The sequence below is a fragment of the Culex pipiens genome, chromosome 3 (genome assembly GCF_016801865.2).
Source record: "Culex pipiens pallens isolate TS chromosome 3, TS_CPP_V2, whole genome shotgun sequence".
Classification (NCBI taxonomy): Eukaryota; Metazoa; Arthropoda; class Insecta; order Diptera; family Culicidae; genus Culex; species Culex pipiens.
The window spans coordinates 172,554,427-172,698,605 of NC_068939.1; the positions used below are offsets into that span (position 1 = coordinate 172,554,427).

Sequence of the window (144,179 nt, forward strand, 5' to 3'; positions counted from 1 at the left end):
AAAAAATCATGAATTTTGTAATTAAAACTTATAATAAATGGAATGAAAAGTAAGATGTAATAAAATGAAATAGATACAAAAAAAAAGTAAAAATCAATCAAAATGGAATGAACGTACTGGAAAGGGGAAAAAATTATAGCAAATCGACGTTAATATAATAATTCTAAAAGTATATAAAATCATGTTCTTAAACATTCAAACAGATGTTTTTATTTTGTGAACTTTGTAAAATTTGATAATGCTATTTTGAATTGGGATATTGGTTTAATATTATCAAAAAATCACTACGATAAGCAAACCAATATAAGAACATTCATGCTATACGCTTATATGTTACAAAAAATCATAGTTGTAACTTAAAACTATTGTCAGAATCAGCTGTGGCAGCTGGTACAAGTCCGTTATACCTCCTCCCATGACACTTACCGTAAACGAATCGGTTGTTTTGCAACCCAGCCGATGTGCTACTGCCACTTCATTTTACGATCAAGCCGTTACTCATCGACCATATCGGGGAGCAGCAGTTTTCAAAAATGGGAAAAGTTTTCCCACTTCAAGTAACACTTTTCCTAGTTTGTAGTGTACACACACACACTTCCGAGGATGATTGGCAGGAGGGAAAGCAAAAGTCAAGAAGTCGTTTATTTGGAGAAACAATGCGGTGTTATTTGTAACTTTGAACGCAATTGGATTGCATTTGGTCGTACATGTAACTTTTAATTCAACGGAGCACACACGGAAAAAACACCTCAAAACTATTTTTTGCACTTGCTCAACAAAAATGTTGTAAAAGTTCATTGAATTAAAGCTACTGCGATGCAAATGTGCCTGGAAAAGCATGTTCTCTCTACCATGGCGACTGTACACGCAGTAAGTAAGTTTAGATCTTAAATTTTCACGCTATCCGTGTTTATGTGTGGCTTCTGGTATAAACACACAGACACACACACACGCGCGTGCAAATACTTGCGGAACATATGCTAGTGGCGGGAAAAACAACCGGAAAAACTGCACTCCGCAAAACACAATAAACTATGGCCGCGAGACGGGTTGTAGCGAGAGTTTGTGTAGGGATGTCAGTTATTTTTTGTTAATAATTATTTTTTAAATGTGTATATTGAAATTTTTAGTAAAAAGTTTCACGAAGTCTGAAAAATACAAGCAAGACCCCCAATTTCCCCATGAAACAAAAAAAAAGAAAAACTTCCGCCCAGACCAGCGCACGGTGATGCTCTTTGGTCTGAGTGATGTTGACAGTCGAAACCTTCGCCGGAGCCGGAAAGTCTCATCCGCGTGGTGAGACTAAACTCTGCACCGTTGAGTGAGTTTGGAAAATAAATAAGGATGAGCGCGTTATTGGTGGGGTTTGCATGTGGTGCGGAAGTTATGAGCGAACTGCACGCGCAAGGTGTGTAGCCTTTCTTAAATAAGATTTGCTGGAAAGAAGTAAAAAGCGATTTTGTGAGTTAGTTTATGGTTAAGCCGTCCAGCATTTTTGATTAGGGCAACCAAATTTTACGGATTTTGAATTTCTGGGAGATCCTAATCGAAGGAGACTTTTATAAATATATTTGATTTATTATTGACATGACTATGAAAGCATAAAAAATATACTTAGTTTAGAAAAACGGCAACAAATAAAATGGCATCCAGTCAATGTTGAATTTAATACCAGTTTAGAATTTGATGTTTTATATAAAAAAAAATCATAAAAATTATCTTTAAGCCACTACCACTAACAGGGGAAAATCGGGACTACAATCTGAATAGGAGCAGAAGATTTAAGTGAAATAAATTTATTTATTTTTTTTTAAATAAATATACCCATTTTAATCACTCTAAGCCGTTCAACCAATTCTCATCACTTTTGCCGTTTTCCGCTATTAAATCAACATTTCCAGATGTATCAACAATGGATAGTTGCTTGCTCACTTTTGTTTGAGCTATTTATTTCTTTGGAACAGTCAAAAACACTTTATGAAAGCTGTAATTCATGATCAAAGTGCTGATAAGCCGATAATAGAAATAGGCTGAAAAAGGGATGGTTCCCCTACTAATTGTTTTGTTCTGTTCCTGTTTTAACAGAAACCAATCAGAAATTTAAAACAACAAGCCAAAAAATGGCTTCTTCACATTTGTCCAGATGCCGATGCTTGATGAAAAGTTATGAAATATGATATTTTTTCAAATTTAAAATTGCAATTATAATTACATAAAAGTTTTCACATAAATACGTATTTTTCCTGTATTTTGAAAATGCAATGTTTCTCAAAAAAATACTAAAAATTATTGATTCTGCTATACGAGTATCAAACGATCGGGATTCTTCATACATTTCGAAAGTGATAACACATACTTGTGAAAATACTCATAATTTTCACAAAACTACGTAAACTTTTTCTGAAAAATACTCAAAATTTCAGTTTATTACAATTTGGGTATCGGATCGGAATTGGTTTATACATTTCGATAGCAAAAATATGTTTTATGAAACACTGAAATTTTTCACAAAATTACGTATTTTTTTAAAAATACTCAAAATTTCAGTTTTTACAATATGGGTAACAAATGCTCGGAAGTGTTTTATACATTTCGATAGCAATAATATTTTTTATGAAACACAGAAATTTTTCACAAAATTATGTAGTTTTTAAAAAATACTTAAATTCCAGTTTTTACAATATGGGTATCAAATGTTCGTGATTTTTTTCATACTTTTCGATAGTAATAATAATTTTTGTGAAACACTCAAAATTTACTCAAAACTACGTATTTGCTGAAAAATACTCAAAATTTCAGTTTTTTACAATATGGGCATCAAATGATCGGGATTTTTTCATACATTTCAAAAGAAATAACACAAATTTTTGAAAACACTCGAAATTTACACAAAACTATGTATTAAAAATACAAAAATTTCAGTGTTTCACAAACAAAAATCCGATTTCAAAAACTGTGATTTTGAGTATTTTTTTCAAAAGTACGTAGTTCTGTGAAAATTTTGAGAATTATCAAAAAAAAATCTATCAAAATGTATGAAAAAAATTATGTAAAACCATTATGAAGATGAAACATAATTCGAGTATTTTTTTCAAAATCCCGATCATTTGATACCCATATAGCAAAATCAATAATTTTGATTATTTTTTTTCGAGAAATTGCATTTTCAAAATACAATACAATTACGTATTTCTGTGAAAATTTTCATGTAATTATAATTGCAATGGAAAGCTGACAAAATCCCAATTTCAAAATACTATAATTTTTTGAAGTTTGGATGATTTTTCATAGGATTATAGCCAAAATCCCAGAAGCTCTGTGCTTCAGTTATGCACGCCTCGGTTTTGCATCCCTCATATGCGGTGCTAAACCGAGGCATGACTGTACTAAGTATGCAACAGTTCATCTTTTTTCACAACCAAATCTCAATTTTCAGACCATGTATTTTTTTTCAATTTCTGGAAAACTGAGACGAAATATTAAAATCCCGGGATTCGGAAATTCCCTGTTTTGGAAAATTCCCGGGAATTTTGTCCCGGGAATTCCCGGGATGGACGCTATATCTTTAGGTGTTCTTATGCTTTTTATATGAAATGCCATGCATGTTTTTTAAGGTTTATGAGTGTTCCGAATATGTGAAAAAAATAGTTTTTTTTTTTTAATATAAAGGAAGTGCCTCGCTTCTTTCGCATTTTTTTTAATATCATTACAGTCCAGAATCGATTGTTTGAAGTTCCGATTAAGGGGTTACATACATGTAAAAAATCTCAATATTTCATAATTTCGAATATTTATTAAATCCTTTACAAAGATGAATTCCAATCGATCCTGAAAGTTTCATGGAGATATGTCAATTGTCATGATTTAAGAGAGTAGAAGACGATTTAAGTTTAAACTTTTGCCATGTGCAAAGTGGACTGTCAAACTTTGTGAGCGTTTTTCTCGGAACACTGAGTTGATTTCCGGGTGCCACGATATCTCGAGATGTGATAGACCAAATTGGCTGAAATTTGGGGTGAAGACTCTCAAGACATATTCCGTGTGCATGACGAAGCCTGATTTTGAAATTTTCTTAATAAAAAAATCAAAAACGGACGAATTTTTATATGAAAAACACAAAAATATTTTTATCTTTTTTTTAAATAAACTTTTTGAAAATCGGCCTTCATCATGCACACGGGGCCGGTTTCATGAATCTTTACCAAAATTTTGAGCCGGTTTGGTCAAAGCAGTGTTGAGATATCGTGGCACCCGTTTAAGCGTGTGCTCAAACCAACCTCTGAAATTTTTGCCGATTTACATGTTTGTAACCCCTTAAACGAAGTTATTTTTTTCATCAAATTCAAGTTCCTCGATCCCATTTTAGTCAAATTTAAAAATTATGCATTTTCTCAATATTTCTTCACCACCATTTTAGCAGCCATCTTCGATTTAAGAATTTTGAATCACTTAAGTTTAGTTTAGGGGACAACGAAAGAATGTTTTTTCTTGATTCGATTATCTGAAGCGACATTTTTTCAAGGCCTTCGGATAATCGAATCACTGTACAACGGAGAAGGTCGGGTACAAACGATTCCCTACACGGATAGAAATCCTGTAAGCTCTGTGTTGTCGAATTTTACAACATGAAACGTTTCCAAAATCATCAAAAAAAATCCGATTTTGAACAACAATGTTGTCGATTTTTAAAACATTTACAGCGAAATCGAGAAAAATGTTGACGATTTTGAAAACATGTCCATGTTGTCGAATTCAACAACACAAAGTTACCGGATTTGCTTACAGGATTTCTATCCGGATGTATTTGTCATAAAATTGCTTTCATTGTAAAAATCCCTTACCAATTTCGAGAAAAAATGGCAAATGAAATCAAGAAAATTAAAAGAGTTCAGGTTCAGGTTGAAATTTGGAATCAGGAATTGGAACAAAAACGAAACTGAATCAGGTGGGATTCGAACTCACACCTCTGGATTGATGGTGTGGGACTCTAACCAGTCGGCCATCTGAAGGTTATAAAACATGTTGTATTCTTCTCATATTAAATACGCTCTGATCCCTGATTTGCCTGAAGGGATTGGGAGTCTTAAGATAGATCAAGGATCCGTCTGGTGCTTGCTTCAATGTTAAGGCGGGGCCGGACAATGCCCAACGACCTCGGAATTGGGCCGCTAGGATCTCTGCCATTCTGAAATGGGTCGTTGGAAGCAGCGCGAGGGCTATCACCACCTAATACCCGGGACTGAGATAAGTTGTATCAGCATTCGGCATATACAAAGTCTGATACAAATTATACTTTCCCATAATTTCGCTACCGGTTAGCGGGTATTGGATTGGACCACACACACACACCACACACACACATGAAATCAAGAAAATTAAAAGAGTAAAAGTTTAATCCCGTCCTAATTGGCAAATTCTCGCTCAGGAAACTGACCAACATAAATCCAGACTTAATTGTTACGAATCGCTCTCTGGTAAAACGAAGCTGTTAAGCTGATTTCGAAAGGTAAATCGAGTCGAAGGATGATGCATTGCTATGGCAACTGAAATTTAATTTTCGTTTTCGTTCTCGAGCACAAACTTTCCCAATTTCACGGCAAATCAAAGTGAAAAACTTTATTAAGAGTCATGCGAGATGTGAACCACAATCGATAGAATAACTTTTGCTCATTAATCTCTCATCGCGTTCATTTGATACTGCTGGCAAATCGTCTAATCGTCCGCAGCATACTCTCCGCCTGGCTGTTGGTTGAGTCCCGCAGCAGGGCAATCACCTCGGCAACGCCCCCGGGTGGAGCACCACTTGAGCGCTTGGCCAGGATTGCCTGCACGGCTCCCGCACAGGCGCCCCGCTTTCCCTCCCAGTACTCGGGGTTGGGGTCCAGCTTTTCAAGGGTGTCGAACGCCTTGGCCGCCACCCAGAACTCCCCGACGCGGTAGCTATCGTTGGCGATCAGCTGGAGCAGGTTAAACGCCTCCGGGGTTGAATCTTTCGTGAGGAATATGTTCCAAGCTTGGTCGGCGTGTCCGGAGTGGATGTGGCACTTGGCCAGGACCATGGCGTACGTGTGGTCGGTTTTGATTCCGATGTCGTGGATTTGAAGAAGTAGCTCTTCGGCTTCTTTGTAATATCCGGTGGCGGCCTTTGCTTGGGCGTAATTGTAGTTGAAGGTGTCGTCGTTGACGAAATAGCTGCGGATTGAGTTCAGATATACGAGCACTTCTTCGAACTGTCCGTATAGGAAAAATGCGGAGGCCATGCTTTGACGACCGGGAATTGTGTCGCACTCGGAGGCGGATCCACCCACTAGGTGAAGACACTGCTGTGCATTCTTCATGTGCTCCTTGGAACCGGTTTCCTGTCCTAAGGCGGCATGAACTACCCCCTTCAGAATGTATTCCTGTGGAACGGATGGTTGAACTTCCTTCATCAGTTGGTGTGCCTCTTGAATCTCACCTCGACGCAGATGATGGATAGCCAGGTTCAAACGAGCTTCCGGCACAATATCGATCAGATGCGGCAGTATTTGTAGTGCTCCTTCGCCATTCCGGAACACCACCAGGTTGTGCTTGATCAAATCCGCTCCAAACGTTCCGTTATCAACAATGTTCTTTATCTCCTGCTCGGCAGCTCGTCCATTAAACAGCCGGAACCGATTACAAGCCTTCAAATTGATCGCTATTGTACTGTCCGGATGGTGGTTCAAGTACAAATCCAACACTTCCTGCGAGATGTCGTAATAATCCAACTTGTAGTAGCAAATCGCAATGTAAACATTCAACGCCAGCAAATCCTTATTATCCAGCAAGACACGCTTATAAATATCGATCGCTTCCTGGTAGTGCGATCGCAGATAGTGCATCCCAGCCAGACTCAGCTGATCCTCGACCACATCCCGCAGCGATCCATGCAGCTCCATCAACCGATCCTCCTCGCTAAGTTTGTGCGCCAGATGAAACAACAGCCGAATCTTCAGCGGACTCTCCGGCAACTCTTCGACCAACTTTTGCGCCTCCTCGTACATCCCAAGGTAAAACTGGCAAACGCAGATATTCAACGCCACCTCCTTCTCGGTGCGATCCTTCGCGTGCATGGCCTCGTACTGCTGCAGGGCCTCCTTGTAGTCCCCGATGTGGAAGTTGCAGAACGCAACCCACAGCTCCTTGAGCGGATCCGGTACTTCATCGTAGTCCTTGGAGCACTGCAGGACCGTTTTCGCTCCCACGTAATCGCGCTTGACCAGAAAATCCTCGAAGCTCGGTATGGCGGAAGGCTTGGCGCTGCTCGAACCCGCAGAATTGCGGTTGCCCTTTGCCGACTCGGATTTGGTGCGGGAGAGAATCTGCGGAAAATGTTATTGCAAATTACTATAGGTTTATGAAGATAAATTGAAAATTTTCGTACCATTTTGATGAAAGGAACAAACCGAATTGCGGTGTTCTAGCCAAATGTTTGGTTCGGCGATGCCGCTTAGCAACGGGACATAGTCGAAGCGCTTGCGCACTCGTTCAACCGGAACCGGTGATAAAAGTTGTTGCGTTGCTTGGTTGGAAAGGTATTACATACTGGAGATAATTGAGACAGTTATTTCAGTCAAGGTTTTCCTCTACATTTTGATATTATATTTAAATTGTTTATTTTTCAAGGTAATGAAGAATTGAAAAATAAAATATTTTTTGAAATTTTGCCACCATTGTGTCATCCAAAAACAAAAACAAAAACAAAAACAAAAACAAAAACAAAAACAAAAACAAAAACAAAAACAAAAACAAAAACAAAAACAAAAACAAAAACAAAAACAAAAACAAAAACAAAAACAAAAACAAAAACAAAAACAAAAACAAAAACAAAAACAAAAACAAAAACAAAAACAAAAACAAAAACAAAAACAAAAACAAAAACAAAAACAAAAACAAAAACAAAAACAAAAACAAAAACAAAAACAAAAACAAAAACAAAAACAAAAACAAAAACAAAAACAAAAACAAAAACAAAAACAAAAACAAAAACAAAAACAAAAACAAAAACAAAAACAAAAACAAAAACAAAAACAAAAACAAAAACAAAAACAAAAACAAAAACAAAAACAAAAACAAAAACAAAAACAAAAACAAAAACAAAAACAAAAACAAAAACAAAAACAAAAACAAAAACAAAAACAAAAACAAAAACAAAAACAAAAACAAAAACAAAAACAAAAACAAAAACAAAAACAAAAACAAAAACAAAAAAAACAAACAATTTTATGTTTTTATTTAAAGATCAAAGTACATAAAATATGGTCGTACGACAACAAATATGAAGAATTTTTTAATGAGAATTGTTCATTTCTTTATATTTTTATGAAGGAAAGGCACTCAAAAAGCAAAAAATGCTAGATGTGTGAGTTTCCAGAATAAAAATATTTACAAAATTAAAAATCAGGCCAAACATTTTGAAAGGGTTAAACCACTAATATTAAAACAGCCAGATTTGTAAGAAGACTTGTATTGAATAAAACCTGAATAAACTAGTTATGTTTTGAGGGAATGAAAAAACAATGTTTTATACAAAGAAAACAAACCTTATCTAAAAATAAATGGCTAAATTCTAGTAAATTGCTCATAAAGCTTTTTCTTCAACACAGCCATCTTCATCCAACTCAAATGTACCTCCGTAACGAAAATAAATTGCTACCGAAAAAGTTAAAACCCCATCTTCCCAATGGTCACCATGGATTCGGTCGTATAAAGTCTTCCTCGAAGAGGTTTTTCCTTTTTAAACTCCTTTTTTTCCGCCACCGGCACACACAATTTCGATCGCTCCGAGCGGAAAATTGTCATCCTTCTCGAAAAAAGGGGGAGAGTGGGTGCAAATGCGCTACCGCGTCTAGCTACTTAAATGTCAATTTATCACTCTGGCAACACTGCCAGAGCTGCTGCTACCAAAACGGATGGAGGAACAAAAACGAAACACTAAACGGTTTGTGGTCGCGGCGGTTTTTTCCGCTGGAGAGCACTTTTCACCGAAAACCACAATACTTTACAGGAGTGCAGGACGGTAATACTTTTTTTTGTGCTACCACAAACGCTTGCTGGAAGAGGCACTTTCCTTGAGTGGAGAACAATTTGGTGGAAATGAGGGCTGGAGCAACTTGATTTTGAGAGCGATTTTTATTAATTTGATCAAGAGAGTGGTGCTATTGAGAGTGTTAAATTTTTGTTTGGTAGAAAAATACATTTTGATTCGTGAGCAGTCTTTTCAAAACTGTATGTAAAACTTTTTGGCATTGTGCTGGTATTTTGATGTTTAGAAAGAGAGTGGGAAATTGTTCAAGTCGAAGAGAACCAAGATAGTCAAAAGCCCGGCAGTTGAAGAGAAAGAAGTTGGCCTTTCTCTCCAAGAAAAATGAACAAGAAAAAAAAGTTTCATGATTTTAATGTGTGAATCGGAAAATTATTAATCATTTTGTGTTTCTCATTATGCTGGTTTAATGTTATACTTCCAACAACAGAAAAATACTGACAATTTTAACAGTGTCGAACAACATTTTCCTAAATGGACCAGAAAAAGTAGAGCAGACTGCATTTAGCGATAAGCCCATAAAATGGCAGCATATTTGGAGGCTTGACAAAAAACGAGCTTTTCCGAGAATTTCCATAGCGGAAATCTGGACTTCCACTGTCACGGCTCTGCTCCGTGGGTGCCATCGGAGGCCATCCTTTCCAGATATGTTCCGCTTCTGTGGCTATTTCAAGAATTTGAATCGTCTCCCATTCATGCCATCCCAGATAGAATTCTGTGGGAAGAAAAGTTTTTGTACAATGAAAGGCAGAGCTTGCAATGTTGGGCAAGGGCAGGGGGGCGACATCTCTATCTCACTACAGGCAGCTCACCCGCAGCCAACACCAGCTGTCAACTTCGGCACCAGAACAAAAGGGGACTGTCAATTTCGGCGCCAGCACAAAAGAACAGCTGTTCGTTAAGGAACCAAAACAAAGCAACTGCGAACTGTAAAAAAAAAATACAAAAACTGCAGGCATAAAATGGAAATAAAGTAATTATTGTTTAATGTAAAATTTTACCGCAATGTGCATTTAAAAGTTAGTGTATGTTTTTGATGTGATTTTTATCAATTTATTTGAAAAATAAACTACTAAAGTTGGGATTATTAAGCACACATCGGGCCGATGACCTCATTTAAAGTTGTACTTTTATCACATGAAACGTTTAACTTATCTAATGTGTATTTTGACTTTTATTACAGTAATTCTTATAACAAAAATGAAATTATTAATAAAAAAATATTTTTGTTTTCACTGTGTGTAGTTTGCGCGCGTTATTGATCTCAACCATCCAAGATGGAGGCCTTTAGCATCCCCCTGGGCAAGGGTATTTCACGGCTACGTCACGACTGTCATCCACATACAAGGCGAGTGAAGTCAAAATCGAACCAAGATCGAACCAAATTTTTGAAACGTAATCAAACGTAATTAATGTTGTTTCAAGGAAATTGAATCTTTTTCAATTTAAGTGCAAAAACTAATTTGACGTAATTTTTCAATGTAAAATTGAATTTGCAATCCAAAAGTACTTTACAGATTTTTTAATAAAGGGCTCTGTTTTCAAGATATAGCCATCGAAAGTTTGATTTTCAGGAAATATTTGCAGTTTTTCGATTTTTAAAAAAAGTGAACATGAGTGACCATTTCTAAAAATATTTTTTTTTAAAGTTCAGAAAATTTGCTATAAAATTGTCTAAGAGACATTGAAGATTGGTTTCATCCAATTCGTGAAATTTTCCGATCTTTTCGAAAAAAATATTCTGAAAAAATTAGATCAAGACTATCATTTTAAAAAGGCTAAACATTGAATATTACGCCAATTTAAAATGCTAGTCTTGATTTAATTTTTTTTCAAAATATTTTTAAATTCACGAATGTTTCATGTTTTAACATTGAAAATCGGACCATTAGTTGCTGAGATATCGACATTAGAAAATGGTGGGTTGTTTTAGAGAGACTTAGAAAACTCCAATTTTCGTGTTTCTTTTTCTTAAAGCCGCTCAGCAACCAGAGGTCCAATCTTCAATGTCTCTGAGACAATTTTATAGCAAATTTTCTGGACCTTTCAAAAAAATATATTTTTGAAATGGTCACTCATGGTCACTATTTTTAAAAATTGAAAAACTGCAAACATTTCACTAAAATCCAACTTTCGGTGGCTATATCTTGAAAACAGAGCCCTTTATCAAAAAATCTGTAAAGAACTTTTCGATTGCAAATTCAATTTTACATTAAAAAATTACGTCAAATTAGTTTTTGCATGGAATTTCGATTTTTTCCAAAAATCACTATTTTTCAAAAAAATCATTACTCGGCGGCAGATTTTTTGATTATATTTCTCCATGGCTCAAAAGTTGCGGGTTTTTGTCCCCTAAAACATATCAAAAAATCTCGAAAATCAAAAAATACGTATTTTGGGAAATTGAGTTTTTGTAAAATAAAGTTGATTAAAAAACCTGCAAATTTTTTCCGTGTACCTATGTTTTTCTCAATAGTCCTCAACAATACCTACAACTTTGCCGAAGACAGCAAATTGATCAGAAAAATCACTCAAAAGTTACAGCTGTTTGAATAATTACGTACCATTTTTGTATGGACAGCAGCCAAAATTGTATGAAGACTTGTATGGGTGAACCAATGACACAAAATAGCTTTTTTGGTCATAGGGAAGGCCCCCACAAAGTTTGAGCCAAATAAAAAAAAATGGTCGAAATCGGCTGATTTCGTAGAGAGTTGCTCTAGTGTATTGTGATATATTGCTTGGATGGTCAAGTAAATCTTTTATATATTTTGATATTATGCGTTAAATTTGGAGAAATTTACGTAATACTTGTAATTATCTCAAATATATATGCAAAAGATAGTGAAAACCTACAAAAAAATAATTTGGAAAAAAAATTATGTATGTATTTCATACGACCTTTTCAAAAACTACACGTAAACAATATTGGAAGCGCCTCTGGCGGTGACTTCAGAAAACTGCATGCGTGCAAGCATGCGTGTCAGATCCTTGGGGTATTTACATATTGCAACTATTTTATAGTATGTATGTCATCTCGGATTAGTTTTCAAAATGCCGTAAGAGCCATTGGTAAACAAAGTCCTTTTTGCATCGGTATTCGACCTACTTACGAAAAACCAATATCAAAAATGCTTAAGATTGTTCATCTACACGTCCTTAAAGTGCCTCAAACTAAAAATAAATGAAATTTTGTCTAATTTTGGAGAAAAACGAAAATCAATGTCATAGGTCACGGTGGCTCTTACGGCTTTTAGAAAACTCACCCGAGACATTTAACTTTGCTGAGTGAAGTTTTATTTAACAAAGGAATTTGTCTTAACTTTATAGTTTTTTAATTATTTGACCAAGTTTTTTTTTAATTACTCTAACGTACACATATGTCTGCAATTCATTTCCATAAAAAAGCATTTCTGACTAGGGACCATCCATAAACCACGTGGACACTTTAGAGGGGGGGGGGGGGTGGGTTTACGATTGTCCACGCTCCATACAATAAAGATTTTTTTGTATGGACAATTGTCCACGAAGAGGGGGGGGTTGAGATTTCCAAAAAAGTGTCCACGTGGTTTATGGATGGTCCCCTAGCTCAATAGTCTAAAAATATTCCAACAGCTTTAAGAAATACTTCCTGAACCCAGAATATCCCTTAAATCGGCCCTTGAAAAAGCAATTCAAAAGTCTCAAGACAAAAAAAAACCTGGAAAAGAAACTATACCGAAAGTAAGAGCACTTGTGGCACCAATTGGCTGCTATAATAAAACTTTTCCCCCTTTCTTCACCTTAAGCTCCGTAACGATTGGCCGGCGTTTCAGCACCAGGTGCCAAATGCAGTTTGAAGTGGATTTCCGTGCAGGTTGGGTGGTTGTTTTGGTTTCCCTCGATTCTCCGGAAATCCTTCGCCAAGAGTTGCTCCAAGTTCTTTGAAAAGAAACAAAAAGTTCTGTATAGTTATGGGGGGAAGTTGAACAATTGAATTCCGAAGCCACTTAAAATTCAAATCGAGTCATAACGATAAACTAGGTGCTGACGGAAGGTGCAATAAGATGCGAGGAAGCGATGGGCTGAAGGTGATTATTTTTGGAGTTGGCTTTAAGATTTATGGAACAAAATGAATAAATTATTAAATACATGTGAAAATTGAGCGTGATATTGTCATATCTTAGTTTGTCACTGTCGTGCTAACTTGTTGCACGTGCATTTTGGACAAATTGAATTAAGAGCGCCATTTTGTGCAGCTTACAATGCCCTACCTTTTGACCTTCGTAGATCCCCAAAATTAGATTTCAATCCTGTGATGTTCAATAAAAACCGAAAAAACTCCGTGCATTGTTGTCACTTTTCATATAAAAGATACTACGATCATGACGTGCTATCTTGAAACACCCTGAAAATTGATGTAGTGCGACAACTGGCCAAAGGGATTTCAGGTCAGAACGCGTTTGACACACGTACAAGTCCGACTACCATAAACATTTGTAATTATAACTTGGGACTTCGGCAACCAAGTTCAACCAAACTTCATTACAGAAAAATATTTTGTTATGTCATTGTCCTTCAAAAAAAAATTCTGCAGGTTAACATTTTGCTACAAATTGTGTGGTCGCCGCGTGGTTTCCCATTTTAATCGCTCATTTCCACCTCATCACTCAGCTGGACACAGATAATTTCTGTCAGTCCTGGACCAACCCCGTGACCTCGCCATAACCCAAGTGGAATACCGCTGGCCCTTACCACAATCCGGGAAGAGGCGAGCCAGCACGGTGGTCACCAATTGAGTTCGGGGCTCGGGATATAATAAACGGTTGGTCGTGTCCGTATCGATTGAACGACCTACGAAACGTGATTCCACACCGGTCATAAATTATGTGCGCCGTCCACAAATAGCCGTTAATCATCCTAAAAGTCTATTCCGGTAAAGCTGGGTTGGCCAGAGATTAGCGAAGCGGTGGCTGGAATTAAGCCTAATGAACTTAAAGGGATGCTTGGAAGGATGGTAATTGGAAATGTTGATCCTGAAACCATTCTGGGAAAGGTGACTCAATCAGTCCCGTTCACAAGAATTTTCAATTAGCAATCAGTTTCCGACAATCGCTGCAGGTTCATCGAATATGACTCAACGCATCAAATTGGCGATTTTAAAGACTAACCTCAATTCCAAAAAATCAAACACGCAACAGTAGGAGGGAATGTTTCACAGATTCACCGTACAAACAACAACAAAAAGCGCCACATAATTTATCTTGCTTCAATTACGGCGCCATCACCCGCACCCGATCAGGGAAAACAGCGCAAAACTGAAAATCTACGTCACGTGGCACACCCACCACCACAAAGCCGGCGGGAAACGGTATCGCATTTCCCGGGGGACCTATGACGCCACACGTGCCTTGAGTCAGATTTTTCGTGCAATCGTGGAACTGAGCTGTCAGAGGAAGATTTTTTTTGTTGAAATAGTATCGAGAGGTCCCGCAGTGAACGCAAATTTTGGTTGAAATTGGTTTGTTTTGAAATTGGGAAATATACCAGGAAGAGGAACCGAGTAATATTTGCCACTGACTCTAAACACGTTGTTAGCCTTTATTGACCTGTTTTTTGAGTAGAGCAAAATAAAAAGGTAATAGATTTCAGTAGCTTATCAAATTCTTAAGTGGTTACATACATGTAAATCGGCAAAAATTTCAAAGGTTGGTATTAGCACACTCTTAAACTTTGTGTTTAACTATTTTCAGGGCATTAGAATATATTTTTTGAAATTTGAAGACATTTGGTTGAATCGTTATCGAGTTATTGCTATTTGAAGTTAGAAGTTTCAAAAAACGGCAACCACCATATCGATAAAATTTTGCACCAATTCCGTGTAGGGGAAATGTGCCCATTTTAAGCCTAATAAGCGGTCGTGTTTGAATGATGCTGGATAATCTGGATTGTTCCTTGAAATTCACTAAAACCAAGTACACCAACGAGTAGAGCAACTTTTTGTGAACATTTCTGTTTATTTTCACTTTTATTAAAAGTTATGCTATTCCTTTTACAAGCATTTAAAAAAAATATTTCAAAAGTGCATTCTAATCAGTCGAGTGCAGTAGGCCTCGCCCATTTATCTATTTTCAGCTTAGTTCTGCGCTCTTTTTGGTCTGCTTAGTGCTGCCAAAATCGTTGAAATTTTAAGCGAACACTCACGAAAAATAGCATTTATAGCGAAAGTTTCCTGGCAGCACTTGCTCACTCCAACATGCGCTGCACCAGTATGTTGGTGGTGTTGGTGGCCACCCTTTGTTCTTTATTTGCCTTCGCTCCTCGCTCGGTTTTCTTCAGCCTTCGATTGGAATGGGTATTCAAAATTCAAACGTCAGAAGACTTAGCGCGTTTGTTTTTTTGATGGTGCTTGCTAATTATTTACATTTTTCGGGATTATTTTTCAAGTGAGTGACTAACTAATGTGCAAAAGAACATGTTGCCGGTAGTTGGAAGCAATTTTATATCTTAAGCGCTTTGAAATCGTTAGCGCAAGTAAAAAGATATTGATGGCGACTTTCGTTAAGCAGTTAACCTCTGATCTTGCGTGTGGATGTGTGTGCCACCAAAATGATGAGAAATGGTCTCGCAAAATAGAAATTATGATCAAAAGTGCATTAAATTTGATCTTTTTGGCCAGTAAGTGGCATACATTTGCGTGCTTACTCGAGGCAATGCTGTTGCTGGTAAGTTTACAGCCTAAATAGTATTTTGGAGCTTTAATCGAGCATCAAACTCTCCATATGACGAAGATAGGTGTTTGATTAGAAAGGGTATATTTCCCCTACATGACAAAGGCCGATTTTCGAAAAGTGATTTTTTTAAAAAGGATAAAAAATATTTTATTGTTTTCCATATAAAAAAATCGTAAGTTTTTTATTTTCGTATTTTTTTCAAAAAGCACTACTCTGCCCCTGATCGCATAAATGTCCCATATGCATTTTCATCGATTTCGAGTTATTGATGCAGTTTGGTTCAAAATCTTGTGCTCTTTCAAAAGAGCCTATAACATCCAGTACTTTGTTCTAGAAATCAGGAGAAAATCCAGTTTTTTCGCGAAAACTTAACACGTAACCTTATGTATGGGACAAACTTCAAATGCGTTTTTCTCAGCTTGCTGTTTTTGCATATGGGACATTTATGCGAACATGGGCAGTACTATAATTAAGAAAATGTTGATCAATATCATTATTTCAATATTCTCAAGTGCCATGATTTTCTCAATGAATATCATTTCAAATCGTAAAACGGAAAGCATTTTCCGATTCTTTGGACAATTTTCCACTAGGGAAAGGTAAAATAAGTTTGCAAATAATAAATATTATGTGTTTTTGAAATAAAATTTTAAAAATCTTCACACTTATTTTCAATAGATTACAGTAGAAATTTTTTTACATGAAATGTGAAAACTTTTCATTCGTGCTTCGAATTCAATATCGATAATTTTATAAACAAAACTAGTTTTAACGAATTTATGGCGAAATTCTGACTTTTTCACAATTTTACCAAAACTTTATTGGACTCTATTGGAAAACTTTTTTTCAAAAATGGTCCATAGACCTCGTGTGGCCTATCCCATTACATGTTTTAAAAATAATAGTCTTGAGAAAAACCTTACCAGTTGAAAAATATTCTAAAAATACATTAAAATCCTACCAATGTCAACCCGGTTTAGGGCACTTGTTCCAAAACATTTTTTTATGTATTTTGATTAGTCACCAATAAAATCAAATTGAAAATTTATCACTCAAAAATTAAATTAAAACTGTAATTGAAATAGTAAGAAAATGGAATCAATAGTTTAAAAGATATCATCAGTTGATAATTTCAGGCTTATTAAGTACAGTTAGAAAAAAATCATTTACATTGAACTCTTTGTGAGGCTGTATCTCAGAAACTAATATTCCGAAAGTTCCATGGAAAAAGCTTTTCAAAAATTCAGATTGCCTTTCTTTCAAGAAGTATTTTTAAAAAGCAAAAAACAATAAATCCAAAATTGAAACCTAAAAAAGGTTTAATTTGGAAACGGTACAATTTATTTAAAAAAAAATGTATTTTTCGATTGCAAATTCTATTTTGCTTCACAAAATGGTTTTATTTTTTTTTTTCCTTCTTTAGGATATTTTCTAATAAACAAGATTTTGCACCATCACGCACTACGGCTTAGAGGATGTCTTTTTTATTCCCCTAAAACATACAAAAAAATTAAAAATTTAAAAATAAATATTTTGGGAATTAAACTATTACGATAAAAAGTTAAATAAAAAAACTTCATGGAACATTTTTTTTATTTTAAAAATTTAATTTCAAGTTTAAATAAAAAATAATTCAAAATATCTTTTCAGTTTTTTTAAATTTTAACAGGTTTGCAGCTACCTCCACACACAAAATAATCTTGTGAAGTATGATTGATCCATTGCACAGCTCTAGCATTCCTACTGCAAGGAATTCAGTCGTACCCCCACGAAAGATCATTTCCAGCGTCAGACATAAATAAACACTCCACCGGGACGGAAAATAGTTTACGACTTATTAATTCGTCCCCGTAGAACGGTTCAAGTTTATCTTTTTAACGGCAGCCGCAGTCCAAATCGATTGGCCCAACCAAACATTCCTCCCGCACTTTCCACTTCCAAAGAGAAATGCGGCAGTCGTTCAGAAAATCCCGGAAAACTTCGGTCGGTGTCTTCTCAAGTCTCGCCGCCAGATAAATATTTTTTATTTGCTTCACGAGTGCGTTGGCCATCCACAAACTGAATGTGTGTGGGTTCCACCACCCCCGAGCAAACATTTAAGTCCAAAAGAGTTATTGATACTGAAGACCAACAATTGACCATTTTTTCGGAAGCTTAGCATTGACAAGTTTTGATAGTGTTGGGATGGCTAGATTTAATTTTTTTTTTGCTGAAATTTTAAACTAACAATATTAGTTCTGAAAATTTTCAGTTTTCTTCTCAAATTTCAATTTTAATTGCTTATTTAACTTAATTTTAAATACATGAGCAATCCTAAAAACAAAAAAGACGATTTTCTTTTTTTTTCGGTCAAAGTTTATGAGCGTTATAAGAGTTATGATTGCGGTGCACATTGTAGCTGTTGGAGGGTTTATCAAATGGCCCGGGATGGGCCACTGTGTCTACCGGATACACTTCGCTATCATCTCTTCCGATTTTGTTTCCAGAAGGCAAGAGAAACTGTTATAAAGATGTATTGTGTCAGTATGTCAACTGATCCAGCGCTGTTTATTGCTATATTTGTCGAGGGAGTCTATCATCATCTTGGGTTATTACACTTTTGTTGAGTGTTTTGAGATTTTTGCTTTGTTGCTAGTTCTTTTTCCAGACATTTTTCATTTTGACTAAAGGTATCATAAAACATTTCATTTACAGTAACTAAAACTAAAACTAAATTGAAATATTCTCATTTTCAACGTGAAAATCAATTATAAAGAATTCGTAGATTTGATAAAAAGCATTTTAAGCATTATGAATATTTGGCCCTTTGTAAGTCTTGATTCAAAAAATTTCCAAATATTTTTTCGAAAAGTACATAAATCTCATAACTGTTTCATTTTATTGATTAAAATTTCTATTTTTGTTTCAAAAATATATAACTCGACGCAAATATTTTTATTGTTACTTCTCTATGGCTCAAAAGTTGCAGTTTTTTTGTCCCCTAAAACATATTAAAAAAAACAAAAATTAAAAAATACGGATTTTGGGGGAATTCATGTTTTGAAAAAAAAAAAGTTAATTTTAAAATCTGCAAAAAAAAACGTGTTTCTTTTTTTCTGAGTAGTCCTCATCGGATCGAAGTAGATGTGAAAATTTTACGGTGCTAAAAATTGTGACAGCTCTTGCATTTCCCGATGAATTCCCTTAATACGATTTACTTCCATTCGTGTTAAACTACGACAATTTGGTCCACATTTTTGGTGATGGCAAGTACCAGTGATTGCCAAATATGCTCGAGACCAAATTGAAAAAGCAAGAGGGGCAGGAACGCCAGTTCATCAGTTGGTTGTAATCATGAAGATGCCATCGCTCCTGTCCCAGATGCTCTTACAGCAGCTAGAATTTACCGTCCGTCATTAGCTGATCAAGTCCAGAAGTCTCGAATTGCGAATCAAGTGATATTTTTTTATACGTTTGAATACAGCTTGAGCAGTAGAATCCTAACTTGGTGAGATCATTCGTTTTCATTAATCATTATTTACCAGATGATTTTTCCCTTACAAATATGATATTATATTCTATTAATCAAATGATATATCCCTATAACGAGCAATTCCAGCCCAAAACCGGAATTTTTTAGGTACTTTTTTCTTGACCCTCTCCGATTTCAATGAAACTTTTTAGACATGTTATCCTACGCTTATATAAGCCATTTTTGTGTATATGGAGCCAGTTACACTCGATACTGACATTTGAGAAGGGCGTAAGTGTTTTAAATATTTTTGTATTTCGTAACTTAAATATTGCTGTATCTTGAAGCCGTTGCATCGTACCAAAAAGTGGTCAAAGACAAACTTGTAGGAAATTTGACGGGCTTTCCGAAAAAAATACACTGAAAGAAAAAAACACTGCACTTTCATGAGATATTTTGATTTTTAAGTTTTAAAGTCAAATTTGAAGGTGAGCCCACGATTTTTTTTCGTTCAAAATTTTTGTGAAAATGGCCTAAAATGTTACAAAAAGACTCACGAAAAATGCAGGATGGAGCAACTCACCTAAAAAAATACAAAAATCATTCACTTAAACTGTTGTTTTCAAAAGTGCTCTAAACATCAAAATTTTCAAAAACCGAACATGAGAGTCGATTCTCCAGACAATTTTACATAAAAGTCTCCATATTGACCATTGTCCTAAGTCCAATCCTTGTGAAGTTACAGCGGTTTTAAAAATAAAAATGTTGAAAAAATAGGTTTTTTGATGGTTTTTGGCAATTTCTATATGACAAACTTGATTTTTCAGTCTTGAAAATATTTGTACCGGAAAGCTCGTCCAATTTCCCATAAGTTTGTCTTTGACCACATTTCAATTGGATGTATGGGCTTACAGATATAAGCTCATTACATTGCTCATAACCGGAAACATAATATTTTTTCAGTGTAGTATAGTAACCTGGATAGTAAATACGGGTACAACCGATTCCCTATTTGACATGGAATTGCTCTAACCCAGGCCTGCCCAACGTCCGGCCCGCGGGCCGGATCCGGCCCGTGAAGCCATTTCATCCGGCCCGCGACGGCTTTTCAAAATAGTTCTATGACCGGCCCTTCAAAAAATATTCAATGAATAAATTGAGTGTCTAAATGAAAAAAAAAAATTCTTGAGATCAATTTATCAGAAATAATAACAAAACATTTATTTGTTTATTTTGCTTTTGACATACAATGTTGCTAATTCAACGTTTGTTAGGATTATGCCTTTGTATTTTTTGAAATGATTTTATTTCACATCTAAACATTCTTTATGTTTGAATTTAATTCTTATCATTTCAATATTGATGTTATCAGAATTAATTATTAAACATGAAAAATATGCAAAAAGATTGCACAAGACACTGAATTTAAATTTCTTAATGTTTTGACTGTTTTTATTTCTAATTCAATTGTATCTCTTTTGAGGATTTTGATTAATTTTTTTCAGAGCAACTTTTCAATGATAAAGTATTGCTGGGAAAAAGCTTAAAAAGGCAAATTAATCATATTGAAAATAAAGATCGCTGCAAATATTAAAAAAATTAAAAAACAATCTAAAGAAGTCAAGAAATCAGATAGCATTTTTTTCATAATCTTCAATAATTCTAAGAAATTTGAAGAATGACGAATCAGATATATATTTGTATACACTTTGTTTAAATTTCACTTCTTTAAAATAATTTTGAAATGTTTTGTAAAATATTTGAATAAAGGTGCACAACAAAGCAAAAATTGTTTTTTTCGTAGAGAAGATTTGAATCCAAATTTCGTTTTAATGAATTTTATCTTGTCTCGTTGATTTTTTAAACTTGAATAAAAACTTGCAACGTCGATATTTGGAATTTTTTTTAAGTTAATGATGTCAGGGAATTCAATTTCAATCGACAAAAACAATTACAATACAATTTTGTCCAAATCAAAATAAAAGTAAATCAAATAAACACATCTTTGAAAGTAATCTTTGTATTTCTTTCTTAAAATCAAGTTATTTGAATCTTATTTGCAACACTTGTTTATGTATTTGTTTACTTGAATTAACCTATTAAAATAAATTTTATGAAAAAAAAATGTTTACTGTTTTTTACTTTCACCAAAATTAGTTCCGGCCCGCCTCTGCTTCAGAAAAATCAGATCTGGCCCGCAGGGCCAAAAAGTTGGGCACCCCTGCTCTAACCCTTCCATTCCCCCAAACCCAATTTCCCCCCCCTCCCCCCCCCCCTCTCACCCTCACCCCATAAAAATATTATTATGCCAAATTTACACTAACACACCCAACCACAACTGATCCGGAGCGTTTGGTACGGTATGTCCACGCATCCTTCCTCCCTTGTTGATTCTGTGAAATGTGCTCCGTTCACAGAATCTGTCTCTGCGGTTAATGCAACGCAGTAGGCCTAGGCGGTTTAATTTTTGCTATACATCTTCGGGGTTACTCAAGTGTACTGCAATAATTAATATTGACAAGAAAGAACTTGGGGCGTAATCTAACCACAAGTTCTTCCAGGATGCTTTCTTCGGACTGGCTGCGCTTGTGTTCGATTAGATTAGATAAGATTAGTTTAGATTAGTCCTCATCAATACAACTTTGCCGAAGACACCAAATCGATCAGGAAGTTCCTTCAAAAGATTTTCGAATATTTTTTTCATATAGATTTTTTCATTCACGTACCATGTAAGGTTGCCAAAATTGTATGGAGCTTTGTATGGGTGAACCAATGACGCAAAATGGCTTTTTTGGTCATAGGGAAGGAGCCTAATTGGAGCCCAACAAGTTTGAACCAAATCAAAAAGTATAAGTAAAATCCATTTCCGGTTTTGGTGGGGAATTACTCTCATGAGAATTTTTTTCAAGGTTGAATAATATTTGAGAAATAAATTGAAATTTTATCAATATAACAGACAGATACAATTACCCTAATAATTATAAAGATCAAGGCACTTTGTCTCAGAACAGATTTCCCTTAGTGGAATTTATAAAGTTCCAAAAATCCAGTTTTTAGCCAAATTCTGGGAATCACATCTATCGAATGTTTAAAGGATCGTAAAAAAATAAGAGTTTAAAATTCTCTGAAAATCTGGGAAGAAATTATTAATTTGCGATTGAAGTCCTATAATTCCAACAGGTTCCCTCTAAAGTAAACATATGTAAATGAAGATCTTCAACTTAGATATCATAATACAAGACTTGCAAAGACAGCTGTCACCATCCAAACATTGATGTCATTGCCTTAACGCCTTCTGTTTAGCCTGTTTAGCTGCTCATGATTCCCACTTCTTGTCAACAAAGTATAAAAAGTCAACACGGCGATGGCGGATTCATTCCGAACGTGACCCTTGCCGTCCACGTGCCGACCTTATAGGCCATCGACGCGACAGTAAGTTTGAACCCTAAAAGTGCACATAAAAAAAATAAAATTTAAATTTAACTATATTCTTTTGCTGGCAATTTTGGTTTTTTATCATTTTTTAAACATTTGACAGTTTTACAAAATCTGCCACTAAAATTTTCCTCTGTGAATTGTAAACTGCTGCAACAGCAGTACACAGTAATCGAAGGATGGACAACACTTTCCCAGCTGCCTTCCGTCGCCTTCGGGTGTCCAAAGCGACGCAAAGCTAACTCATACCCGGCAATGGTCTTCCAATGTTCCTAAATAGCCCCAACAACATCGAGCAGATAGTGTCTACCCAGTCTGACAACGGAACGGCCGGCTCATAAGCTATTCCGTGACAGTACTAAATAGCAAACAATAAGCCACTTACTAACCAACTGATAATATGAATGGTGCCTTCTGGGCATGTTTTCAGTGCAATCCTGAATAGGGTGGTCAATATTTAAAGAAAAATCTTTTTTTGAGTTATTAATTCTAGTATCATCAGCATTTAAAAATTATATTTTTGATTTTGAAAGAAATTAATACTTAAATTGGTAACCCTATTCTCAACCTTCCCCACAGCAAAATCATCTCCACCATACAGATTAAACGATATGTGTTGTTTGCCCCCACCTTAAAATCTCAACCAACATCACCCAAAATCCTCCCTTGACGGGCGACAACTTGAGGCGAATTAGTGCCAACTTCCGAGCGAGAGCAACGGGAACCGATCAGGCCGATCCGGAGCAGTGACTCAACCGCCCCCTCCGAAAAACGCTGTTTCCCGTCCGACGGCGTCGAGCAGAACATTTTTCAAACCAAGCTCCGGAAAATCCCCACCCTGGCGGGCTCGAATTTTGGCACCGGGATCAGTGTACGCGTACAGTTCAAATTTATAAGTTCGTGCAAGCCTTTTAGCTTTACGGGGAGGCGATTATGGTACATCATCACTGTTTTGCGGGTAGGTTTGGGTTGGAATTAGTGGGAATTGTTCTTGGCTTGCAGATTTGAGGTTATCTCGGGTCAAATTGAATTCTTTCAAAATTTAATTTAAATATTATCACAAATATGAATTTCTATTCTGATTTCGAATTCAAATTTTTACTCAATAGTCCAAGATAGCCCAACCACTCCTCATATTGCAATGTCTATCACCAAAGCTGGCACCTCTGGAGAGTCTCAAGAGCATAAAACGTTTACGGGTATCACATTTTGGCATGTTTGCTGTCAGAGCACTAGCAGACATTTTTGAAGCACTTTTAACATGGACCGTAGAGTTCATAATGCTTAGAGTTATATCAACTGGTGCCATGTTTCTAGCTGCGTAATTTCTCCAAAACTTAACATGAAAGAGAGAATATCTAATGAATGTTACTTTAATTCATGAATAAATCATTGTTTGCTTAACAAAAAACTAGAACAAAAGCTCAATTAAATAAAAAAGCGTAACGCCACTATTAGTCTATGATGCCACTGCGTAAATAGAGGTTTCTCTGTTTAAAACATGATAAAAAATAACATTTTAAAAATCATATACGTTATACGTTGTGTACGTTACTTCTGTATCAACTGCGCCTTACGTTATACTAATGTCGGCGAAGCGACAATGCGACGGCAATGCAACAAAGCGTGTTGCTAGGTTTCGTATAAACGCGATGAAACTCGTTCCATTCCAACATGTTGCCACCAGTGAAAACGATTTGCTGAGAAAAAAACCAGTTGAGACGTTTTGAAACAGGGGCTGAATTGTAATTAGAGCCGGGTCGTTAACAAAGCGTGCATCGTACCAAAACATCACATACAAAAAAAAAATCAAGGAAGAACTGTTAAAAATACAAGCAGGGGAAGGAAACACAATGAAATGAGGTATGCAGCATTAGGGTGTAATAGCAAAATCGCCTTTTCAACACAGCAATTTTCCAGTTCTTTTCGAGGTTTTTAACAACTCCCCACAGTATGGGAACGATTGCTCAAGTTCCCACCTTGCACAAAGCGATTAAATTTTGTATGGGAAAACCCATTTTTTGGATCTTGATTTTAAAAAAATCCAGTAGTGATTTTCAAACATAAAAAACGTTGTTTTGAGGACGCTGCATCTTTTTTAGGAGTAAGTTAGCACCAAACTCTTGGGGAGGTTGTAGAGCACCTTCTAGAGCAGGGGTGCCCAACCTTTTGGCCCTGCGGGCCAGATCTGATTTTTCTAAAGCAGAGGCGGGCCGGGACTAATGTTGGTGAAAGTAAAAAACAGTAAACATTTTTTTCATAAAATTTATTTTAATAGGTTAATTCAAGTAAACAAATACATAAACAAGTGTTGCAAATAAGATTCAAATAACTTGATTTTAAGAAAGAAATACAAAGATTACTTTCAAAGATGTGTTTAGTTGATATACTTTTATTTTGTTTTGGACAAAATTGTATTGTAATTGTTCTTGTCGATTGAAATTGAATTCCGACACCATAAACTAAAAAAAATATCAAAATTTCGTCTTTGCAAGTTTTTATTCAAGTTTGAAAAATCAACGAGACAAGATAAAATTTACTAAAACGAAATTTGGATTCAAATCTTCTCTACGAAAAAACAATTTTTGCTTTGTTGTGCACCTTTATTCAAATAAAATAAAACATTTCAAAATTATTTTAAAGACATGAAATTAAAAAAAAGTGTTTCAAATATATATCTGATTCGTCATTCTTCAAATTTCTTAAAATTATTGAAGATAATGAAAAAATGCTGTCTGATTTCTTGATTTCTTTAGATTGTTTTTTAATTTTTTTCAATATTTGAAGTGATCTTTAATTTCAATATTATTAATTTGCCTTTTTCAAGCTTTTTTCCAGCAAAACTTTATCATTGAAAAGTTGCTCTGAAAAAAATAATAATTAATCGAAATCCACAAAAAAGAAACAATTGAATTAGAAATAAAAGCAGCCAAACTTTAAGAAATTAGAATTCAGTGTCTGATACAATCTTTTTGCATATTTTTCAAGTTTAATAATTAATTCTGATAACATCAATATTGAAATGATAAGAATGAAATTCAAACATAAAGAATGTTTACATGTGAAATAAAATGATTTCAAAAAATACAAAGGCATAATCCTAACAAACGTTGAATAAGCAACTTTGTATGTCAAAAGCATAATAAACAAATAAATGTTTTGTTATAATATCTGAAAAATTGATCTCAAGATATTTTTTTTAAGACACTCAATTTATTTATTGAATATCAATAAATTCGTCGCGGGCCGGATGAAATGGCTTCACGGGCTGGACGTTGGGCAGGCCTGTTCTAGAGCAACCGAATATTAATCCGATTCTAATAGTTATAGCAAGAAACGTGGATTTTTTAAATATCAAAATCCAATAAGGCCGATGCAAATATTTTTCAAGGCAAGGCAAACACAAAAAATAAAAAAATAAATAACGTAAAGCTTACTGTTAACTTCATATATTTATACTTGTAACAACAAGCAAACAACAACGTCATTTAGCTATTGTCCGTTTCTCTCGAAGGTACACGCCGCGCGGCATTTCAGAATGTGCCGCAGACATTGTTGCCATCGATTTTCTGCACTTTTGGTGCAATAAAAAACATACCCGGCAACAATGCCATGCGATTCGAAGAAGAAGATCAACAAAAACAAAACGCGGAGTATGGGATTTGACAGCGCGCATTTGCCGAAAGCGCGGCGCGTCGTTTCGAGGCTGGTATGCCGCGTGTCTTTTTCGGGAATACGCGCAATATGCTACCTCGTTATAACACACAAAGAAAAATTACTCTAAATTTAAAAAGATCGTTCGTTGGATTAAAAGTTCGCGTTGGTGAATATTCGTAGAAAGTTCAAACTTTTCAATTTAAAAGTTGGGAAGTTTTTGATACTACTATGCATTTATGGAACAAAATCGTTGTATTGGTAAAAGTATTTTACTTTTAATTGGAAAAGAAACCTTTTATGGCAAGAATACACAACATTTAGCACTACAGGGATAATTTCAGAAAAATGTGCTTGGTTTTTTTACATTTATTTAAAAAAAATTAAACTGTGTGTTTAAAAACACATTTTTTATTGTATTTAACGCTTCTCCACTAGCTTCAGCTCAAGGTAGGCCAATATTCGAGTCCAAGCTGTACCGATTCATACGGTACGCCACCGGTCACTTCCGAATACCCCAGGACGGTTCCGGATGAAGGTTTCGACGCGCGACAGCAGTGTAACACGATGGTCACGTTTCCGGCCTCAATCAGGATAGTCTTGGAGGAGCTGGCCGTTGATTCGGGAAGGGTGGTCGACGTTTTCCGACTGGAAAGTAAAGTGCCTCAACGGGGAGTTCCCGATCCTTGAAGCGCATCCGGAACATGGAGTTGATGAGGCCCTCGGAACGGAATTCAATTTTGAGCACGTAATCCTACTTCGGGAATGACACAGATTTTTTTTTGGCTCACTGTCCAGGTTCATTCGGCTGAAGCTGCGCCGTCGCGAGGTGAGTGTTTGTGGGCGGGAAGATGCTAAAAGAGATGGAAAGTAAGTGAAGTTGGCTAGCCACTGCACACATTCTCAATACTCACCGGTGTTGTAAACCGCCGGCACCGAGTGCAACATCTGCGCTGACCACCTCCGATTATGTAGCTTTTCGTCGTCCTCCTCTTCGTCGGATCCTTCTCCTCACCGTGAAAGTAAACTTTCTCGTACTTGTCCAAAAAACCGGAAGTTAATCTTCTTCAACGCAATCTCGTTGTTCACGCAACACTTCGGCAACGCCATCTCCTCGATGATCTCGCCCCAGTCCTCGCGGGAATTGACCTTCAATCACCAATCCCGGGCCACCACCACCGAATACAACCGGTGCGAATCCACATTCCTACCTCTCATCCTACAAAAACAAACAAAATCAATCACAAACCCCCCAAAACACCCAAGCTTCCTTCTTACGCATTCCGGCCGTGGAACAGCTGCAGTTCCTGCAGGATGCTGGCCTTGTCCCGCTCCTGCACCACCCTCCTTCGAAGGCGTTCCGCTGCTGCTGTTTGGCTCACGAAGGTTTCCGCGTCCGAGTCCTGGCTGCTGCCGCGGTCGGCTTTGCTTTGCGTCCTAGACACACCAGCACCACCGGACCCACCAAAGTGTTTGTTTACATTTGCGACTTAGGCGTACACGGTTACACGAGAACGTCGAAATGAAAGAAATTTTACAGTCGAATTAAAAGGAAAAACTTTTAAATCAGTGAGCAATGAGATTTTCAATAACTGTAGCAGTAAAAGTTTTCATTTTCAAAACAAGAAAAAAACTTTTAATCTAGCAAATTTTAACAACTTTTTAATTCGAAAGTAAGTTACTTTTGTCATTACACTCAACCCCCGGTGGTTGGTCACTTTTTCATTTGACACTTTTTTAGTTTGTACCCCGTTGGTTGGTCAAAGTCAAACTAAAAAGTGACGAACTGTCACTTTTTACACGGCATTACGCACACTATTAAAACAAACGTTTGATAGTGTGAGTGAACTCCGTGTAAAAGGTGTGTCAAACTAAAAAGTGACCCCGTTCGTTTGACAACAGTTGTTGTCAAACCATCGGGGTTTAAGTGTACCGTAATATTTTTTTGTGTGAACTTGCACCATCAGGTTGCCACCCAATTTGGAAGCATGATATTCTCGTTTAATCGTATTTTCATCGCTATAAAACAAGGTTTGTTTTGTAATAACGTGTGACTAGAGGATCGCATGGAATGGATTCTTTTTTGAAATTCACGCTGACCGAATCGAACCACGTGTGGCAAATTGGAACAGCCATGTTTTTGCACAATATTTGGATATGTTCAATTGGTTTCGGATAGAACAGTCACAGAACAATAAAAAGTAAATTGGTGTTCAAATTTGAAGCTAATAAGTACAGTCCAAACTCGATTATCCGGAGACCTCGGAAAAATTTCACTTTGGATAATCGAACCACGAAAAAAATTCTGTTTTGTTGTCTAATTTTTGATTGTCGAGCTTAGGTAAAACCCTAAACTACGCTAAAATGATTTTAAATTTTTAAATCCAAGATGGCGACCAAAATGGCGGTGATGCAGTATTGGAAAAATGCATTTTATTTTTAAATAGGCAATCAACAACACAAATTTGACTGAAATGGGATCGTAGAACTCAAATGTTATGTTATAAACAAGAAAATTAAAAGATGCGAATTTTTTGACGTAGACTTACGTCTTTGTCGAAGGTACTGGGGTGTCATTCCAAAAAACCCGGGCCGAAGGCCCTGGATTACTGCGTCATCCGTCAAACGCTTATATCTTCCTTCCCTCTAATCGAATCGACACGATTTATGTGCCATTCGATTCGAAAATTATTCAGCAATTTGCTATAAAACTTTCATTGTTGGCAAAATAGTTTAACTATTGAAACAATTGAATGTTTTAAAATGTTTTCAAAATGCACAGATTTTGCAAGCAAAATGAGCGTTTCCCACTCACGGACGGGAATGTCAAGTACCTATTTTGAGGGGAAAATCATCCGAGCAACGCGACCGAGTGTCGGTCGCGAAAAAGGAGGGGAAGTAGCGGACCGAAAGGCTATATAAGAACGCGCGCCAGAGCCCATTCTATCATTCACGTCTCAGACGTCGGACCGGCAGCAGCAGCAGCAGCAGGAAAGCTCAGCCCAGAGCAGCAGCAGCAGGAGAGACCAGAGCAGCAGCAGCAGGAGAGAGGGACCAGAACTGGAAAAGAAGCGCGCATCGCCTTCTCGACGTCACCTTCAGCCAGTTGCCTCTCGATGGCCGGACCGTTTGGATCTTTCGTGGTTGCCGTGGTTCGGAGTTGCCTCACTCCCCGTCCCTCGTCCCACCCGGGACGAGGCATCAACGAGATGAGGCGCGCGCCTGCTGCCTTCCGCTGAAGAGCCTCTCGTGGGTCAAGCCGTGGTTGTGAAACAACAACTAGCTCGTCGCATTCGCGGCGAGCGTTTCTGAAAGAATTGCGTCGTGTCCAATTCCAAACTGTTGAAAGAGTTGCCCTCATCCCTCGTTCCACCCGGGACGAGGCAGCGAGCTAATTTGAATTTAAATTTCAGGAACAAATTTTGGTCTGGGGGGGCGACGGAATGCACAGCTTTCTGAGGCTGCTCTCGCCCCCAACCCCTCCCCCCATTCGGCTCGCTAAAATTCCTTCGTCTCTTTCTTTTCTCTCTTTGCCGTTCGAATGGGTGTTCCGTCCAATTAGGGGTCGGCACGGGTCTTGGCACTAAGGGTGTGTAAGTTCTGTTGGGTTGGGGAGTTTGGCTCTAAGAGCAAGAGATCAACCCAGATTTAAAACCAGCAAGTTTGCAAGAGTAACAAATCTGGGAAGATCTCTTGCTCTTAGGCTTGGCTCCCTCAGCGTTCGCCAGTCTGTCGTGTTCGGGGGTTCAGCGTTTGAAATTCGGTTGTGCGTCTTGAAGGGTCGTCCAAAAGCGCAAATTTAAAAGTAAGTTGGTAGAATAGTCGTCCATAAACGTTTGGGTGGGTTGAATGTGGCCTAAGGATGTTGTCAACTTGGGATTGTAAGTTGTCTATAAATGATTTCCTCCCGGGTTGCAAGTTGTCTAAGGATTTTGTCGCCTTGGGTTTGTAAGTTGTCTATAAATGGTTTCCTCCAGTGTTGTAAGTCGTCCAAGGCGTTTGTTTTCTTGGGATGCCAGGGCGTAGAACTTTATAACCATTCATAACTTAATCTTCTTTTCCGAAATTCAATAATCTTCAACTTTTCTTTCAGAAATTTGATCCTTTTTAGGACCACCCAAAACAATCACGAAAGAGTTAGCCTTGATCAATTCTGAACACTTAATCCTAATCAGGGGAACATAAATTCTATCATGCCAAGCAGCGCAACACACCTCGAATGGTGGATCTGAGGACGGAACAGCAAAGGCTGAATAATCACCAACTTATCACCAGCGATATTGACGTAGACTTACGTCTTTGTCGAAGGTACTGGGGTGTCATTCCAAAAAACCCGGGCCGAAGGCCCTGGAATATTGCGTCATCCGTCAATCGCTTATATCTTCCTTCCCTCAAATCGAATCGGCACGATTTTGGTTCCATTCGATTCGAAAATTATTCAGCAATTTGCTATAAAACTTTCATTGTTGGCGAAATAGTTTAACTATTGAAACGATGGAATGTTTTAAAATGTTTTCAAAATGCAGAGATTCTGCAAGCAAAATGAGCGCTTCCCACTCACGGACGGGAATGTCAAGTACCTATTTTGAGGGGAAAATCATCCGAGCAACGCGACCGAGTGTCGGTCGCGAAAAAGGAGGGGAAGTAGCGGGCCGAAATCATTTATAAGAACGCGCGCTCAGCCCATTCTATCATTCACGTCTCAGAAGTCGGACCGGCAGCAGCAGGAAAGCTCAGCCCAGAGCAGCAGCAGCAGGAGAGAGACCAGAGCAGCAGCAGCAGCAGGAGAGAGAGGGACCAGAACTGCAAACAGGGTTACCAGGTCTGAAGAGTAAAAAATCTGGCAAAAAATCTGGGAAAAATCTGGCAAGCCACTTTTCTCAAAGTAATAAGTAATTTTTTGTTCAAAAACTGTGTATTTTAACTTTTTATACATTATAGCCTCACAAAATAAAAAAAATACGTCAATAAAACAATGTGAGGATGAAATAGAAAATTATTTTTTTCTAATTGGCGCTCAAAAAATCTGGCAATGCCAGATTTATCTGGCAACCTGGCACCCCTGACTGCAAAAGAAGTGCGCATCGCCTTCTCGTCGTCACAGTCAGCCAGTTGCCTCTCGATGGCCGGACCGTTGGGATCGTCCCACCCGGGACGAGGCAGCAACAAGATGAGGCGCGCGCCTGCTGCCTTCTCGCCGAAAAGTTGCCTCTCGTGGGTCAAGCCGTGGTTGTGAAACTTCCAAATTCTAATTGTTAAACTTCCCAACTCTTCGGAGTTGCCTCACTTCCCGTCCCTCGTCCCACCCGGGGCGAGGCAGCGCAATGAATAATTACAGTTTCAATTTCAGGAACTAATTATGGTTTTCGAGGGCGACGGACTGCACAGCTTTCTGAGGCTGTTCTCGGCCCCAACTCCTGAAAACCCGGGCCGAAGGCCCTGGAATACTGCGTCATCCGTCAAACGCTTACATCTTCCTTCCCTCTAATTGAATTGACACGATTGACTTCGGGAGTGACGGATTGCACAGCTTTCTGAGGCTGCTCTCGCCCCAACCCTTCTCCCTCCCTCTCATTCTGCTACCAAACATTCATTCGGTTCGCGAAAAAATCGTTTTTCGTTCTTCTCTTTCCTTCCTCCATTCGATGTTGTCTAGTCAAAGATTTATCAACACATTCAAAGTATGTTTACATGGTAGCTGCGGTTTTGTTCGCATTAGATTTGCCATCTCTTTCTAGTAAAAGTCAATTTGAATCGTATATAAATTCCGTTTCAACAACCGGTACGAACACGGTCCGATTGAATTCACCGATCGCATTCACAATCTTATTCCGTTAATGTATTTCAAGCGTCTAGCTAATTCATCAAAATTAAGAAATGGAAAATTCTGTGTTCACATATCAAAATTTTACGTAGTCTACGCCATTCCGGTTATGTCTGTGACATAACTACTTTGACTTTTTTTTGTTCGTGATTCGATTATCCGAAGTTCCATACAAACCTTCGGATAATCGAAACTTCGGATAATCGAGTGTGGACTGTACTCTAAAAACTGCTGTAATTATTCAGAATGCAGTCCCGATTCATACTAGTTTATGGTATTTTTATTACAGTTATATAACAATATTTAAATACGAAAGTTAAATACCTTAGAGGGGGTGACATTGGGTCAAATGAAACTAAAATGATGCTCAAATACAAAGATATGGTAAAAACAAGTCATCCAACAATGTTCCTTGTTCGAGGGAATCGTATTGACACGCTAAAATGTTTGAAGTAGAGAATTTCAAAAATTTGGGTACTTTTTGATCAATTCCAACACAAAATTTAAAAAGTTGATTTTTCGAGAGGTCATTTTCGGCCAAAAACGTACCTCAACTTAAGACAGCTGCTAAAATGACAGGATTGTTCTAGGAACGAGATTTGTTCAGCAAAGTCATCTTAAAGTGTCTGTTCGGGGCTGGCCGATTGTGGGTAGTGGACTGTATTCTAGGTGGAGGTGGCGGATTTGCAGCGGAACGCAGGAGGGAGGAAAACACCAGAAGTTGTAGATTTTCTAGTATATTTTCTCCTTCTTCTTCACTCTCCTGCTTCTTCTCACTTCACTAAACTTCTTCACTTGCGGCGACGATTGCGTGTTGTCGCTTCGATGGTCGGACGTGTTCTGACGCGAGCGCCTCTTTGCGCGCGTTTCGCGGATGACGTATCTGACGTTCAACTGTCCGAACTGACAGTTGACACGGTGGGCGCACGAGCATGCGCGCGGTGGGGTTTCCTCTTCGGTGATACCGAACATACTCCCCCCGGTTGAGGAACCTCAACAACTTCCTTCTCGTTCGGTGGAGAATCCTTGTCAGGTGGGACGTATGCAAGCCAGCCTTGACGCCGGCACTCGATCGGCGGGTGAGAGCGGTCGGGTAGACCACTCCGAACAGTTCGTGTGGACTCACCTGGAACGTCCTTGTCCGGCGGAACGGTTGGAAACCAGCCTTGGCGCTGGCGTTCATGAGCTGGCCAACAGCGGCCCGGTTGGCGATCCTGGAGTGCGTCTTCATCCGGATGGATGCGGCAGGATCGAGGTTGACCACGCTTGTCAGGGGCTTTAACCGTCGGCGGCAGCATCGAAGTATGCTCCGCGATTATCTTCACTTCTTGGCCGTTGTCCGGATGGACACGACCTGGACGGGTTCGAATCTTGGCTTCGGGTTCATGTGCTGGATCTGGATCAGATTTCCACTCGGATCTAGCGTCCGGGTTGCCAAAGCACAGGACCACTGCTGGCAGCAGCTGGTCGATGACGTCTTTCGGGCTTCCGGATCAACCGCCTCGGCTGATTCTTGTGGCCCGTGGTTGGCCACTTCGAGAGCGTAGGACGTGGTGTCCGCACGCGCGTTCTTGGCGGGCTTCTCCCTCGGCCGGGAGTCGCTCGTGCTCGGTTGGTTCGAGCCAGTCAGTGGAGCACAGTCTCGGGGGACTGCTTCCTCGTAATCCAGGGTTTGGGACCTGGCCTTCTGGGTTTCGACAGTTTGCTCCGGGATGTCCGCTAGGAGGAACTCCCAAGCTTCGAGCTGCTGCATCAACCATGCTTCGGCGGCGATCAGGTCAGCCTCGCCAGGTGGTTGAGCTGAACTCTTTTTGGCAGCAGCGTACTTCCTCGCCATGTCAACTTGTACTTAGTGGAAGAGCTCCTCGAACTCCTCAAAGTTTGTCATCTGTTCTTCGAGGGCATCAGGTGGAAACAGTCTTACGGTTTCGAGGTGCTCGCTGTCCGCTGTCCTCAGGAAGTTGCGCAACACGGTCACTTGCGCCAGCGTCGGTTGCTGCAGAGACAAGATCGCATCTTGAACGAAAACGACCTTCTTCTCCGCCCGCTGGCACTGTCGGATCGCAATCGCCAGGTTTCGGGTTGGTGACATGGCCACTTTCCGCTGGTCCGGGAAAGTCCACGTTTGACACCTGGCACCGGTTGGGCAGGTTCTGCTGCTTGGCCGCAGCACTGGTGGGTGGATTGCTCGTCGACCGGTTGGACGACGACGCTTCGTTTCTGTCACTTCTGGCGTCTGTGACAAACGCACATACACACACGCACACAAGTACGCGGTGTTTCTCCGGGAAAACACGTCCGGACACGCAAATGGCGGGGCAGAGAGGAACAATTGAACGGGTATTCAACTCACCTGCTCTCCACAGCCCAAAAGTAGTTCGGTTGAACCACTTGGTGGAAGCTCCTGGAGCGGAAAACTTCCGGAATCCGACTTCCGACGGCGTAAGCCCGCGGCTGGACAAACGCTCGGAATCGGTTGGCTGAAGAGGTAGCGGAGGGTGACGTTGAACTGCAGCGCTTGATCTGGAAAGTTCCGGCGGTTTCCGGCAACTTCAGATCCTGGCCTTGAGCGGGAACGGCGTTCACGCATCCGGTTCGGTACGGACCATGTTCGGGGCTGGCCGATTGTGGGTAGTGGACTGTATTCTAGGTGGAGGTGGCGGATTTGCAGCGGAACGCAGGAGGGAGGAAAACACCAGAAGTTGTAGATTTTCTAGTATATTTTCTCCTTCTTCTTCACTCTCCTGCTTAAAACTAAAAAACTTCATCATCCCGGTACGAGAATCGAACTCACGACCTCTGGATTGGAAACCCAGCACGCCGCTAGTCGAGACCCATCCCCTACCGGTCAGTATTCCCAGTGAGCATATTTACTCTTTTAAGGGATCTGACTTTGCCGAGCCAGACAGGAATCGAACCCATCACCTTCCGCTTACAAGGCGAAACCCGTAACCTCACGGCCACGGAAGCTCGCTAAACTAAACTTCTTCACTTATGGCGACGATTGCGTGTTGTCGCTTCGATGGTCGGACGTGTTCTGACGCGAGCGCCTCTTTGCGCGCGTTTCGCGGATGACGTATCTAACGTTCAACTGTCCGAACTGACAGTTGACACGGTGGGCGCACGAGCATGCGCGCGGTGGGGTTTCCTCTTCGGTGATACCGAACAGTGTCCCTTGCACAACCCTTTTAACAGAATTAACAGAAATAGTTTCATTGAAAAGTACCGTAATCTGGGGCGAATCGGGACTACAGTCTGAATAGGGACAGCAGTTTTTAGAGCACTTAAAACTTTTAAATTTGGAAATGGATGTACACATTTTGTTGGTCTGAGTCTGTTCTAACCGAAACCAACCAGACAAATCTAAATATTGTGCTCCAACATAGTTAATTTGTTGTTTATAGTTAAATAGTTAAAACTGCTGTCCCAATTCGCCCCATGTGTCCCGATTGACCCCAGTTTACGGTACCTGAGAAATGGCAAAATCCGTAAAAAAATACTTTGACCCAATCACCCTTCAGACCCAATGTCACCCCCTCTGACGGTACACAAAAATCTCTCAGCTAAAGCTTCAGTTTTAATGGTTTGCTTAAATTCATTGTTAGGTATAAAATATAAATATGAGTGCTATGTTTATTGAGTTTTTATTAAGGCCGTTGCAAATATTTTTAGTTTTTTTTAGAAGTTTATGTCCGTCGACTCTGATCAAAGTCGAGGGGGGGGGGGCAAAAAAAAAGTTAAAAAATATAAATTACAGGCCACGGTATCAACATTTCAAAGAAAAAAGTGTTTTAAAATGCATTATACACCTGTCCAGTTGTTTAGCAATCATTGATTTCCAAGTTATCTAAATATTGACGAAGATTGTATTTTTGCGAGAAAAACAGTTTTTAAAAGTTCAAAATACGAGCCCAAACATTCTAAATATGATTATCAATGCAAAAAAAAATGCATTTAAAATTGTTCTCAGTTGATTAGACTTCTATTTCCAAAAAAAAAATTGATGTTTTTTGAAAAAATAGTTTTTTGCTGCCAGATTTTTCGGACCAATTTTGAAGGGGGGGGAGGGGGTGACTAATAAATTTCTCTAAATCTTTAAAATAACATGGCATGAGTTTGTGTATGCGGCATACAGCGTTGCGTCATGCACACACTTAGTAGCGCAACATTTATTTTGTTGCTTAAAATATTCCAAAAGTGTAGCAACGTGAAAAACGCGTGGCAACATGTTTCAACATCGGAGTATAAGCAAGGCGTGCTTACAAGGGTACACGTGGAAACAGGTTGGGACATTTTTTTGTTTATAAAAGCAGACGGAATAGGATTGTGTCTCATACGTAACCTAAACTTGTGTTTCGAAGCACGCCTAAAACTGTTTTGTGAGAGGTGAAAACTTCAAATTAGGTAAAACTTTGTTCCCCCCATTTAACAATCATTCAAACACACAACATGTAAACATTTATAATTGTATTACTTACAGCTAACATTTACCAAAAAAAAAAAATGGGAAACAACTTATCTGCCGTACCATCGATACGTAAACCTGAAATCGCTCCAAATTGTACACCTGATACATCTTCCGAGCGCCTTGAAATTCAGTTGCGGATTCCCTGTCCAGAAATGGCGCGGGAAATAATGTGGAAAACCATTGCTTTACTGGAAGCAACGGCCGCGGACGATACTATAAGCACTGCTGAACGCGAACAAGCCAAGCAGTGTATTGAACTAATCCGGCGAGATAATGGTATGATTTGAACTTTTTTTTTCAATTTTGAAAGACATGACTTTTAATTGATTGTAATCGTTTGTTTTCAGCTGCATTATGTGAAAGCCAATGATTTTCTCAACCAACCAGGGATGGAATAATCGCGAAAAAATCAATTTCGCTTGCGAACTTTCTTCACCCGCGAAAGAGAGAGGAGGCAAATCACGCAATAAAAATCGCTCCCGAAATTCTCCGAGAAAATCAATCTGCTGATGATTTTTTGTGAATTTCCTTGTCAGCACCACTCAAAAATATTTATTTCACTTTGTTTACACACAACATGTCACATTGTCACAATTGTCACAATTATACCAAATTCCAAATTATTTATAAGTTATTTATTTCTTTAAAATATGGTAGCATTAGTAATGTAAAAAATATCTAAAATTGTTCTGTACTGTACCTACTACCCATCAATAAAGCAGAATCAAATTGAATTTAAAAATGGTTCCAACTAATTCAGACTCAATCATTGTCACCAAAACCTCTATTCAACATAGTACTTATCCAGAAAACCAGACAATGCTCTAATTACACAATTCTGAGCGGTAGCGTGGCGACGTCTGATGGAAATTACGCACGCTAGAACCAATCCTTGGCAGAGGCCTTGGTAATGAGGCGACTTGCATAATTGTTTCTCATTAGGCCTGGCCAATATCCTTAGTAGAAGCGTCGAGTTGCAGCTTCTGCCGACATGAGACTGACCAACAACCGAAGATGATGACGACGGGCAACGGACATTAACTTGCTTGTGAACATCGAAATCGTGCTCAATCCGTTTAATCTTCTAAGGACCATTATCTGACGGTCAAGGATTGTGTCTAACCTCAGTTACAAGCAATTGGTCGTTATTCGTTAGTATTGTATGAATAAATAAATACTTCAAAATATCAAATTTAAAATGGCCCTCCCTGTAATAACAAGTTTCACTTGTAGAACGCTGACTCGTTACATAAATTATGTTGCAATGAAGGCATAAATCAGGTTTAATCGCTTGGCCGATCTTCACTCCTCATCAATCATTGCAAAATTCAGTTTTTTTCCCCGATGGAAGCCGACAAATTTCCCACCAAAACCCTCGAACCTCCCACCCACGCGGCGGTCCGGCACTTAATTACTTGCCAAATCTTTTCAACCGTGAACTTCGCTGGCTCCGAACATGGTGTATTACATCGTGCTTGAACTCGGTGTACTGTCCTGCTCCCTGTAACAACAACATAAATTAATGATTTTATCGCGGACCGCATGACACACATTCGCGCGGGAATCCTTTCGCCCCCTCTGGAGCCACCACCCAATTTGGACCACAGAAGCCTCACCATTTTAGAGGCGAAGATGACTATGACGACAATAATAACGATGCTGTGGTGAGTTGCAAACTCGCAAGATGAAGTAATTTCATGGTTCGCGATGGGCAGGTCGTTACTAATTAGACATCATTTTCGAGGGGCTGTGGAAGGAGCGCTTCTGACAGATTCGCTGGACCAAGGATGAAACGGAAATGTTATGTCCAGGTTATCATCAGTTAATAAAATCATATTTTGGCATGAGTTACAATTTTTTTGTCCATTCTTGCCTTATCTGTATTTAAACAAGTCTCAATACGATTCTTCGGGCTGGTCTTACAAAATGGGCATCGAATATTTGAAAATCTTGAGAAGACATTTACTGTTGTAAGGTATTATTAGGGCCGAGATAAGGACTTTTAAGAAAAAAAAACAATTTATGAATAAAAGTGGAATTCCCAATACAATACAAAATTTCACTTCGGATAATCGAATCACACAAAAAAATCGTTCGAATATTTTAGATTTTCGAGCTAAAGTATGATCGTTAAACTAAGCTAAAGTGATTTAGATTTTATTAATCCAAGTTGGCGGCCAAAATGGCGACGATGAAATATTGAAAAAATGCATTTAAAACTATTCAAATTTGACTAAAGTTGGGTCGCAGACTCACTGTATGCTAAAATTAACATAAGACTTAATTGAAAATTTGGCTATTTTGCCAAATCAAGTATTCCGAGAAAAACGCGAAATTCAAGTTTTAGAAGATGCGTTGGAACATCCTCTACCACCTGGTGCTAATATCTCGTTTTTGCCAAAAGTGGATATTGGCCGTTTTTTCAATGGTGGGTAGTTTAGAACCCAATTGAAAGAAATTGAAAGAAATTGAAAGAAATTGAAAGAAATTGAAAGAAATTGAAAGAAATTGAAAGAAATTGAAAGAAATTGAAAGAAATTGAAAGAAATTGAAAGAAATTGAAAGAAATCGAAAGAAATTGAAAGAAATTGAAAGAAAATGAAAAAAAATTAAGAAATTGAAAGAAATTGAAAGAAATTGAAAGAAATTGAAAGAAATTGAAAGAAATTGAAAGAAATTGAAAGAAATTGAAAGAAATTGAAAGAAATTTAAAGAAATTGAAAGAAATTGAAAGAAATTGAAAGAAAATTAAAGAAATTGAAAGAAATTGAAAGAAATTGAAAGAAATTGAAAGAAATTTAAAGAAATTGAAAGAAATTGAAAGAAATTGAAAGAAATTGAAAGAAATTGAAAGAAATTGAATGAAATTGAAAGAAATTGAAAGAAATTGAAAGAAATTGAAAGAAATTTAAAGAAATAGAAAGAAATTTAAAGAAATTGAAAGAAATTGAAAGAAAATGAAGGAAATTGAAAAAAATTGACGGAAATTCAAAAAAATTGAAAGAAATTCAAAGAATTTGAAAAAAAATTGAAAGAAATTGAATGACATTAAAAGAAATTGAAAGAATTTGAAAGAATTCGAGAAAGAAATTGAAAGAAATTGAAAAAAAATTAAAGAAAGAAAGCAATTGAAAAAAATTTAAAAAAAATCAAGATATTTCACTTCGGATAATCGAATCACGGAAAAAAACATATTTTTTTCATCGTCTTATTTTTGATTGTCGAGCTTAAGTATGACCCATAAACTACTCTAACATAATTTAGAATTTTTTAATCCAAGATGGCGGACAAAATGGCGGTAATGACATATTGGAAATATTTCATTTTTAATGTAAAAGGAAACTAAATATTCATATTTGACAAAAATGGGGTCACGTGCTCGAATTTGATGTTAAAAGTAAGAAAAAAAAAAAGATTTTTTTTTGGTCATGATTCGATTATCCGAAGTCCCATAAAACCTTCGGATAATCAAACTTCGGATAATCGAGGCTTCGGATAATTGAGTCGGGACTGTAATTTCCTACATTGTTTAAACATTTAGTACATCTTAAATAATTCTAAAACATTTTGTAAAATATTGAAATTTGCACCGAAAAAAGTGTACTTCGTTTTAAAATTAATTGAAGCTAAGCTTTAATAAAACTTATGCTTGCAAAACAACAGCAATCATGCATTATTCAAATTTTGTTTTAAATATATATTGATGCGTGTGAGGAACATGAACTTCATTCATATGTATTTGCAACGACCAAAGTTAATGATTACAGGGTATTTCATTGCTTTTTTTTTATTTTATATAAAAAAAGATCATTTCCGGTCCACCACGAGTCGTACCAACAGTTTTAAATTTAGGTTTAAAAAAAGAAAAAAAAGGTCAACAACAATCTATAATTTGAAAATTACGCAGTTTAAAAAATAATTAGCTCTTTTTGTATCCAATTCAATTTTGCATCTTTAAATGAATTTTGAAATTTTTGGTGACCCTATTTCCGACATTTTCCCAAAAAAATCATCATAACTCCGTCTCCAGATCGTTGAATGTTCACCACCTGCGCCAGTCTTAAAAGTCATTTTGGATGCGACCGTCGGTTGATACACACGAAGGTGACACGAAAGAATGCCGGGCGACACGACGACGCATGCTCTTTCTCGTTCTCTTTTTTCCTGTCTCTTTTTTGTTTGTGCGGGTGAGTGTGGTGACAGCAATCATTTGAATGCAATCATGGGCCAAGTGATCGGCATTTCTTTAGAATTCAAGAGAACGAGCTCTGCGCGAATGAAAGAGGTGGTGAGAGTCAAATGACTGTGTGAGTGACATTGCATTGCGCGCATTCATGTGTCTATCGAGAAATTAAAAGTGAGAGTGTGTGCGTGCAACATGGAGTTAAACTTTTCGAAGTGCCATGGAAACCTTCACAGCAACTGCACAGAAAGTTTAACTCCATGTTGCACACACTCTCACTTTTAATTTCTCGATGCTTTTTTGAGTCCAATAAGTTGCGTCTTTCAGTTGCGTAAAGTTTCCAGATTGTTGAAACAAAAATAATTACAATATGCTAATAACAGTTATGTTGCTGTCAAAAATTTGCCGAATTCAAGGGAAATATTTGTCCAACCTAATGTTTTACGTTTTTTCAGGTGAAAGTCGAAACACTGATGAGAGCGGGGAAAGTGAAAGAGGGGTTTTTTTTTCTTTGGAGAGTGAGCGAGAGCATGAAATAGAAGCGAAAAGAAATTTGAGAGGCTTCTTTGCCAGTGTTCATAGAGTGGGTGTTGTAACATGGGGTGGTGATTTTAAATCAGTAACGACAATTTTGTCAGCGTCGCTCTCCACGGAACAATGTGTGGCAGTGTTGGTAAACATGGTGTGCGTGAGAGAATCCGTGGAGATCTCTATGGGGTCGGCTAACAACAACAGGTTGACTTGGCGGCGTATTTCCTATGCCGTTGAAGGAGTTGCGGGCAGCAGAACCGGGTGAGCCAGTTCCAATAGGAATTATTCTGATGAATGAGAATGTGAAAGCGTGTATGGGGATGCGTGAGTGTATGCGAGAAAGGGATTGAGCCGGCAAAACTTATCTAGACAACTTTGTTGTTGATCTCATTTGGACAGTGTTGCCAAAGACTTGGATGTTTCAAACGAGAAACTTTTATATTAATTTCTTTTTGCGTTTTTTTTTTTTCTATAAAAACATCTCTCTTAATAAGTATGCTAACAAGTAACATGAATTTCAACATTTGTAAAAAGGTTAACTAATTCAAAATTAGCTATTTTATTTTTTAACTGTTCTCAATATATACTTTTTCAATAGTTCTCCTTGTTCCGGCTCATTGAAGGATGTGTATGCCATAAAATCTTTCGGTATTATTTTAAATAATTTAACATTCAGTTTTTCAGCTTAAAGTAGTTTGTTTGAGCATGTGAGTGCCACTCACTGAGCTTTGACAGCCACTTATCTGGAATTATAGATAATCTACTATTGCTGGAAATTCTACCCAATTTAGGGTACTTTGTTATTTTTGATTTTTGCATTACAGGCTGTTTTCATTATATTGATGCCTTTCAAAAATAATTTCAAGTCTAATTTAAAAATCTTACTCGCTGTAATGTTGAAGTCTAAAAATGTAAATTAGTTTATGTGTGTATGAGAGTGTGAATGAGTTTATTTGTTCTTTTTTATTATTTAGCCCAATAAATATAAAAAATCGCGTAAAATCTACAGAATCGGTCGATAAATCCAAACCAAATTTCATCGAAAATAATCGTTATATGGTCATTATTTTTTTTTTCGTTAGTTTAGTTCGTTTGAGTTATTGTTTTAATTTCATTACAATCGGTTACGTGGCGGCCTGTTTTCTTTTCGTTTATATTCGTTGATCGTAATAATTTATTCCAACAGGCAGTATTAGTATTAACTCGGCAAACTATCAATTTTTTGAAGAGTAAAGCGTTTTTTATTTAGTATTTTTGAAATTTGCTCGCGTGATCTAAATTGTACAAACAGTAAAAATATACTGATAAGTCCAGCCCATAGCACTACTGCTCGGTTGGCACGCGTTCGATTAAAAAACCTTTCTAAATAATCAATAATTTATCTTTCCGCAGCCGGCTGCCTAAGATTTAAAATTTTCAACCGATAAACAAAATGCTCATGGTCACATCACTGCCACTCGTGAATCCTGACCTCATACCCATCTACTAACCCCCTCAAAACACATGTGATACTTTGTCGGAGAAGCAGTCGATTGGGCGGTCTCTATCACTCAAGTATCGGACTAACATTCCCATCCACTTCCCCGTGACTCTACCACTGGTCGTGGCCGGCGCCGGTATTGATCAGCATGATAGGGGCCTTTGAGAAGTTGCGAAGCGAGGAAAGATAGCACCCACTCATCTTCCACGGCTCGTGGATGTAACTTCTGGAGGTCCTGGTCAATAACGGAGTAGCAACTGCGGGTGGGCACCTATGCTTATGCTTATGCTATGCTTATGCTTATGCCTAATGTTTTACGTTTTTTCAATCTATGGCCTTACAAATTGTGTTGTTTTTGCTTTAAAATTTTAGGAAAATAAGCTTGAAATTTCTTAAAAGGTGTCCGCGTGGCTTATGTATGGACTGTTTTGCTTCAATCGGTGACACTTCGTGATGCATCTTCAGAAAAAAATAACGAGGCCAAACTTGTTTCAATAAAATTTACTATATTTTGCTGTATAAACTTATTCATCTATAAATACAAATCATCGTTCGTAAAAAATCTTAAATTTAATTACAATATTTGTGCACTTCCTCTCACTTCCACGGCCTCGCCGTCTTCCCGATCGTTCTACTAAGCTGACTCAAATTCGCACTGCTCTGCGTCGCGGCCACCACCTTCCCATTCCCACTGGTTTGCGGCGACACCTTCTTCCCATTATTCTGCTGCTGCTGCTGCTTCCTCCCCCCGGCCAACACCCCTTCCAGATCTCGCAAATCACAGGGCGATTTCTCCAGCAGCAGCTCGATGTAATTGTGCAGCAGATCGCGCGGCAGCTGCCTTCGACCGTTGCTAACGGGCGTTTGAAACGTTTCGTTCTCGGCGACGCTCTTGAGCGTCCGCACGCCGTCCAGCTGGTCCTTGTCGATGTGGTCGACGGAGAGGCGGTTGAAATGATGGTCGTTGGGGGCGGATTGTGGGGAGGGGGAGGTCAGAACTTGGAGGGCTTTTTGCCACTGGGTCTCCATGATGGTGTGGAGTTGCTCGGCGATGTCGGCGCGGCGGTTTTGGTAGGTTGAGAGTTTGTCTTCGAGTTCGTGGATGGTTTTAGACGAGTTGGTGAGTTGTAGGCGGTAGAGGGCTTCCTGTTCGGAGTACTTTTCGTTGAGAAGTTTGATCTCTTGCTCGTTGGTTTCGTTGATCAGCTCGATCTGCTTGATGGCACGTTCCGCGAGGAGGCGTTCTTTCTTTTTGGCATCGGATTTGAGTTGATCTTCGACGGTTAGAAGCTGGTGTTGGAATTCCTTTAGCTTGTCGCCCACGACGTCCTCTAGCTGAGCCTGGTAGTACTTCTTGAGGGAAAGCCGTTGCACGTCCAACTCTTTCAAGAGGTTCTTCTTCTCTTCCATGTGCGTGGCGATTTGTGCTTTCAAATCTTCAATTTGCTTCTTGTAACTCTCATTCTGCCCACTAATTTCCGCAAACTTTCTGCTCAAATTATCAGTCTTGACTTTCAAACTGGCAAAATCCGCCCTCAACTTGTTTCCTTCCTCCGCCTTCTTCCGCTCCACCTCAAACTCATCCCGCAACTGCTCGTAACTCTTGCGAACCTTCCCCAGCTGCTCCTTCAACCCTCGCTCACTTTCCCTGCTGTTCCCCAACCGAATCTCCAAGTCCTTCAGCTGGTTCTTGTGCACATCCGTAACGTCCCGGCTGGCCGTGGTCAACCCCTCCAGCTTCGTCTCCAACGCGTCGTTTTTGTCCTGCAGCCGACGCACCACCGAAATCGTGTCCGCCAGTTCCTTCTCCAGGAAGAGGGTTTTATTCTTCGCCTCCAGATTCTCCTGCAGCAGCTTCTCTTGGCCGTCGGCGTGACGCAACTCCAGGTCGCGGCACTGCTGGGTCAACCTGGAAGGAAGACGGTTTGTATTTACAAAGCAACAATAAGGGTTGTTACGGAGAAGTCGGAGAGAAATCCGCGCCATATTTAGAAAAAAAAAATAATTTCGCGACAAACATACAAGAGAGTTTCAAGGAAATGAATTTAAAAAAATTCTCCAGCAAAGTTTCTTTCTCGAAAAATATTAAGAATTGATGCAAAGTAATTTCAAAGATTAGATTTTTTGAAATTTCTTAGAAAATATAAAAAATTGACAAAGTAATTTTATCCATGCCAAGCAATTCTCTTTTCTTTTTTTGACAACAATTCTTGAGAAAATAACAGAAAATGTAAATTCGGCCTATGACTCGTTCTATTATTCTAAGAAATTTTTACTTCTTTTTCAGTCATGTTAAATTTGTTATACAAATGCCGAATAAATTGCAGTTTCTTTCTAAATTTATTTTAAGGTGACAAAAATTTAAATTTTTCCTTTTTTTTGGAGAAGAAAACTCTCTTGACTTACAATAACTGACTAATTTTTCCTTCTTTTAAGAAGGTCTCCTGACACAAGTTGAATTTCACCTTCTTTAAAGAAGGGAAAACTGACAGAAGTTGAATTTTTGCTTTAAAGTTTTTTTTTCTTCTTTTCCTTCTTGTTTCCGTAAGGAAAAACTCTCTTGACAAGTGATAACAAATTTAAAAAGTTGTGTAAGTGGTCAAGATTTTTTTCCCTTAGTGGAAAAATTTCTAGCCTTGTAATGACACAAGTTAACGTGGTGATTATTGCACTCGGGTGTAATATTTCAATCTTTATTTCTGGCATCACGATCGAGATTTCTCGATCTAAATATAACGATCGTAATTTTTCAATGGTAAGTCAAAAATACCAAAGCTTCAAAAATGTCATAAATTAAAAACATTTTTTAAATTTTCAAGAAAATTCAAAATTAGAAAAAAGTCTAAAAATTTTAATTTTAAAAATCTAAATTAAAGAGAAAGAAAAAAATAAAATTTTGAAATTACAAAAAATCGAAAATTATGAAATTTATTTTTTTTTGTTTTTTGTAAAATTTTGAAAAAATAAATTTTAAAAAATTTTAGAAATTTTAGAAATTTTAAAAATTTTAAATTTTTTAAAATTTTTAGAAATTTTAGAAATTTTAAAAATTTCAGAAATTTTAAAAATTTTAGAAATTTTAGAAATTTTAGAAATTTTAGAAATTTTAGAAATTTTAGAAATTTTAGAAATTTTAGAAATTTTAGAAATTTTAGAAATTTTAGAAATTTTAGAAATTTTAGAAATTTTAGAAATTTTAGAAATTTTAGAAATTTTAGAAATTTTAGAAATTTTAGAAATTTTAGAAATTTTAGAAATTTTAGAAATTTTAGAAATTTTAAAAATTTTAGAAATTTTAGAAATTTTAGAAATTTTAGAAATTTTAGAAAATTTTAGAAATTTTAAAAATTTTAGAAATTTTAGAAATTTTAGAAATTTTAGAAATTTTAGAAATTTTAGAAATTTTAGAAATTTTAGAAATTTTAGAAATTTTAGAAATTTTAGAAATTTTAAAATTTTTAGAAATTTTAGAAATTTTAGAAATTTTAGAAATTTTAGAAATTTTAGAAATTTTAGAAATTTTAAAAATTTTAGAAATTTTATTTTTTTTGAAAATTTTGTAAATTTTGTAAATTTTGTAAATTTTGTAAATTTTGTAAATTTTGTAAATTTTGTAAATTTTGTAAATTTTATAAATTTTGTAAATTTTGTAAATTTTGTAAATTTTGTAAATTTTGTAAATTTTGTAAATTTTGTAAATTTTGTAAATTTTGTAAATTTTGTAAATTTTGTAAATTTTGTAAATTTTGTAAATTTTGTAAATTTTGTAAATTTTGTAAATTTTGTAAATTTTGTAAATTTTGTAAATTTTGTAAATTTTGTAAATTTTGTAAATTTTGTAAATTTTGTAAATTTTGTAAATTTTGTAAATTTTGTAAATTTTGTAAATTTTGTAAATTTTGTAAATTTTGTAAATTTTGTAAATTTTGTAAATTTTGTAAATTTTGTAAATTTTGTAAATTTTGTAAATTTTGTAAATTTTGTAAATTTTGTAAATTTTGTAAATTTTGTAAATTTTGTAAATTTTGTAAATTTTGTAAATTTTGTAAATTTTGTAAATTTTGTAAATTTTGTAAATTTTGTAAATTTTGTAAATTTTGTAAATTTTGTAAATTTTGTAAATTTTGTAAATTTTGTAAATTTTGTAAATTTTGTAAATTTTGTAAATTTTGTAAATTTTGTAAATTTTGTAAATTTTGTAAATTTTGTAAATTTTGTAAATTTTGTAAATTTTGTAAATTTTGTAAATTTTGTAAATTTTGTAAATTTTGTAAATTTTGTAAATTTTGTAAATTTTGTAAATTTTGTAAATTTTGTAAATTTTGTAAATTTTGTAAATTTTGTAAATTTTGTAAATTTTGTAAATTTTGTAAATTTTGTAAATTTTGTAAATTTTGTAAATTTTGTAAATTTTGTAAATTTTGTAAATTTTGTAAATTTTGTAAATTTTGTAAATTTTGTAAATTTTGTAAATTTTGTAAATTTTGTAAATTTTGTAAATTTTGTAAATTTTGTAAATTTTGTAAATTTTGTAAATTTTGTAAATTTTGTAAATTTTGTAAATTTTGTAAATTTTGTAAATTTTGTAAATTTTGTAAATTTTGTAAATTTTGTAAATTTTGTAAATTTTGTAAATTTTGTAAATTTTGTAAATTTTGTAAATTTTGTAAATTTTGTAAATTTTGTAAATTTTGTAAATTTTGTAAATTTTGTAAATTTTGTAAATTTTGTAAATTTTGTAAATTTTGTAAATTTTGTAAATTTTGTAAATTTTGTAAATTTTGTAAATTTTGTAAATTTTGTAAATTTTGTAAATTTTGTAAATTTTGTAAATTTTGTAAATTTTGTAAATTTTGTAAATTTTGTAAATTTTGTAAATTTTGTAAATTTTGTAAATTTTGTAAATTTTGTAAATTTTGTAAATTTTGTAAATTTTGTAAATTTTGTAAATTTTGTAAATTTTGTAAATTTTGTAAATTTTGTAAATTTTGTAAATTTTGTAAATTTTGTAAATTTTGTAAATTTTGTAAATTTTGTAAATTTTGTAAATTTTGTAAATTTTGTAAATTTTGTAAATTTTGTAAATTTTGTAAATTTTGTAAATTTTGTAAATTTTGTAAATTTTGTAAATTTTGTAAATTTTGTAAATTTTGTAAATTTTGTAAATTTTGTAAATTTTGTAAATTTTGTAAATTTTGTAAATTTTGTAAATTTTGTAAATTTTGTAAATTTTGTAAATTTTGTAAATTTTGTAAATTTTGTAAATTTTGTAAATTTTGTAAATTTTGTAAATTTTGTAAATTTTGTAAATTTTGTAAATTTTGTAAATTTTGTAAATTTTGTAAATTTTGTAAATTTTGTAAATTTTGTAAATTTTGTAAATTTTGTAAATTTTGTAAATTTTGTAAATTTTGTAAATTTTGTAAATTTTGTAAATTTTGTAAATTTTGTAAATTTTGTAAATTTTGCAAATTTTGTAAATTTTGTAAATTTTGTAAATTTTGTAAATTTTGTAAATTTTGTAAATTTTGTAAATTTTGTAAATTTTGTAAATTTTGTAAATTTTGTAAATTTTGTAAATTTTGTAAATTTTGTAAATTTTGTAAATTTTGTAAATTTTGTAAATTTTGTAAATTTTGTAAATTTTGTAAATTTTGTAAATTTTGTAAATTTTGTAAATTTTGTAAATTTTGTAAATTTTGTAAATTTTGTAAATTTTGTAAATTTTGTAAATTTTGTAAATTTTGTAAATTTTGTAAATTTTGTAAATTTTGTAAATTTTGTAAATTTTGTAAATTTTGTAAATTTTGTAAATTTTGTAAATTTTGTAAATTTTGTAAATTTTGTAAATTTTGTAAATTTTGTAAATTTTGTAAATTTTGTAAATTTTGTAAATTTTGTAAATTTTGTAAATTTTGGAAATAATAATAATCACCACCTAGGGAATGGTTTTCTGGGGAACGTGACACAATCAGATTTACAAGATTAAAAATTTAATATACCCAGTATAAAATAAAAAATAAATAAGATCAAAAAACATTAGTCAAAACACTAAATATTCAGAGGTGTTATGCAAGTGTTTAAAATTGTTTTGAGTTAAGTAATAAATTTATTTATGAAATCTTCAACTTCTCAATACATTTTTCAAAAATATCTCTTCATGAAGATTATTACGAAATAAGAAACTATTAAGCAACTACAAACAAATATTTCGGTTTCAGTAACAAGTTCTGAGAAATCGAAGTTTTTGCACTCAACGAGGAAAAAAGAAATTATCCTAAATCCTGATAATATTTTTTTATAACATGAAAATAATTCTTTCTCAATTAATTATTTTTTTAAATTGCCATCCGCGCGAAACGCGCCTTCCGTAACAACCCTGACGATTAAATAACTAAGATTCCCACCTCAATATCTCCTCCTCCTGCCTCACAATCATCCCCTCCTTTTCCTTGTCCACGTCGATGGCCACCGCCAGCTTCTGCTCGTACTCCAGCAGCTTCGACTGCAGCGCCTGAATGTTCCGCTCGCAGTGCTGCCTCCTCAGCCGCTCCTCCTGCACCTTCGAACTCTCCTGATTAATCGCATTGCTGTTCCAGATCTCGTTCAAGCTCAGCATCGGTGGCCGCGATCCGATCGAAGTCCTGCTCGCCATCAACTCCCTCCTCGGCGGCTTTTGCGGAACGTTCGGTTTGGCAAACCCGTTGAAATCGCTCGCCGTCAGCGACGGAAAGTCGTTCAGCGAGACGCTGTTCATGTCGATCAACGACGTTTCCGCACTCTTAACCGGAACCTGCTGACCTTCCCCCTTCTCGCCCCCCACCTGAAGAAACTTGTCGATCTCATTCAGCAAAAACTGATCCTTGGGCGGCTCGCCGCCCAAATGCCCTTTAAGCGGCGTCGAGTAGTACATGTTGGCCCCGTCCGGAAGATGATACCCATATCCGTTCCCGCCCTCCCGAAAGTACCCGTTCCGTTGGTGGTGGCCGCCACTCATCGTCACCAGCGAGCTCTTGTACGACTGGGAACCGCTGCAGCTGGCAGCGAACGAAATGTCCAGCGTACGGGGAATCCCGGCCTGCAATCCCGCTGGAATCGGGGTGACGGATGCGGTTGCGCCGACGTTGAAGAAATCCGGTGGAATCAGCAGCAAAACGTCCGTGTCATCGGAATCACTCATCACATCGTTGCGAAGGAAGCGAGTAAGGAACGAAAGGGAATGCAACGAAAATAGTTTTAACTTAAAAAACCAACAAAATTTAAATTTTGAAACGAAATTGCACGAGAAAAACAACGCCGCCGAGCGTGGCCAAAACAAACTGATTTTTTGTTGTTGTTGTTGGGAGAAAAGTAACGGTAAACAAACTTGATGGCGTTACGTAGCAAGGGGGATTGGAAACAACTTGGCCATTTTTGAACCTCGGGTTCTTTGGCAAATACAGCAGAAGCCTGATTTTGTAATCGGTTTTTTAAATTCTTAAATTCATCTTCTTCTCTACTCAGAAAAATAAGCTTTAGCGTCGTGAACAATAACACTTGTAGCACCAACGGGGTAAAAATTTACGCGAAGCACCAAGGGGGTCAATAAAGTTGGAAATGCAACTTCATCCGGCTGTATCTCGGCGAAAACTCAACCGATTTGGATTATTCATGTTGCATTTGATCCGGAAGAAGAATCACCTACAACAAGGTAGATCCAAAACAGATGCGTCTACCTTAAGTGACAATGAAAAAGACATTTCCAACTTTTTTTTAAAGGTTTCAAAGAGCCGGTGTATTTGCATTTCCGACTTTTTTGACCCCGTTGGGGCTACAAGTGATAATATCATAAATTTATGCTTAATTTCAGTACCCAATACTTAAATTCCGAATCTTTAAATTAATAAAAATCTAATTAAATAAACTCAGAAGTTTATTTTTTGTTTCGATTTATACTGGAGTATCTGAAGCTATTTGAAAATAATATTTTTTTTATCATAATATATTTTTGAGGTAAAATTAAATTCAAATTTGATAATTCGACCTAATACATTAAACAAAATTTAAAGTATTCCAATGCTGCTATTTAAGATTGCACAAAATCAGATAACTTTGGAGTTAGTTAGTTGAATCTTGAGAAAATTTAAAAAATCGATTATCTTAATTTCGAATCTTAATTCGAATTTTGGCAAAATATTTGAATAATCAAATGACCGATCTTCGCTCCTTTTAAAAAAAACTAAAGTTTTTTAAAAGATAAAAGATAACTTTGGAGTTAGTTAGTTGAATCTTGAGAAAATTTAAAAAATCGATTATCTTAATTTCTAATCTTAATTCGAATTTTGGCAAAATATTTGAATAATCAAATGACCGATCTTCGCTCCTTTTAAAAAAAACTAAAGTTTTTTTAAGCATTTTGGCTGTAGTGGCAAAATAAAAGAAGATACTCCCCAATGTTTTTATACATATTTGGAAAGATAATTGATTTTCCTACAAATAAATTTCATGTAGAATAAACAATATTGTACCTGTGCTTCCCCTGAAATAAAAATGTAGCGTGACGGGACAACATCGTAAAGCTGGACCTTTAAAAGTTTTTGAATGTTAAAATTTTTTTATTTGAGATTTCAGAGTAATTTTAAATTTTTCTTATATTGTTTTGATCAAAATTTTGTAAAATATTTAATATTTATAACGTTTATAATAATAAATAAACCCAGTACATTCAATACGAATTATGAAACGGAATCTAATTAGAATTATATACGAATTCCGTTTCACACGCCAAACCCGGTTCCGTGTTTGCACTGAAAACCCAACCATGGTAGTTGCTACCATATTGTAGGTTTGAATTGAAAAACATTGAAAAACATTCCGTGCTTAGATTGACCGATTAACGCAGTCAGTTTTACTGTGTCGAGAGCGGTATGGTAATTTTAACCCTCCAATATGGAGAGAATGATAATGATTTCGTAATTGCTACCATGCAATTTAGTGGAAGCATGGTACATTTTACCATATTTGCGTTTTTACCAAAAAGCCACAGTTAATTTAATTAGCAGCATTTTCAGCAAATGTTCTTAAGTTACTATGGTCGGGCTTTCAGTGTGTTTGTGTTGCGTCTGAATCGGAATTCGTAACGATTCTAATAGAGAAATTAAAAGTGCAACATGGAGTTAAACTTTCTGTCAAGCTTCTGTGAAGTTTACCATGACAGTTGCGAAAGTTTAACCACAGACAAACAGACGTGACTCTCCATACAAATTATTTTTGAAATTCATCGTCCTTCATCAAACCACCAAATCACGGCGACGCCAGCGCTGCCTGGTGAGCTTATGCCGAAGCGCAGCCCAAACATGCCAATACAAATCCATTACTGTCATGTGTCATGTCAGTGTATGCGTGAGACAATCAAGCCTTAACGATTGTAAACATCAACAGCTGATTGAAATAATGTTGGTGTTGCTTATCGTCAGTACTCGATGCAATAAAAATTAAAATTAACACCGACGGCCGAAGATGACGGCCAAACCATGCGGCAGCATCAGCAACGACGCACCACAACCGCAACGACAGAGACCAAACCACTGGTCCTCCCCGTTGCTCCCAAAAACATCCGCGTTTCGTTTCGAAACATCCGCGGGAAAAGTGTCCACGGCGCAGTTAAGTTGCATTAAACAGCAAAAAGTGGCGAATGAGATGAAAAAAGTCGCAAGGATACCAAAACTCTTAGGTACATCGAAACAGAACAACTGTGAATGAAGATTGAGTGGCGCTCACGATCGGCGCAACATCGCCAAAAGGACGACCAGCAGCAGCAATCCATGAATGATAAGCAGGTTGCTCCAAGGTTGCTCCGAAGGAGATGACTTCTCCACAGAATCAAGCTTCCTCCGCAGTAGCGGACGCCTCATCAGCAGCCTCGGCATCGGCAGGCCTACCGGGTTAATAGTGGGGCTAAGGGTATGTCCTCGCTAGTCAGCCGCTCATCTGACCCTGATCGAAACTGCCCCAATCTTGTCCCGCAAAGCCTGGATTGTGGATCACCGTTAGAATTCCTGAATTCTATCATATTTTGTTTTGTTTTCATTTGCTGCCACGTGCTCACGCTCAACTTTACAACAACAAAAACACATTACACACACTGAGGAAAGACAGGCGAGCTGTCACGACAGCAGCGCCATCAGCGCCGGGTGAGTGGATGCCGAAGCTATATTGCATTTGAAATAACCGTTTTTGGCCCGGTTATTGAAGGACGATGGTTCCGCACTCGAGTGTCCCGTCTGTTTGTCTGTGGTTTAACTCCATGTTACCGGCTCACATCTCTCTTCTTAATATCTCGATTAGATTCCATTTAAAAATTCGAACTGAACAGACAGGGAATGACCCAATGAAAGACAATCCCTTCAGGCGTTACCACGGAGCCAAAAAATTACTGAGACTTTTGAACTGTCAAACTAAAAACTGACAAAACTGGCCGCACTGCGGGAAACGTCATCCGCGTTCAATATTTTGATAAATACAGGCCAGTATCGGAGAACGAACCGCGCAGTAAAGTTTGTAAAATTCGTAGTGCGGAATGCGATTGTTCGTTCGAGGACAAATCACGCCTAAATTTACATAAATCACGTTCGGACTCGTCACACCCAACGCATCACAATGTCAACGCTGCTGGCTCGCTTCCGCGGGTTCCTTCCCTCTGCGACAGCGGCAGCCCTTCAACGGCAACCTCTCCGATTCGGAAGTGCCACGGCGGCGGCCAAGCTCCAGGAGCTGGCCCTCGAGGAGAACTGCATTCTGGTGGACGAGTCGGACCGTGTGCTGGGAAACGCCTCCAAGCGGGACTGCCACCGGGTCGATCCGGACGGGAACATCCGACTGCATCGGGCCTTCAGCGTGTTCCTGTTCAATTCCCGGGGCGAGATGCTGCTGCAGCGACGGTCCACGCACAAGGTAAAAAACGCAGGTGAAAATCAAGGTGCGTTGGAGCGCGCAAACAGACAGACAGACGAACTCAGGTTAATTTATATTTGCTTTCTCTTCTTTTTGGTTGATGATCGTCGAGTCGAGTCTTTGGGCTAAGCGAAATACCTGATTGTCTGGCATAGCAGAGAAGCTTTCAACGTGACGTAAGACGTTGACGGTCACGGTCCGTAGCGCTATCGCTAGGGCGAAATCTGTCCCAGAATGTTGGAGCTTGTTTTTTTGTGAATATCATTATTTAAATTAACCATTTGCGTCAGCACTGAAAAGATGATATTTTAGGCAAAAATGCTACATTATACGCTGAGATCGACAAGGCCAAGTCCATGTTCGAAGAAGACTTTACTTTGTTTATTAGTGCCACTATATATCCATTACCTTGACTTCCCAATAGATTATTCTTTAAATCAATTCACTTCCTTTGCAGATAACCTTTCCGGATTGTTACACGAACGCGTGCTGCAGCCACCCGCTGCACGACATCGAGGGCGAGCGGGAGGAATTGAACGCGCTCGGCATACGGCGAGCGGCCCAGCGCCGGCTCAACTACGAGCTCGGCATTCCACTTAGCCAGGTGAGTTATGGGGATTGGGTTGTGCATTTTGGAGGCGTTTTTGATGAATGCAAAACCGTTCGAATTGAGTTTTGTTATTTCATATTTTAGTACAGAAACAGAATAGAAAAAAAATTGCAACGGCTTTTTTAAAAAAATGTAAACACCAAAATGCTTATCAAATCGTGTTAAAAATTAATGTCTAAAATGGAACATTGGTAGAATTTTCAAATTGTATTTTAAAAGAAATTTTCAGATATTAGAAAAACATATTTCTAGAGTTTTACTGTAAAAGAAGTCAATTTAATTTCAATACAAACAAACAATCACTTTCAGGCGAATAAAACATCAAAACAAAAAAAAATTAAACAATTTTAGGCAACGCTTCGGAAAAGCCGAAGATACTAAAATCGATCAGAAAAAAAATGTTTTCAAGGTACGGTTTTTTATATTTGCACTTTTCTGAACAGCTTCCAAAATTGTAAGTAGATTTGTTTGGACTAACGATGCAAAAAGGCTTTTTAGGTCAATGAGAAAGTACTCACAATATGTTGGCCAACTAAAATAATACAAAAAAATTATAAAAAAAAACTGCTAATTTATGGAAGAATCGCTTCTTTTTATTTTACAAGAGCTTTGTTCAAAGATTCTTTTTTAAGTATTTGCATAAATATTGTTAACCATGTATTTTTTGGCAAATCTCTTATATTCAAATTTTTGATGCCATTTCTTGTAATAATTTACGTGATTCTCTTACAACAAAATTAACTTTATTTGATTATAAGGTTGGAAAAATTAGAGCATGCAAATGAAAAATCTCAAGCATTATGGATCAAAACCTGGTGGCCACCCTGGTTTAATAAAGAAAAATCAAAGTGTCTTATCGTTACGCATCGGCTGAAACGAGACGGGATCAATGAGACAGGTGTGGATTCTGGGTTCTGGTTAATTATTAAACTCTTACATTCAAAATTCTATTTCTCGTGAACTAAAAATAAAACACTAAACGAAATTGGAAAGCCTTTGTAAAATTTTCTCAGGAGCACGATGGTTAAGTCAAAACTTTAATTAAAATATGCGCTCAATGTGAAATTAAGCAAAAAGTTTACATTTAAGAAATTTAGCTCATTAATAAAGATAATTTTAATTTTAACATTTACGCAACATACAATGAAAAAATTTAAATTTGAAAATGGACTGCATTTACGGTTTTTGAACTTTTTTTTTTCGTGAAAAAGGTGAAACTAGAGGGTGACGAGATTTTGAATTTCCCGGGAATCGAGAGTTGATTTTTGCTATTTTTTTTTTGGCTATGCCAATAGTGCCAATAATTTAACCCTTTCGAGCCTGGTGGGTCATATATGACCCAAATATCAAAATTTCCAAAACTAGCCTATGATTTTTGCAGAGGCGTCGCGTCCACCTGTTCAATCTGTTCATAGGACAGGTGATCATTTTGTTATCTTTCTGAAGAAAGAATTAAAATATGTTCATCAAAATAATTGAACGAACACGACAACTCTTCTTAGAATAATGAAACAGCCAAGCGCATTTGTATCATAGCGCGTCAATGAAAATCTAACGCGCACTGAAAATTCTCCCAAGCAGCCGCCAACCTGTTCGGATTTCTCCATGCACGAGTTCCCATACAACGCATCCAAAAATACACAGAAAGTTCCCCCTATTTGTACAGGCTGGACGGTATGAATGTGGTAGTTCAGGGTGTGCATGAAAGCTTTTGGACAGTCGACATAAAAGCGCGCGTGCCGAGACGCGAGCAGGGAGAGAGCAAAATATGGAGTTTTCTCTCTCTCTTTGAACTTTGCACATGTCCCATATGCACTTTCATCGCTTTTGAGTTATTGATGTAGTTTGGTTCAAAATCGTGTGCTCTTTCAAAATAGCCTTTGTACTTTGTTCTAGAAATCAGGAGGAAATCCATTTTTTTCGAGAAAACTTAACTCGTAGCCTAAATGCGTTTTTCTCAGCTTGCTGACATTTATGGGAACATGGGCAGCACACTGCCGCTCTAATCAAGTCTGTCCCATATTTAAAAACAGCAAGCCGAAAAAAATCAAGTCAAATTTGTCCCGCCCATAAGGCTACGTGTTAGAATTTCGCGAAAAACTACATTTTCTACGGTTCTAGCTTTTGGACAGTCGACATAAAAGCGCGCGTGCCGAGACGCGAGCAGGGAGAGAGCAAAATATGGAGTTTTCTCTCTCTCTTTGAACTTTGCTCTCTCCCTGCTCGTGTCTCGGCTCGCGCGCTTTTATGTCGACTGTCCAAAAGCTTTCATGCACACCCTGAACTACCACATTCATACCGTCCAGCGTGTACAAATAGGGGGGACTTTCTGTGTATTTTTGGATGCGTTGTATGGGAACTCGTGCATGGAGAAATCCGAACAGGTTGGCGGCTGCTTGGGAGAATTTTCAGTGCGCGTTAGATTTTCATTGACGCGCTATGATACAAATGCGCTTGGCTGTTCCATGATTCCAAGACGATTTGGCGTGTGCGCTCAAATATTTTTGTGAAACTTTTTTGATTGTTATAAATAGTAGGACGGCATGTTGCTTCCAAAAAGCGTTTTTAACTGAAATAATGTAATTAATAGCTCAGTTAAAAGTGAGCAAGCAAGTTCATCGACAGATTTGCAAAATAATTTGGAAAAAAAATAGAACAAAATCTTTAACCTACCAAGCATACAATAATTTCCTTTACATGTTGTTTGTACAAAAACAAAAATCAAAATAAATCTTAAATAAGCTATCGTAATAATGTCTACTTGGTTTGTATTCTTGAATTTTGATCGCTTTACTTTTTTTAAGGAAACTTTTGTATAGTGTTTTTATTTTATTTATGGATTTATATTGAGATATGAGATGCAGAATGCATTATTTGTGGCTATCAATTAATTTTTTTTACATGCTTAAAAAGCCCATTTTGAAAATCAATGCAAAAATAAACGTTAAACGTCCAATCGATTGCACGAGTTTTTGCTAAATGAAAAATTTAATTTTCATCGATATTATTTTTCTAAACAAGCTAATTATAGAAAACTACAATGTAAAAAGCAGTTCAATTTGACACTTCTTAAAGAACGATCATTGCTGTAATTTGAAAAAGTTACTATTTCAATAAAAATCATGTGATTAACAATTCTCACAACAATATTGCTAACATCATCTAATTTCTCTTTATTATGTATAAAAGGTATTTTTAAATATAGTTGAGCTAAAAAACTTGAAAATTACTGAAAAGATTGTTTGAACAGGTAAACATTATGGCCCTTGTCGCCTCTGGATTTTCGTATGGTCATAAGAATCATTTTCCCATCATTGACTAAAAAATTATTTTTTTAAATTCAGGCCTGAAAGGGTTAAAAAAGGACGAATTTGTTTCTTTTCAATGAATTCAGTTACAATTAACTCATACTTATTCAATGAAACGTCAATTTAAGTAGCCTCATTATTTTGAGGAACTCTTTCTACCCTTTTTGATTATTTTTTCTGATTCTGCATTATGCTGATTATGCCTAGTACAAGAAATAAACATGAATTGAATTGAATTGAAATATTGAGGTTGGTGCGAAACACAAAATGACTTATTGACATCAAAAAAGAAAATTACCTTGAAACAGCGAAATTAACTTACTAAGAATTAAAAAAAAACTAGATTATGAAGATTGCTATGCTCAAGAGAGGTTCTAAAAATTGAACTTATCTTTAAAAGTCTTTTCCCTCTTAGAAATCATAAATAAAAATAATAAATATTTAAAAAAAAAACTTTAGATTGAAGATAAATTTTGGGAACCAAATTTTTTTGGCTTCTCTCAATAGTTATTGGAATTTTTGAGAAGTTAAATTTACACTTTTTGAATTTACATTAGAGAAGCATTGGTTTATTCGAACTTCGATGTTCAAGAAGATTGAACATCCAATGTTCTAAACAATTTCAAATCTTTCTAATGTTTTCATGACTAGTTTATGTAATTTTGCTTCGATAATTATTAGTATAAAATTTCCCGGGAGTCTCGACCAAATTTCCCGGGGATTCGAGAGATCCAAAAATGGTCGATTTCCCGGGAATTCCCGCTCGTCAACGAGGTTGGCGAAACTTTGGGGTTTAAAAAAGGCTTGTTTTGATAGTATCAACAGCCCCATCAAATTTGAGCATGAGCAATTTTGCCATTTTTTTTTCGCGAAAAACTAGATTTTCTACGGTTTGCTGGAATAAAATACTAAATTTTATTGGTTTTTCTAATAGTTCACATGATTTCGAACCAAACAACATCATTACCTCAAAATTGACGAAATTACATATGGGACGGACTTATTTCGAGCGGCGGTACAGTAGTCGGGCATGTACATGTGGCAAAACGTTCTCTGCCTAAATTGTCACGATCAGATCGCAAATACTTGTATATGAAAAGTGACAACATTGCACGGGGTTTTTACGGATTTGTTGAATATCAGGATTGAAATCAAATTTTGGGGATCTGTGAGGCATTAGAAGCTAGACAAATTGGCCCACTTAACTAAATTTGTAACAAGAAAGCAAGAAAACGACGAATTTAGAGATTTGCTTGTTTTTCTAAGGATTTTTGAAAATTTAATAAGGTGGCTTTTCTGCCCAACCTGCCCCTTTAGTTTTATTGAAATTTAGATGTTTTTTTAAATCGCCTTCTAATTGTTGGGAAAAAAAAAACTCCAACGATAAAAGCTCGTTTTAATTCGACTGTTTCTACTTCCCCTTCTTCCAGGTCCGCCCGGAGAACTTCCACTTCCTGACGCGGATCCACTACGCCGACCGGGGCGACGGCGTGTGGGGCGAGCACGAGATCGACTACATTCTGTTCCTGCAGAAGGACGTCGACCTGAAGCCGAACGAGGGCGAGGTCAGCGAGATCCGGTACATCGCGCGGAACGAGCTGGACCAGCAGATCGCCTCGCTGGAGGCACCCCTCACACCGTGGTTCCGGCTCATTCTGGCCCACCGGCTGCCACTCTGGTGGGACAACCTGCACCGGCTGAAGAAGCACGTGAATCTCGGCGAAATTGAACGATTCTAACGAATGTTTTTTTTTGTGAAATGTGCAACCTTTATAGTGACAAACCAGGCCAGTTTTGTACAATTTCTCCTCTTTTTTATATATTCTAGCAATGCTCAATTAGTCTTCTTCTTACCTCCTAAGTATTCGTGCTGGTCAAACCAAAGTATGAATAAAGTCAGATTTCCATCACATTGTAAACTGTAACTTGTTATTTTCTTTAACCTTAACCCATCTGCTCAACCGTCCAGCTCACGCATGTCATCGTGGAAATTGATAGTTTCACGGCTCATTCACTCTCGCTAATGTTACCTCATTGATTCGTTATGACGCCACCTGCACACTGTTGTAGGCCTTTAGGTTAAACACACGAACAATTCTCATTGGGGCTCGAACCATGTCTGGAATCCATCAAAAGCTTCGCAAAAGTAGTGCATTGTCTGGCACATATTTGACTTTTTTCGCTTGTATTTCCTTAAACTCGACACCACTTTTCCTAGAGCCGCAAAAGTGTAAGCCACAAAACAAAGGCGATCCAACCGAACTTTGAACAATTTCTCCTGGGAAGTAAAAAAAATAACTCTCTACAATTCACCGCAGTGGCGCACGTGTCTTCCTACGCACCTTATCATAAAGCGCGCAATGTTTGATTATGTGTCGAATGTGTTGTTGGTTTTTTTTCCTTACGCGTAAAAGAAGCGCTCGCAATTATGCTGCCTGAATGACGACGACGACGAAAATGCTTCAACACCACAAGTCTCATAACTTGACCACATTTTCTTCCGTCGTCGTCGTGTAGGCCAGGTTGTGATAACGCGTGAGTGAGTCACTGGGACCACATCGCTGCTGGATTCGTCGTTCTCTCAGGGGCTGAAAAATAAATATCGAACAATAACGCTATTCATCTTGAACGCGCATTGAACGCAATCGAAATTAATAACGCACGCAACCTCGGGAGACTTTGATTTTCATTTCATGTTTGCTTCAAATTCAATACCAGCTGGCCGGCAGCGAAATTATTGGAAAGCAACTGAAAAATGCACAGAATCGGTCCGAAAAATCTAAGGACAAGAACTACAGTCCAGACTCGATTATCCGAAGGTTTGTATGGGACTTCGAATAATCAAATCACGAATAAAAAAAATCTTATTTTTTTATTTTCTTACCTTTTTACATCAAATTCGAGTTCTGCGACCCCATTTTAGTCAAACTAGAATGTTTGATTGCCTTAATTGGCTGAAAAATGCATTTTTTTCCAATATTTAATCACTGCCATCTTGGATTTAAAAATTACTTTACTACATTACTTTAGAGTAGTTTAGGGGTCATACTAACGCTAAACAATAAAAAATAAGATAACAAAAAAAAAAAGTTTTTTCGTGATTCGATTATCCGAAGTGAAATATTAACAAGGCCTTCATAATTTTAATGGAATTAGAAGTTTAACCAACTGAAAACAGTTTGAAACACATTTTTCTGTGTACACTAGAATGTCTCATGAACAGTCAGTTTATACAGAATTCCAATAAGAATGTAACAGAAAAATTGAGGTCCAAACTGTTAAGCATGTTTTAGCTCAACAAACTTTTTTTTTTGTAATTTTGTAATATACGATGTATTGTAATTTGTCATTACGTAATCTTGCATTACATCTTCCTATCAGATTTGTTACTGCATTTTTGTAATTTGTGTGTAACTTGTCCAGAAAATTCTCATTTTTCTGCACAATAACACACCTGTTGCTTGTAAGCAACAGCGACGAACAAACCTAATTTTCCCAAAGTTAATAATCGCGATAACTCGTGATGGTTACAAGCAAACCCCTAATGATTATTTATAAAAAAAAATGCAATGGTCTGCTCTACAACTTTGTAAAACATTGTTACACTCTGAAAAATAACCCAGCAAAGTTAGAAAAAAACACGAAACTTTAAAATGAAAAATTTCTTTCTGAATGAAAAAATACTCTTCTGAATTAATGTAGATTCAAAAAGTACAATAAATTTCCCTTAAAATGAAATGTTCTAAGAGTTTTTACAGTTGAGTAATGGAAAATGGTAGGGTTTTTAAAACTTTTTTACTGTTTTTTTTCAATTTTTCGGACGTTTTTTCGGAATTTTGAGTACGTGTCTAATTTTAAATAAAAGTTCCTCTGACACCAAATTTCAATCTCATCAACTTTTCAGGCTGCATATTATTGAAAAGCATGTCTTTTTTCGCATGTTAAAAAATTAAAGGGGTCGTACCACCCCTCAGTCACGAGATATCAAAAATCGAGATATCAAAAACGTGATCAGGGACAAAAGGAACCCCTTAGGACAAAGTTTCACGCAAATCGAAGACGGGTCGGAACAACTTTTCCCGATTTCGTGTGAGTTGATAGAGAATTACCCATTTGGCATTACGTAATCCTGCATTACGTCTTCTTATCAGATTTGTTACTGCATTATTGTAATTTAGAATTACAAAAAAATAATGGTATAGATTAAATTTGTTTGTAACTTGTCCAGAAAATTCCCATTTTCCTGCACAATAATTAAACACGCTTGACATGTTGAACAATTTTGAAAATTATAATTTTGAAAAGCTTCTATTTTTCTATTTAATAATTTGGAATTTGATTCATTTAGTTTTTTTAACAATATTCTTAAAACAAAATTATTTAAATGATTTTCTAACACACGCACTAAAGTAGTTAAATTTTGAATAGAATTTGAAATTGGGATAAAGACATTTTTTTCTAAGCCCTCTAACGCCCACCGCTGTTTGCTTAGCGTTTAAATAGTAAATGGTAAAATTTTGGTACAATAATTCAGGAAATACCTTGCCTTGACCCACGAACATCAAATCGGTTCCAAAAAGTTGATTTTGAAGTGGTGCTCCAGAGTACAACCAAGAAGATGAGTAACTTTTTTTTGAAAACACAAAAACTCGTTTTCTTCACATTCACATTGTTTGAAATTGCTTCGAAATGTGTTTGAAACTACGTATTCTTTCCTTTAAGACTGAAGTTTGAAATACAAATTCTAAAAATCTCTGCATTTTCAGATTTCTTTGATTGGATCATTCAAAACTCACAAACACCCATAATCATCAAAAATAATGAAAAAAACCATCGATCGAAAAAAATAAAATTTATACTAGCTAATAATTTTGTGAAATTTTCTGATTCATACATTTAAAACAAATGGAATCAGAACTAACATTTCAAAAGGGCCATTGGAAAAGTTAGTCTGGATTCCCAAATTTCTAAATATTTTTTTTCAGAGCGATCAGAGTGTCACAACTGTTTCGTTTTTTGTCCCAAAAAATCAAAACCAATAAAAACGGATTTTTAGAAATTGACAATACACCAGTCCAGTTATTTTGCAATAAATAGTATTCAAATATCTCAATATTAACGGTCAAACTAAAAAGTGACGAAACGTTTGGTAGTATGTGTGAACTCCGTGTAAAAGATGTGTCAAACTAAAAAGTGACCCCGTTCGTTTGACAACAGTTGGTGTCAAACCATCGGGGGTTGAGTGTATCAACGCAGGAAAATTTGTTCTATTCAAATCTGACTAAATTGGGGTCGCAGAACTCAAATGTGATGTTAAAAGCAAGAAAATAAAAACATATGAAAAAAATGTCGTGATTCGATTATCCAAAGTCCCATACAAACCTTCGGATAATTGAACTTCGGATAATCGAAACTTCGGATAATCGAGTCTGGTCTGGACTGTTATAAAAAATATAAGTATTAAAATAACAAGCCAGAATTTCAACATTTCAATGAAAAAGTTATTAGAAAATGCATTATACATTGGTACAGTTGGTTTGCAATCTTCAGTTTTCAAACAAATATAAGCCTTGAAAAAAAAATATTTTTTCGGTACCTACATAGGAAACTTACTCAAAATTTCTATTTAATAGAGAATATTTTTAAAACGAATTTAAAAATGTAAAAATGGTTATAAATTATTTTCAGCTGATTGCAGTCAAAATTTCGTTAAGATTTTGAATTATTTGAAAAAAAAAATTGCCGCCTGATTTTTCGGGCCGAATTTGAAGAAGGCTAATTGAATGTTAAAAAAGTAATTTGGCCATGCAAAATTAATTTTCACAGTTTTCAAATGATTTTGAAGGCAATAATTGAAATTTAATGCAATAGTTCCTTATCGCACATTACGGTCTTAATCAATTTGTATCTAAGCTTAGCGTACTATTTCCCCTTTCAAACGATGCACCTACCGAACAACTTTTTCGAAGACCAACAGCGCGACTTCATTCACACCCTTTCAACTTTTTACCACCTCCTCTCACCAAGTAAGCTCTACACGTGACTCTTTTCTTCTCGACTTTCGCGTGAAATTGAGTCTTTGCGGTGCCCCTTTCATTATCTTTAACCTACAATTTTTGATATCATGATGTCGTAATTTTTTTGTTTCTGTCTCTGTTGGCAAGGTGGAACTTGGACTGGTCAACGGCGAAGATCCGGAGAAATGCCGATTACGTAAGGTTTGTCAAGTTAAAGTTTTGCGACACTTTCTCCAGAATGTCAACCGGATGTCTTCCGAGCCGTGGAGACGCTGGGTAATTTTCGTTTGAACGACAATTTCTTGGTTCTTTAACGGCTTTCATGGTCAATTACCTCATCAGACATCGAGATCTGGCCACAGTCTGTTGCTCTAAAAAAGGTAATCATCTCAAACTAGTCTAGTTCTTTTTTGTTCACTTTTGTCATTAAACCACCAATACTCAGCTAAGACCTGCAGCTTCACGTACCCGTACCGGTTTGCCCATGTCTCTTAAAATGGTTCTGCAGCTACAGAACCCATTACGAGGTGCCCTTTTGCAGCAAAAAGCTGACAATGATAATCCAACCAACCCAAGAAGCTTTTGAGGCTCGGTTGGAACCTGATCGCGCACTGCTTCTTGACTTCTTGGCCCCAAGAAATAGAAAGAAGAAGAAAAAACTCTGGTTGCCGATCTCGATAAAAAACACAAGCAAAGAGCAAAACAATAACAAAACACGGTTGGAAATTAAAACACAAACAACCAAACGAGAAACGGTTAGGAGCCGAAGGAAGGTGAGAAAAAAGCTTCAGGAGTCAATCCGGCAGCAGGGTGGATAGTTTTCTTAACTCTGAAAAAATAATTGATTCCCTATTCATTTTTTTTTAATTTCAAGCCTGATTTTCCAAATTTCACAACAAAAAGTATCGCAAAATTCATAATATGTACATCATTACAGTTATGCTACTACCAAATATTTGCAGGATATCAAAAAATTTATAAAAATATTTTATTACCTTTTACTGATCCTTAGTCCCAAAATTCATTTGTAGAAAAATTAAAAAGTCTACACTTGACTAAAAATGAATAAATAAGCGTTATACAATGTATTCCGAATAGTTCACAATCAATTTTACCATGTTTTGCCTTTCTTACTAATTTTCAGTAAAAAAATATGTTTTTGGTCAAAAAGGCAATATTTTAAGTTTTTGTCTCCCCCTTCAAAATGCCACAAAAAATCAGGAGACAAAAAAAAATGCTGAAAATATAAATTTTCATAGAAATTCTTAAACAATGTATTGTTAACTTTTCAAAATCACAGCATAGCGTTTATTTTTGTATTGTTTATCAAAAAGGACATTTTAAGAATTTTTGAAAATTTAGAATTTGAGACCATCGATCGCAAAAGGTATATGTGAAAATAACTTTTTTTTGTTTGATTGTTTCAGCATTTTTCAATTCATTATTTTGTTTAAATTTTCGATAGTAGCATAACTGTAATACCGTCATCAGGGGTGACATTGGGTCTTGGAAGTGAAATTGGCAAGGTAATAACCAAAGAGTATTGAAAATAGTATCAAACGAAGCGAAATTTAGTATGCTTTGTTCATTTTTTTAGATTTTCTTGAAAAATATTTAAATTTTCACAGAATACCGTATTTTTTGGTAAATACTCAAATTTTCAAAATGTGCAATATGAGTATCAAAAGAAGCGAAATTGTGTAAGCTTTTCACTCCATTAGATTTTTTTTTGTTAATAGATAACATTTTCACAAAATGCCATATTTTTCGAAAATGCCCAAATTTTGATAATTTGTAAAATGGGTATCAAACGAAGCCCGCCCGTGTGGATCAATCGGACCGCGCACTGGACTCACAATCCAGAGGTCGCCGGTTCGAATCCCGCGGCGGGCGCTCTAAAATTCTTTGTGTAAATATGGGTATTCGGCGCCGTCGCTCCGTGCCATACTTTCATACACTTAGGAGCCCAGGGCGGCGAAGTCCTTGTAGATAAAAAGGAAGACACTAGTGGTTGGTACTAGCAATGGTGGCCGACAGCTATAAAGTCAACTTCGTATCAAACGAAGCGAAATTGTGTATGCCTTTTCACTTTATTTGAGTCTTTTTTTGAAAAATAATTAAAAAATTCACAAAATTCCGTATTTTTTCGAATTTTCTAAATATGGGGGGGCAATATGGATATTAAATAAAGCAATGTTTTGTATGCTTCAAGCATACATTCAAAATTTGTATGCTGCATGTAAAATTTTGCTTCGTTTGATACTCATATTGCAAATTTTGAAAATAAGAGTATTTAAAAAAATTACGATGCTTTGTGAAAATTTTAGTGATTTACAAAAAAAAAATACAGTGAAAATGCATTGAACATTTCGCTTCTTTTGCGAATTTTAAAAACTTGAGTATTTTCGAAAAATACGGTATTTTGTGAAAATTATAGTATTCTGCAAAATAAACTTTAAAAAAGTGAAAAAGCATTTAAAATTTCGCTTTGTTTGTTTTTGCAAATTTTGAAAATTCTAATATTTTCGAAAAAAACGTATTTATACTTTAAAACTAACTACATTTTCAAAAATATATTGTTAGTGAATGCTTTGAAAATTAAACATGATATGGTTGAATTAAGTCGATTTTAAAGAGATTAAAAAAATGAGTTACTATCCATTATCGGCTATAAGATTATGTCCCGTTTAATATTAGTACCTATACAGTCTGCTAAGACGGTGTGATTGTCTTTAATATGAGGTGCATTTTGGCCATATATTTTAAGTTAGAAAAAGTACAATGTAATTTTTGTGATGTCCCAGATAATGCCTTGAGGCATTTATTTTTTGCAACTTTTAAGGTAGTGATATAGTTTCATAACAACAAATGTGAAAATTACAACAATTTGAATCAGAGACTGGAAAAATAGGGAAGAAAATAAATTGCCAAAATATGAATTGTTCGTATATTAAAATAAAAACAGAGATTTTCGACGATCTTCAGCTATCATAAATGTAGACATATTTTTTCAATTCAATTCAATTAGTTTTTATTAGTAAATAATCAATTCACAATTTCGTAATTCTTATCACCTAATAGAGTTTTGCAGTTCCTTTCAGCTATGATTTGTACTATACTGCCCATGATCGCATAAATGTCCCATATGCATTTTCATCGTTTTTGAGTTATAGATGCAGTTTGGTTCAAAATCGTGTGCTCTTTCAGAAAAGCCTATAACATCCAGTACTTTGTTCTAGAAATCAGGAGGAAATCCAGTTTTTCAACGAAAACTTAACACGTAGCCTTATGTGTGGGACAAACTTCAAATGCGTTTTTCTCAGCTTGCTGTTTTTGCATATGGGACATTTATGTGAACATGGGCAGTATAGTTCATTTTGATGTAATTGGATATTCTAATAATGGATTTTTCAAGAGAAGGAAAAATTAAAAAAAAAAACCTTCTAAAGTAGTAGACATATTTTTTACTCCATAATTTTCAATTAATTTATTTATTTTGAGTAAAGCAATCCACTATTTTGCGTTTTTGTTTTCAAAATGTCAAAATATTTGAAACGTCAAAAATTTTACAACATTGCTTTTCATTTTTCTATAGGAAAATTTTATGTTTTTAATTTCAGTTCTGATTTTTTGAAAACTTATTTTTACTGAGTAAAAAACATAAAATTACAACTCCATTCCAGCACCTTCCCAACAACAATAATATTCCCTCTTCAATAAACCATTCACCTTTTTCAACGTTCCTTTTTTTCTGCACGACACACAATCGTTTCGCGATCGCGACTTCGTGGCTTCGTCGTCGTGCGTTGGTCTGCCCAACTTCGGCCCAACCGCAAAAGTATCCAACGCGGCTTCGGAGCTTTTCTTCTGGTCTGGTTCGCTTCAGCAACTAACGACGGTGGGCTCCAACTCAGTCAGTCAGTTCCACCTGAGACTCGGCCCAGGTACGACGCGTTTTTATACCCGTGAGTGCGTGCCCGTTGGTCGTTTGGCGTGCAAGACCTACGCGTGTGTGAAAGTCCTTTTACCCCGTAAGAAATTGAAAAAAAAAAAACGAGTGGAAAAAGTGATTAAATAGTCGCTTGTACTAAGGATTCCGCGTACTTGGGGTGTGACTAACTGTTGAGTTAGGGGAACCTTACAAGTTGAGCTCAGTGTTGTATGCTTGATTGAGCTAGTTTCGGTGTGAAGTTTTGAGTGGGGTGCCAAAAGTTCATAACAGAGGAAACGCTGAGTTGTGGAGCTATTTTTGACTCCCCAAGATCGTCGTTGACGGCGGCCTCCATAGGCGAAGCTGAGCAGCTCCACCGGAGAGTGCTTATTTGAATAATTTAGTGCCCCCTGCTCTCCAGTAGAAGCTAAAGCCGTACACCAAAAAGAGCAGCAAATTACCGTCTCGATTCGGTGGTCAGGCTGAGGAATTCCACCAACTGCAGAGTAGCAGCGAAAAAGTTTCGCAACGCATCGTATTGAAAGCTGCAGCAGCTGCAAGCTCTGTTTGTAAGATAAACACTATTTGGGTAGATCAACTAGAGAAGTAGAGCAGCAGGAGGAGAGCTTCAAGTTCGGTAAGAAGAACATTGTGACTAAGTACCACCCTTTTTTCATTTATTTATTTTTATGTATTGTTTTTTCGATAAGAATTTTTCAATTACATTGCCATTTATTTATTCAGGCTTGTACAAATTTTGATTTGACGTTATTATGCCTCAGCAAAAAAAAAAAAAAAAAACAAATTCAGGCCTGCCTTTAAAAATTTTAAACAAATAAGATCGCAAAAGGCTTTTTACATCATTACAGTTATTCTACTGTCAAAAAATTGCAGAATATCAATGAATTTATGAAAACATTTTTTTTAATTTAAATTTTAATATTTTTTTACCGACTTGCGGTCCAAAAATTTAAAATTTGTAAGGGATAAAAAAATCTTTGTATGATTGAAAATACCTAAATAAGCGTTATGGGACCATCCATAAACCACGTGGACACTTTTTTGGAAACCGCGAACCCCCCTCCCCCTCGTGAACAATTGTCCATAAAAAAAAACTTTTTTGTATGGAGCGTGGACAATCGCCATACCCCCTCCCCCTAAAGTGTCCACGTGTTTTATTGATGATCCCTTATGCGATGTGTTCTAAATAGTTTTTAATCCATTTTACAAGTTTTTTCATTGAACATTTCAATAATTATATGTTTTGTTCCCTGATTTTTTGGATAAATATTGCATTTGCTATGGCCTTATTGGCCTTTCTATATAAAATGTAAAGCATCAAATTCCTTGATACAGTTCAGACTCAAAGCCGAGATACATAGCTGTTTTGGCCTTGTTACTGCACAATAATTCAATAATTTTGATTGGTTTTGGAATGAACAGAAACAGAACAACAACAATACACTCAAACCCCGATGGTTTGACACCAACTGGTGTCAAACGAACGGGTTCACTATTTAGTTTGACACTCCTTTGACACGGAGTTCACAAACACTACCAAACGTTTGTTTTGATAGTGTGCGTGAGCGCCGTGTAAAAAGTGACAGTTCGTCACTTTTTAGTTTGACTTTGACCAACCAACGGGGTACTAACTAAAAAAGTGTCAAACGAAAAAGAGACCAACCATCTGGGGTTGAGTGTAGTGTATTTTGTTCCAAAATTTAAGCCTTTAAGTGTTCTAAAAAACTGCTGCCCTTTTCGGACCGTAGTCACGATTTGCCCCAACTGACGGTACCTTATGTTGGTTTTTTTTTGTATTATTATCAACATAATATTCGATGCCAGCGACCCCATATTAGTTAGATTTGAGTGGTTAAATTAGGAAAGGCATTTTTCAATTTTTCATCACCACCGTATTTTCCGCCATCTTGAATTACACATTCACTTTAGTAGAGCAGTTTTGATGTTATATAATCGTAGTCGAACTGAAAAGTTCGTATGAAAAAGTGCAAAAACGAACTCAGCAAAGTGCGATTTTCAGTTACAGTGTGCTTCCAAAATAAGATAAGACATGGACAAAAGAAATGTCGCCGAGGTCTTCGGATAATTGAATCTGAAAAAATATCAAAATATATTTAAGGTGAAACCAAACTTAAACTCCCCTAAAAATACGTTTTAATTAGATTTTATTTGTTAAGTGACAATTACAATTGATTTTTTTCTAAAATAAATTAAAAATATACAAAATTGAAAATATTGTTAAGTATTTAAAATTCTATTTTTTAAAATCATATTTAATGCAAATCTTTATGATAAGTTAGGCCGTTGCAAATATTTTTCAAAGCTTTTGTCGCCCCCCTTTAATATTGGTTCCGAAAAATAAGGGGTCAATTTTTTTTTCGAAAAACTTTATAATTTTAATAAAAATTAAAGTCTAATTAACTGAAAACAAATTTAAATGCATTTTCCTGCTTTTAAAATCATATTTAGCATGTCTTGGATCGATCAAAAATATTAAGATTTTTTGTGAAATAACGGATTTGATCGGAGTCCATGGACATAAACTTCAATAAATATTTGCAACGGCCTTAGCTGTAAAAATTAGATTCGAAAAAAGTTTTTTTTTCATCGTTGTTCTATCTTGTCCCTCACAACTATCAATTTGTTCAGGAGTGCGCGAAGATAGCATTACAACGACCATTTTCGAACTGAAAGTGAAAGAAATGCTCCTCCAACCACCACCTGTTGATGGTTTGGGGGAGGTTGTGTGACGAAGTGGGAGGAAGCCGCACACCACGATAACACCAGGCGATTATTTACATTTTTTTCACCTCTTTGAGACTCTCACTCTCTTTCGAGTACACGTACCTGCCAGGACTGAGTAATGAGTCGTAAACTGGCGGAATACACGCCGAAAAATGTTGAAAAAAATGGAAGGGTTAACTTGAACAACTTTTTTGTGTTATTTAAGTGTAAAATTTAATTGTTTTTGAAGTTTTTTTCTTCATTTTTTTTAGTGATATTTTCTCATCGATATTTTTCGCATGAAATACGAAACAGAAAAGAAAGTGATCGCGCGGTATTCATAAAGATGATCGAGTGCGATGGCGGTCATGCCAGGCCTGGCTTGGACTGTGGCCGGTCAACGTGCCATTTGGGACATGACGCGATCGATGTTGGAAACGAAGATTCAATTTTATAATTTTTTTGTGATTGAAACTATTCTTCAAACATTCGAAGGAAATTTTCTTAACAAATACTTAGTTTGCTGAAATTGAGGATAATCTAATCTTATCTAATCTTATCTAATCTAATCTAAGAAGCAGCCCAGTCCAATGAAATGCTGGAGAGTCTTAAGGTAAGATTACGCGCCAAGCACTTTACTTGTCAATATTTACAATTCGACGCTGTCGTGCTAACTTGTCGCACTCGCTTTTTGGCGTTCCGAGAAAATCGCGTTTTAATGTTTGATCTTGAATAAACAAAAACAAGAGCACGCAATGTAAACATTAACAAACACGTTTGTTTGGTTGACCATTCTGTGCATTGTACCGAAGTTTGGTTGAATATGGTTGCTGAAGTCCCAAGTTATAATTGAACATGTTTACGGTAGTCTGACATGTACGTGTGTCAAACGCGTTCTGACCTGAATTCCCTTTGCCCTTTGTTGCACTTACATCAATTTTAAAGGGTGTGTGAAGATAGCACGATATGGTTCGGATGCAGACTTCTTTCATATAAAAAGTGACAAAAAAGCACGGAGTTTTTTCGGTTTTTATTGAATATCTCAGGATTGATATCGATTTTTTGGGATCGGTGAAGGTCAAAAGGCGGGGCATTGTGAGCTGCACAAAATGGCGTTCTTAACTAAATTTGGCCCAAAATGCACGTGCGACAAGTTAGCAGGACAGCGACGAATTGCAGTACATCCGAGAACACTTCACAGAATCTACCGAGGAAGAGGGATGCGTGGACATACCGTGCCAAGTGTCGCTTGTTGCTTTGAAACGATTTTAAAGCTGTTACTCTCAATAAAACTAAAAAAAAAGCTAAGCAAAAAATATGTTTAGTCAAACAAACTCTTAATCAGAAGATAAAACATAACTTTAAGTCTAAATACATGTTTATAATATTTTGCAAGCCGTGTGATCGAATCCAACTAAACAAAAAAACTGATTTATTATTCTACAGTGTCTGATTCATTTGATTCCAGATCAATCGCTCAAATTTAGAGCAAAAAAGTGCTTCCCAGAGTAACCGGTGCAATACTTGTAATTACCGCAAGTTGCGCACTACCTGCAATTTTAAGCCCATATATCCCATGCTTGTAGAGTGACCAGATCACCAGCTGCAGTGTGCCACACTACCTATTCCGCGTTGCAAAAGTAGACCACTTTCGTTTGGTTCTTGCCGCACCGGTCTCCACACACGGTTGCCAGTCTGTACCGAGACGCCTAACCTCAATCTTTTCCGCTCGCAAAAACAAGTTTGTAATGGGTGGACAACGGGTTTTTCCTTCCTCCGTCGTCAAACGGTTTGGCCCAATTGGTGGAGGCATTTTCCAAAGAGTTGATCACGTTTGAGCCCAGTTGCAAAGGATCAACGCATTTGATCTTGCCGGAGTGGGCTTTCGTTTATGGGAAAGTTGCCTTGGCGGCGGAGAAATGCAGATTTTATGCAGGTCACGGCGATGATCGTAAAGTAATTTTCCTCCATCAGTTGGGTAGCTTTTCTTCCGATGCACTTTTGCAGGTATTCAAATGGTGCTGTGCACGCTGATTGAAAGCAAAATCAAGAAAAAGCATCACCACACAGGGTTTGAGGCATTGAATGAAGGTTGAGCAAAAAGGTGTGAATTGATCAGCTGATTAGCGGTTTTGTATGCACAAGAGTTCATTGAGTAGGAACGTCAGGGGGTGAACAATCAAGTTGAACCGTTAAATAGATTAATCAAACAATTTGTTTAGAGAGGCAGTTTTTTTTTAAATTGATCAAGGTTTAAAGACAGCCAGTATCGTCTTATAAAATGACGTTTTTGATAATATTTGATTCCCTAGCCGTGGAGATTTTCCCTTATACACTTTAAAAGATGGAGCATCAACACGTCTTCCAAATTCATTTGCCTTCTGCTTGGTACGCGGTGGAGATGGGAGCGTCCAGAAATGGATGGCTGTCAATGGTTAAAAATATGGTTCTGGTGGAGCTACGTACACATGGCGAAATCCAGTCTGCAATCCGAAAAAATCAAATAAGTTTTAAATTTTTGCTTCCAAAGCATTTCTTATATTAAAAACATTGTAATTTTAAAGTTATTAACATGGATTTTTAAGCTTTTCTATTTCTATACTTTTCCTTAGCAAATCTAAAAGATTTTTTCATTCTCTTGCCAAATCCATTGTTAGAATATCCATTTACATCATAATAAACTATAGTATTAACAAATCATAGTTAAAAGGAACTCCAAAACTCTATTAGGTTATAAAAAGTACGGAATTGTAAATTGATTATTTTCTAATAAAATAAATTGAATTGAATTGATAAACATGGATGACGGTATCACATGAAGTATTTTTTCGTAGAATATTTTTTGGTGTATTTTACAATTCTATTTGTTATTTTTAAAAAGGATGGCCTTATACCCAATAAAATATTAGTTAAAGGTAAGGAGGGAGGAAAGGGGGGAACGACGCTTCTAAAAAATAAAGATTATTTTGACATCACAATACTTGGAACAATGCATATTTTCTTGATTTCCATTCACTATTCTGCCAAAGGCAGATATGAGTCCTGCCATACAACGTACGCCAGCAACTTTTGGCCTTGACATTCGAATATGGATTCATCTCCAACAAATTGCATAATTACCTACCACAAAACGGAGCTAATTGTAGCTCCCCTCAACCAGCAACAACAAACAGCTTTGAACGATGTAATTGTTCCACCATCCGAGCAGCAGCTTCAACTCTTTAAACAAAAACTCTATAAACGAAACGTTAAACTGCACATTTTCAGAAACAAAAAACGCAACAATGATCGATTCAACGACCATTAGTGATTATGCTTTCGGTAGCCTCAATCATAAAAAAATGGTAGAATTGGGCAATTAGAATACAAATAGGTGGTTGGATTTGGGATCCTGCTTAAGCGCAAGAACAATGACCCGATAGTGATTCTGACTGAGCAAGTTTACATTTTGGCAAAATTAACCTTGTACAAAAAGTTTTTGTTGTGCTATCATTTAACCTCGCCCAAAACGAGATGTTCCACGAACCATGCAGACTAAACGCTCAAACTTTAACACCCCCATTATTATGCTCATCAACTCGTTAAAGACCTCTTTTTTTATCAGCATCACATTACCATCACAAATTACTAATTCACGAAACAAAAGATTCGGCTACCATAACACCATCATTCAAACCAGCAAAAAAACAAAATCCTCTTCCATATCGTTAGACCACGCACAATGAACGCAACCAACTCTGCAATCCAAGTTACTTCCGAAACTCGTACGTCTGGATCATCATCATAAATGCTGGCTCGCCACACTCGTATGATATGATGCTCGTGATCTGAATGATGATGGCGGCGCACATCACGACGAGGCCAGTAAACGTTTGGTTGAGTGATCTTTTTTGGTAGTTTTGCTCATTATCGCTTTGCTAACTGTGGGCATTGAAATTTCGGCTGTCTTTGTTCAATTTGGACTATGACAAATTTTATATTCAAATTAATTTTTTTTCACATTTGTTAAACTTTTAATTGTGAATTTAATTGTCAAAAAATATAATTATTTCTGTATACGGTTATTATATTTTGAAGATTTTTTTGTCTGATAATTTGGCAAGTGAGGGTTAACCCTTTCAGGCCTGATGGGTAATGTATAACCCAAAAATTAAAATTTTCTTAAGTAGCCTTTAATTTTTGTATGATTCTCAGGAGCATTTTCCCATCATTAACAAAAAAATTTTTTTTTGAAAATTCAGGCTTGAAAGGGTTAAACTATCTTTGAAATTCACTTAGTATGATCCTGCTAAAACATCCTAGATCAGGTTTCGCCAATCTATCTAGCACTCTGACTGCTAATCAGTCAAACACGTCCTCGTGGGTAATAATTGGGAAGAGTTTTGATGATAGGGAAGTGTGGGTAATAAAACTGATGAGTTCATCGTTCTTTTTGGATAACTTTTTATTGATATGAATTCATGGATTGAATAATAATATTTTACAAACCCAACCAAGCCTTGAAACGGATTTCAATTTAAAATTTGACTAAAACAATTTGTTTGATTTAATGGTTTTAAAAATAAGAACATATAAATTTTCAGAATAATTTGAGTATGATAAACTGACTTATTATCATCAAAGTTTTTTAAACAAATTAGGCGAAAATTTTCTTAGCATTTCGAAAATATATTTCCAATTCAAATTTGGTTAGGTAATCGTAAGACCTTCAAAACGAGTCGACAAAATTGAAGATCTGGCAACTCTGTCTCATGTTATGAATACTTAAGTGATATTTATGTACATGGAAAAAAGTCAATTCTCGAAATCGTGAATTGTGTTCATGAATTTGAGAACCACAAAGAAATGTATTAACGTTTACAGTGCAAATATAGAGTGAAAAGGTCCTATAAACATATAACAAACGATAGCTTATAGGACCTTTTAAAAAAAAAAAAAAAACTCTAGAAATGCACCATACTCATGAATAAATTCCTTCGTGGTTCTAAAATTCATGAACACAATTCACGATTACGGGAATTGTTTTTTTCTGTGTGATTTTTGAAGCCGAATATAATTTATTTGTATGAAGACTATGTTCCCGGATCAATCATCCTATCTATCGTTGGATAGGTTTTCGAAATACCGTCCAAACAAATCCAAATGTTTGAAGATCTGGCAACCCTGTCTCAAGCTATGAACTCTTTAAGGTGATTTGTTACTTTGATTATGTTGGATCTTACATTTTTTTTGTAGAAAGTGAGCAAGGCACCAACCACATAGCTGGATAAGGTTAGCTTTTTCGTAAATAATTATTTTTTATTCATTGGCAACACTGCCAGGTAACCTTTAAACCCAGCAAATGTCAAACTTCTACGCAGAAAAAAAAAGTCCCAAGAAAGTGTCCGGAATTGCCCCTTTGACCAAAAGTAGAAAGCGGCGTTCAACGACCGCCGGTTTCCTTAACTCGCGGAAACAAATAACAGCACTTTATAAATTTCTCAAGTCTCTCAGTTCAGTTCATCAGTATATGGTGGGCGGACGGTATGAATAAAGATTAATCCATTCGTCATGTGAGGGTAGCGGAACGATGTGTTGACAAGCAATTGAAAAGGGCGTAATTTTTGTTTGATTTTTTTTAGATTAGGTATTTTTTGAGACGATAATTCCACCAATCTCTTGCTACTCTTGTTATTTTTTCAAAAATTTCGAAAGATTTTTAAGGAAGGTAGTAGTTAACTTTGTTTATGCTTTTTTGAAAGTGTGACTTTGAACATGAAAAAATAAGGGGAAATTTCGATGTGACTTTCGAGTAAAGTTACCTCAAATGCGTCGTATTTGTTGGGATGACGAAGTCGAGTGAGTTTCATGCCATATTCCATTTCATTAATTTGAGTTCGAGAAGTCTAAGAGACGCGTGATGGAACCAAATTAGACCGCCAATTAATGTGGTTAAACTAGGGTGGTTCCATCTGTTTCTAGTTCTTCTGAAAAAAAAAAATTTAGAAAAATTTCAAATCATAAACATGAAAATAGTCTGACAAAATTCAGAAGGAAATTTTTTATTCAACGAAACACCCCCCGATTCCACACCAGGTGTGGTCATTTCTAGTGCAGTGTGCCACTTTGCTTCAGGAAGAAAGTCACCACAACAAAATTTGTTTTTCTCCGTTTTGTTGTTTTCCACCCCGAAAACCAGTCTTCTCTCAACATTGCGTGCCACAGCCTGGAGGTGGAGGTAATTTTCTTCCCATACAAAACCAATCGCAATGACATGAAAGCGTGGTGGAGGAGAAATGTTGTGCGATCACTTTTCGTAAGGGAGCATAATTGGATTTATTTGATTGACATTTAATTCTTTGAAAAAGTAACAAAAATTAAAATTTAAAGTGAACTCTACAACAATTGTTGATATTAAAAAGTTTAAATCAAAACATCAGTTTGGAAAAATAAACATTCCTCCTTTTCACCATCTTGTAATCTTACTTCCCACTGCTTGCTTAGACGCATTCCATGCAAGGCCAACTCTAGCCCGTACGCGTTTTCTTCCAAATTAGGTTAAACTAAAACATGAAGCGTTAACACGACATGCTCGAAGCTCAATTTTCAAGGTTTGTCTAAAAATGGGGTCACTAACCGTTGACTAGTGAAAGACTTACTGCCAACACTTCGTGAGTTACTTTATCTATATGTAATAAACTAATAACGGTGTACTCATTTCACTGCGGGGACTTTCTACATAATTTTAATGAATTTAACTACCGATCTTGGAACAGGTTTGCCTTTCCCGAGAAATCGATATCAAGCCGGGTCGCTGAAGTTACGGTGCAAACTTTTCCAACTCCCGTTTCCCAAAAAAGCAAAAACATCAACAATTACGTCATCGTCAGTCTCGTAAAACCCCCCAAAATAAAGCGCAATTATCTTCTCAATTTCACATCGGCAGGCACATTTGACAGATCAATTTTTCACCCGATGAACTACTTCTTGTTTTTTGTTTTTGTTTGGTTTCCTTTCACCTCTACGCGTCCACCGTCTTGGCTTGGCTCGCCCCAGCGATAGTGAGAGTTTGTGGCTCGCGAGTGAGAGCAAAACTCGATGATAATGATTTGGAGTTTGATCGTAACGCGCGTCGCTAATTGGTTGCCGCCGTCATCAACTTTTCTGGTTACGATCAAGGTAATTAACGGGTGGGATTGATCCGCGGGTTTGGAACTGATTTTATGCAATCGATTCGGTTCATTTAGATACGGAGTTGGTGAGATTAATTGTGATTTTGGTAGTGAGTAGGTGAAATTGATTCTCACGGTCAATGTTTTGCTCAAAGGGGATTGAAATTTGATTAAAAAAATTCAAAGCATATTGAAAAAGCTGGGCATTGAAAAATAAATAAAAACAATACTTATTCGGAAAAAAAATATTTTTTTACTGGTATAATATAACTAAATTGACATACAAAAATCTTGCGAAATTATACAAATATTTATCTCGTTTACCAAGGTTGTCAAACGATATAATTTTCATCGATAATATTAGCATCTACCGATAACGATAATCTATCGTTATTTCGATAATTCTAATCTTTTCGCTGATAATGGACAATACAGTCATCCCACATATTCGGAACACCCACAAATTCGGAACACTTTTGTGATAACTTGTCAATAGCATGCCAAATTCAGCTTTTCTGTCAACCCTTCTATTTTAAGGACCTTCGTTTGGACATTCTCTTGCTATTTCACTAGTTAATGTAGTTCAATTTAAACAAAAAACTGTATTTCAAGACTATTTTATCCAGAGCAGCAGAACACTGCCTCCAAATTGCCTGTTTCATAATTGTGGTATGTTATTGTGACTCCCACAATTGTGGAACACCTGAATTTAACTGATATTTTCACAAAAAAAGTTATTTGACCATTCATAAAACATAACTAAGCTTGAGTTTTATTGGTTTCAGTGTGTGAAGTCATTGTTTTGTAAAAAATATGTACTCCTGGAGAGAACCAAAGTTTGTTTACATCCGTGAGAAAAAAGTTTTCAAATTTGTGGATTTCAAGGGTCAAAGTTTTTCTTCAAAAGTCCCGGGTCAATGTTTTTTTCAAAAGTTCAAGAGTCAAAGTTTTTCTTCAAAAACTTGATATAAAAGTTAAAATTTGCAGTTGTTCGATACACCATTCGAAATATTACAAGAAAAGCTTTCAAATGAAGGTAAAAGCGAATCATTAAGTTCAATTATCGATTTGCTATGATTTTTTGAACATTGGCCGATCTGTAAACTGTTCCGAATATGAGGGATGACTAAAAACCTCTTTTTTAAAGCTTTCGAAGATTGACTTAATCCAACCATATCATGTTAAATATTCAAAACTTCTACAAATGTAGTAAGTTTTATAGTACCAATACTTGAAAAAATACAAAATTTCGGAAATTTTGTTTGCATTTTCACTATACTTGAGTTTTTTTTGTAAAATACTATTTTTAACAGAATATCGCATGTTTTAAAAAGAATCATATTCAAAAATCAAGCGAAGCAAAATTCTATTTGTCCATTCACTAAATCAGATTTTTTTTTTGTAAAATACTCAAATTTTAACAAAATAATGTATGTTTTCGAAAACACTCAAATTTTCACAATTCGCAATATGGGTTTCAAACGAAACGAAATTTTGAATGCATTTTCAATTTGTTCAACAGTTTTTTTTTTGTACAATACTTAAATTTTCCCAACCACTGTATTTTAAAAAAAATCAAATATTTTAAGATTTTTACTATGATGTGAATTTCGCAAGTTTTTTAACTTAATTTCTTTTTTTAAGCAAAACTCATGTTTTCATAAAATAACATATTGTTTAAATACAGTATTTTTCATTAATATTTGATATTTTTTAAAAACATATGGTATTTAGTTAAAACTTTACTATTTTACAAACAAAACTCTAATAAAGTGAAAATTTATACATATTTAATTTCCGGTTTGTACACCTCCTTGCCCTGATAAAAAGTCTGACTAACAGGATATCGTTGCCAAATAAAATTACAATTACAATTACAATTACAATTACAAAATAATCATATTAAAAAATCAAGCGAAGCAAAATTCTAGATGCATTTTCGCTTTAACAATGTTTTTTTGAAATACAAAAATTTTCACAAAATAATGTGTGTTTTCGAATATAATCAATTTATAACAATTCACAATATGGGTATCAAACGAAAGTAGGGTAGAGTAGTCATCAATGAGACACGGGGAACAATGATAAAATGGCTCTCACAAGTCGTAGTTTCAAGCAATCAGGCTCATATTTGGGGGAAAGGTGTGTCTACTGGATACACGTCTGCCATAATAGTGGCTTTGGTTATGGACGCTCCCTTGAAAAGTTATTCATAAATGTTTGATTCTGGGGTGTAAAAGTAAATTATGGACAAAAAATACTTTTTCGCTCGTAGGCTGCCATTTACACCAAAACTAATATTTCTTCAAATTTCTTTCGACGTTCCATTGGGATTAAGTTGGGCTACAATGTCCTTTCATTAGATTTGGTCAAAATTTTGAATATACCCAGAATCCAGGGCTGTCTCATTGTTCCCCACTCATTTCAGCCCATGGGTAACAATGAGACACTTTGAATTTTCTTCATTAAACTTTTCAAAATCTATGGAAATCTTTCAAAACATGAATTAAAAGTGATTTTTGGCATATTTATAGAGTTTTAACTTCATTTATATGGATTTTACAAAAATTAAATACTTTTTAGTATAACTTTTGTTAATTAAAGTTTCATGTTGGAAAAATTGCTCTAAAATGTTCAACGCAAGTCACCTGCAATGGAACAATACAAAAACATGATGTTTTACTTGGAAAATGTTGATTTTCGTAGAGTGTCTCATTGTTCCCCAGCTGTCTCATTGTTCCTGCCAAGTGCGTCTACAATGAGACAGTTGAATAACTCTGACTGTAGATGTCGGATTGATCTCATATTTTGGTCAATGTTAGAACACATTAAAAGAAAAAAAATGCAACAAAAAGCTCATTCAAATATGCTGATGAAAAAAATAGAAAAATCGTTGAAAGTTGAAAACCAAAAGTGTCTCATTGATGACTACCCTACCCTAAATTTTGAATGCATTTTCAATTTATTCAAGTGATATTTTGTAAAATACTCACATTTTCCCAAGTTCTATACTTTTTTCGAATTTTTAAGATTGAAACTAATGGCTTGGCCAGCGTAGCACGAGACTCGACTCGGGTAATCCCAGGGTCGGCAAACTACTAGGTGATTCAAGGGAGATGGTGATCAAACAGAAAAACACGACGGATTCAATTTTCACTTTCAGCACTTTATTTTTGTTTCTGTAAGTGTGGGTGTGGGTGTCTAACGTACCGTTACAAGCTCAGCCGATGATCGCGCTCCGGCGATGTAACGAGCCGGCAGAGGAGCTCCAGCTCCACTCTGCGGCGTCGGTCCCACTGGGGGGGCTGGCTGAAGGGCTGCTTGATCCGGTCTTCGTCGCCGGTGCAGCGGTTCTTCTCCGGACTCCTTTGCTGGATGATGTTCTGGACGACCAGCGGGCGTTGCTGGCTTCGTTCGGGCAGGCGTCTTCCCTCCTTGACTAATCGGCACGCTCCGGAGTCCACCGATTCGAGCGTGCCGAGAGGGGTCCCTCCTTGACGATGAAGGCCAGCGGCCTGAGGGTTGTCGTCCTTTACGGTTATGGCGCGGGGAGGCGCCAGACGACGGGGGTGGTCCTACGACGATTAGACGTAGGCAGAGCGCGACGCGACTTATACTGCCTAGGCCGACCAATCCGGGTGAACGCGCGCTCACGGAACCTCCTGGTCCCGCACTTCCGCGTGAAGGCAATTGGCAACCTTCACTCCAACGAGCGCGAACTGTCCACTCGGACGCCTGTAGATTAAAAGAGGCCGATCCTCCCCAGATCGGCGCTTTTATTGTTGATCCCAAGTCCAGGATTTCCCCATCCATTTTCCCGCTCTGTCGCATGGGCGCTGCCATGCTGCCCCATCGGGAAATAGATGGACATCGGCTTCACTTACAGCGGCACGCTTCACCCCTTTCCAACTGTCAAGTGTGGTGAATGTGTAATAAAACTACTGAAGCGAAGCATGAATTCGTTAAGGATTGTGACCAACGGTTACAAGATTGGGGAGGGGGGGTCTATCAAATGAAGCGAAATTTTGTTTAACCCTCTACAACCCAACCCCGCCTCTAGACGGGCTTCGATTTAAAAAATCGCCAAAAATCCATTTTTCAACCAATTTTTGATCTTCAAGAAGCATTGGAAAGAGAAACTTTTAAAATTTTGGAAAATTTTAGGGTTGGAAGTTTGACTTGTTTTTTTTTGTGACTTTGCCAATGTTTTTAAAAATGTCATTTTTTTAGGGGTCAACTTTGGCTGTGTTTTTTACTAACATTTCCCATATTTTAAGTAAAAAGAAGTATGCAGGAATTTTTCTAGTGCCCCAGACTATGCTTCTACGCATTTATTTACAATTTAAATGATAATGGTTCCATTTTATAGCAGAAAATGTCAAAAACATGCAAAAAATTGAAAAAGTTACTGTAAAAACATGAAAAAATAGATAGGCAAAATGTAATGATAGGAGGTGGTAGAGTAGGACAAATACTACCAAAAACAAACATAAACTAAACAAGATAAATGCAAATTAAAATACTAAAAATGAAACAAGAAAAACATAAAACAAGAGAAGTAAAGTTTTTCGTAGAACAAAAGTTGCTCAAAATGACCTCCTGAACACGGGAAAAATAAAAATTTTCGAAAAAAAAATTTGGGCAGTAGAGGGTTAAATACAGTATTTTTGATTAATATTTGATTATTAAAAAAAACATATGGTATTTTGTGAAAACATAACTATTTTACAAACAAAACTCTAATAAAGTGAAAATTTATACAAAATTTCCCTCCGTTTGATACCGAATACATTGCAAATTATAAAAAATTGATTAATTTCGAAAAATATACGCTACATTTTGAAAATTTAAGACTTTTACAAAACAAAAAACACACAAATGCGGAAATCTATACCAAATTTTGCTTTATTTACCAATATTGCAAATTATGAAAAATTTAGAACAATCCAGACTCGATTATCCGAAATTCGACTGTCCGCATGGTTGTTAGGGACTTCGAATAATCGAATCATGACCAAATAAAAGTTATTTCGTATTATTCTATTTTCTTACTATATATTTTCTTGAAATTTGAGTTCAGCCTCATTGTAGTCAAATTTGAATAGTTAATTGCCTATTAAATACCAAGGCCTTCAGATAATTGAGGCTGGATTGTATTTCGTTAAAAAATAAATTAAATAAAGCTATGAAAATTAAGCATGATTTAGTTGGATTGAATCAATTTTTAAAAACATTTTAAAATTGAGTTTTCATCCGTTTTCTTCGATAAGATTAGCGATCACAATAGATTTATTTTATCGTCAACAACCATGATGATTGCTCTTCTTTACACCACAATTATCACGCTTTTGTACTACAAACTTAAATGACACAATTTTTATGTAAATCAAATAAATTATATTCAAATAAGGTAACAATTTACATAAACATGACAGCTCTACAAATTTCAAACTTGTTTCTTATGTAAAACAACTTGCCAACTAAATACACCCAAAAAACAACATTTTAACCGATTTTGGGTCGTGTTCCGTGACATAACCCCTGTCTTTCCTTCAACCATCAATCCGGTGACACCATTTCCACCACACCCTCTCTCGCACATAAACTTCTTCTCAGCATGCCATCCAAGTGAAAGGTGAACCTTACACAAAAACTAGCCACCCAAAAACCGCTCCATCCGGTCCACGTTAATGAATTTTTAATTTGGCGGTTGGTTGTGTCATTACGGCCGAATCTCACATAATCTCTGCTGCTCTTGAGAAGTAGCGGAACTTGACTTTATCCAACCCCGTTATCAACGCGCAAGACGTGGTGTGGTGAGTCTGCGCAAAATTTAGCCCATATGCGGAACGACTTATGCCATCAAGTTCATCACCATTGCTAATTTAACGCCAAGGTTGGTTACCTGATGATCGCTACCGTAATCTACACCTTGCACTGAAATTGGCTTTCGCTGAAGGTTTGATACGGTGTGATTGAAAAAAATACTTGTTTAAATATTTGTTGACTAAACATTTAAATTATTTAAAAAAAATAATTGAACTGAGAGATTTTCAAGTATAAAAAAATATTTGAAAATATAATTTAAAAAGCAAACCTTTAAACACACCGTACCTTTGAACCATTTGATAAGGTAATCCATCTACATTTCCTCACTTCACCAAAGCCATATTACAGGCAGCAATTCATTATGCCAACATTGCACCACCACCTAATGCCTCAATTAGACAAACCTTGGACCAATGTAGAAATTGAGATTGGTTCGATTCGATCTTCAATTGAATCTTTTCAAGCCGATAATCGAATTGCACCTCTTTATCTCTGCCCATCTCGGCGCGGAGTTAACGATCTCTGCCGTCCAACTTTAATTTGGGAAGTGTAATTTTATGCAAATTTACTTTCATTTTGCAATTGAACGCTGACTTATGAAATAAATCCGTGTTACAGACTCTGTAGTCGTGGTGCAAGGTTAACCTCCTCCTGAGCACACAATCATGGGGATTGGTTTCTACCAACCTGAGTGTGTCTCAAGGAGACAGGGCTAGTCTAGCTGGGTGGTTCAAGTCAGCGAGAGAACGTTCTGAACACGATCCAGCTGAGCCGAGGTTTCTGGAGAACTGAGCCCCTGTAGCTGGGGAGGCAAATTATACCGGAAATTGGCTGTGGTTTTGTAGGGTAAAGGGGTTTTGTTGGACACTCTAATTTTGTACTTTTTTCAAATTAAGTTTTTTTTAATACCGAAATTCTATAAGGATTGTTACATTTAAGAGTCAATTCCCCGGAAAAAAGGTGGGAGCAAAACTTAAAAATATTTTTTTCTAAATTATTTTCGAGAAGCAAATTTACATGGTGTAAAATTTAAAAATGTATGAATATAAAATTTTCACCTTCTTCAAAAGGTCCACGGTATTCCGTTTTTCGCCATTTTTTTTGCATTTTATTAATTCTCATCCTGCCTAAAAATCCTACTTGTTTTCTACTATTTTATTCTTTCAAAGCTTTTTACCAATCAAAATTTGGAAAAAAAAATCGGGTAAGAGCATTGTTTTGCGGTGCTGAATCAAACTTTTCATGTTATAGCTACTTTGAGATATACATTCACGTTTTTTCTTCGTTTTTTGTATTTTTAATAATACCTACTTCTTGAATGAAAAAATATCAACCTCCAATATTTTTTTGTCTATTCTGTGTTTTAAATAATTTTGAGTGGTTCTCTGCGATTTCGCTAACCAATATTTCCTTGTATTTTATGATTTGGATAAAACTTTGTCCATGCATTCCCTATGTCAAAAGAATTCATTTAGCATAAGAGCAATTCCATGTCAAATAGGGAATCGGTTGTACCCGACCCTCTCCGATTTCAATGAAACTTTGTAGATATGTTATTCTAGGCATATATAAGCCATTTTTGTGTATATGGAGTCAGTTACACTCGATAATGACATTTGAGAAGGGCGTAAGTGTTTTTAATATTTTTGTATATCGTAATTTAAATATTGCTGTATCTCGAAGCCGTTGCATCGTATCAAAAAGTGGTCAAAGACAAACTTGTAGGAAATTGGACGGGCTTTCCGAAAAAAATACACTGAAAGAAAAAAACACTCCACTTTTATGAGATTTTTTAATTTTTAAGTTTAAAAGTCAAATTTTAAGGTGAGCCCACGATTTTTTTTCGTTCAAAATTTTTGTGAAGATAGCCTAAGATGTTACAAAAAGACTCACAAAAAATGCAGGATGGAGCAACTCACCTAAAAAAATACAAAAATCATTTACTGAAACTGTTTTTTTGAAAAGTGCTCTAAACGTCAAAATTTTCAAAAACCGAATACGGGAATCGATTCTCCAGACAATTTTACATAAAAGTCTCCATATTGACCAATGTCCTGAGTCCAATCCTTGTAAAGTTACAGCGGTTTAAAAAAAAAAATGTTGAAAAAAATAGGTTTTTTTATGGTTTTTGGCAATTTGACCACATTTCAATTGAATGTATGGGCTTACAGATATAAGCTAATTTACTATCCAGGTTACTATACTACACTGAAAAAATATTATGTTTTCAGTTATGAGCAATGTAATAAGCTTATATCTGTAAGCCCATACATCCAATTGAAATGTGGTCAAAGACAAACTTATGGGAAATTGGACGAGCTTTCCGGTAAAAATATTTTCGAGACTGAAAAATCAAGTCGGTCATATATAAATTGCCAAAAACCATCAAAAAACCTATTTTTTCAACATTTTTATTTTTAAAACCGCTGTAACTTCACAAGGATTGGACTTAGGACAATGGTCAATATGGAGACTTTTATGTAAAATTGTCTGGAGAATCGATTCCCGTATTCGGTTTTTGAAAATTTTGACGTTTAGAGCACTTTTCAAAAAAACAGTTTCAGTAAATGATTTTTGTATTTTTTTAGGTGAGTTGCTCCATCCTGCATTTTTTGTGAGTCTTTTTGTGACATCTTAGGCTATCTTCACAAAAATTTTGAACGAAAAAAAATCGTGGGCTCACCTTAAAATTTGACTTTTAAACTTAAAAATCAAAAAATCTCATAAAAGTGGAGTGTTTTTTTCTTTCAGTGTATTTTTTTCGGAAAGCCCGTCCAATTTCCTACAAGTTTGTCTTTGACCACTTTTTGATACGATGCAACGGCTTCGAGATACAGCAATATTTAAATTACGATATACAAAAATATTTAAAACACTTACGCCCTTCTCAAATGTCATTATCGAGTGTAACTGACTCCATATACACAAAAATGGCTTATATATGCCTAGAATAACATATCTACAAAGTTTCATTGAAATCGGAGAGGGTCGAGAAAATAGTACCTGAAAAATTCCTGTTTTGGCCTGGAATTGCTCATAACTGGTTTTTCCTTAAAAGTCTCCAAACAATTATGGGGGATAGTCTTACAAAATGAATATGTAAATGTATGAATTTCTGTATCTTGAGATGGGATTTTCTGATCGATTTGGAAATTCGGAAAAATTGACTTTTCGGGATTTTTTTTATTTAACTTTTTACTACATAAAGTTAAATTCCCAGAAAACGTATTTTTTTAGTTTTCATTTTTTTGATAAGTTTTAGGGAACTAAAAGAGACACCTTCTCAGCCATAGTGAGTGATAGTGCAAAATCTGGTTTAGAAGATATGAATTTTTGAAAATATTTTGTTTTTTAGAAAATATAGAAAACCAGGACAAAAAATGTATTGAAAAAAAAATTTTAAAGAAAAATTTATTGACAATCGAAAAGAAGCTTACAAATTTTTTGATAAATTTTGCCGCTTTAAAATTATAGCTAATATAAGGTATAAATTCTCGATTTTTGTTTCACTTTTTCATGCATTTTAAAAATACTTCTTAAGAGAAAAAGCACGAAACATATTTGTCCTACAATCTTAATGTTGAAATTTTAAAAATATTTTTATTAAAAAGATCATAAAATTTCACAAAATCATCAATTTTCAACATTGAAAATCAAACCAATAATTTCCAAAATATCGTCATTTGAAAATTACAGGCTAATTAGGCAACACTTAAAAAAAACCATCTTCATGGATCCAATTTTAATGAAGTAAAATTGCACGATTTTCAAAGTTTAGAGAGAATTTTTTTCTTAGATTTTCAAAAATATTTTTTTCGGTTGTCCTTTTCATTCAAGACGTAATTATTTTTAAAATGCAAAAAACAAACGAAAAGAAACCGAGAATTTATACTTTAAAGTTGCTATAAGTTAAATACTTTTATTTAGCACCACGAAAAAATGTTCTTATCCGATTTTTTTTGCAATTTTTTATTGGAAATTATAAACATTTTGTCGAGCGGTCTAGTAAAGTTTTGAAAAAAATAAATTTTAAATGATTAAAGCTAAACTTTTGGAGTTTAAAAATATAAAAGATAAAAATACTCAACTTATGTAAAACGTAAAAGCCTTGAAAAATTAAAAATTTTAAAATTCAAAAACTCAAAATTTAATGTAATTATTTTAATTTAAAACCCGATTTTCCGAAACCCCAATTTACAAAAATTCTAATATTTAAAAGTTTCAATTGAAAATATTAGAATCGAATCATATATTTTTTTAGCTGTGATTTATGTTTACTTACAAGTTTAAGTTACATTACGAAATAAAATATTACAGGAATCAGGTAACGCCATTTTTGTCGCTATTCAAGATTACTCAAAATCAGAGCACATTAGAGCATTGTTAGATACATGTTTTAGGTCTGAAACACACAATATGATATTTTTTTCATTATTCGGTTATCCGAAGAGAAATTTTGGTAGGGACATCATAAAATCGATTGATAGATTGGAAAATTCTAGAATTTTCAACGGAAGGATTCTAGAACATTTAAATATATGGCCAAAATTCTGCAAAATTGCTAAATTGCAAAATAAAATTTGTAGAAACTCGTTTTTTCAGCACTCGTTCTATTCGCCTCACTCGGTTATCCTAGTTGGACAAATGTCCCGGATTTTTTTCTTCTGCTATTTGAACGATTTGAATACGCATAAATACACTTGTTCCAATACAAACCCTTTACCCGAAACCGAATGCATGCGAAGAAGGAAGAATGGTTCTTGAGAGACCTACAATAAAACCTTAGCAAAAACTTGCCAATGATACGCTCCATCGAGGTGGATGATTCATTGTCCAGATTCACTAGCTAGAATATCCGTTCTGGATATGCTTAAGCGTTTTTATTACCTCCGATTTCTTAGAATGAATTCTTAACATATTATCGATTTTCTTCCTAAACATCATGAGTCATCAATGTTTTGAAGAAATTGAAATTTATTCCCAGAAAACAACCCTAATCAGCTACGGGTGTTGCTCCCAATTCGTCTGACAAATTTACAGCCCTAAGCGAGAAGCAAAACCAAAAAAAAGTCAACAACAACAAATGTGACGCATGAACACGACGATCGTCGTCTGTCGGCCGGTTGAAGTCGGCGCGCGTCTCGAATCGGTTCGGAAGTGAGCATTTTTCCAGCCCGCTGGTGACCGTGAGAGGCTTTTGTTATGCTATGCTGTTATTATTACACGCTCACTCACTGCGATCTGACTGGCTGGACTAGCCGGTCGGTGGAGCTTGTCTCTGGGGGGTGACTCGTCAGAGATTTGTGGTGGCACGCACTGGCGATCTCTCACTCATGTGTGAGTCACAATATTAGTTAAAATTGTAGGGCATAATGGAGAAAACAATGTTGTTTTAAGAATTAGAAAGTTTTTAATGAAACAACGTAGAAAAAAAATATATTGATCGTTAAAATTTTTTGCTAGAGTTAAAGAATTCTCCCTTTTTGGAACTCTGACCATTAATGGCGCTGACCTTGTCAATCTGCAGATCTCACGTAACTGTTTTAAATTTTAATAAAAGCTAGCTACTCTTTATTGATTTCTTACAAAATCCACGATTGCAACTTTTCGTAGACAGTTGAGGCCAGCATAACACTTATTTCACTCTACAGCCTACGAAGCCTCGCGTGGCAAAGACTGTAAAATAAGATTCACCACCACCACACTTTTGCCGGCTCATCAACTCGCAACATAATTGCCCTACCACGCTGTGTGTGTGTGTATGTGTGTGCTGTGCTGTGCATACTTAACACCAACGCCGAAGACGATTACTTTTCTAGTCACCTTGCCACAGATTAAGCCCACTGCCAGACACATTCCGGCCAATGATGTGGGGGTTGTGTAATTCAGCGGACTTTTGAAGCGTCGAAGGCGAAAAAAAGCTTTTCTTTTTCCTGAACTTGAAGGGTGGTGCAATGAACCGTTTATGCTTTTTTGTATGAGAAATCCCTTACGGCAGGGGTTATTGCCATTTAACCTGGGACGATTTTTTGGGAGAAAGGGCTTGGCCTTTGACCGTTTTGTGTGGCGAGGAGAAAGGGCTGGTTATTGAATGTTGCTTTCACTGAAATTTGCTTGCGGTTTTTTTGTTGGTATTTTTATGACTCGAGAAATAAGTGGATACTGTAACTAATAATAAACAATGCATTTTATCTTTTTTTTAGGACTGTGATATAGCTCCGCTTCCTTTATAACCTCAAAGTTGACAACTCTTCAAGTCTGGATACATTTTAGGTAAGTTTTTGAAAGTAATTAAGGCATTTCAATGAAAGCTATTTTATATTTCAATTTATTTGTTCTTTAACTCTCTAAAACCAAACCTCGCCTCTAGACAGGCATCGATCTTGAAAAATCTCCAAAAATCTATTTTTAAATAAATTTTGAATCTTCAAAATGCGTTGAAAAGTGTCTCCTTGAAAAAACCATTTAAAAATTAAAACACCAAAAAGTCTAATGTTTCTACAAAAAATAATTAGCATGGCTCAAGGTTCAACACGAAAATCGTAGCATTATGTTTATATTACATTTAGAAATTTGGTATAGTTTAGATCGCTAAATTACACAGCAAAAAATCCGATGGCAAAATCGCATGCAAAAGCATGCACATCACCTTCGTTAAAATAAACAATTAATGTTACACACTGCATGTACAATACTCGTATAAACAAAATAGGCAACCGACGGGATTCAAAGCCAGCACCAACAGTAAGGACTGGCGCCTTAGCCCACTCGGCCATCAGACCAATGAAAAGCTGTAAAGATAAACGCATACATGAGCTTGACATTTCGGTCAAGTAGGTTTCCCATACTGATGGGCTACATATTTCAGGGTGTAAAATCACATAAAATTGCATAAAATAATGCAATATTTATTTTACACCCAGGCCTTTTACACGCAGCTGGATAACTACTTTTTTAGCTGTGTAAGAGGCAGTTGGATTTTCTGAAATAAAATGTTATGGAGCTCAAAAGTCTTCAAAGGAATTGTTGCTAATGAGATTTTTTGGCTTGATTTCAAGTTAGGGGGGATCACGAATAGGTTGTTTAATAAAATATTACTGTCATGGAATATATTTGCCTTTTTCTTTCTTCTTCTAGAAAGTCGCTGAACATGCCAGTTCAAGAAAATTTGTCAAACACAAAAAAAATCTCGCAATTTACGCCTTCTACGACTGATGTTGTACTATCAAAGCAAACCCTCAAAAAACCGTTTTTTGAGCGTAGCACTTCAAGGTTAAGTTTTAACGAAAATGTATATTCTGAGTACTTTAAGGTCTAAAACAAAACTTTTTGGTTTCGGAAAAAATAGATTTTGGACTCAAGGGTCAAAAGTTACAGCCATTTCAATATAATCTTTTTCAAATTTAAATTCCAAATATCTCGAAAATGCGCAAGCCAAATTTTCATTCGAAAGGGGAGATGTAGCACTATAAATGCTGAAAATAGCAGGAGCATTTGTCTTAAAACTCGAGATATCTTAATTTTATAATGTCTAATTTTCAAGTATGGGAGCAACCTAACGAAATTTGAACATTGTACAACTAAATTTTTTTTTCATGTAATCTTGCTAGCTGAATTTAAATCTGCCCTCAAAAATGAGCCAAAACGTCAAAATATCGATTTTTGGTCATGATATTGTTTTTATTGAGTATTATATGGTCATTTTAAAATGCAAAAATAACGCATTTTGACATACAAAAAAATGATTGATGATTTTTTCATGAAAATATTTGAAAAAAATGTGTTTTTTTTTTAATTCAGAGTAATGATACCTTCTCTAAAATTTTCCACCTTTAAATTAAATTTTCTGCTGAGAATGCCTACAGTTTGAAGATTTCATGAAAATGTAAAACTTGCGATTGAAATCACATTGTATTTTTTTAAGTACAGAAATTTGCGAAGAAATTCATTCTATCTTAGGTATTGAGATTATCTTAATTGAAAAAATTATGACATTTTGGGAGATTGAAAATTATTCAATTTGGTTAAATTTTGGACTAGTTTTTACTTATCCTCAGTAAAAAAACATGAAAAAAGTTAAACTTCTTCCTCAGGAATGATTCTGCCAGCCCAAACAATTATAATTATCACACCTGGTTTTTATGCTTGTGAGTAAAACATCCGACGATTTATTCTTAATTTTTTCACAATTTAATTAATTTCACATTCTGTCCTGTTTTTTGACAATTCTAAGTTGAATAAAAATAAAAAAATGTCTAATCGTCTCTTTTTGACCTTAATTTTAACATTGACGATACCTCAGCAAAAACTGGTGTAATTTTTAATGTCAGAAATTAAATATGATTGAAATTTTCTGATACTTTTTTTTTCAAAAATTAGCTATGTGCACTTTTGGATAATGTCTAAAACTAATTATTTTTACTAATTTCAGACCTGGACATGCAAAACACTTTATAAATTAAGTGTTATCTAAAATAGTAATTAATTATTTATAAATTTCATTGCCATCCAGAATATTGCTGTGCACCCTTTTTTCCAAAGATCTGAATTTGTTTGCCATAACAAAAAACTATTCAAGAAATCCACTTCCTGTCATGCATTCAAATCTTTTGCGGCGTTTGCTTTGAACATCAACAATTCAAACCGTCACAAAAAGTAAGCAACCATCGAAGCGTCACCGACCCTGGACGCAAATTTTGCCGTTGCTACGAACGAAGATAGTGGAAAAGAACTGTCATTTCCGTCTCAATCTCAGACTCAGAACAAAAGCTTGCCGAAACTTCTAGCGCAATAATTTTTTTTTTGCGTGTACTCACCAATTTGTTGCAACGGTCGTTTTTTGTTGTTGTGGTTGTTGTTTCCCCCCTCATCTGTTTCAAATTTGTTACAATTTCGACAAATTTATTCTCTTTGTGTGAGCTGCGCGAAATTGAAAGTGGATGGATTGAAGCGGGCCATAAAGTCAAAACAGAGTTTAATTAGCCAAATGTGAACACGCCAGCAAAAGTGTGGCTTGTATGTCTGCATATAATAGAGTCGGCTACACGCAGCGCGGATCGCATCGGAAAAGGTGGAAATTGTTTCAATGTTACCTCAGATGAACTGAGCAGGCCGGCTTTTTCCCTATCGCGCTCCATTAGTTCGAATCGTTATGGTGCACTTTGGGAGTTTTTGGTGGTCCGAATATTAAATTTTTGGTGCTCAAAATTATTGTTTTGTCTATTTTAAATTTTGTTTAAATATTTAGTGTTGTTGAAAATTGTAAACTAACCAATGACCCATCCAACGAAAAAAAATGTGTCCACTTCAAGAATCTCCAAATGTGCACCACTTCATCAAATCTCACTAGCAATGAGAGCTGCTCTTTTCGCGCAGAAGAATGTCAGCATCACATTTGGAGAAGGTTAAATCGCGTGTAAACTTTCAAGATTGGTTCAACTCAGAACGTCAGCCCGCAGGCCCGGCTGGCAATCCATCTCGTTCACTTGTTCACTCGAGACACCGTACCTCCTCAAGCCTGGAGGAGCACATTGCTGAAATACACACGTGTGGAACGGCTTGATAGTAAATCTCTGTCGAAATTGATTTTTTTTTCATTGCGGCGTAATTCAAGTCCAAGTTTTGAAACCACCCCCGGGGATGATCGCAACAATTGGTGATGCGGCACTCGAATTATACTCAGAACTGATCTTTCAGATTGGCGTAGGTGGATGAACCACCTGAGGGGAGAGAAGGTGCTTAATAATGTGAAGTGGTCGAACACGGTTTATACTCATCGGCTGGAAAAGGGTATTGCGATACGCATCGAGCTGTTGTTAAAAGTGTTATTGATTGTTCATAGCTGATATTTTAATTTGCCTCATCCGTTCGACAGTGCTGAAGATCCCACTCGAGAATGAGAGGATTGAGCGATTGTGTTGTGGAACTTAGCCTACAATATTGTTTATACAACTTTGGTGTATTGTATTTAAATTTCAGTATTTTTGACACTATTTATTTAATAGAGTGTGCTGACGTTTTAAATTTCATATGTAAAAAACCAATACTCCATATTTGTAAATTGCGTTTAACGTTAATACTTAATTTTTAAAATTGCAAAATAAAGATTTTCCGTAAAAATCACGGTTAAATTGATTTTACCTTAAAAATCATATTTTTTGTGAAATCCAATCAAAATAATCCTTGATTACATAAAAAAATATGACTTTTTCTCTATTGAAACAATACCTTTAGATACCAAACATTGAGTCGATTTAATAACGTTTAATACCTACAACCAGGGTTGCCAGGTTTCCTGATTAAAGATAAATCATTGTCTGTGCCAGATTTTGACAGAATTTGCCAGCTTTTTTCATTTTCTACCAATTTTGAACATTTTTTAGATAAAAATGAACGATTTTATTAAAAATCCAAAACTGTTGTAAATAATTATTTTGTTGAAAATTTAAATTCAAACTTTTTATTGCAAAATATCAATAAAAACATCTGTATTCCACAAACTTTTCATCTCCAATAATCTCTCTCCCTTAACCTATTAATAATTGTAAGATTATTGTATGCCAGATTTTTCCTGATTTTTTCGGTACTTGGTCAGATTTTTTCAATTTTGAACTGGCCATCCTACAACCTTAACCTTTGCCAAAAAAATAAAATTAATCAGAAAATTCTTTTTCATGGTAAAGACCAATTCTTCGGACAAACAAAATTGATTACAAACAAAAAAACTAAAAAGCGTAAAATAAAAAAAAAACTAACGGAATGTGTAACAAATTTATTGCATAATATGTTTTGTATGGAACGTGGAAAATCGCCCACATTTCCCCCCCCCCCCTTCCTTCCCTCCAACCCCACGGGTAATGGTTTTTATTTAATAGAGTAATTCCTTAGAATATCACATTTTTTCGGGATTTGTATTATTGTTTTTTTATTTGGATAAAACTTTGTTCATGAATTGCTTATGTAAAAAAAAGTCATTTTGCATCAGTTATCAAAATAGATTACATTTTTTCCAAAAATCATATTTTTTCAAATTTTTTTTGAGCGCAATATTCAATGTTTGGCCCTTTTAAAATGTTAGTCCTGATTTAAAAAATTTCAAAATATTTTTTTCGAAAAGATCGGAAAATTTCACGAATGTTTCATTTTTTAATATTGAAAATCGGACCATTAGTTGCTGCGATACCACATTAGAAAATGGTGAGTTGTTTGGGTGAGACTAAGAAAACTTCAATTTTCGTGTTTCTTTTTCTTAAAGCCGCAGTATCTCAGCAACCAGAGGTCCAATCTTCAATGTCTTTTAGACAATTTTATAGCAAATTTTCTGAACTTTAAAAAAAAAAAATTTAGAAATGGTCACTCATGGTCACTATTTAAAAAAAAACGAAAAACTGCAAATGTTTAGCTAAAATCAAACTTTCGGTGGCATATCTTGAAAACAGAGCCCTTTATCAAAAAATCTGTAGAGTACTTTTCGATTGCAAATTCAATTTTATATTAAAAAAAATACGTCAAATTTGTTTTTGCATGAAATTTCGATTTTTTCCAAAAATCACTATTTTTTCAAAAAATCATAACTCGGCGGCAGATTTTTTTACCATGTTTCTCTATGGCTCAAAAGTTGCGGGTTTTTGTCCCCTAAAACATATAAAAAAATCTCGAAAATAAAAAAATACGTATTTTGGGAAATTGAGTTTTTATAAAAAAAAGTTTAGTAAAAAAACTGCAATTTTTTTTCCGTGCTCCTATTTTTTTCTCAATAGTCCTTAACAATACCTACAACTTTGCCCAGGACACCAAATTGATCAGAAAATTCACTCAAAAGTTACAGCTGTTTGAATATTTACGTACCATTTTTGTATGGACAGCAGCCAAAATTGTATGGAGACTTGTATGGGTGAACCAATGACACAAAATAGCTTCTTTGGTCATAGGGAAGGCCCCCACAAAGTTTGAGCCAAATCAAAAAATACAAATTAAATCCATTTTCGGTTTTGATAGAGAATTGCTCACATGGATTTGACATGAAATTCCATTCAAAAAGCGTTTTTTGGAATAGCAAAAAATGTTGTATGAAACTCGTTGCAAAACTTGATTTTTTCAGCACTCGGTAAACCTCGTTGGATAAATGTACGACTCGTGCTGAAAAAATCTTCTTTTTGCAACTTGTTGCATAAACTACTATTTAGCAATCAATCAAATGGATTCTGAAAAGTTCTTTTCAGTACTGTTATTGTTTTGTGATGAAAAATAAGCCATTTTGTCATTTGTTAAACAGGAAAAGTAAATAGTTTCACAACGGAATTGCAAAAAATAGTTTTAAATAATACTTTTTAGAAATCCACATTTCCATTTGTATATTTTTGCTAATTGCAACATTGACTAAAAAAATACAGTTCAGACTATATTTTCCGAGGTTCAAAAAAAAACTCAAAAAAAAACAAATCTTGGAAAGAAAACATTTCTTTTTATTTTTGTACAAATAACATCAATTTCAAGTTCAGCTACCCTAAATCAGTCAATTTCGTGTTGATGATTGTCTTTAACCATATTGGCCATATTCAACCCAAATATAAACGTGCCAAAAGCACATCATGAACCTTCCTTCAAGGATCATTCTCCAAACATGTGCATTTTTATTAGTTTTTATCAAAACACTTTTCAACAGGTGCATTCACAATCAGCACGCACAATCGCGACAAAGTTACGCAACCTGCCTAGTACCTTTCAAAGTACAGGCAAAAAATAAAAATTGCCATGAAATTAATGTCACCACACGTGTGTACCTTGCCGACACCCGCCAGAACCTTGACCAAGTCCGATATGGGTAGTACGCGGCTATCTGCTACTTAGACATTGTTTTTTTTTCATTTAATTTATGGTGGTTAGTACGGCTTAAGCTGGTCGCGCCGGGGGTGGTGCGCGCATTTATGATTGTTTCACACATAAAGTAAACCCAAAACAAAACAACTGCCAGCAGCGCCAAGTATTTAGCCGTTTGGGTTAAGTTGTGAGGGGGGTGCTATGAGTTTAAAATTATTAATTTAAATGCGACACAGCAGGTGCATGGTTTGCATAAAAGTTTTCTGGAAAGTCGAAAAATGTTCGAGAAAGATCTTAATAAGGTTTACATTTTATTGTTGCGAAAGTTATCACCTGTATGCTGTATTATGTTGTCACTGTCTCTTGTCGCCGATTCTGATCATTGTCAGCCAGGTGTTTTAAGTTTCGTGCGTAATCTTGATAAAAACCCCTCAACAAGCTTAATTGCATAACGTCGTGAGTCGCTCTACATCGCTCCACACTTTCTACGGATGCTTGGCTTTCCGATGGCCATAAAAATAAAGCATAATTGTAGTGAAACAAAAGCATAAAACAAACAATCCCTTTGAACTTAACGCGCGTTCTCATGAGTCTCTTCTCCGAGTAGGGCTTGTTTGCATAACACAGCATTATGAAGAGTGCATTGCCGGCGCGAGAGAAGTGCACTGCACTTGAGCATAAATCATTTGTTTTTAAGTGGCACACCGTCGTGAATCACAACATTCGTGGCGTTCGCATGGGCTGCAAATTGGACGCCGGTCGAAGACACGTTTCACAAGGGAACAGATCATCACAGGTCAGCAAAGGCTGACTTTGGTATTTCAAGGGTCGCCGATGATTGGTTATTGTGTTTTGATTGGTCCCTTAAGTGTACACCATTAGAAGTGAATCCTCAGCAATTTGTCATTATCCTTCACTGAAAACAAACCAAATATTGCACGTTTTGTTTCCTAATTTGACAAATTTGCTCCCATGACGACTCATTTCAGTGAACTTTCTCAAAATGACCAACCAGGAACCTGCCAAAGGCTGCACTTTTCACCACCATTAAATTCGGCATTATGCTTCAGTGCCGAACGTTTTGTATTTGTTATAAACCAATAAAACCACAATTACCGGTTGAGCGCCACTTTTGCCCTTTCGAACGAGGAATTTGATGCTGTCGTTTGGCGGCGGCGGAGGAGGTAGATGAAAGGAAGCTATTTTTGTGTGGTTTGTGGAAGCCTTCGAACCGTCTGCCGAAGAAGTCGTGATTTATTTGTTGGAAGTGAGAAAAGGGTTCGGTTGCATAACGGAACGGTAAACGGTGCCAACTTAAGGGTTTTGAAGTTTTGGCGTGAAATGTCATTTGGGAAAATTCTGGAGAGTTATGTAAAATGACTGCAGGTTGGATATTGGAAGATCTGTTTCAGCAACTAACTGTTTCAAATAAAATGTGAGCCTATTGGAGAAAGCCTCTGAAATTTCAGTCAAATTGTTTCGTTTTTAATAACATAAAAATTCTTAAAATAAACAATTGATTTTTAAATTCATGCCTAAACATGTTTTCATTTATTTCGTTGTAATCCTTAAACTTGTGTGAAGTTACTATCAAAGTTGGGAATAGAAATTCCGGGTGCTTAAAGAGTTGAGTAAATCTACTGAAGGATAAAGTTACAAAATAACCTTCGAAATAGCTAATAGATGGGGGATAGTTAGAGGAAAGAAGGCGTTTCTTATTCTAGTTATGGCTAAACATCATTACACAATAAGTCTCAAAAGATCACACTGACAAAACTATTACCAAGATGTTCAGACAAAAATAAAACATGTTGGGGGAATTTTCGTATGTTCGACAGGTTTTTATGTGCCAATTTTCCCGATTTTAACTACTTACATGCAAAACATTTGAGAAAAAAATTGCTTGATCACTTTTTTCATTTTTTAAATTTATTTTGCAGAAACGGTTTAAAAAAAACTGAAGCCCAAAGAGCTAGTGAGTTTTTTTTTATAACTAAATGTCTAATTGTGTGGATCAATTAGACCGCGTTCTGAAATAACAATCCAGAGGTCGTCAGTTCGAACCCCGTCGGTTAACTTCGAGAAAATAACATGTTCAAATTTCTTATACCAGAATACAAGGTTGTTAATCGATAAAATTATCATTCATAATATTATCGTCTAACGATAACAATAATGGATATCGTTATCGTCGGGACGATAACGATAATCTATCGTTATCGTTATTTCGATAATTCTATCGGCGATAATCTTATCGCTGATAATGGACGCTAACTCATTTCTAAAATCTTTCTTAAATGATTAATTCAACCCACGGCTTGTCTAAAGGTTATTTTTATAAAACTTGAATGAACCTCGATAATTCTTCCTGGAGCTTGTTGGGGGGACTGTCCCGAGTCAGGAAAACTGTTTTTCAAAAAATTCTATCGGTAAAAATTGATGTAATCTTATTTTGAAGTATTTATTCAATATATTTAAAATTATGAAAAAGTATTAAATTCCTGAAATCATAATGTTTTTCGTTGTTATTTCATCAAAACATCAGTTCCGAGTTCATTTAACGTGTCTTCAATATCCTACATCATGTAAAAATGTTTATCTTGGGCGTCAGTTACTAGCTGCAAAATAGGTTTTTTCCTATTTTTTTTTCAAATTCATATGGAAACATCAACTTTATTTGTGTTTATCAAAACTGGATTACGTGGATTTGAAGCCAATAACAACCAGAATAAATTTTCAGAATAAACAAGCTATTACATCAAATCTCGGAAAAGTTACAACCATTTTAGTGTAGAGAAAGCTGCTAATTTTAAAATTCTGTGATATTTATTCCCTTTTCGTCCTTATAATACTTAAATTAATTTCAGGCTGATAAATCAAAAATCTTGTATTGGATTTTAACCTTATTTTAACTGTAGAAAAAAAAACATGCTGACAAATTATTTAAGATGTTCAACATTCTGCTAAGCGACTTAAGTGTATTGTTGAATAAACATTTTATATTTACGGTTTTCCAATATAACATGTTCCTACGCAAACGGCATGGCAGAAACCATCCTAATGATCTTACACAAAATATTTATTAAACTATTTTGTGTAGAGAATTCCGTTTTTTTAGCCAATCCGAGCACTTTAGAGTTTGGCCATGCCGTTTGCGTAGGAAATTGTTGTATTGGAACACCGTAAATACAACATTTTTATTCAACAATACACTTAAGTCGCTTAGCAGAATTTTGTAAGAAGTTCAATAATTTGTCAACGTCAACCCCAACCCCCCCCCCCCCTTCCCTTAAAATCGATTCGAAAAATCAGGGGAATAATTTTTCAAAAAACTACAAAATTTCAAAGCAAATAGAAGTCTAACCAACTAAAAAACAATTAGAAATGCATTTTCCTGCGTTTAAAATCATATTTGGCATGTCTAGGATCGATCAAAAATATTTTCAATTTTAGTGGAATTCCAATGTACAGCACCACAAAAAGTTGGCTCTTCAATAATTGGATATCTTGAAAACTAATGATTGCAAAACAACTGGGTAGGTGTAAAATGCACTTTAAAACACTTTTTTAATTCAAATGTTGAGACCATAGCTTGTTATTTCAAATTTTTTGCCCTTATCCCGAATCCCGAAAGACGAGGGAAATAAACTTCAAAAAATATTTGCAATGGCCTTAAAATAAGAATAAAATCCAACACAAGATTTTTGATTTGTCAGCCTGAAAAGGGAATAAATACCACAGAATTTTAAAATACGCAGCTTTCTCTACACTAAAATTGTCGTAACTTTTCCGAGATTTGATGTAATAGCTTGTTTATTCTGAAAATTTATTCTGGATGTTATTGGCTTGAAATCCACGTAAACAGTTTTGATAAACACAAATAAAGGTGATGTTTCCATATGAATTTGATTTTTTTTTTTTGGAAAAAAAACCTATTTTGCAGCTATTATCGAAACTGACGACCAAAATAAACATTTTTCTATGATGTAGGATATTGAAGACATGTTAAATGAACTCGGAACTGATGTTTTGATGAAATAACAACAAAAAACATCATGATTTCAGCAATTTATTTAATATTTTTTCATAATTTTAGCTTAAATATATTGTAAACATACAAACTTCAAAATAAGATAACATCAATTTTTATCGATAAATTTTTTTGAAAAAACAGTTTCCCTGACTCGGGACAGTCCCCCTACAAGTTCCAGAAAGAATAGCCGAGGTTCATTCAAGTTTTATAAAAATAACCTTTAGACGAGCCGTGAAACCATATCATGTTAAATTTTCAATGCTTTCAATAAGAATATATTTTTTGAAAATGTAGTATGTTTCAAAATAAAAATATTTACTCAACATTGTTCACAAAATACCCTATTTTTTCGAAAGTACTAAAATTTTCATAATTTGAAATATGGGTAACCAACGAAGCGAAATTTTGTATGGTTTTTCAATTTATTAGAGTTTTTCTTTAATACACAAATTACCGTATATTTTTGAAAATACTCAAAGTTTTAAATTTGCAATATGGGTATCAAACGAATTGAAATTTCGTAGAACTTTTCAATTTATTAAAGTTTCTTTTTCAATTTTTTGCTTGTTTTTCACATTTTCTGCTATAAATTGGAACCATTATCATTTAAATTGTAAAAAAATGCGTAGAGGTATGGTCTGGGACACAACAAAAACTACTGCATACTTCTTTTTACTTAAAATATAGGAAATGTTAGTAAAAAACTCAGCCATAATTTACCGTTTAAAAAATGTCATTTTTTTAAACATTGGCAAAGTCACATAAAACAAGTAAAACTTCCAACCTATAAATTTTCTAAAATTTTAAGAGTTCTTCTTTCCAATGCTTTTTAACCCTTTCGAGATTTTTCACGTTTTTTTTACATTACTCGTAATTGGATCGACCAAATTAGATGAAATTTTAATAGTTATAAGTTAACATTCTGTATAGACTAATGCAGGTTGAACCAGGTTGAAAAAATGCATGGTTGAAGAGAAATTTAATTTTGAAGCCAAAAATTAGTGGGTTAAAGATCAAAAATTGGTTGAAAAATGGAATTTTGGCGATTTTTAAAATCGAAGCCCGTCTATTGGCGGGGTTGGGTTGTAGAGGGTTAATTTGTAAAAGCAATCCAAATTTGTGCTTCGTTTGATACCCATTTTGCAAATTATTAAAATTTGAGTACTTTCGAGAAAAAAAACGGTATTTTGTGCACAATTTTGAGTACATATTTTACTTTGAAACTTACTAGATTTAAAAAAATATATATTCTTAGTGAAATCATTGAAAATTTACCGTGATATGGTTGAATTAAACGATTTTAGAATAACTTTGGAAATGAGTTATCGTCCCTTATCGGCGATAAGGAATGTCGCCGATAGAATTATTGAAATAACAATAACGATAGATTATTGTTATCGTTATCGTGCCTCGATAATTTTATCGTTAACAACCTCGCCAGATTATTTCATTTAATCATTGACAATGTAGTCCATGAATAATAAATTTGTTCAAACGGTGGGGTATTTTTTAATGAGGATGGAAATTATGGTTCTGATATTTACGTATAGAAAGGAATAATAATGATGTAAAAAATTGAGCAACTGCAATAATACGTTTGTCTTTATGAAGCTGATTTATAACTAAAACAATAAACAAATTGTTATTTTTCTAAAAAACAAAATTAACAAAAAAAAGTTAAACGATTTCAGTTGTACTTCTAACATCGAAAAAAAATTGTTAACTTAAAAATAGTCCAATAATTACAGTTTTCTTAGTATGGGTAACTCCAATAATTTCAAGGGAGAAATTTGACTTTAGCCTAATTGTAATTACTTAAATAAATATCAAATTGATAATACATTTTAATTCAGTCATAATTCATGATAAAACAGCTCAATCAAAATCCTGAAAGTAACATTTTGCTAAATATTTTCCGAAGCCATTGAATATCCTTGAAAAAGCTTCCATATTACCCAAATACTTTTTATGCTTTTCATTTAATTACTCGAAGACATTTTGAGCTGCACGAGGATTTCACATTTTGAGCTGCACGAGGACAATAAGAAGACGAAAAAAAATATCAAATTTTAATTTCAAAATTAAAAGTAAACTTTAACCAGTAAATCTAGAAATTCATTGTCGTATCAATTGGCGTTTTTCACTTCCCATTTTCTAATACCAGGCAAAATGCTAACAATATCATCCATAAAACAAGTCTAGAGTTTTTTTTTTTTTTTCAAGGACCTATAAACTATTGTCTTTTATATGTTTATAGGACCTATTCAAAAAAAAACTTAAGAAGTGCACCAAAATCAGCTGACCAAATCCAAATCCATTGGAGAGGGCCGGCAAGTTCAAATTTATTAATTTTGATGCCCGTCAATCAAGCAGGTCCCATAGAGCAAACCATTGTTTTCGTGGTAAAACACAGAGCTCCATCAAGACAAAAAAAGAAAAGCAAAGACCGTGGCCCCCGCCGGATCGGATCCAGCTCGGTTTCGTGGCCAAACCCGGCTTAAACTTGAGGTGCTGGGAACCGGGTCAAACCTATTTCCTTCGTGCTTTCGCGCGCTATTTTTAGGTCTCTTTCTACTAGATGGGTGATCTGCCAGAGCCTGACAGGTTAATGCAGCGGTCATCACTGGCGGGGTGTACTCACGAATCGACTTAATGGAGCACCCGATTCGAGTGGTAGAAATGACAGTTCTCCTATAAGGAATACATCGTAGAAAAAAGCAAAAACTGCTCGAATGGAAATGCTCCATTGCTGGACTTGGCCGCGGTACTCCAAATAGCGCGAGGGCTTGGCATCGTTAGTCGCGCCGATATTGACAGGCTGGAGTAAATGATGGTCTTTTGGTTGTAAGTGAAGCCGACTAACAAATGGCTCTATTTATTATGGGTTTTCAATTTTGCGTAACTAGTGCTTACTTGCTCTAAGTAAAGTAGTCACAAAATGAGATGCTCCAGTTCCAGGTTGAAGACTTATGCAAACACGAGCCTAAACAAGTCCGTTTAGTGCGACAAGTGTGTCTAATAAAACAACAATCAACTAGACGCATAGCAAAATGTGGTGCTCAACAATGGTCGATTACTCGTGCGGAGTATGCTTGTGTGTTTAGTGTGTGACAAATCGCGAATCCAAATTGCGCAATCCCCCAGTTACTATCACTCACCACCCCAAGACGGTGTGCGGTGTGACATGTGAATAACGAATGAGATTTTCTTCCTGGATTTGTGCGTGATGTGATGATACAACCAGCACCACATTGTGTGTGGCATAATGTTGGGTGACAGAAAAAACGGCAACAAACCGATAGCATCGCGTCAAAAAGGGGTGAGTTGGTGAAGGTGTGGGAAATGTAGTGTGTGTTATGCTGACGCAGTAATTGGGAAAGGGAAAGTTCTTTGACTATTCAGCGTAATAGGCAGTGACTTCAACGGGGGAATTAGCGACGAAAAAGTTACACTGTTGAAAAGCAAAATTTCGTTTTAATTAAAGTGTGAATAACACCGTTAAGAATCAATTAATTTAAAATTATAGCATACAAATATTGTCTTTTTTGAGATTGATGTTCAGCAATTCCCCACGAAAATAGCATTATTCGAAAAAAGTCTGGGAGTTCCTTGGCCAAATAATTAGACTCGTATCTTTTTGTTTGGCTATAGGGTGACCTACGCCGTGTTAGGGTGGTACGAAAAATTGCCATTTTCGTAGATTTTCCAAAAAAAACACATTTTTCAAAATATCAAAACTCCGCGCTATTTCAACCTATTTTAGCAAACGAAAGGACATTAGAAATGCTTTAAAAGAAAAATAGTTTAAAGTTGCAAAAATCAAGCATAACATTTTGAAACTTTATACTATTTTTTTTAAAGCTCAACTAATCACCTTTCATTTGCGTCCAAGACAACCAAAATCGGCGCGAAGTAATTTTTTTTAGTGTGGTTTTTGCGAAAATCGACGAAAATTGCAAATTTTTGCCCTTGGAAAAATATGGGTCTAGTTATTTTGGCCAAGGAACCCTCAGAACATTTTTGAGCCCGATCGGAAAACTTTTTTTTCGAATCATGCTGTTTTCGTGAGGAATTGCTAAATATGAATGTTTTTTTATTTGCAATTTTTTTCCTAAATAGCAGATGTTTCAAAAAAATTCAAACTTCATGTCATGCCTTTTTTAAGCAATTAATGAATTATACTCAGGTCATTGAATAAATGATTGAATGATAATGAATGTCTTGCAATAATTGATTTAGAACAAATCTTGTTTGAAAAGAAAAAAAATCTCGAAGGAAATTACGAAGGTACCTACTGTTGTTTATTAAAATTTTACTATTTTACATAATATTCATAAATGAGCCCAATTCTAGAGTTTTTTTGAAAAGGTCCTATAAGCTATTGTCTTTTATATGTTTATAGGACCCATTAAAAAAAACTCTAGATTTATACTTGGAATAGAGCGTCCAATTTCCCGTCCCGGGAAATCCCGGGATTTAAAGAAAAAAAAATTCCCGTTTCCCGGGAAATTTCTAAATTTCCCGGGAATTCCCGAAATTTAGGCGGACGTATAGATTTTCCTAACTTTTTGGTATTTTTTGACCTTTAAAAGTTATGGAAGAACTCAATTTGATTATAATAAATTCAATTTACTGTTCTCGGTGAACTTATTAGTTCATCTAAAAATGTTATGTTAAGTTTTTTTAGATGATATTAATTTCTGAATCATTCACAACTGGAATAGATCTTGTTTATTTGTAGGGCAACAAAAATTTCAATATTTTGGAATGAAAATAAACTATTATATTTTTGTTAAGCTTTTAAAACGAAAATTGATGTTATATCATTTAAAACTAGGTACCTCTTCCCGACAAGATCAACATTGAGTTTTTTTTTTTTTCGTTTTGTTTACCATGACCAAATTGGAAGCAAATTGAATTGCTATCATATAATCATTAAAAAATCACCATTACAGTTCTTATTCTAAACAATTTTGTTGCAAAATATCAGTCAAAACCAGAATCAGAACAATTTTCGATAAATTTCAAATTTCCCGGGAATTCCCGGGATTTTCCGGGAAATTTGTTGAAAATTTCCCGTTTCCCGGGAATTTTGTAACCCCGGGAAATTTGACGCTCTAACTTGGAATGATAAATAACAAAACTTGACTTTTTAAAAGATGGTTTCAGTAAATGCTCTAATTTCTTAAAGGCATGATAAATGTGAGCTCCCTGAACATGAAATAAAATTGTAAATTTCATTTATTGGGAGGGAATTCACTAAAATTCAATTCTGTTGATTAGAGCGTGTTCAGAGAGCCCAAATATGTCATACCTTGACAAAACTGAAGCGTTTACTGACATGAACTTCGAAAATGTTGAGCTGTGTAATGCAGGCAAATGATTTTGAATTGTTTATGTATCAAATGTTGAAGTGTTCTAAAAACCCTAAGGTTCATTTTTGTGCAGTCATTTTCGTAAATTTTTGGGGGCTAGTGGACTTATGAACTAGCCAATTTCTATAGAAAATACAAAACAACGCAAAAAGGAAGAATTTTGCAAAAAAAAGCTAATTAAATATCAATATCTGCTCAAATAATTTATTTAGTTTGTGACAAAATGAATTTTTTTAAAGAAATAGATCTTTTTATTTGCAAAAAGACTGTTTTTAAAATTGTTCATTACAAAATTAACGAAATATTTTTTTACTACTTTTGTTTGAAAAAAATGGACAAATTTGGTTTATTTTTTAGAACCTGGCAATTAATTCAACCTTAAATGTTGTAAATGTAAATGTATCTAAAACTCAAGCAAAATTGTAATTGTAATTGATATTCATTTTCTCATAAACATAAAACCAATAAAATTTTGCCTATATTCTGATCAAACTTAAATGCAATTTATGGGAATTCTTTGGAATTCATCAGATTTTATTTTTACATTCTGATATAAAACTTCTAATAAAATTTTGAGACAAAACATAATCTAACCACACTTTATGAGTTGAGGCGAAACAAATTTTCAATTAATAATTATCTTTTATGATTTTTTTTTTCAAGAAAAACATTTTTTACATTAATAAAATCTAAACTATGTTTAAACGAAGTCTTAATAAATACTATAAGTTTGAAGAAATTATTAATTAAATACAATTGTTTTCAAAAAATTAAAATTTATCAAATAGTTTTATCAGATCAGATCAAATTGATGGAATAAAAAATCGATTCTAAAAATTACTCAATGGAGCACCCGCAGTCGAGCAGTTTTTGACAGTTCGCTCCATAAGAAATACATTGTAGAAAAAAGCAAAAACTGCTCGAATGGAAATGCTCCATTAAAATAATAACCATGATCAATTGCATCACACAACAACTAAGTTGTTGCACCCTGAATCCATTTACCTATGTCAAAATCTGCGTGCATCACGTAAAAACGCGTGCGCCCTCGAAAACACAAAATAAACCTGTCTTCCAGCCGCACGACAACAAACGCACGTGACGACACGTGTGTGGCGCTGCTATAACCGACCAATTTTCCCATTGTTGCACTTTTTTTCGCCACTCACCACCCTGTTAGCTCCTAGTTTGCATTTCTGCACCAGTTACGACCGCCGCCGGCCCATTGTTTCTATACCCCGAGCTGCATCTTCCGTATCAAATTCTTCACGCTTCTTGCAATTTCCCAGCCGGGCCCCCCCTTTCGTACGTAACTCTCGCAGGTATCCATTGCATGCCTGCTGTTGGTGGCCTCAACCATTAGAGGTGGGCTCCCAATTATCAAATTATTTCCCCCCTTTTTCGGAGTGGGGGCACTTGATTAATTTCCAGCTCGTTTGCCAAAAGAAGGCGGCCCCCTAACCAGTCGTTATCGAGTTTTCGCCAGGGCCACAGTGTCTAATTTGCCCACTTCTATTGCCGGTTTTCGTTGCAGGTAGCGCACAGAGGGTGAACCACCTGGGAAGATGACTGGGCGCGGAGCAAACGCTGCCTGGTCAGTGGCAGGGTCACTGCTGCTCCTGCTGGGTCTGGTCAGCCTGTGCAGTGGCCACGGACGCCTCATAGAGCCACCGAGTCGAGCCTCGGCCTGGAGGTACGGATTCTCGACGCCACCGAACTACAACGACCACGAGCTGTACTGCGGAGGGTTCAACCGGCAGTGGCAGAAGAACGACGGCAAGTGCGGTGAATGTGGGGACGCTTTCGACGTCCCGCGCCCACGACCTCACGAGTTTGGCGGCAAGTGGGGCCAGGGAGTGATCGTGCGGCGGTACAAACCGGGATCGGTCATCACGTTGCGGGTCGAGCTGACCGCTAGCCATATGGGGTAAGATAGACCCTGTTAAACTACAATCAAACCACAATCTTAACAACCCCTGATTTGTAGATACTTTGAGTTCCGGATGTGCGACAGCGTAAAGGCCCAGCAGGACTGTCTGGACAAGCATCTGTTGAAAATCATCAGCGGCACACCCAGCATACCGAACCCGAGCGATCTGGGCACGCGGTTCTATCCCCGCAACGGCAGCCGTATCTACGACATGAAGGCCGAGCTGCCTAAAGGTAAGTAGGGAGATATTTTTAGGTACCGTCATCTGGGGTGAATCGGGACTACAGTCTGAATAGGGACAGCAGTTTTTAGAGAATTTAATGGTTTTATATTTGGAAATGGATGTACACATTTTGTTGGTCTGAGTCTGTTCTAACAGAAAAATCAAAATATTGTGCTCCTACATTGTTAAAACTGCTGTCCCAATTCGCCCAATGTGTCCCGATTCGCCCCAGTTGACGGTACAGTAAACGGTCTGAGAGTATATAGTGTACGAGAAGGCCGAGGACCTTTTACTCTCGGTTTCATTTTCAACAAAGTTCACCCAAAATTTACAAGAATAACCGTAGATAGTCCCCACAATCACGTGCTAGTAGATCTTTCCCAATATTTCTATGGAAGGACCAAAAAGTTTTTGTCAAAGTCATTATTTAATTGCTATATGTTTGATGAGCATACCGCCCTTTTTCTTCATAGAGGCTTTGAATAAAAAAAAATTCAAACAGAATCAAAGTAGACGTGATTTTGGGGTACAGTGGTGCATGCTTTTGCCATAGATAATTCTCATGAATTGGTTCAGATGCCCTTTTTCAGCATACAGTGAAAAAAAAGTATTACAGAGTACAATTTTTGAACACTTTTTTTCATGTTATCGTGCAGATTGTATCACATTCATTGACATTTGAGAAGGCAAGTTTTTTGGCCTCTTTAACATGTGCCCTTACAAATTGTGAACAAAGTACACTCACATGACTACTGGTTTAAAATTGGCGATGACTATTTATATATATATTTTTTTGTTAGGAACTTCCAAATAACTGGATTCTTTTTATGAAATTTTTTGTCATTTATATTAATATTTTTTATATTTTTTCTATTCTTTGCAAAGTTAATATCTTTTTAACACTTTGAGGACATACTTTTATTATTAAAAATTAATTTGAGGCACTAAAACAAACAGTACGCCAGTTTTTGAATAATTTGAGGTGTTGAAAAGCATCAAACAATCAGAAGCGAATTTTGTTTACAAACTTAAAACATTGTAATAAATAATTCACCTCTTTTTCCAACACAATAAATATTATAAATTCAGATGAACAAACAATCCGGGATCTTAAGTTTGAGTTTTATTAAACATAATTTAAATCTCCTTCGAGCTAACAAAAACGGAATTGCACCGTTTTAATGATTTCATGCAATTTTGTGGACCTTGCGGAACAATCCATAGATCCATGCAATTAACCCTCTACAACCCAACCCCGCCTTTAGACGGGCTTCGATTTAAAAAATCGCCAAAAATCCATTTTTCAACCAATTTTCGATCCATAAAAAGCATTGGAAAGAAGAACTCTTAAAATTTAAGAAAATATATGGGATGAAAGTTTTACTTGTTTTATGTGACTTTGCCAATGTTTTTAAAAATGTCATTTTTTTAGGGGTCAACTTTGGCTGTGTTTTTTACTAACATTTCCCATATTTTAAGTAAAAAGAAGTATGTAGTAATTTTTCTAGTATCCCAGACTATGCCTCTACGCATTTTTTTACAACTTAAATGATAATGGTGCCATTTTATAGCAAAAAATGTGAAAAACAGGCAAAAAATTGAAAAAGTGACTGTAAAAACATGAACAAATTAGATAGACAAAATGTAATGATAGGAGGTGGTAGAATAGGCCAAATACTACCAAACACAAACATAAACTAAACAAGATAAATGAAAATTAAAATACTAAAAATGAAACAAGAAAAACATAAAACAAGAGAAGTAAAGTTTTTCGCAGAACAAAAGTTGCACAAAATGACCTCCTGAACACGGGAAAAATAAAAAATTTCGAAAAAAAAATTTGGGCAGTAGAGGGTTAAAACCATTTTACTGAAAATCTGTATTTTATTTATATTTTTATTTCAGTGATTTAAAATGATTTTTCATGTATTTTCACTGATTTTACTACAAAATAAATTATTATTATTTTATTGCAACAGTTTGAGCTAAATAAAAGACTTGGTCACAGGAAAAAAAAACGAGCTGCAAATTTTGCACAAAAAGTAAGTCATTTAACAAAATTTGGAGCAGTTCTCTAAGATGGGAATAACAGAATGAAGGTCATTTCAATTGAACAGGTCTTATTAGTGGGTAAGACAATAACAACTCAAAGTATGGAATGTGGAAAATCTTTCAATCATTGATCGCGTTATTCATGTGATATTCCAACATTTAAAATACAATCATCAGTCATAACCAAATTTGTTATCATTTTTAATTGTTGAATTTTACTTTAACTATGGGACAATTTTGACCAATTTTGTCAAGGACATTATTTTGGCCATGATTTGTGGTCTACAAATCAAAACTTTATTTAAAAGTGAAAAATTTGAGAGCTGAATTTTTAAATTATTGAAAATTTTCTTAATGTCCATAACCCAATTTATTATTATTTTTTATTTTGCTAAATATGGCACAGAACCAAGGGAAAATTTGATTTTATCAAGGACATTATTTTAGTCATGAAATGTAACAAAACTATTTTTATAGTGTAAAATTTGGAAGCTGTTTTTTTTAATTATTTATATTGGAATATTCTATTAATTAACTTTTTTCTCGGTTTTCGTCGACTTTCGAAAAAAAAAACACATTTTCCGTGCCATTTCAACAGATTTTAGTTGTCTTGGACGCAAAGGTCATTACATAAGCTTTCATGAAAAAGTAATTTGAAGTTTCAAAACCAAAAATAACATTTGAAAAGGTCTTAAAAAACTTAAAATGATGTTTTGAAGGTCTTGGGACCAAAAACTCATGTCTGAAAATATTTTTATCGGATTCCACGTAAAATTTTACAAAATATATTAACAAATGGTGATGTTGTTAATGCAGAATTCCGAGATACAATTTTTTGAAAATTAAAACTGAGTTTTTCGACGCGCCGCGCGCGAGAACGATAAAATGACGAACCAGAAAAAAACTACTTTTTTCACTAAAACTGCAATAACTTAAACTTTGCTTTTTGCTAAAATCGCCCAAAAGTTGCCCTTTTGGACCACCCTAACATGGCGCAGGTCCCCCTAATAACCAAACAAAAAAGGGTCTAAAAAGGGGTGACTTTGATAGGTTTTTCAAATGCCCGTCAAATTAATATCGAAACATTTTTGAGAATTTTGAGTATGTAGGCATTAAGGGATAGCTTATTATCAAACATATATGCAAAAATGTGACTGTTACATTAGATGTATCAAAATTAGTGGCCAAATCAAATTTCTATCAATGTCACCCCGGGCTATCAAAGTCACCCCAGTTTACGGTACATGAATTTTTTTTACCTATTTTTTATGTAAAATTGAATTTGCAATCGAAAGTTTGGTTTCAGAGAAATATTTTTTTTCGACCATGAGTGACCATTTCTATTTTTTTTAAAGTTCAGAAGATTTGCTATAAAATTGTCTAAGAACCATTGAAGATTGGACCTCTGGTTGGTAAGATGCAGCGGATTAAAAAAAAAAAAGAAACAGGAAAATTTAAGTTTTTTAAGTCTAACGCAAACAACCCTCCATTTTCCAATGCCGATATCTCAGCAACTGATGGTCCGTTTTTCAATGTTAAAAAATGAAACACTCGTGAAATTTTCCGACCTTTTCGAAAACAATATTTTGAAAATTCTAAATTTAGGTTTAATTTTTGAAAGGGTACCAGATCCCATACTCTGCAACGACGGCTTCTACTATCATGGGGAATATATCTAGAGTTTTTTTTAAAGGACCAATAAACTATTGTCTTTCATATGTTTATAGGACCTAATAAAAAAACTCTAGATATGGAAAGTTTCATCTAAATAAAAAAAATTACACTTTTTCAATAAAATTTAGTGACTTTTTCTTTAACAGTGCACATTAATCAGAGTCTGTTGCACCGAGATTTTTGTAACAAACATCTTCGTATTCTTAAACTACGGAAACTACCGATATAATTTTTGATAATAAAAATAAAACAAATTTTCCTCCTCTTCCAGACTTACAATGCACCAACTGCGTGATCCAGTGGAAGTACATTGCCGGCAACAACTGGGGCGTCTGCCCGGACGGGAACGGAGCCGTCGGATGCGGCCCACAGGAGGAGTTCCGCGCCTGTGCGGACGTGTCCGTGGGTGACACCAACGATAACCGCACGCCACTGCGCCCAGGTCAACGGCCATCCCCAACCCGAGTTCCACCGTCCAAACCCGAGTCCGGAACGGCGTCGAACGCGGACGAGTCCGAAGGCGAAGAGACCACCGAGGTTCCACCGGTCAAGTACATGGGACCGCTGGTCTCGATTCTGTCGCTTTTTCTGGTCCTATGTGGATTTGCTGCGCTCTATATTTACCACTATCATGGGCTTCGGATAAAGGCACTGATGCGTTGGAACCGGGACAAAAACCAGAAGAATGCCAGCCACCACCTGGAGACGAGCTCGCAAAGTTCGGCGGATTCTGTCAGCCTGCCACCTGTTCCACCGCCCCGGACCAAGCGTCTCTCGCAGCAGATTCGTGACATCGAGGCAGAAGAGTCGAGCATCCTCACCGGAAGCACCAAATCGCCCAAACTCACCATTCCGGATCTGGTCGACGCGAGCAGCAAATCGGAACGGGCTCAGTGATTCAATCCCCAGAACGAAATGTTTTGTTTTATTTATTTTATAATGTATAGATTAGCGAAAATTCAAGCAACTAGTGGTGACTAGCGCCAACACTGACTGATGATATCACACAAAAATAAAACACGAAACAAAAAAAAAATGGTTGGAAAGACAGTATTTGGTTCCGCAGATTCACGCAGAGACACGTGCGAGTAATACAAAAATACTATCGAAAAAAAATGTGGCTCTTAGGCTTGGGTCGTCACGACACGTGAGGGCCAGATCAGAGCAAAATAAGCGAAATAAAGTAAACGTGATAGAGAGAATAAAACAAGTGCGCCTTTGTGTATGCAACAGAGAAATTTCCAGTGCGAGAGGGGTGTGAACCAAAAAGTTGGACTCTGACTGAAGAGTGTTTAGTATTTAGTTACTCGTATATCAATGTTGGTTTTTTGTGGGCATTCTCACCATCTATGGGTTACTCATTGCTATTTAATATCCAGATAATCGTTTATCAAAAACAACGTCAATCTGAAGCAAAAGTATCTTCTTGTAGTAGGGTGATAATGGAAATAGTTCCTGCTAAAGCTAGAACAAATATTTTTCAAAAAAGCACCCCTCTGCTTTTCAAAATCGGTTCGAAAAATCAGGAGGCAAACATATATTTGTTTCATAAAACTTCAATATTCAATAGAAATTTATGTGCGATCAGCTAAAATCAATTCAAAAAATAAAATGCTTTCCCCTGCGTTTAGAATCATTTTTAGATTGTTCGAGTTGATTAAAAAATCTTATGTATTTTCAAAAAATGTCGATGCAAAAAGTTTTTTTTTTCCCAAAAAAAATTTTTTCTTCAAATCTTACATTTTTTCTAAACAATTGATTGCAAAACAAGTGAACTAGTGTAACATGCATTTTAAAACACTAGAGCGAGACTGCCCCTGATCGCATAAATGTCTCACATGGGTCATATCGCGCCAACTGGCACATCACTCGAAATGCACTTTCTCTGATCAAGCTCAAATTTGGTGGAGCTGTTGATACTATCAAAACATGTAAGAATCCAGATTTTGAACCAAATTGGACCAACCACTTCTTTTTTGGGCACCGTCCCAAAGTTATGCGATTTTCGTCACTTTTTCAAAAAACCTCTTTTTCAAATGGGGTTTTTTTTTTCAATTTGCCCAGCATTCGCAAATTTGATTCTAATGTTCTGGGGAACACGATGGTCAATTTTAATTCAGAATTTAAATGCATACATGTATATTGAGAAATTCAAATCAAAAATCTGATGACGCCATTCGATTCAGTGTCCAATTTCCTTTTTAAAAAGCTTTCGAGTTTTGCTCTATCATTTTTTGTTTCCGAAATATGGCCATTTGAAAAAAGAGGTTTTTTGAAAAAATTACGAATATCGCAAAACTTTGGGGCGGTGCCAAAAAAGGAGGGGTGGTCCAATTTGGTTCAAATTGGATAGTTTCAATAGCTCCACCAAATTAGTGCTTGATCAGAAAAAGTCGATTTCGAATTTGAACTTTTTGTGTACAGTTGATGCGAAATGACCCATATGCATTTTCATCGCTTTTGAGTTATTGATGCAGTTTGGTTCAAAATCGTGTGCTCTTTCAGAAAAGCCTACAACATCCAGTACTTTGTTCTAGAAATCGCAATTCGAAATTCGCAATTTTCAGTGTAAGAACGGGCCTTGACCGATCTTATGCACTAGGTTCCCGACGAACACGCACTGCCCTTACACCTACATCTCACCCTTGCTATGAGTCAGTACGAGCAGCACGCTAGAACACGCTTTGAGTGTTCGTGCCAGGCATGCACACCTTCTTTTCCGGTTACGCATTTTAACTCGGCCGGGGGTGGTACATTACGTAGGGTTTGATGTAAGTATAAGCGTCTAACCATTTATAGTGTGCCTATCAATTTTCATCAAAGCAAAAACTGTTTTATTTTTAGTTTGCATTCAAAAACTAGTTGTTATTTTACTGTGTATTGTTTTCTCCTGAAACCTTTCCTAGTGTTGAGTCGTGTTTATATGTTGCTATTTCTTTTGTCGCGGTGTTTTGTTACAATTTTTGGTCCTAAGCATGTTATAAAAGTTTACCAAAAGTACAATAGTAATATTTGTGTTAATCCTTTAATCATTCCATAAATTGAGTAAGGGCTCGAACCTCACTTGCTTAAGAAGAAGGTGAAGTTTCAAAACAATGGACAGTGAAGGAAATATACTATGTAAAGAATCAATAGTAAAAGAAAGATAGTAATTTATGAAGTAGATAAAGAAATTAACAATAGTTAATAAATAGAGGTAACAAACAAGCTTAGATTGTATTGAGGGCAATTTACAGGGAAGATGAGAAATTATTCAAATAGATAAATAAAGAAAAGGCACATGATAAACAAAATTGACATCGCTGCCAAATTAAGGGAAAGCAGACAGTTTGTTACAGCAGCATCAATTGGTAAAATAGAGTGGAAAAGCGTTGAGAAATAAGAGAATCAAATAAGTAAAATCGAAATCAAATGGAGGATAGTAAACAGAAGCCGTTTTAGAAAATCAGTGAAACGAAATAAACAGAAGATAGCTGTTAGCTGAAATGGAAAGAAAAGAAACCCCGTTCTGCGACGCTCAGGTACATCCACAGCAGTTGATTCAACATACTGCGAATCAAAACAATACCGTCTACAATCACAAATTACTTCCCTTTCCCACATTGACGCACCCCTTTCTTTTAGCCGTCTCCACTCTGACCCTCGCTGGTCAAAGGTTTACGAGTCGTTTCCACAGGCCACCAGCTAGGTTACACCTGGTCATCATGATGACTAAACCAAGCCAACGTGGAGGTAAGAAAATAGGACACTTGCAAGGAACCAGAGCCATGCTGTTTTGTCCAAACAGCACTACGGATGTAGTTGGGCTCCTTCCGGGATGTTCCTTGCCTAGGTGTGTCAACCGACGAGTATCATCAGTATCATGCACCCTTGGCCTGCACTTTGTTCTAGAAATCAGGAGGAAATCCAGTTTTTTCGCGAATGTGTGGGACAAACTTCAAATGCGTTTTTCTCAGCATGCTGTAAGAGCCGAGGCACAAAACCTTTGAAAAATATTTGCATCGGCCTAATTTGTGTAGAAGAAAAAAATCGATTATGAAATTTAAGAATTTGAATTTGAGAATCACGAAGGAATTTGTTGAAGAAATTGGTACATTTGCACTATAAACGAAAATATATTCCTTTGTGGATCTCAAATTCATGAACACAATTCACGATTTCTTGAATTGACTTTTTCCGTGCGCTGTATCTCTAATCTGTAACTTTTTTGGTTGAAATCTTCAACGGCGCACTTTATGAACATTTTTGCAGAGTTTTTTTTTCGATTGCTAAGGCTGGTACAAATTTTATTTAAAGTTTTTTTCGCTAATTTTTTTTTTGAAAACGGTTCACTTTATCAAAATTTACCTTAAGTACTTTTTGATTGAAATTTAAATTAAAATCGAAAAATTAAGTTGAAAAATGTTTGCGACCAATATTTCATTTTATTTTTTAAATCAGTATTGATTCAAAAATTCATAACTCGGTCAAAGATTTTTTGCACAACCTGGAAATTTCTGAAAAGTTGGCATTGTCCTCTAAAACATATCAAAAAATAAAAAATAAACAAAAAAAAGTGTTTTTTGCAAATCAAGTTTAAGTGTCAAAAAGTTAAATTAAAAATCATCAATTTTTTTTACCGTGTATCATTTTTTTCAGTGTAGTCCTTATTCAAACCTACAACTTTGCCGAAGATACCAAATTGATCAAAAAATTCCTTCAAAAGATACAGATTTTTGAATTTTCATACATCATTTTTGTATGGACAGCTGCCAAATTTGTATGGAAAATTATATGGACAAACTAATGATGAAAAATGGCTTCTTTGGGCTTATCAAAGGCACCAAAAAAGTTTCAGCCGGATTAAAAAATACAAAAAAAAAATCGAATGACCGAAAACTTAGAGAATTGCTCTATTGTAAAACACAAAAACAAAGCAGTAAATCTAGAATAATCCATGATTCTGAAAAAAATCTCAAAATATTTTGCATTGATTGTAATTATTTTTTGCTGCGTGGAAATGGGCTGGCTTTTAATTGAATGTAGCATTATTTTAGGATATTTCATGTCATATTACACGCTGAAATATGCATTCCATCAGTATGAGAAACCTACTGGAACATTAGCTCTATTTTCAAGGGGCTGATAGCCGTGCGAGCTAAGGCGCAGTCCTCTCCGTGTGAGCTGAGGTTTAATCCCGCACGTTAATTTTTTTGTGTGTAGCTAAATTGTTCGTTTAGCGTGTAATATTAAATTACTTTTCTTACGAAGGTGATGTGCGTGCGATTTTACCATGAGGCTTTGTATTGTTTGTGTGTGACATTTTAAAACTAAATTTATATTTATACCAAGTACTGTAACAGTTTACAAACTCCTGTTTTAATCACAACCCGTAACCATACCAGGAACTCGCCAACCTTACTCCGTATCACCCTAGTCCGGGAGGTCGCAGTTATTCACGCGCCCCAAAAGCAAAACACAACACCATTTCGTTATCAAAACTACGTGTACTTATTTTGACAAACAGTTTCACACCTACCCCGCCGCTTCTCTACTAGTCTGTACAGGTAAAACAAAAAAAATCAAAGCTGTTGTTATTTACGGTACGATTAGCTTCCGAGCAGATTGGTCTGCGCGTCTTGGCGAAGAATCACGTACGACACCGACGTCAACGTCAAGCTCACCTTTTGCGCAGAGTTGTGAGTCCATCCCTCTCCATAATGTTGATTATTTTAGGGGTTGTTATCCAAACCGCGATGATCGTCAATCGATCGCTCCTGATTTGAAGTGCGCAATGAATTACGAGGGATGCTCGAAACGCTTTGTACTAAAGGGTCGTGCGGAATGCCTACCTTGAGGGGTTTCTCCGTTACAACTGGAACTAAGGTTGCATAACGTTGGGCATTTCCTTTGTTGACTTGCTTGGGCATCCCTAAGCCGCTGTCGAACGCTGATAAAACGTTTGTTTCACTATAGTCCAGTATATTTGTTCAGAACGCCCGGTAAGGCACAATCAGTGTGGCGCCGCGTCCAGTCGTCGAGAACCTGGCCACCTGAGCGGTCGCGATCGTCGTTCATCCGTGGGAAATCCGTGTGTGTGATTGTGTGTGTTTTGTAGAGTCCGGTAGTGCAGTCAAGTTACGTCAGTCATCGATATCTGAGGGAAACACTGCGCGGTTGTTTCAGGGAATTAGTAGCAGACAAACCGCGACGCAGCCAGCTCGTGTGCATCATCAGCTACTCTTCTCACGTTGAGTTGGAACTCACCTGCCGCCGATCATTGCGCATTATCATTCTACAGCTGCAGTGAAAAGTGTGGTCCATGTTTGTTTTTCCGCCGTGGAGAGACAAACAGAAAGCTTTGAGTGATATCAAACCGGCAACTGGTGTGGATCGTGAACTCTACACAGGTGGACCTTTGTGATCTATGACGCTCCAGATCACCCGTTGAAAACACGCGAGGGTGGCCGGTCTTCACTTTCGGATTGTGCATCCGGCGGACCAGCCGAACCAAAGAACCTCAGGAATGCATCGAACCAGGTATGAAGATCCGCCGACGTGAGGTGAATAATTAATGTGTATCACTGTGGTAGGGTAATGACGCAGAGTTAGCTCTATCGCGCCCGTAGAATCTTCCCTCTGGTACGGTAGCACGCCGGTCGTACGACACACTGGAAACGAAATCTGTGTGAACCCCCCTAAAGTTCAACCACCGATGTTCTACCGTACTTTGGGGACGATCGACGATGACGCCCAACTAGTCAGTCAGTCAGTCAGTCGGTCGGTACTTAGTTGATGACTATAAAATATTAGTTTCAGCTGGTCGACCTTGACCACGCGCTGGGCTCGGGTGTGTGTGCAGAGAGATGAGCTTTTTTGTCATGTCGGGCGAAAAACAGATGCAAAACAGGAAGTGTGCGGCGGGCTGGGAAATCGGAACTGGAGAGTTGAGAATCTCTGTTCCGTATCATGGTTGACATACAAGTGATGCAGTTAGTTGGGTAAATTAAAGATCATTTGGGAATCTTCTGTACACGCTTCAAAATCATGTTGACGAAACTGATTCTGCAAATTTGTTTAAAATATTAGATCTTCCGAGCAAACAAACCAAATGAAGCAAGACACTAAGAAATAATAAAAACTTGACATCAGCTGACGACGAGAGCAGAACCTGTATTTTTTTAGATGGCTTATCAGAACTTTACTTTTCATCTTTATTAAGCACATTAAAAAAGTTGTAAAAGGCAGTAAAAAAGAAGATGAAATTAACATCCATGATATAACCAGTATCGCAATAAACTATGCAGCGTCTAATTAAATGTGGATGCAATTAGATTTGATATCAACTCTTTTGTGATTCCCGTTTGCTGTGAGCGATTCCCGATTAGTGAGCAAGGTAAAATTGATCATCAAGTTGAGCTGCGTCATTAGAAAATATTATCTTATTGCACATAACATCCAAAGTGTCAACTTCGGCTAATTGATGAAGTTCACTGGTGCTAAAACAAGGAGGAAGTTTCAGAATCATTTTCAGAATTTTGTTCTGAATCCTCTGAAGTTTTTTCTTCCTGGTTAAGCAACAGCTTGTCCAGGTCGGCACAGCATAAAGCATGGCAGGTCTGAAAATTTGTTTATTAATTAACAGTTTATTCTTGAGACAAATTCTAAAATTCCTGTTTATAAGGCAATACCCCTTATATAATATCTTTGTTACATTTGGCCTGTATACTTTCAATATGATAACTGGGCTGAGAACGTAGCCCAATCACCAAATGCTGCTCGCTAACTGGGCTGAGCAAAAAAAGCCGAGGGAACCATCAATACATTTAATTTTCTCAATCAAATATAAAAATAAAAGTTACTTAAATTGTGTCCATAGCTACGTTCTCAAGTTTCCTTTAATTGTGATTTGAAATTTAACAAAAACTTAAAAAACTTGTTTATGTATTACATTTGATTTTTGCATCCATTGACCCCTTGGTCATTTTGGTTTGTTTTTGTTTTTTGACGTTTGTCTGCTTTTTAAGTGGGCTACAGCCCAGTTATCGAGTGCCCAGTTTAAAAGCAGTCCATTTACCAAACAAGTACTGTATCAAAAATTTTCAAAATATCAAAGAATTTATTTAAAAAAAAACAGCCTGCAAAGTCTTTATTTAATTAAAAAAACCACAAGTAACCCACGGTGTATTTTTCCGAGAACATCAAGATAAAAAATTCGGCAAGTCTGATATTTGGCACCATGAAAGAAGGGCTCTTTCCCGACATTTTGCGGGGTTCGGCGAAATATTTCGTCGGGGGGTCTAGAGCAACTTTTTTTTTTGAAGATTTTTTTTCGAATTCATAAGATTTTTCTTCAGAAAAGTCGATGAAAATCGATGGGTTCATGTTCCATCAAATTTCTTATGAATGTGCCTCAAGAGACTCTAAATTACATATTTGACCTCAAATAAAAAGTTTCCAAACCAAATTTACCAGATTTCTAGCTTTCTTTGAAATAACCCCAAAATCCAAGCTGGAAACCTCAAAACGACCGAATAAAAATCGTTTCTTTGTACAATTTGTCATGAAAATACAGCAAAAAATTGCCCGGATACAAATTCGAGCCTAAAACATTGCTTAACTAAGAGTATTGATCCTTGCACTGTAACTTGGATTTTGCCCGCAGTTTTCTCTCGCACTTTTGACAACAAAAATTCGAAAAACTAGGCAACCAGTTGTTGTTTGTTTACACTGCCAGTCGCAGTTTCCACCAAACTGGACATTCGCACTTTAAAATTGCGATTGACAGCTGAAAAACAAGCGAGCACTTTGATCATTTTTTAGGGAATTTAAATTTTCCCAAGACAGTTTGACAAGTCGCAATAGTGCGATCGATAGCAATAATTTAGTGCGAAGTCCAAGTTAGTGGGAATTGCGCAATATTTCATTTAAAAACAATTTATTACCCAAAAGGTTCCCAACATTATTTTTTCAATCTTCTGCCATTTTATTTACACCATGACATTTTAATTTTTTTTTTTTCAAATCATGCACATTGTAGAGAACAGTTTTCTGAACAATTTCCATAAAAAATATCTATTTTGGTTCAATATAAGCAGAGATATACCCAATTTCGTAAAATAAAAAGTGACTTTCTCCAAAATTTAAGAATAAGAATTCCCATTCAAACGATGAACACCGCCTACTGAGTTTTTTTAAATAATTCTAATAAAAATTTTATATAAGTTTTATGTTACAGCCAAATGTTTTCATCCTTAAAAAAACGATTTCCATCGACTTTTCTGAAGAAAAATCCTATGAATTCGAAAAAAAATCTTCAAAAAAAAGGTTGCTCTAGACCCCCCGACGTAATATTTCACCGGACCCCGCAAAATGTCGGGAAAGAGCCCTTCTTTCATGGTGCCAAATATCAGACTTGCCGATTTTTTTTATCTTAAGTTTGTTCTAGGAAACACACCGTGAACCATAATAGCATATATTCCGAAAAGTTTACATTCGATTTGAAAAATTTGTACAAAGAAAGATTCAATTTTAGTCATTAGTTATTTTTCTTGTCCCCTAATTTTCAGGGAAATTTTTAAAGGCTTTTTTTAAGAGAAGGTTTTGACAAAAACAAGAAATTAAATTTGCTTGATTAGAAAACAAATTCCAGCCATCATTAGAAACAAAACAGGGTTACGCATTTTTAGTCGACGATAGCGTATTACCTTATTCTTTCATTAAAGTTTTTTTCTTTTAATTTTCAAAGTTCTTTTACACATGCCATTTTCACAACTTTTTCAAAATATGTTAAAAAAAAACAATACAAAAAACAATTGTTTTTTTTAAGCTGAATAAATTTTGGAATCTTTTCACACAAGCAATTGTTTTGCATTAGTATTTAGTAGTAGATACATTTTTTCAAACATTTTCCAAAACACACGATTATCTGGTGTTTCGATTATACGATGTTCGATTATCTTTAGGTTTGTGTGGGACTTTGGATAATCGAATCATGAACAAAAAAAATGGTAGTTGACATGTCATACTTAAGCTCGACAACAAAAAATAAGATAACTAAAAAAATACTTTTTTCGTGATTCGATTTTCCGAATTATTTCAAGGCCATCGGATAATCGAGCCTGGACTGCATAAGGAACAGTTTACAGATCGGCGAATGTTCAAAAAATCGTAGAAAATCTACATTTAAACATAACGATTCGCTTTTACCTTAATGACCGACTGTAAATTTTAACGTATGATTTCAACATTGTTCCTTGAAATCCACAAATTTAGAACGCTTTTTTCTTACAAATGTCTGCAAACCTAAGTTCTTCTCAGGTGTACATTTAAAAAAAATAAAGAAACTCAAGCTACGTTATGCTGTTAAGAATTGTATGATATTTTTGTGAAATTTTCAGGTAAATTCCATAATTATGGGCTTAGAAATAACATCTCACAATTATAAAACAGGCAATATGAAAACAGTGTTATGCTGTCTTGTGAAAATATTTTGTTAAAACTAGTGATCTTGGAAGAGAATGGGCTAAACAAGGTCCTAAAAATAGTAGGGTCAAAAGAAAAGTTTCATTTTGAATCCTATTGATGAACTACCATAAAAATGTACCGAGTTTGTGGGCGTTCCTAATATGTGGGAAGACTGTAGTCTAATGATTTTTCTTTACCCAGGAAGTTATTAACTTTTTTTCAAAGATTTTTTTCAATATTAATTTGCACTTTTTTTTACAATTGACCATTTTTACCACGTTTGACCTTTTGACAACACGATTATATTTTCTTTTTATGCCACATATACTGTTTTGGCTTCAGTAAGCAGGTTTATTTTGTAAAGCTAATTTCAATCGGATTAAAGTTCTTTTTGAACCTTTTAAAGCAAAGTTTTACTTAAACCACAAACAAACACTGTTATTTCACAATCACTTAATAGCGTCAAATGGTTTCACAACCCCCTCTCAACCAAAGTTAGGAATCTCAATGGTATCTCTCAACCAAAACCGGAACGGAGCAATGTCGGTGTAAATGCCGTACTTTTTGATGTCACACTTTAACGTATCATGCTCAACTCTCCCCCGGGACACCAACCCTCGCAAATAGTAATGATCACCTCGGCGCATCACGAATCCCGACCCCGAATCACCGTTGCAAGGTCCCGCACCAAGCCCATCGGCACAGAAGATCTTCGTATTGTGGGAGTACGTCCGGCCCAGATTTGCACTACACTGCCGCTTGCTGACGATCCGCGCCCGGAAGTAATTTGGAATGACGGTGGTGCCCTTCTCGGTAACGCCCCAACCCGCAACCAGACCGTCCATGTTGACCACCTTATCCAGGCTGTCGTCGCCTTTCCAGAGGCAAATTGGCAGAATGTAAGGCGTGTAGACGAGGGTTTTCACCAGGCGTATCACGGCAATGTCGGCTTCGTTCAGCGAATCTTCGTCGATGTACGCCGGATGTGGGAAGATTTGCTTCACGTTGGAGAACACGGCCGTTTCCTCGAAAAAGTTGTCAATGTTGTGGATTCCGGCCGCCGTGAGCAATCGCTCCGGCCGGATTAGCTCATCCGCCAGGAAGACACAGTGCCCAGCGGTGACGAGGTGACGCGGGTTGATGATTGTGGCGCCACAGATGTAGATCGGCTTTTCGCCCCGGTGCGGACTTCTGTAGTAGATTGCCGCTATCCAGGGGAACTGTCCCGGCTCGCAACGCTTCCCGTTGATCGACAACGAAACGGAAATGTCGGTCACTGCCTTGCCACAAACCCTGAAGAGACGACCTCTGTTGAACTCATCTTAATAAACTGATAGAACAAAACTTACCTATAATTGACTGGAAGCGCCACTGGATTCTGTTGAATCCTCGTAAGAGCATCAAACTGATTCAACATGGTTCCGATTTGCGGAACCTGACGCTCCCCGTTGATGACCCGTTGGGTAACGATGCTCGCCGTTTTGAACTTGATCTGCAGGGTGTGCGCCAAGCGGACCGTGGTCACCAACCGACCCTGGGCACGATACCCACTGCAAATGATCTTGTCGTTCAGTTTGATCATCTTCATCGATGGAATCACGTCTCTCCGTGGGAAGTTTATCCGGTACTGAGCCGGCAGTCCCTTCAGGATGTCCTTGCCCGTTTGTTCACGCGTTTTGATCAGCGCAATGGAACCGTAGTTATTCTGCAAAGTAGTTTATCTTCAGAACCATTCCCAACCTAATTTGACTCGTCACTCACATTCGTCAGTTCGGCGGCAATCGAAAGTTCCACATTGAGCTTGGCCACATCGCCCACGCGAAGATCCGGAATTTCGACGTAACCAAATATTTCCCTCGACGACGGATCCAGCTGATAGGTGAAGATGTTCGGACATGGCGACTGCAGGTACTGACCATTGACTCGCAGTTCCAGAAGACCCAAAAGAAGCAAACTCCACCTCATTGCAGAAACTTCTAGATCGAATCCTTTGTGCTTCATTTTTTCAAAATTTAAAATATCGTGCGTTGTGCGTGCAACGCCGGACAGTGCCAGACTAGACCTGCTAGAAGCTACAGCCACCCGCCTAGGTTAGTATTTCAAAAACTTTACCCGATAACTGGTTTTGGCAGTCCCACGAGTGTTGGACTGCATAAATTACGGTTTCTGCATAGTTTGCGGAGGAAAATTATGTTTTTCTGAACAAATGTGGTCAACGGATTTGGTCCATCAAACTATATGTTCATTCAAAACGTGAAATTTTGAATACGCTTAAAAGAGTTGACGTATTTTACTTCCCTATCAAAAGGTCAGATGACGTATAACAAATTTAAGAATCGATTGGCTTTTTTTGTTAGCAGTACAATGTTTGAGCTAAACATTAAAGTTTAAACATTTAAACACGTTACTTAATCCACCGTAAGTTACTTAATCCACCTCACATAAATATAGTTTTTTTTGTAAAATAAAAATGTCTTACCTACAAATGTTCTCTAAATTAAACTTCATATTCTCATAACACGATAGGATTGTCAGATCTTTAACCTTTTGGACCCTTTTGAACCTTTTGGACATCATTTTCATCGAAATATCTGAGAGTGTATACACATCGCTTAAGTGCTCATAACTTTTGATAGGATTTTTCGGATCTTTGATGTTTTAGGCTCAAAAGACTAAAAGACTTTTAAATATCTAATTACCGACGTGCCACATGATGGACCAGGACATCATTTGCATTAACCCTCTACAACCCAACCCCGCCTTTAGACGGGCTTCGATTTAAAAAATCGCCAAAAATCCAGAAGAACTCTTAAAATTTTTGAAAATTTATGGGTTAGAAGTTTTACCTGTTTTATGTGTTTTAAGAGAAGTAAAGTTTTTCTTAGAACAAAAGTTGCTCAAAATGACCTCGTGAACACGGGAAAAATAAAAAAATTCAAAAAAAAATTTGGGCAGTAGAGGGTTAACATATCTGAAACCCGGCTTCAAAAGAGTTACATCTTAAGTGTTCATAACTTTGGAGAGGGTTATTAGATCTTCGATGTTTTAGGCTCATTTGAAAGGTCTTTCAATTATCTAACGATATGTCACATTATGGACCCGGACATAATCGAAATATTTAAGATCCATCTTCCAAAAAGTGTATAAATAACCCTTAAGTGCTAATAACTTTTGATAGGGTTGTCAGATCTTCGATGTTTTTGGAATGGTCTTTCAAATACCTTTCTAAAAATATATAACATGACGCCTTTTTACAATCTTCTGAAGATTAGCCAAAATCGTTTTTTAGCATAACTTTTTAAGTAGTGCGTCCATCCCGGGAATTCCCGGGATTTTTCCAAAACCAAGAATTTCCGGAACCCGAGAATTTTCACAATTTGTCCCGGGAATTCCCGAAATTGGAAAAAAAATCAATATTTGGTCTGGAAATTTAGACTTTGTTGTGGATATATTTGAACTGTTGAATATTTAGAAATTGATAAAAAAAAATCAGTATTTATTTGGAAAATTGTGAAAATTTTAGTTTACGGATCCGCTAAATGACTAGCGCCTCAAATATTTTCTATTTAATTTATTTATTTTTGAAAAGACTTCATATATTCATGACTTTAAACTAAAAAATAATATCATTCTAAATTATTTTTCACCAAACATCTTTGGAAAATCAGGACGTGTGTCGAATTAAGGCAGCTATTTTAGTAAAAAAAAGGAAAATGATTTGATTTTTTTTTATTTATTTCGGTTAAATGAGAACAGAACAAAAAAATTAGTACACCGATTTCTAAATTTATTGCTCTAAAATTTCCTGTAACAATTCAGACTGTAGTCCAAATTTACCCAGTTGGCGGTAGTAACTTAAAGATAATTTTATTTTTTTATATTAAACAGAATGTCTTATCTTAATTTTACATTGGTTTCATTTCATTTGCTGTATCTTTTTTGTTATTTTAGACATTAAAAAAAAACAAGCTTTTCTTGTCATATTTAGCTCGAATCACATTGGATAAGAAATTGAGGTGCATTTAAAATCCAAAGCAAAGGGGTTACATAATGTTAATCGGCAAAAGAAGTTGGCGTGAGCCCTCACATAAACTTTTTTTATATCTGTTTTAAGAGCATTGAAATATACACTTTCATCTATTAACAAAACTAATTTGAAGACATTTGGTTGTATCATTGTCGAGGTATAGCTTTTTGAAGTTTGCAGTTTCAGAAAACTTCCAAAATGTTGGTGAAGACTCATTAAACCGGCTCTGTGTGCATGACAAAGGCCGATTTTCAATAAGTTTATTTTTAGCTTTTTTCTTGATTTTCATATAAAAACGTTACTTAATCCACCAGAAGGTTGCTGCCTTCCTCCTGAAAGCTTTGGCTAACGCTTACTTAGTAAAGACACTATACATCTGAGTGCTGCCATCTATGATTAATTTTTATTATTCATTTGAAAGCACTGCAGTGTTTGTATGCGTGCACGACGTGCACTGAGCGGAAAGTTCCGACAGCTATCCGCCGGAGCTTTCAAATAATGTAAATAATGACCCTTTTTTGTATCAACCAAAACAGTTTTTCGAACATAACTTTACTGCCCCTGATCGCATAAATGTCCCATATGCATTTTCATCGATTTCGAGTTATAGATGCAGTTTGCTTCAAAATTGTGTGCTCTTTCGAAAGAGCCTATAACATCCAGTACTTTGTTCTAGAAATCAGGAGGAAATCCCGTTTTTTCGTGAAAACTTAACACGTAGCCTTATGTATGGGACAAACTTAAAATGCGTTTTTCTCAGCTTGCTGTTTTTGCATATGGGACATTTATGCGAACATGGGCAGTTTAAGAGTACTGCACCAAACCTGATGAAATTAAAAAAAGACTTACCGGACCTGAAAGCGAATCCAAAAACATAGATCCGGACAAAATCGGTCGGGCCAGCTCCAAGAAAAGTGAGTGAGAAAAAAAATTCTACATCCATCCACACGCACAGACATTTGCTCAGAATTTGATTCTGAGCCGATATGTATACGTAAAGGTATATCTAGAAGGCTTATTTAAAAAGTTCAATATTTGAGTGATTTTATAGCCTTGCCTCAGTGAGGTGAGGAAGGCAAAAATCGTCAGTTTTTGATTTTTGATTGAAAAATGCAAAATTTGAAAATCAGGCTTCGTCGTGCACACGGGATAAGTCTTCACCCAAGTCTTCACCTAAAATTTCAGCCAATTTGGTCCATCCCTTCTCGAGATATCGTAGCACCCGTAAATCAACTCGGTTTTTAGAGAAAAACGCTGACAATGTGTGACATGCGCAAACATGGCAAAATTTCAAGCTTAAATCGTCTCTTACTCAGATAAATCATGAAATATCTTCCTGGAACTTTCAGGATTATTTTTAGCGGATTTAATAAATTTTCTTTAAAATGAAATTTTGTGATTTTCAGGGTCTTACGGGACCCCAAAACGGATCGATAAACGGTCCTAATCGGTTCAACCAGTCCGGAGATAACCGAGTGCTTTTTTTTGGGTATATTTTGTATTAAGGTAAGACATTTCGGGAAATAAAACAATCAATCGTGGTGATTATTACATTCGATCGTAATATTACGATCGTAATTTCTCGACTCACGATCGAGATATCTCGATAGTAAGATTACGACTTACCATCGACAAATCTCGATCTACCATCGACAAATTACGACTTACCATCGAGAAATTACGATCGTAATTTTAATGTTGAGAAATCTCGATCGTGGATCGAGAAATTACGATCGTAATATGTAATACCGTTTTTTTGGATATTTTTTTGTTTAAACGGAATTTTTTAAAAATATTCTGAGTTCAATATTTTTAATGTAAAAACAATAAAATAAAAAAATCTAAAAAAAATCGAAAGCTTCAAAAATTTCAAAAAATTTAAAAAACTTTAAAAAATAAAAAAAATTAAAAAATAAGATTTTTAGAAATTTTAAGATTTTCAAAATTTTCAGATATTTCAAAAATTTCAAAAATAAAAATAAAACAAAAATTTCAAAAATTTCAAAAATTTCAATAATTTCAAAAAATTTAAAAATTTCAAAAATTTCAAAAATTTCAAAAATTTCAAAAATTTCAAAAATTTCTAAAATTTCAAGAATTTCCAAAAATTTCAAAAATTTCAAAAATTTCAAAAACTTTAAAAATTTCAAAAATTTTAAAGAATTCAAAAATTTTAAAGAAATTAAAAATTACAAAAATGTCAAAAAAACTGTTTTTATTTAACTTTTTTAAAGAAAATCAAAATAAAATTTAATAAATTGTTAGTAAATTTAAAAAGTTAAGAACAAACTAACAAAAATATTTAATTTTAAAGATTCAGAAAAAAAACTTTGAAATTTTTTAAATTTTTAAAATTTTTAAAACTCTTGAAATTTTTTAAAATTTTCAGATATTTCAAAAATTTCAAAAATAAAAAAAAAACAAAAATTTCAAAAATTTCAAAAATTTCAATAATTTCAAAAAATTTAAAAATTTCAAAAAATTCAAAAATTTCAAAAATTTCAAAAATTTCAAAAATTTCAAAAATTTCAAAAATTTCAAAAATTTCAAAATCTTCTAAAATTTCAAGAATTTCCAAAAATTTCAAAAATTTCAAAAATTTCAAAAATTTCAAAAACTTTAAAAATTTCAAAAATTTTAAAGAATTCAAAAATTTTAAAGAAATTAAAAATTACAAAAATGTCAAAAAAACTGTTTTTATTTAACTTTTTTAAAGAAAATCAAAATAAAATTTAATAAATTGTTAGTAAATTTAAAAAGTTAAGAACAAACTAACAAAAATATTTAATTTTAAAGATTCAGAAAAAAAACTTTGAAATTTTTTAAATTTTTAAAATTTTTAAAACTCTTGAAATTTTTTAAAATTTTTGATATTTTTAAAATTTTTGAAATTTCTAAAATTTTTGAAATAAAAAAAAAAAATTTTTGAAATTTTTATAAAAAAATTAAATTTTTGAAATTTTTTATTTTTTTAAAAAAATTTAAAAATTTTAAATTTCTTGAAATTTTTGAATTTTTTGAAATATGGAAACATTTGAAATTTTTAAATTTTTTGTAATTTTTAAAATTCTTAAAACTTTTGGATTCTTTAAAATTATTGAAATTTTTAAAAAAGTTGAAATTTTTGAAATTTTGAGTACTTGAATTTTTTAAAACACATTACGATCGAATGATCTCAATCTACTATCGACAAATTACGACTTACCATCGACAAATTACGAACGTAATATTACGATCGAGAAATCTCGATCGTGAGTCGAGAAATTACGATCGAAATATTACGATCGAATGCAATAATCACCACAAATAGCTTTAGCATAAGAGTGAAAATAATTTATTGTCGATTTATCACTAACCAATGATAGTTCTCAACCAAAACCGATACGGTGCAATATCGGTATAAATTCCATAACTCTTAATATTACACTGCAGCGTGCTGCCATCCACCTGCCCCTTGGACACCAACCCACGCAAATAGTACCGATCACCTTGCCACACCACCATCCCACTGCCGGAATCTCCGGTGCACGGATTCGCACCCATTCCGTCGGCGCAAAACACCTTATTGTTCAAGGCCCGTCGCGTAACGGCACTGCATTGACCGCGGGACACTATCCGGGCTTGGAAAAAGCGCGGACTTCCGGAGGTTCCCTGCTCCGTAAGACCCCATCCGGCTACCACTCCGACCAGGTTGACGGCGTGGTCTAGGTTGTCGTCACCCTTCCACAAGCAAATTGGGACGATGAAGGGCGTATAGGGAATGGTTTTCGCTAGTTTCAGGACGGCCACGTCTGCTTCGTTCTGGACGTCACTTTCACGTAATTTGGGTGAGGGATTACAGATTGAACGCGGGAGAAGACGGCATCTTCGTCGAAGAAGTTGTCAATGTTGTGCATACCGGCGGCCACCAGAAGTCGATGTGGTTTAATCAGTTCATCCGCCAGAAACACACAATGACCGGCGGTTAGAACGTGGTTGGCGGTTATGATGGTACTGGCACAGATATAGATTGGCTTCTCTCCTCGAACCAAATTGGCGATGAAAATCGGTGCGATCCATGGAAATTGACCCTTCGATGCACGTTTTCCATTTGTTGACAAGGGGATTGTGAAATTAACAATCTTTCTTCCACAAATGCTGAAATGTAACGACACAAATTAACACCTATGAACAAACCTTTGACCGATCCCCAATTACTCATTATTAAACGGCAGCGAAGCGTGCATCTGTTGAACTTTGGGCGATAGATCAAACTGCTTCGCAGCTGGCTTCACCGTTGTCGATCGATCAATAACCCGCTGAGCATCTGAATTGGGCGACTTCAGCTTAGTCTTCAGGACATGCGCCAACCGGATCGCGGTCAAAACCCTTCCCTGGGCACGTTTCCCCTCGCAGACCGACTTGCCGTTAACGCTGATCGATTTCACCGTTGGAATGATGTCCTTTCTCGGGAAAACAATCTTGTACTGCGCTGGCAGTCCCTTCTGGATGTCCTTGCCGGTTTCTTCGCGAGTTTTGATCAGTGCCAGCGAGCCGAAATTATTCTACAAAAAAGAATCACTCATTTTAACTATAAATTCAAATTGAATCCACAATCGCACTTACGGCAGCCACCTGGGCAGCTATCGACAGCTCAACGTCAACTTTCGCAACACTACCCACGCGTAAATTGGGGATCTCGATGTATCCGTAGATCTGCTGCCTGGTCGGATCTAGCTGGTAGGTGAAAATGTTCGGACAGGGCGATTGCAGCAATTGGCCGGAGGTTGCACAGAACCAGAATAAGATTGCAACTATTGTCTTGATAGTGTGGAAATAAGCACTGGGAACGAATTTTGGAAAAGCCATGCTGATCATCTTCTACACTCAAACAGAACTAAAACGAATGAACTGAAAGACTGAAATGTGGGCAAAACTAAGCCACGAACAGGTTTGGCTGAAATTTGAATATCAAAACGGTTCCGCAGAGGGGATCTATGGTATACTCTCATAAGATCTTCAATGATGCGAAAACCGTTAGCTAAACTTTGTGCAATTTTATTTTTTTAATATATTGAATTTAATTCTCAAGCAAAATAATTTAGAAAATAATTAGACGATAGCCCATCAGGATCAATAAATCAAACAAGTCAAATATTGCAGGGCGTAAATCCTCATTATTACCCCGTTTGAAATGGCTTTGTTAAGTGCTCAACCCCCCTTTATTGAATTTAAATCAAAAAGTCACGTCCCGATCATCACTCGCTGTCATGTACTGTATGGTGCTGCACACCTGGAAAGCTTGAACACGTCGTCCACACCGGGCTTACAACCAGCCATTCAATCGCTGGGCACGTGTTAGAATTTTCTACGAAGCTACAAACTTTTCCACCCATATCGTACTACCGCAATGTATTCTACAATGTTTTTTTTTTTGTGTCTCTTCCGGTTCCAGGTTACGGGTTTTTGCGGCGTTGCTGTCGCTGCTGACGATCGGAACGTGGCAGCACGTGCACGGTGACGAGTGCGTAGGCTCGAAGAGCGATCGCCACAGGACGTGGATGGAACAGTTCCGGGCGACTTCGCACAACTGGGACGGCATCCTAACCGAGGATGCACTGCACCTGATGGACAACAAAACCGAGGTGGATCTGTCCCGGCAAGGCTACCGGGAGGTCCACTGGCATTTGAGCAGCATCGTTGGAGATGGCTACGAAATCTACGAGCTGGATTTGTCCTACAACAACGTTGAAGTTCTGAACGAGCTGACGTTCTTGAAGTTCTACTCGCTGGAAATGCTGAATCTGTCGTACAATCGAATCATGAGCGTGGGTAATTTGACGTTCGGATCGCTGATACGGCTAATGGACCTGGATCTGTCGTACAACCTGATACATTCCATCGAGAGGGAAGCTTTCAATCGACTGTATGCGCTGGAATCGCTGAATCTACGGGAGAATTGTCTGATCACGATAAATGAACATCAGTTTCACTTTAACGACCACCTGTCGTCTCTGCTAATGGATCACAACCAGATATCGTTCCTCCCGTCAGCCATTTTCGATTCACTCTCGATGGTGGAGGAAGTGTTTGAAATTGACCTGTCATTCAACAACTTGCGAAAAATGCCCTACATCGAAGCCAAAGAAATTGGACTGCTAAAGGTTGACAACAACCACATCAACATTCTGTTCGTCAATCGAACATACAACGTACGAGCGCTGGAAGCGCATCACAACGACATCCAGGATGCCGATTTGTTCCAGTTTGGCTCCGCCGAACACATCGACCTGTCGCACAACCATTTGGACAACATTGTTGGTCTGCATGAAATGGGTCAGCTCGAGTATCTAGATCTTTCATCCAACAACGTCTCCAAGTTCGACTACAATCTCAAGTATTCCATCCAGAACATTCCAACCCTCGCCACACTCCGCCTGCAAAACTGCAGTCTCAACGAACACAACATGGAAGGTCTGCTAAAATCCGACTCCGTCCTGAACCTTGACCTGTCCCAGAACGATTTCGTCAAACTCAACATTTCCCACCTCTCAAAACTAAAAACCCTCCAGTACATGAGCCTGAACTTCAACTACCTGCAAGAGCTGATCGACTACGAGCACATGTCCCACAACTTCCCGTACCTCGAAATGATTTCCCTGTCCTTCAATCGCTGGAACTGCTCCTACTTCGACAAGCTCTACGCATATCTCAACAGCACCCACATAACGACCACCACCGATCCGCGGGACTGCTACATCAACGGCAGCCACGTGGCCGACTCGGACATCAACGAAAACTTCGAGCCCGAGTACACCCTAAACCAAGTCAAGCGCGACATGAACGTGGTCAAGAACCTGGGCCGCAGCATGACGTACTTTATGTACGGCCTGTACTACAACATGCGTGGCCTCAACAACCACACCCAGTTCCTGCTGCTCCGGAGTGACCGCAAGATCCAGGCCATGCAGGCGGAAATGGGCCACCTAGTCGGCATGGTAGCCTTCCTGGTGGCCATCTTTGCCGTCGTCCTGCTGCTGGCGCTCGCCTTCGGGCTGCACTTGGGCTACAAAAAGTGGCGCCGAAATCAGTCGGTGAAGGTCGTCACGTACAGCAAGCGGGGCAACGAGTTCAGCAACGGTGTCACCGTCAACGAAGTCATCAGCGATAATGTCTGACGTGTCGCGGAGCATGTACCAAAATGTAAAGAATTTCCTAGTTTTAAACTGTAACTGTATATTGGAATAAACATAATCTTAAATTTAATTCGGCATGATTAATCGATGACAGCACGACTTACCGGAAAAGCATAACGCGAGGCGTTTTACAATTTATTTCGACGAAAGTTTTTTTTTTTTTTTTTTTTTTTTTTAATTTATATTTATTTTGATTTTCTTTTCCATGTACATTCATTCAGTTAAAATATTATTGAGTGTCCAATCACAATCGATGACTTTTCACCTCAATTTTAAATACTAGCAACTTTCATTTATTCATGAAATATTGTAGCTTTCGCTATTCAGTGATTTCAAATGTAGGAGGTCCTACATGTACAAAAGGGAAAAGGGATACTTTAAAACTAACTTATAAACTATATAAAGAGCGGATCAATGCAGCTGAAGACTGCAATGATTTTTGTCGAAATGCATCAATTATCTTATTGGACATAACATCCAAAGTGTCAACTTCGGCTAATTGATGAAGTTCACTGGTGCTGAACCAGGGAGGAAGTTTCAGAATCATTTTCAGAATTTTGTTCTGAATCCTCTGAAGTTTTTTCTTCCTGGTTAAGCAACAGCTTGTCCAGATCGGCACAGCATAAAGCATGGCAGGTCTGAAAATTTGTTTATAAATTAACAGTTTATTCTTGAGACAAAGTCTAGAATTCCTGTTTATAAGTGGATACAAACATTTAATATATTTGTTACATTTAACCTGGATACTTTCAATGTGATCCTTGTAAGTAAGTCCAAGATATTTAACTTTATCCTCCCACTTTAAATTTACCTCATTCATCTTTATAATGTGATGACTTTTTGGTTTAAGAAAATCAGCCCTTGGTTTGTGAGGGAAAATAATAAGTTGAGTTTTTGTAGCATTTGGAGTAATTTTCCATTCTTTCAAATAAGAATTGAAAATATCCAAGCTTTTTTGTAATCTTCTTGTGATGACACGAAGGCTTCTACCTTTGGTGGAGATGCTTGTATCATCAGCAAAAAGTGATTTCTGACATCCTGGGGGCAAATCAGGCAAGTCAGAAGTAAAAATATTGTATAAAATTGGACCCAAAATGCTTCCTTGAGGGACGCCAGCACGTACAGGTAGTTGATCAGATTTGCTGTTCTGATAACATACCTGCAGAGTACGATCCGTCAAATAATTTTGAATAATTTTCACGATATAAATCGGAAAATTAAACCTTTTCAATTTCGCAATCAAACCTTTATGCCAAACACTGTCAAATGCTTTTTCTATGTCTAGAAGAGCAGCGCCAGTAGAATAGCCCTCAGATTTGTTGCTTCGAATTAAATTTGAAACTCTCAACAACTGATGAGTAGTTGAATGCCCAAGGCGAAATCCAAACTGCTCATCAGCGAAAATTGAATTTTCATTAATGTGCGTCATCATTCTATTAAGAATTATTCTTTCGAATAATTTACTAATAGATGAAAGCAAACTAATGGGCCGATAGCTTGAGGCTTCAGCAGGATTTTTATCCGGTTTTAAAATCGGAACTACTTTGGCATTTTTTTTAACTACTGGGAAAATATGCCAAATCAAAACATTTGTTGCAAATTTTGATCAAGCTACTTAAAGTTGCTTCAGGTAATTTTTTAATTAAAATGTAAAAAATGCCATCCTCACCAGGGGCTTTCATATTTTTAAACTTTTTGATTATAGATTTTATTTCATTCAGATCCGTATTAAAAACTTCATCTGATGAAAATTCTTGATCATCAATATTCTGAAATTCTATTGAAATTTGATCTTCAATAGGACTCAAAACATTTAAGTTGAAATTATGAGCACTCTCAAACTGCTGAGCAAGTTTTTGAGCTTTCTCCCCATTAGTTAATAAAATATTATCACCATCTTTTAAAGAAGGGATTGGTTTCTGAGGTTTCTTAAGAACCTTTGAAAGTTTCCAAAAAGGTTTGGAATAAGGTTTAATTTGTTCGACATCTCTTGCGAACTTTTCATTTCGCAGGAGAGTGAATCTGTGGTCAATAACCTTTTGCAAATCTTTTTGAATTCGCTTCAGTGCAGGATCACGAGAACGTTGATACTGTCTTCGGCGAACATTTTTCAGACGAATCAGAAGCTGAAGATCGTCATCAATAATGGGAGAATCAAATTTGACTTGGACTTTAGGAATAGCAATATTCCTAGCATCCAAAATTGCATTAGTTAAAGATTCCAAGGCTGAATCAATATCAGCTTTGGTTTCTAAAACAAAATCATGATTTAAATTGTTCTCAATATGATGCTGATACCTGTCCCAATTAGCTTTGTGGTAATTAAACACAGAACTATTGGGTCTGGTAACTGCTTCATGAGAAAGTGAAAAAGTTACTGGAAGGTGATCAGAATCAAAATCAGCATGAGTCACTAAAGGACCACAATACTGACTTTGATTTGTCAAAACCAAATCAATTGTTGATGGATTTCTAACAGAAGAAAAGCAAGTTGGCCCATTCGGGTATAAAACCGAATAAAGACCAGAAGTGCAATCTCTGAATAGAATTTTACCATTGGAATTTACTTTTGAATTATTCCAAGATTGGTGTTTGGCATTAAAATCACCGATGATCAAAAATCGAGATCTATGCCGAGTAAGTTTATTCAAATCCCCTTTGAAATAATTTTTATTTTCCCCAGTGCATTGGAATGGTAAATATGCAGCTGCAATCATAATTTTCCCAAAAGAAGTTTCAAGTTCAATGCCCAAACTTTCAATAACTTTTAACTTAAAGTCACGTAAAGTGCTATAAGTCATACTACGGTGGATAACTATTGCAACTCCACCGCCATTTCGATTCATTCTATTATTGGTTATAACTTTATAATCTGGATCACTTTTCAAATGAGTGCCAGTTTTTAAAAATGTTTCGGTTATAACAGCAACATGCACGTTATGAACTCGTAAAAAGTTGAAAAATTCATTTTCTTTCGCTTTTAAAGAGCGAGCATTAAAATTCATAATATTGATGGAATTACTTAGATCCATGATTAAACTTCAGGGTAAGAACAACATCATTCGCAAATTTTAATCCAATCTGGATAGCTTCCATCATGGATGTAGCATTACTCATTGTTTGAATCAAACCAAACAGTGAGTTTTGCAAAAAAGTCATTTTTTCAAACGTAACATCGCCGAGATCAGAAGATCCCAAAGCGTTGCCAGCAGAAAAAATTTCAAATGAAATTTGAGGTACCTGCCCAATTTGAAAATTGGTAGAGGATTTAAAATTCGTGGATGAACCCGAACCCGAAACGACGTTGGCATAAGAAATGCCATTGCTGTTACCTAACTTTTCCACGGTAGGAGTATTGTTCGAGTGAGACAGCACGAACGTTTGATTTAAAGATGCAGGTACAACCTGACTTTGAGAAAATTTCGGTTTGGATTTCGGCTGATGCTTAGCACGAGAATCCAAAACCTTTTTTCTGATGGGGCAATCCCAGAAATTTGATTTGTGATTTCCACCACAATTTGCACATTTAAATTGGGTGACTTCTTTCACGGGACAATTGTCCTTGTCGTGAGAAGAATCCCCGCAAACCATGCATTTTGGAACCATGGCGCAATGATCAGTACCGTGACCGAATGCCTGGCAACGCCGGCACTGAGTCAGATTCTGGCCATTACCGCCATGTTTCTTAAAATGCTCCCACTTTACCCGTACATGGAACAAAAACTGTACTTTGTCCAAAAGTTTCAAATTGTTGATTTCATTTCTGTTGAAATGAATCAGATAAAATTGTGAAGTCAAACCAAAGCGAGAAATATTCCCGTTTGATTTTTTCTTCATTGGTATTACTTGGGATGGGGCAAAGCCAAGCAACACCTTAAGTTCGTTTTTGATCTCATCCACCGACAAGTCGTTGGAGAGACCTTTCAGGACCGCCTTGAATGGACGAGCATTCTTGGTCTCATACGTGTAGAAATTGTGTTTGTGGTTTTTCAAATAACCAACAAAAGTTTGGTGATCTTGTAAAGATTCCGTCAACAAGCGACATTCTCCTCTTCGACCAAGCTGGAACGAAACCTTCAAATTGCAAGTTTCCTTGCAATTCTTCAGTTGCGTTCGAAAGCTGGCCAAATCGGAGACGGAAGTCACTACAATTGGCGGAGCCTTTACTCGTTTCTCGACGGCAGAAGGCTCAGTACGAGGAGAAGGATCCTTGTCAACAGTTTCGGATAAAACACCGAAACTGTTTGCCAATGGAATTGGAGGATTGACCTCACATTCAGAATCAGAATCAGACCTCGGATGAGGCTGTTTTCTTTTTCTGTTTCCGTTAGCCGGTTTAGCGTTCAAACGCTTCACCGACGTAACGACCAAATCTTCAGAAGATTTGCGTTTACCTTTGTTTTGACGCATTTTGCAAGCAAAGTTCTCTTAAAAAGATGGCTCCGTTTGTAAAATACAACAAAATTTCAGGTGGGGTTAGTCTTAAAAAGACTGTTTAGAATTTGGGAAAATAACTCAGGTAGTCTTTAAAAAGACTGTGATTTTTTTTGAAATAACTCTGAGCTTAGGTAGTAAAAAATACCGCAGCTCTAGTGTCCGTTCACCTCGAAGGTTCGCAAGACACTGATTTCGACGAAAGTGATCCGAGACGATGCAAAGCTCACATGCTTGCAACTAATAAATTTAAACGGATTCAGAAGTTACGCGCGTGAGAACAGAATAATAATCGATTGTGATCAATTTAATCATCACACTTGATTCGTTAAGGTTGCGGCAGAAGTTATTGTTTGTATTTTGTTTTTTTTTTTCATACGAGATATTCAAAATCATTAAAAATAACTCCTTTAATATTAAGCAATTGTTAAATTAAGTCATTTCATTAAACAATTATAAACAAACAAAAAAATCTAGACGAAAGTATCAACGTCTTCACATTAACCACAAAGACTATTGTTGGTTTTCTCAGAGAGATTGATTCTCCAAGGTTTTGAAAGAAAAACTTGCCGTTCCACTATACATTTTGACATGTTAAACAAATTAACTTTGCTACTCATTTCTTTTTAAGGGGTTTCAGACCTTCAATTCTCCTAGCTCCTCGACCAAAACGGTCAAAATCGGTTCGGACTGGCTGATAATCGAGAAAGTGGTCAAAGACAATCTTATGGGAAATTGGACGAGCTTTCCGGTAAAAATATTTTCGAGACTGAAAAATCATGTCTGTGATATAGAAATTGTCAAAAAACACCAAAATAACATTTTGCTTCAGAGCAATTCTCAACGAAATCGGTCTTTTTTCTTAAACTTTAATTTTTGTATTTTTTTATCCGACTGAAACTTTTTTGGTGCCTTCGGTATACCCAAAGAAGCCATTTTGCATCATTAGTTTGTCCATATAATTTTCCATACAAATTTGGCAGCTGGCCATACAAAAATGATATGTGAAAATTCAAAAATCTGTATCTTTTGATGGAATTTTTTGATCGATTTGGTGTCTTCGGCAAAGTTGTAGGTATGGATATGGACTACACTAAAAAAAAGTGATACACGCTAAAAAAAAATTTGGTGATTTTTTATTTAACTTTTTGTCATTAAAACTTGATTTGCAAAAAAACACTATTTTTATTTTTTTTTATTTTTTGATATGTTTAAGAGGACATAAAATGCCAACTTTTCAGAAATTTCCAGAATGGGCAAAAAATCTTTGAGCGAGTTATGAATTTCTGAATCAATACTGATTTTTTCAAAAATCGAAAAATTGGTCGCAAAAATTTTTCAACTTCATTTTTCGATGTAAAATCAAATTCGCAATCAAAAAGTACTTTAGTGAAATTTTGATAAAGTGCACCGTTTTCAAGTTATAGCCATTTTTATGTAACTTTTTTAAAAATAGTCGCAGTTTTTCATTTTTAAAAATTCGTGCACATGTTTGCACACTTTTGAAAAAAATATTTTTGAAAAGCTGAGAAAATTCTCTATATTTTGCTTCTTGAGACTTTGTTGATACGACCTTTAGTTGCTGAGATATTGCAATGCAAAGGTTTAAAAACAGGAAAATTGATGTTTTCTAAGTCTCACCCAAATAGCTCACCATTTTTCAATGTCGATATCTCAGCAACTAATGGTCCGATTTTCAATGTTAAAATATGAAACATTTGTGAAATTTTCCGATCTTTTCGAAAACAATATTTAAAAAAAATTCAAATCAAGACTAACATTTTAAAAGGGCGTAATATTGAATGTTTGGCCCTTTTGAAATGTTAGTCTTGATTTGAAAATTTTGAAAATATTTTTTTTGAAAACATCCGAAAATTTCACTTATGTTTCATTTTTAACTTTGAAATTCAGAGCATTAGTTGCTGAGATATCGACATTAGAAAATGGTGGGTTGTTTGAGTGAGACTTAGAAAACATTAATTTTCCTGTTTTTAAACCTTTGCATGGCAATATCTCAGCAACTAAGGGTCGTATCAACAAAGTTCAAAAATGCAAAATATAGAGAATTTTCTCAGTTTTTCAAAAATATTTTTTTCAAAGGTGGGCAAAAATGTGCACTAATTTAAAAAAATGAAAAACTGCTACTATTTTCAAAAAAGTCACCTAAAAATGGATTTAACTTGAAAACGATGCACTTTATCAAAATTTCACTAAAGCACTTTTTGATTGCAAATTTGATTTTACATCGAAAAATAAAGTTGAAAAATTTTTGCGACCAATTTTTCGATTTTTTGAAAAAAAATCAGTATTAATTCAAAAATTCATAACTTGCTCAAAGATTTTTTGCACAACCTGGAAATTTCTGAAAAGTTGGCATTTTATGTCCTCTTAAACATATCAAAAAATAAAAAAAACATAAAAATAGTGTTTTTTTGCAAATCAAGTTTAAGTGACAAAAAGTTAAATAAAAATCACCAAAATATTTTTTACCGTGTATCATTTTTTTTTTCAGTGTAGTCCATATCCATACCTACAACTTTGCGGAAGACACCAAATCGATCAAAAAATTCCTTCAAAAGATACAGATTTTTGAATTTTCACATATCATTTTTGTATGGCCAGCTGCCAAATTTGTATGGAAAATTATATGGACAAACTAATGATGCAAAATGGCTTCTTTGGGCATACCGAAGGCACCAAAAAAGTTTCAGTCGGATTAAAAAATACAAAAAAAATCGAATGACCGAAATCTGAGAGAATTGCTCTTCAACATTTAATTTTTAAAACCGCTGTAACTTTACAATTATTGGACTTAAGGCAGTGGTCAATGTGGAGACTTGTATGTAAAATTGTCTGGAGTATCGATTCCCGCAGCCGGTTTTTAAAACAAACTTTTGACGTTTAAAGCACTTTAAAAAAAAAACAGTTTCAGTAAATGATTTTTGTATTTTTTAGGTGAGTTGCTCCATCCTGCATTTTTCGTGTTTTTGAACGAAAAAAAATCGTGTGCTCACCTTCAAATTTGACTTTTAAACTTAAAAATCTCTTTAAAATGCCGTGTTTGTTTTTCTTTCAGTGTATTTTATTTTTCGAAAAGCCCGTCAAATTTCCTATAAGTTTGTCTTTGACCACTTTTTGATACGATGCAACGGCTTCGAGATACAGCAATATTTAAATTACGAAATACAAAAATATTTCGAATACTTACGCCCTTCTCAAATGTAATTTTCGAGTACAATCGGCTTAATATACACAAAAATTGCTTATATAAGCCTATGATAACAGGTCTACAAAGTTTCATTGTAATTGGAGAGGGTCGAGAAAAAATTCCTGGTTTGGGCTGGAATTACCCTAACACAAAAATTCACATTGCACAAAACAACCTTTTTTTGATTTGTTTTATTTTTGAACCAGTCTTAGATTACAAAAAAATCTATCATTTTAGCTTTGGTATAAGCAAGTACAAACTGAATGAACTTTGCACAAATATTGGTAAATTTATCGTTTAAGTTATATCCACCCAAAAAAAATCACCTGTAGAAGTCATGCTCAAGCTACAAAAAAAATATTTCAATTTTCTTTAAAAAAATTCAAAATCTTTCAAAACATCATATCTCCGGGATCTGTTTTAGTAACACATTAAAGAATTGTGAATTAACAGGATTTTGAGGTAAGATTTGAAAAAATCTGATTTCGGTATAAAAATTGAACTAAAATTACCATGCTTTTCCATTGAAATTAGTTCCCCGTACATTTTGCTAAAGACGCATGGTGCCATACGTTCGATTAATGTACCGAAATTCATTTTTTTTTTCAAATGTCATATTTTAGAATCCTGTTAATGATATTCACCGTTTTTGGATATGTTACGATAAAAACTCTGGAAAATTAAAGAAAAATATTTTCAATTTTGATCACTTTGGTTCCGAGACCTAAAAATAAGCAGATTTGATTTTTTGTAGTTGGAAAATGTGGGTTTTGCGAAAATTGTCAAAACGCGGATAAGTCAAAATATTGCCCATTTGACTAAAAAAACAAAAATATTTTTTTTCCTTAAAAAAAAATGCAATGGGCTTAGGGGACAAGAACCCGCAAGTTTTGAGCCATAAAGAAATGCGGCAAAACATTTTGCGGACGAGTTTTTATTATTTGAAAAATTGAAATCTGTCCCAAATGTTTTTTACTACAGATTTAACCCTCTAACGCCCAGAGCTTCTCAACTGTGTTAAAAATACACTGCAAAAAATCCGATGGAAAATCGCATGCAAAAGCATGCGCATCACCTTCGTCAAAAAAGACACTTAATATTACACACTGCATGTACAATTTTTCTACACACATAAAAAAAGTTGCGACCGAGGGGATTCAACCCACATCAACAATGAGGACTGGCGCCTTAGCCCGCTCGGCCATCAGACCGATGAAGAATCGAAAGGATATACGCATATATGAGCAGTTCTCTACGGAAATGGTCATTTTTCTTTAATTTTAATTTTTGTATTTTTTAATCCGGCTGAAACTTTTTTGGTGCCTTCGGTATGCCCAAAGAAGCCATTTTGCATCATTAGTTTGTCCATATAATTTTCCATACAATTTGGCAGCTGTCCATACAAAAATGATATGTGAAAATTCAAAAATCTGTATCTTTTGAAGGAATTTTTTGAATGATTTGGTGTCTTCGGCAAAGTTGTAGGTATGAATATGGACTACACTGAAAAAAAAAAATGATTCACGGAAAAAAAAATCTGGTGATTTTTTATTTCACTATTTGTCACTAAAACTTGATTTGCAAAAAAGCACTTTTTTTTCTGATATGTTTTAGAGGACATCAAATGCCAACTTATCAGAAATTTCCAGAATGTGCAACGAATCTTTGACCGAGTTATAATTTTTTGAATCAATACAGATTTTTTCAAAAAAATTAAATATTGGTCGCAAAAAATTTTCAACTTTATTTTTCGATGTAAAATCAAATTTGCAATCAAATTTTGATAAATTGCACCGTTTCAAGTTATAACCATTTTTAGGTTACTTTTTTGAAAATAGTCGCAGTTATTCATTTTTTAAAATTAGTGCCCATGTTTGCCCACCCTTGAAAAAAATATTTTTGAAAAGCTGAGCAAAATTCTCTATACTTTGCATTTTTGATCTTTGTTGACACGACCCTTAGTTGTTGAGATATTGCCATGCAAAGGTTAAAAACCAGGAAAATTGATGTTTCTAAGTCTCACCCAAACAACCCACCATTTTCTAACGTCGGTATTTCAGCAACTTATGGTCCGATTTACAATGTTAAAATATGAAAAATTCGTGAAATTTTCCGATCTTTTCGAAAACAATATTTTCAAAATTTTCAAATCAAGAATAACATTTCAAAAGGGCGTAATATTGAATGCTTATTCGAAAATAAAAATAAATTAAATAGTTTTTTTTTGTGCAAATAAAGTTTTAGTGACAAAAAGTGAAATAAAAAATCATCAATTTTTTTTTTTTACCGTGTATAATTTTTTTTCCGTGTACCGTGTATAATTTTTTTCCATATTCATACCTATAACTTTGCCGAAGACACCAAATCGATCAAAAAAATCATTCAAAAGATACAGTTTTTTTTAATTTTCGCATATCATTTTTGTATGGAAAGCTGCCAAATTTGTATGGACAATAATATGAACGAACCAATGATGCAAAATGGCTTCTTTGGGCATACCGAAGGCATTAAAAAAAGTTTCAGCCGGATTAAAAAATACAAAAAAAATCGAATGACCGAAATCTCAGAGAATTGCTGATATGAGCTTGATATTTCGGTCAAGTAGGTTTTCCATACTGCAAAATTTATTTTACACCCAGTCCTTTTACACGCAGCTGGATTACTACTTTATTTGCTGTGTAGTAAAAAAAATTATAAATAGCAAATGTGTAAATTTTGTTCCAATATCTCTGGAAAAGCTTTACTTCTACTCACAAACATTGTTCTAGAACTTTGCCAAAGACACCAAATCGATCACATTAATAATTCATATGCAAGATTTCATAAGAAAATTTTATTATTTAAAAAAAAAATTAAGCATGTTTTTGCTTGTTTAAGAATCTTTTGAATATCAGTGAAATTTTCATGAACAAGAATTTCAAAATATTTAAGAACTATTTTATTAAATTAAAATGATGAATGAAATTTCCAAAAGAGTGTCTACGTTGTTTATGGATGTTCCCCTCAACAATTGAACCTTTTTAATTGATGTTGATAAACTTTTAATAAAATAAAATGGACTGTTGAATGGAAGCTAAGATTATTTTGTTTTTGTTTGTTGAAAAATGTATTCTATTTGATACTATGAGTATCACCATATCTGATGAACATTGAAATGATTCAGAAAACTATATCTATTTGACATTCTCCGGGAACTACCACTCCTTCGGTGGCCCCCATAACCACGCATGACTCCAAGGGAAACGACCAACCGTTCGCAAGGAAGTTAGGATTTCCCCAGCTAGCTGGACTTTTTTCTGCATTTTTATTGTCCCAACAATCGCCAAACAGGTTTGGTCTCGGCTCATCAATCTATCGACGGCGCCTTCACTAAGTCATCATCTGGTAGGATCGAAGATCGGCGGAGAGTGAGAGAGCTCGGAATCAGCTGCACTCTAGGAGGAGCGATCGCGAGAGA

At 35.7% G+C, this 144,179-nt stretch overlaps 6 protein-coding genes, 2 long non-coding RNA genes and 1 pseudogene across 8 annotated transcripts; 4 read left to right on the forward strand and 5 right to left on the reverse strand.

Annotated features, from left to right (window-relative positions):
• Positions 1 to 5,601: 5,601 nt before the first annotated feature.
• Positions 5,602 to 7,542, reverse strand: LOC120423571 (intraflagellar transport protein 56). Its single transcript, XM_052710143.1, has 2 exons — positions 7,406 to 7,542; positions 5,602 to 7,343 (listed from the first exon to the last, which is right to left on the reverse strand). Exons 1-2 carry the CDS (start codon positions 7,406 to 7,408, stop codon positions 5,688 to 5,690), a joined length of 1,659 nt encoding a protein of 552 aa, XP_052566103.1. The 5' UTR covers positions 7,409 to 7,542; the 3' UTR covers positions 5,602 to 5,687.
• A 19,169-nt stretch (positions 7,543 to 26,711) lies between these two features.
• LOC128093470 (uncharacterized) lies at positions 26,712 to 27,842 on the reverse strand. The gene is made up of 3 exons (XR_008212513.1): positions 27,596 to 27,842; positions 27,232 to 27,536; positions 26,712 to 27,171 (listed from the first exon to the last, which is right to left on the reverse strand). It is a non-coding gene; the product is annotated as an uncharacterized LOC128093470 (long non-coding RNA).
• An 8,650-nt stretch (positions 27,843 to 36,492) lies between these two features.
• On the forward strand, positions 36,493 to 37,314 carry LOC128093639 (uncharacterized). Its single transcript, XR_008212653.1, has 3 exons — positions 36,493 to 36,545; positions 36,622 to 36,885; positions 36,957 to 37,314. It is a non-coding gene; the product is annotated as an uncharacterized LOC128093639 (long non-coding RNA).
• Positions 37,315 to 43,295: 5,981 nt separating this feature from the next.
• LOC120423939 (centrobin) lies at positions 43,296 to 50,115 on the reverse strand. The gene is made up of 2 exons (XM_039587927.2): positions 49,211 to 50,115; positions 43,296 to 44,712 (listed from the first exon to the last, which is right to left on the reverse strand). Exons 1-2 carry the CDS (start codon positions 49,981 to 49,983, stop codon positions 43,401 to 43,403), a joined length of 2,085 nt encoding a protein of 694 aa, XP_039443861.1. The 5' UTR covers positions 49,984 to 50,115; the 3' UTR covers positions 43,296 to 43,400.
• Positions 50,116 to 53,335: 3,220 nt separating this feature from the next.
• Positions 53,336 to 59,578, forward strand: LOC120423950 (isopentenyl-diphosphate Delta-isomerase 1). Its single transcript, XM_039587937.2, has 3 exons — positions 53,336 to 53,735; positions 54,193 to 54,339; positions 59,084 to 59,578. Exons 1-3 carry the CDS (start codon positions 53,442 to 53,444, stop codon positions 59,390 to 59,392), a joined length of 750 nt encoding a protein of 249 aa, XP_039443871.1. The 5' UTR covers positions 53,336 to 53,441; the 3' UTR covers positions 59,393 to 59,578.
• An 8,013-nt stretch (positions 59,579 to 67,591) lies between these two features.
• Positions 67,592 to 112,642, forward strand: LOC120424088 (uncharacterized). The gene is made up of 5 exons (XM_039588105.2): positions 67,592 to 68,238; positions 89,530 to 89,599; positions 107,088 to 107,480; positions 107,541 to 107,716; positions 111,704 to 112,642. Exons 3-5 carry the CDS (start codon positions 107,119 to 107,121, stop codon positions 112,327 to 112,329), a joined length of 1,164 nt encoding a protein of 387 aa, XP_039444039.1. The 5' UTR covers positions 67,592 to 68,238; positions 89,530 to 89,599; positions 107,088 to 107,118; the 3' UTR covers positions 112,330 to 112,642.
• Positions 112,643 to 117,451: 4,809 nt separating this feature from the next.
• LOC120423671 (toll-like receptor 6) lies at positions 117,452 to 133,150 on the forward strand. Its single transcript, XM_039587561.2, has 2 exons — positions 117,452 to 117,951; positions 131,340 to 133,150. The coding sequence occupies exons 1-2, from the start codon at positions 117,938 to 117,940 to the stop codon at positions 133,060 to 133,062; spliced, it is 1,737 nt and encodes a 578-aa protein (XP_039443495.1). The 5' UTR covers positions 117,452 to 117,937; the 3' UTR covers positions 133,063 to 133,150.
• Positions 122,327 to 123,905, reverse strand: LOC120423729 (serine protease gd-like). The gene is made up of 3 exons (XM_039587638.2): positions 123,640 to 123,905; positions 123,228 to 123,583; positions 122,327 to 123,171 (listed from the first exon to the last, which is right to left on the reverse strand). The coding sequence occupies exons 1-3, from the start codon at positions 123,877 to 123,879 to the stop codon at positions 122,364 to 122,366; spliced, it is 1,404 nt and encodes a 467-aa protein (XP_039443572.1). The 5' UTR covers positions 123,880 to 123,905; the 3' UTR covers positions 122,327 to 122,363.
• On the reverse strand, positions 129,237 to 130,753 carry LOC128093610 (serine protease gd-like; annotated as a pseudogene).
• Positions 133,151 to 144,179: the final 11,029 nt, after the last annotated feature.

Bases quoted from the DNA above. Each gene is read 5' to 3' on its own strand.
- LOC120423939 (XM_039587927.2), bottom strand. From the start codon at position 49,983: ATGAGTGATTCCGATGACACGGACGTTTTGCTGCTGATTCCACCGGAT. The intron at 44,713-49,210 runs GTGGGAATCTTA...TCTTCCTTCCAG, and splicing joins CAGGAGGAGGAGATATTGAG to GTTGACCCAGCAGTGCCGCG.
- LOC120423950 (XM_039587937.2), top strand. From the start codon at position 53,442: ATGTCAACGCTGCTGGCTCGCTTCCGCGGGTTCCTTCCCTCTGCGACA. The intron at 53,736-54,192 runs GTAAAAAACGCA...CTTCCTTTGCAG, and splicing joins AGCGACGGTCCACGCACAAG to ATAACCTTTCCGGATTGTTA. The intron at 54,340-59,083 runs GTGAGTTATGGG...CCCTTCTTCCAG, and splicing joins TCGGCATTCCACTTAGCCAG to GTCCGCCCGGAGAACTTCCA.
- LOC120424088 (XM_039588105.2), top strand. From the start codon at position 107,119: ATGACTGGGCGCGGAGCAAACGCTGCCTGGTCAGTGGCAGGGTCACTG. The intron at 107,481-107,540 runs GTAAGATAGACC...CCTGATTTGTAG, and splicing joins CTGACCGCTAGCCATATGGG to ATACTTTGAGTTCCGGATGT. The intron at 107,717-111,703 runs GTAAGTAGGGAG...CTCCTCTTCCAG, and splicing joins GAAGGCCGAGCTGCCTAAAG to ACTTACAATGCACCAACTGC.
- LOC120423729 (XM_039587638.2), bottom strand. From the start codon at position 123,879: ATGAAGCACAAAGGATTCGATCTAGAAGTTTCTGCAATGAGGTGGAGT. The intron at 123,584-123,639 runs GTGAGTGACGAG...ACTACTTTGCAG, and splicing joins TTGCCGCCGAACTGACGAAT to AATAACTACGGTTCCATTGC. The intron at 123,172-123,227 runs GTAAGTTTTGTT...TCGTCTCTTCAG, and splicing joins GCGCTTCCAGTCAATTATAG to GGTTTGTGGCAAGGCAGTGA.